Source organism: Polypterus senegalus, chromosome 3 (assembly GCF_016835505.1).
Source record: "Polypterus senegalus isolate Bchr_013 chromosome 3, ASM1683550v1, whole genome shotgun sequence".
Classification (NCBI taxonomy): domain Eukaryota; kingdom Metazoa; phylum Chordata; class Cladistia; order Polypteriformes; family Polypteridae; genus Polypterus; species Polypterus senegalus.
Window position 1 is genome coordinate 290,855,644 of NC_053156.1, and position 144,179 is coordinate 290,999,822.

General features: G+C 43.2%; 1 protein-coding gene across 3 annotated transcripts; it reads left to right on the top strand.

The window, feature by feature from the left end:
* Positions 1-31,793: 31,793 nt before the first annotated feature.
* LOC120526305 (CMRF35-like molecule 3) lies at positions 31,794-92,357 on the top strand. 3 transcript variants are annotated; one of them, XM_039749432.1, is made up of 7 exons: positions 31,794-32,068; positions 44,613-44,948; positions 46,075-46,155; positions 48,790-48,888; positions 78,739-78,831; positions 86,041-86,087; positions 91,669-92,357. In XM_039749432.1, the coding sequence occupies exons 1-7, from the start codon at positions 32,029-32,031 to the stop codon at positions 91,807-91,809; spliced, it is 837 nt and encodes a 278-aa protein (XP_039605366.1). In that variant the 5' UTR covers positions 31,794-32,028; the 3' UTR covers positions 91,810-92,357. The 3 variants fall into 3 exon arrangements, with proteins under 3 accessions (XP_039605366.1, XP_039605367.1, XP_039605368.1); XM_039749433.1 differs by having other exon boundaries at positions 31,795-32,068; positions 78,742-78,831; XM_039749434.1 differs by lacking the exon at positions 78,739-78,831 and having other exon boundaries at positions 31,796-32,068.
* Positions 92,358-144,179: the final 51,822 nt, after the last annotated feature.

A 144,179-nucleotide genomic window follows, 5' to 3' on the forward strand; every position in this document is an offset into this window, starting at 1 on the left:
ATGTCAACTATGATCCTCAACAACTTCTACAGCTGCATTGTTGAGAGCATCTTGACCAGCTGCATCACCGTGTGGTACGGCAACACTACTGCTATGGACCGCAAACACCTGCAGAGAGTGGTAAAGACTGCTGAGAAGATCACCAGGACCCCACTGTCCTCTCTGCAGAGCATCTATAACTACAGAGTCTGCAGTCGACTCACCCCCAACACCAACTGTTCACCCTTCCACCTTCAGGCAGGAGGTACAGACGTATGAAATGCAGGACTTCCCTAAGGCCATTAGACTCCTGAATAACTGACTGGAGTTTATAACCGTGGTCCACCTCATTCTGTCGACCTCACACAACTGTATTTGACTTGTCCATCACACACCTACCTGCACGATTACACTTTATATTTCTATTCTGCTTTTATACTTTATGCTGCCTCTGTTACTTATTATCTATCTGCTACTTATTATTTATGTTTATCTTTATACGTCGGTTTTGGCATTTGGTGTGGACAGCAAAGAAAGAATCTCATTGTACAGGGAAACGTGTTTCCTTATTGTGCACATGACAATAAACTTTGAACTTGAACTGTATGATCAAACGTCAGGAGCTACGTTCAGATATTCAGTTGTTTACATGCCGCCTCCAGCAGGGGGCACGAGCTGCCCGGGATTTTGTGCTCTTTACTGATGCAGAACAGACTCGAGCCTTATACCCATCTCCTTTGTAGCCATGATGGAAATAATGAGACGAGAAAAATATGGCACAAAAAGAGATATGTGTATTTAACTTGCTTTAAAAGTATAGTTTCCACCCGAAAATACGATGTATAATTATTTAAACAGGCATATCCAGGCCAATGGAATGTACAGTCGTCATTCAGTTCTTCACTGGGGAAGGCTGACAGCTATAATACTCTGGCCGGGTTGGTGGGGCAGCATTGGTCGGTTTCTGGCTTCATGATGGATCCTCGTCATTATAAATACTCACATACTGTATTTACAGATCTGCGGTGGGCTGGCACCCTGCCCAGGGTTTGTTTCCTGCCTTGCACCCTATGTTGGCTGGAATTGGTTCCAGCAGACTCCCGTGACCCTGTAGTTAGGACATAGCGGGTTGGATAATGGATGGATGGGTGGATGTATTTACAGATTCATAGAATTTTTTTATGAACCTTGCCAAGTATGGGTAACCGCCATCTGAGCTGTCTATGTTGTTTCCGGACTGTGCCCAAATAACACCTGCCCCTGTTCTAACCACTCATGGCCTCTGCCTGGAAATATGTATCCCTGGGATTGTTCACAGAGAGAACTTTGAAATAAAAGAGAGGGTCTCCCGGCTATTACAACCAACTAGGAGAACTCCATCTTTCTGTCAACTTCAACCCGTCAGCTTATTAATTGCATTGAAATAATTTTTCACTCTGTAATGGGTTGGCCACAGCCATTACCCGGTTGGGACGCCAGCTTGATGGAAGGATCTGAAGAGAGAGCATTTACAAGGCACTACCTTCCATCATACGCTAGAGGGCTAGCGGCTGTAGCATCACGGATTCCCACAGGGCATGCTGGGATTTGGAGTTTGGCACAGTCCCCATTGGGTTCTGTGGGGGCCGCCAGGGGGAGCTGTAGAACCCTCCTTTGGGTTTCCATCACACCTGGTAGTAGTTCCAGTTAATCCTGATGATCCTCCTGGAGCACTCCCAGGTCTATCATCAAAGGAGCCAGAGTTGGGAGGAAGAGGAACAAAGCTTGACCACGGAGGAGCAGACGTGGAAAGGAAAAGAAAAGAAAAGGGACTGTGTATTTGGCAGTGATGGGCGGAGTGAAGCCTCACGAAGCATCAAAACATTTGAAGAAATTATATCAGAAATCGTATCGAAGCTTTGAAGCATTTGACACTCACCTCTCTAGTGACCCCTGATGGCCATTTCCATTAACGTTACACAAACTCATGATCAACTTCAAAGACGTCTCTTAAAACTCTTATTGCTTCTACTTTTTCGTTGCTACTGACTGACAACGAAGAGAAGGATTAGTCAGCAGCTTCTAATGTCTGATGTCTAAAATATCTATATATACAGTGCATCCAGAAAGTATTCACAGCGCATCACTTTTTCCACATTTTGTTATGTCACAGCCTTATTCCAAAATGGATTAAATTCATTTTTTTCCTCAGAATTCTACACACAACACCCCATAATGACAACGTGAAAAAAGTTTAGAGATTTTGATTTTTGCAAATTTATTAAAAATAAAAAAATTGAGAAAGCACATGTACATAAGTATTCACAGCCTTTTCCATGAAGCTCCAAATTGAGCTCAGGTGCATCCTGTTTCCCCTGATCATCCTTGAGATGTTTCTGCAGCTTCATTGGAGTCCACCTGTGGTCAATTCAGTTGACTGGACATGATTTGGAAAGGCACACACCTGTCTATAGAAGGTCCTACAGTTGACAGTTCATGTCAGAGCACAAACCAAGCATGAAGTCAAAGAAATAGTCTGTAGACATCCGAGACAGGATTGTCTTAAGGCACAAATCTGGGGAAGGTTACAGAAACATTTCTGCTGCTTTGAAGGTCCCAATGAGCACAGTGGCCTCCATCATCCGTAAGTGGAAGAAGTTCGAAACCACCAGGACTCTTCCTAGAGCTGGCCGGCCATCTAAACTGAGCGATCGGGGGAGAAGGGCCTTAGTCAGAGAGGTGACCAAGAACCCGATGATCACTCTGTTAGAGCTCCAGAGGTCCTCTGTGGAGAGAGGAGAACCTTCCAGAAGGACAAGCATCTCTGCAGCAATCCACCAATCAGGCCTGTATGGTAGAGTGGCCAGATGGAAGCCACTCCTTAGTAAAAGGCACATGGCAGCCCGCCTGGAGTTTGCCAAAAGGCACCTGAAGGACTCTCAGACCATGAGAAACAAAATTCTCTGGTCTGATGAGACAAAGATTGAACTCTTTGGTGTGAATACCAGGCATCACGTTTGGAGGAAACCAGGCACCGCTCATCACCAGGCCAATACCATCCCTACAGTGAAGCATGGTGGTGGTAGCATCATGCTGTGGGGGGCAGGAACTGGGAGACTAGTCAGGATAAAGGGAAAGATGACTGCAGCAATGTACAGAGACATCCTGGATGAAAACCTGCTCCAGAGCGCTCTTGACCTCAGACTGGGGCGACGGTTCATCTTTCAGCAGGACAACGACCCTAAGCACACAGCCAAGATATCAAAGGAGTGGCTTCAGGACAACTCTGTGAATGTCCTTGAGTGGCCCAACCAGAGCCCAGACTTGAATCTGATTGAACATCTCTGGAGAGATCTTAAAATGGCTGTGCACCGCTACTTCTCATCCAACCTGATGGAGCTTGAGAGGTGCTGCAAAGAGGAATGGGCGAAACTGGCCAAGGATAGGTGTGCCAAGCTTGTGGCATCATATTCAAAAAGACTTGAGGCTGGAATTGCTGTCAAAGGTGCATCGACAAAGTATTGAGCAAAGGCTGTGAATACTTATGGACATGGGATTTCTCAGTTTTTTTATTTTTAATAAATTTGCAAAAACCTCAAGTAAACTTTTTTCACGTTGTCATTATGGGGTGTTGTGTGTAAAATTCTGAGGAAAAAAATGAAATTTTGAAATCATTTTGGAATAAGGCTGAAACATAACAAAATGTGGAAAAAGTGATGCGCTGTGAATATTTTCCGGATGCACTGTATATATGTGGGTACAGAAAGTATTCAGACCTCCTTCAATTTTTCACTCTTTGTTATATTGCAGCCATTGCTAAAATCATTTAAATTAATTTTTTTCCTCATTAATGTACACACAGCACCCCATATTTACAGACTAAAAAAAGAATTTTTGAAATTGTTGCAGATTTATTAAAAAAGAAAAACTGAAATATCACCTGGTCCTAAGTATTCAGACCCTTTGCTCAGTATTTAGTAGAAGCCCCCTTTTGAGCTAATACAGCCATGAGTCTTCTTGGGAAAGATGCAACAAGTTTTTCACACCTGGATTTGGGGATCCTCTGCCATTCCTCCTTGCAGATCCTCTCCAGTTCTGTCAGGTTGGATGGTAAACGTTGGTGGACATCTATTTTTAGGTCTCTCCAGAGATGATCAATTGGGTTTAAGTCAGGGCTCTGGCTGGGCCATTCAAGAACAGTCACAGAGTTGTTGTGACGTCACTCCTTCGTTATTTTAGCTGTGTACTTAGGGTCATTGTCTTGTTGGAAGGTAAACCTTCGGCCCAGTCTGAGGTCCTTAGCACTCTGGAGAAGGTTTTTGTCCAGGATATCCTTGTACTTGGCCACATTCATCTTTCCCTCGATTGCAACCAGTCGTCCTGTCCCTGCAGCTGAAAAACACCCCCACAGCTTGATGCTGCCACCGCCATGCTTCACTGTGGGGACTGTATTGCACAAGTGATGAGCAGTGCCTGGTTGTCTCCACACATACCGCTTAGAATTAAGGCCAAATAGTTCTATCTTGATCTCATCAGACCAGAGAATCTTATTTCTCACCATCTCAGAGTCCGTCAGGTGTCTTTTAGCAAACTCCAAGATAGAACTTTTTGGCAATGTCTTAGTCACAGCACAGTACAATAATAAAACATTTCATTAAACAAATATGATAGTTGTCCAGTCTGTATCATTCTTAAGTAATCTTCCAGTTACAGAGGCGCAATGCCAGTCACTAATACATTTACCGTGTAGCCCCCCCAACACTCAAAGTAAAAACACATTCCACCTGATTAATTTAATATTTAAAAATCTAAACAGCTAAACCTGCCATCAATAACAGTTGAAATCGTCACTCAAATGATTTGTTTTGTTATAACAATTGTTTGATATATTTTTACTAGGGATGTGTGCAACCTGGCGGCCTATGGCACTCCAACCCCACTTCGACAGCTGGCCTTGTTGGCTATCGGTCCACAGTGGTATTTGCTGGTAAATGGAAAAAAAAGAAAAACAGACTCTGTTGGGTAACAATTTACACTGGGTGGGCTTTGGACCCAAACCCACGCATGCCTTATTATGGGGTGGCAACGCTACCGCTGAACCACTACTGTTTTTAGCAGAGTAGATGTACAGTCATATGAAACAGTTTGGGAACCCATCTTAATTCTTTGGATTTTTGTTTCTCATTGGCTGAGCTTTCCTTTTAATATCTGACATGTCTTATCGACACAGTAGGACTTCAGCAGTGACATTAAGTTTATTGGATTAACAGAAAATATGAAATATGCATCATAACAGAATTAGACAGGTGCATAAATATGGGCACCCCAACAGAGATATGACATCAATACTTAGCTGATCCTCCTTTTGCTCCTTTGAACCTCTCGACGCTGTCCTCCTGTAGCCTCTGACGAGTGTCTGGATTCTGGATGGAGGTATTTCTGACTATTCTTCATACAAAGTCTCTCCAGTTCAGTTCAATCTGATGGCTGCTGAGCCTGGACAGCCTGCTTCAAATCATCCCATAGATCTTCGATGATATTCAAGTCAGGGGACTGTGATGGCCATTCCAGAACATTGTACTTCTCCCTCTTCATGAAGGCCTTTGTAGATTTCCAACTGTGTTTTGGGTCAGTGTCTTGTTGGAATATTCAACCCCTGCGTAACTTCAACTTTGTGACTGATGCTTGAACATTATCCTGAAGAATTTGTTGCTATTGGGTTGAATTCACCCGACCCTCAACTTTAACAAGGGCCCCAGTCCTGAACTAGCCACACAGCCCCACAGCATGAGGGGACCTCCACCAAATTTGACAGTAGGTAGCAGGTGTTTTTCTTCCGCCATGCAAAGCGCTTTATGTTATGACCAAATAAATCAATTTTTGTCTCATCAGTCCAAAGCACTTTGTTCCAAAATGAATCTGACTTGTCTAAATGAGCATTCGCATACAACAAGCAACTCTGTTTGTGGCAACGTGAGTGCAGAAAGGGCTTCTTTCTCATCACCCTGCCATACAGATGTTCTTTGTGCAAATTGCTCTGAATTGTAGAACGATGTACAGATACACCATCTGCAGCGAGATGTTCTTACAGGTCTGTGGAGGTGATCTGTGGGTTGTCTGTCGCCATTCTCACAATCCTGTCATATGCTGCTCCTGTATTTTTCTTGGCCTGCCAGACCTGAGTTGGTTTAACAGCAACTGTGCCTGTGGCCTTCCATTTCCTGATTCCATTCCTTACACTTGAAACTGACAGTTTAAACCTCTGAGATGGCTTTTTGTAGCCTTCCCCTAAACCAGGAGACTCAACAATCTTTGTTTTCAGATCTTTGGAGAGTTGCTTTGAGGATCCCATGCTGTCTGTCACTCTTCAGCGGAGAGTCAAAGGGAAGGAAGCACAACTTGTAATTGACCACCTTAAATACCTTTTCCCACTCAGGATTGGACACTCCTGTCTATGAAGTTCAAGGCTTGACGAGCTCATCCAACCAAGTAATCAGCACTGAGCAGTGACAGGCATTCAAATCAGCACAATGACAAGGGGACCCACATTTGTGCACAGCCAGTTTTTCACATTTGATTTAATTTCATATAACTAAATACTGCGTCACTAAAAATCTTTGTTCGGAAAACACCGCAGTACTCAGATGTTCTTAGGAAATGAAAGACATACCACTGTTATCTTTTGTGTTGAAAGGAGAGTCAATTATTATGCAGGCTGAGAGGGGTTCCCAAACTTTTTCATATGACTGTAGACACTGTATGTTTTTTATGCATGTAATAAAGACGAAAACAATTATATATAGATGTATACTATATGGGCGGCACGGTGGCGCAGCGGTAGCGCTGCTGCCTCGCAGTTAGGAGACCCGGGTTCGCTTCCCGGGTCCTCCCTGCGTGGAGTTTGCAAGTTCTCCCCGTGTCTGCGTGGGTTTCCTCCCACAATCCAAAGACATGCAGGTTAGGTGGATTGGCGATTCTAAATTGGCCCTAGTGTGTGCTTGGTGTGTGGGTGTGTTTGTGTGTGTCCTGTGGTGGGTTGGCACCCTGCCCAGGATTGGTTCCTGCCTTGTGCCCTGTGTTGGCTGGGATTGGCTCCAGCAGACCCCCGTGACCCTGTATTCGGATTCAGCGGGTTAGAAAATGGATGGATGGATGGATGTATACTATATGGGCGGCACAGTGGGTAGTGCTGCTGCGTCGCATTAAGGAGACCCGGGTTCGCTTCCCGGGTCCTCCTTGCGTGGAGTTTGCATGTTCTCCCCGTGTCTGTGAGGGTTTCCTCCGGACGCTCCAGTTTCCTTCCAAAGACATGCAGGTTAGGTGAACTGGCGATCCTAAATTGTCCCTAGTGTGTGCTGTGTGTGTGTATGCCCTACGGTGGGCTGGTGTCCTGGCCGGGGTTTGTTTTCCTGTGTTGGCTGGGATTGGCTCCAGCAGACCCCCGTGACCCTGTAGTTAGGCTGTAGCGGGTTGGATTATGGATGGATGGATGTATACTATATGACGTATGTTGCATGAAAACGTTGCACGAGGTGAAGAGTGGATATTTATGAGATTATTATAGTGAGAGAGGTGTCGTCACCTGTATTACTAAAGCTCTTCTTTTCAGCATTATGTATTCTACAAGTTGCCATTTGTATGAATTACGGTTTTATTTTTGCCACTAAGTAATATTGGGCACAATCATGTAAAATGTTTTGATCATCGACAAACATTCATTTCGCCTGGCAATTCTTTAGAGTTTTTGAACTCTGTTGATAGATAGATAGATATGAAAGGTACTCTATGATAGATAGATAGATAGATGTGAAAGGCACTATAAAATAGATAGATAGACAGATAGACAGATAGATAGATAGATAGATAGATAGATAGATACTTTATTAATCCCAAGGGGAAATTCACATAATCCAGCAGCAGTATATTGATACAAAGAAACAATATTAAATTAAATAGTAATAAAAATAAAAAAAATTAAAATAAAATTAATGTTAGCATTTACTCCCCCGGGTGGAATTGATGAGTCGCATAGTGTGGGGTCTCCTCAGTCTGTCAGTGGAGCAGGATGGTGACAGCAGTCTGTCACTGAAGCTACTCCTCTGTCTGGAGATGACACTGTTAAGTGGATGCAGTGGATTCTTCATGATTGACAGGAGTTTGCTTAGTGCCCGTCGCTCTGCCACAGATGTTAAACTGTCCAATTTTAATCCTACAATGGAGCCTGCCTTCTTAACAAGTTTGTCCAGGCGTGAGGCGTCTTTCATCTTTATGCTGCCTCCCCAGCACACCACCGCGTAGAAGAGGGCACTCGCCACAACCGTCTGGTAGATATGCCATATGTACTTCAAAAAGGAGCTCAATGAATAAAGATTCGAAGCACTGAGCGGACGTGCGCACTGGGACTGCATCGTGACACGTGGTTTGAAGAACTGAGCAGACATGCACACTGGTTACTGAACCGTTAAGGTGGTTGAAGCGGTCAACAGTTAAAGGAGGCTTTGTAAAGCCTCAACACACTCGAAGGCATTGGTCTCTATAGTGTTAAAGTCCATCAGACACTTAGCTCACTAGTTATATTTTCTAATTCTTATTGACACTACACAATTCAGTTGATATAGTTAAGTGATGGCCTGAAACGACAAGTCAGGTAGCTGCTGAGAATTCATTATTGTTATTGTGGATTGCTGTGATTTTCTTTGTCTGATGCATAGCGTCAAAGATATATTGTCATATATCAACTTTATATACTGCGGGTATAGAAAAGAATACCCCCTTTTGAAATAATCCATTTTTTTCATTTTGCTTTACAGCTGTCAGGGATGCCAGGGGCCATGACCCGGCCGGGACGCCAGGAGGGACCGGAAGAGGGTCAGAGTCCTGCCTGGATCACGTGGGGTTTGCCTTCCGGGTTGCTTTGGGGGCCACGGGTCAAGGGCATGGAAGCCTTCCTGTAGGGGCCCGTGGTCACGCCAGGAGGCGCCCCGATGTCTTGGAGACTTGTTGCCCCAGCACTTCCGCCACACCAGGAAGTGCTGGGGGGAAGATCTTTGGTGTTACCCGGAGGGCTGTCAGAAGGACAGCCGGCACTTCCGCCACGCTGGGGCGTGGCCAACGGAGGAATGCCGGGAACACCTATAAAAGGGGCCGTCCTTCATACATTCGAGGCTAGAGTCGGGTGGAAGGAGGACGAGGCAAGAGGAGCTGTGGAGGCGGCCCAAAGACAAGGCATTGTGGCCAGGATTGTGACTGTTTGGGGTTTGTGCACGTGATTAAGGTGTGTGTGACCAATGGACTGGGGTCTTTGTGACCATTATTATTATTGTAAATACTGTAAATAAACGTGTGGTGGTTTGACAACAACATGTCCGCCTGTCTGCGTCCAGGCCAAGTTCACACAGCCTTAAATAAAAACACACAAACCAATATTTTTTCCAGCTTTACTTACTCAATGCAATCTAAAACATCCAAGTGGAAGATATCACAGCTACAGTTCTGAAGAATTAAAAAAATAAATAAAAAACAAGAAATCCTGAGATGATTAAAGGATCCCCCTCCTAAAGTCAATGCTCACCCTTTTCCATTGCGGTTACTGGGTTCCTTCTACCTGTGATCAGTTGTAATGAGTGTGATTAGTGAAGCTGTTCCTGGTCCATTCATTCCTTTGCTTGGTGGTGCAACTGACACCAAACAACTGACTTTGGGTGGCAAGCCGTTTTCAAAAGATCTCAGGGATGGACTTGTGGACAGACATAAGGCAGGAGATGCTGACAAAAAAATCTCAAAGGCTTTATCAATCCCAAGGAGCTCAGTAAAGTCATAATAATGAAGTGTCGAGTGTTTGGTGCTACTAGGACCATCCCTGGACCCGGCCAGCCCTCCAAACTGGATGGAAGAGCAAGGAGGAAACTAGTAAGAGAGGCTACCAAGAGGCCAATGGCCAGTTTGAAGGAGTTACAGGATTTTATAGCAAACAAGTGGTCATTGTGGGCAGATGACAACAATCTTACTTGTTCAGGAGGGTTGCATCAAAAAGCCACTTCTGAAGAAAAGCTACATGTAGGCTCATTTGAGCTTTGCCAGAATGCACCTTGAAGATTCTGATGTCAAGTGGGAAAAGGTCTTAGGGTCAGATGAGACCAAAATCAAACTCTTTGGCCTCAATACCAAATGGTACACCAATGCAGCTCACCATCCTCAACACACCACACCTACAGTAAAGCATGGAGAGGGGCAACATCCTTTTGTGGACTTTGGGGTTCTCTGCCACAGGGCTGGGGGTCTTGTTAGGGTAGAAGGAAAAATGGATGGGGCAAAATACCACCAAATTCTTGAGGAAAACCTGCTACACTCTACCAGAAAGTTGAAGATGGGCAGAATGTTCACCTTTCAGCACGACAACGACCAGAAGCACACAGCAAAACTGACCACACAGGGGCTGAAGGAGAAAAAGGTGAATGTCCTCCTGTGGCCAGTCAGAGTCCAGACCTAAATCACACTGAACATCTGTGGAAAGATCTGAAGATAGCAGACCACCAACGCTCACCCTCCAATGTGATCGAACTTGAACAGCTAAACTGTTGGGGGGAAATACTGAGTGGGCTCAATCTAGATGTGCAAAGCTGATAGAGAACTGACAGTAACTCACCGGCCACTTCGCATACGAAGTATAGAGAAAGTATAATGATGAAAAAAATTCGACCTCAAGATTTTGATGAATCTTCACGTTTTAGACCTCGCCAAGTCCGAAAATACCGTTTATTGGAACTATGTCTGTGTGTAAACACGGTAACATAGATGGATGAAATTTGTCATGTGGTCGTTACACCGAAATTGTAGATCTCTATTAACTTTTGGGCCAAATCCATCAACTGGAAGTGGTACTCCATCTGAACACAATCGATTTTTTTTTATTCATGCCGCTGCAGAGTCCGACTTAATCAACTTTACTTTAATGATAATTGATCAATGTTATTTAAGTTGATTTGTTGTTGAAGGTTCTTTAATTTACATAATATAATCATTGTCCTGTGGTTTACTCCTCAAATGTCCATCCCCATATCTGAGTACACGAGAAAGTCGCGGGGAGACCACTCCCGATTTTTGAAAATAAAACGGTACTGATTGAGAGACTGACTAGGTCGTCATACAAGATCAGCATATTGTTGCTAACCAATCACTTTTGCTTTAAAAATGTCATTTAACAACGAAGAGATACAAACCTTGTAAAATTCCTGAGTTGGCAATGTCTCTACTGAACCACAGGTAGGTAAGCAAAGAGGGTCTGCCAAGTGATGAAAAGCTAAACATACTAATGTGTTTTTGTATTTATGCTATATTTATTTTATCTTTTTAAGTTAATTATTTAAGTTATGTTATTAATAGCAGATATTGTGAAAAGAAACCAATAGCAGAATTATGTTTTAAATATCTGTCCCCATTTTTTCAATGTATCTCTCTCTCTCCCAATAGATATTTGAAATATCATATTCTCTTTGTTCTTAGCATCAGCCATATCATACATATGGCATACCAGGGATTTTTCCTGCCTTGCCTTCAAACCTGCTTGGGTAGGCTCCAGGTTCCTGTGCTCCTGCGCTGATAAACAGTTTTAGATAATGTCTATATTGTTCTTAATCTCAGATGCTGTCTCTGTCATTTTGTGCCTGTCCATAATCTTATTACCTGCTCCTGCTCTGCTCATTATGGGTTTACTGTTCTTATGGTGGGCTATCCAAGTCTCACTGGCCCTAACCTTCACACTACATGCTTGTTTTTCTTTGTTTCCCTCAATACAGCTAGTTGGGGTCTGCACTCTGATTCAAGTCCTGTTCTTCCTAAGGCCCCGTGATTTTCATGATCACACCTGTCACAACACAGTAGATTCTGTTTTCTGATTTTTGATCTTTTCAGGTCTGCAGGTGGCAAAATTCTGTCGATAAATTGTGCCTGAGATGGAATCAGAAATCAATATGTCCGATAGAAAATAACAAAGCCCGGTATTTGAGATTTTTGAACGCAATAGTAAAGACATTCATTATAAGCACATTGTCGTTGGAGCGGGATATGCTGTGTGCTGTAGATATTTAGAATAAAAAACCCTCACACCTTAAAATTTACCTAAATTTCATTACAAATTGGCCCATTCTGGGCAATAAAAGGAAAAGAAAAAAGTGCCAACAGTCAGTGCAGATTTGTTTGGCACAAATGACATAGAAAATATTTCAAAAATTCTAAAATTCTGTGGGCAGCACGGTGGCGCAGTGGGTAGCGCTGCTGCCTCACAGTAAGGAGACCTGGGTTCACTTCACGAGTCCTCCCTGCATGGAGTTCCCATGTTTGTGTGGGTTTCCTCCAACAGTCCAAAGACATGCAGGTTAGGTGTATTGGTGATCCTGAATTGTCCTGTGTGTGTGTGTGTGTGTGTGTGTGTGTGCCCTGCGGTGGGCTGGCACACTGACCAGGGTTTGTTTCCTGCTTCGCCCTGTGTTGGCTGGGATTGGCTCCCCTGTGACCCTGTAGTTAGGATATAGCGGGTTGGATAATGAATTGATGTGTAAAATTGTTCATATTCAGTATCTGGTTTTGATTATGCTTGCTTTTATCAGACAAAAACAAAACCAAATGGTAAACTGTGCTGTGTAGTGTAGTAAGCCACTAACATTAAAGTCATATTATATCCAAACTCATTAAGTGCACAGTTCTGTCTCATTGTGACACAAAAACTAAACTCCATAGTAGCTCTTTAACCATACTATAATTACTAAAACTGAAACTAATATATATGTATAAATAAAATAGAAATGTCTTTGTAAAATAAAAACTAAACTAAAACAAAAAATGCATGATGAAGATAAACTAAAACTAAGCTGAATTTCCAAGGTGAGAAAAAATATAGAAATAAAAACTAATATAAAAAGGCAAAACTATAATAACCTTGTCTTGTACAACTCTTATGTACTTCTCTGCCACTGCCAACTTCCTCATGCAATACCACAACTCAGCATTTCCCAACCTTTAAGTATTTACGACCAAAGTTTTCATAGCAGTTTTAATCGCAGCCCCCTAACGTTTTTTTGAAAGGAGCCCACTGATACTAATTTGTTCTTTTTTAATTAATGATTTATCATAGATGCATATTTTATTATACCTACTTAACTTTTATCGACATTTATCTAACTCTTTTTTTATTTTTCTAGTATCAGAATGTAGTTTAAGTTAATTTGTTTTGGTTTCAATAGATGTATTTTTCACATTTTCGATTCTTGTTTTCTTTTTTTCCACATCTTCATGCCCCCTTTTTGTTACTTTGCGCCTCCCTAGGGGGACCCGCCCCACAGGTTAAGAACCACTGCCACATCTCCTCCCTTGTCACCCTGTCATATGCTTTCTCCAGGTCCTCAAAGAGGCAATGCGACTCCTTCTGGCCTTCTCTAAACTTCTCCATTAACATCCTCAGAGCAAACATCGCATCCGTGGTGCTCTTTCCTGGCAGGAAGCCATCCTGCTGCTCACTAGTCATCACCTCCCTTCTTAACTGAGCTTCCACTACTCTTTCCCATAACTTCATGCTGTGACTCATCAATTTTATCAGTGAAACAGGACAAACTTTAAAAATTCTAAAAAAAAAAATACATATATAATTCTGGCCAAACCAAAGGTAGGCGCGCTAAAACGTCAAACGTCACCACTGCATGTGATCGTGTTCAGCTCTGACTGGAGAGCGTCCTCCACGTGGGGAGAAAAGCACGTGGCTGTGATATCCCTGCCAATCATCAGGCCCCGCCTGCTTCCCCCTCCCCTCCGCCCTCAGTACTATGATACTTATAGCACGATGAGAGAAGTCGCAAAATCATCCGGAACATTCAAGCAAATTATAGAAAAAAAACTGATCCAAATCCGTTAAGTAGTTCTCTCGGGAAAAGCAGACAGACATAGGCTACAAGACAGACAGACGTTGGATTTTATAACTACTTTATATTATTAAGAAAGGAGAAAAGAAAGTGAAATAAGTCCCCCATTTAGATATTTATATTAGTAAGGATATGGAAAGAACTGATTTAGTGTATAACGGGAATGTGAATGGCGCATGATGTGCCCGAAGATCAGGAGCTTGCCGCGATTATTCTTGTATAGTGGACAGCACGGTGGCGCAGTGGTAGCGCTGCTGCCTCGCAGTTAGGAGACCTGGGTTCGCTTCCCGGGTCCTCCCTGCGTGGAGTTTGCATGTTCTCCCCGTGTCTGCGTGGGTCTAAATTGCCGTGGGTGTGTTTGTGTGTGTCCTGTGGTGGGTTGGCACCCTGCCCAGGATTGGCTACAGCAGACCCCCGTGATTCAGCGGGTTGGAAAATGGATGGATGGATATTCTTGTATATCTGCGATTGTAAAGATCACAGCTGGGTATCTGAGATTAAACCACTTTCCATTTCTAAACATGCCCTCTGTTCACCCGCTGCACTCGGTGCGGCAGCGCACTGTAATAAAGTTTGTATCAGCTAGGGCAGCTGCGCCTTTCCCAAGTTATTCAAACACAATTTAGCTGCAGGTTGATAACGTCAGTTCTTTACAATAACAATCTGCAGATCCTATTGTTTATTCAAATCAGTTTTATACGCGCTTACATAACTACTTTCCCTTTTCATTTATTTCCAGTCACTAGTTAACTTACGAAGCACCAGGAGATGGCGCTGCTGTTGTGTGAGCTGTTTGCACGTGTGTGCGCTTTGACTGTGGAGTAAGGTAGAGGTCAGGAAATAACTCGCAATAATTTAAGTGAAATTTACATTTAACCCGTGTCAATTACGCGTGTTCTTTCTTACGCTTTCAAGAGGTCCCTATGTGGACAAAACAGAAATCTTTAATATCTAGTAGGCTACCTATAGCAGGATACAACAGATTAAGAAAACCTGAACTGAGTATCTATGTGACTGTATATATTAAGAGTCCTTTAAAAGTCAGGAACCCACTCTGGTTTTCACAGCTCTGTTATTGTCTGTTGGCTATATAATACTGTATGCTTCCTTTTCTGGATCTTTCTAGAACATTCTTTTGGTAGCCAAAACTGGTCCCATTATGGCATCAGTCTGAAGAATCATTTTAGTACTTTAATTTTTAAAAGTGCGGGGTAATGTAAGTATTACCAGAGGACCTCTGAAAATGTAAGTATTACCAGAGGACCTCTGAAATTTTATTCCGCCCATCCACTCATGTCAGTAACTTTTCACGGACGTTTGCTCACATTTCACCTTCTATGAAAGTAACCCCTTGTACGTTAAACGTAATAGCGGTATGTATAAGTCAACAAGTCAGTAAATTTGTCATTTGAGCGATTTAAATGGGATGAAAATTGAAGGGGGCGACACGGTGGCGCAGTGCGTAGCGCTGCTGCCTCGTAGTTGCGAGACCCTGGTTCGCTTCCCGGGTCCTCCCTGCGTGGAGCTTGCATTTTCTCCCTGTGTCTGTGTGTGTTTCCTCCCACAGTCCAAACACACGATTGTAAATTGTACGTGATGAATAATTGGAGTTGCAGAAAGGTGTCCTATCCTAAGCACTTTGAGCTACGGTTTGTATGAAAATGTGCTATATAAATAAATGTTGTTGTTGTTGTTGTATCCCCTCGAAGGCGCGCTGACAATTTATATGGAAAATCGGGTGGTGCGGGGGCCGCTCCCTTTGGAGGTGCGAACGGACGTATTAGTCATAAAAATCAGAGATGTTTATTTGTACTTAACTTACGGTAGGCATACCGACAACGGGGAAATGTCGGTGCAGAGTACCAATGTGCCACTACCCCATTTCAAGCACTGACATTACGTCACTTTCTGGTGTTAAAACTAATTCCGTCCGAAGAGAGTTTACAAATTAGAGAGGTCCTCTTATTACTCAACGCTACCTCCTACTGGAAAACTAATCCCGTTAGATGGTCTGAATTACAAAGGCAAGTTTAAAACAACTGGACCACAATCGCGAACGTTAGCTAAATCCAATGTGTGCACCGGCAAACCGTTAGAGCTGTGCTGAAGTAATATCCACATACAGTATGCACCGGCAAACAGACAAGAATTGCGCTATAGCCGATAAGTGCGCCAGCATTTCAATACTCAATACAGCCGCACTAAAAACATGCGAGTTTCCTTCCTAAGCGGCGCCTCATAACTTCTTGTGTAACTCCGTTCAGCAGGATATTGCCGTATTCCACAGCTGCGTGCGTGTACAGGTGTTGTAGCCAATTCAGTCCCCGCCCCATTCTTTCTGGCAAAATGTCAATCAAACCTAAAAAATCAATGACGTTTCACGATCAGAGGTTGCACAGCAATCAATACTAGACCACAACAACAACAACATTTATTTTTATAGCACATTTTCATACAAACAGTAGCTCAAAGTGCTTTACATATTAAAGAATAGAAAAATGAAAGACATAATTATAAAAAATAAATCAACATTAACATCGAATAAGAGTAAGGTTCAATGGCCAGGGGGGACAGAAAAAACAAAAAAAACTCCAGACGGCTGGAGAAAAAATAAAATCTGTAGGGATTCCAAAAACCACGCCCTTATCACTGCAATGTCCTAATTCTATGCTCTTTAAAAAATCATTCTTGAGGCAGATTGAAGGGTTGAGTGCCAGATTAAACGAAAAATTAAAAAAAAAACGCACTAAGTAATTGCAACACAAACACTGACTTAATCAGTTTTAATGTGTAAAGATGCCGACGAAAGAAGAGAAGCAGCGGGCCGCTAGGGTGGAGAAAAGAAGAGTTGCTCAGGAAGCAGCAAGCGCATCAACCTCTGAGCAAACGAATGGTGAACGTACAGAGAAAGAGGATGAGAACTAGAAATGATCAAGTCAAGTGTATTCACAAGTTTATTCACGATATCGTACAGTCCACCGTTACTGGTGTATTGATGATACTGGTGATAAAAGTAAGAAGAAAAGGCAACACAGCCTTAACTAAAGAAGAGGGCATGAGGTCAAGAATTGAGTCAGTTGGCCCGACGGTAATGACAAGCTTACAAGACAGCAGGATCGTCCAAAAATGGGAAATCAGATAAACAGCTTCCAATTACGGCAGGAGATGGACACAGTTTTGATGGACAAGTGAAACTCAGAATAAATCATCCATCCATTATCCAACCTGCTATATCCTAACTGCAGGGTCACAGGGGTCTGCTGGAGCCAATCCCAGCCAACTCAGGGCACAAGGCAGGAAACAAACCCCGGGCAGGCGCCAGCCCACCGCAGAGAATAAATCAGATCAATCTTATTATTAAAAAAAGGACAGACATTTCTGACTAAGGACAGAAGAGGCAATCAAAGGAAAGATTATTTGCAGATTTAAGTAGCTTATTAACTGTAGAAAAAAGCATTTGGGTATTATGCTGACCACCTAGAATGCAATTAGCATAAAACACAATCTTAGCTCCCTGTATTGCCTACTTATAGCGGGCATCATGTTCCTTATAGGCAGTTGCATGGGCAATCAACCTTGTTGCTTTGCACCCTTCCCCACCCATAACCTATTGTCTATGGGGGAGAGGCACAAGTTTTAGATGTGTCAAACATTTCGATCTCCAGTTTTCAATGAATCTCGATGTTCTAGGGTCTTCTGATGCCGAAAACATCGATATTTCAATTATGGGTGTGTAACTGTGTGTCACAGTTTCTTGAGGATGGTCTAGAGCTAAAACGAATGGACGGATAAATACCAAACTCGAAACTTAAGCCTGTCATGAGATGACGACGTGCCTATTAGGTTTTGAGCCAAATCGTTCAAGAGAAAGAGGCACTCTAGAGCAGGGGTCTCCAACTCCAGTCCTGGAGAGCTACTGTGGCTGCAGGTTTTCCTTCTAACTCTTTTCTTAATTTGTGACCAGTTTTTGCTGCTAATGAACTATTTTCCTTTATTTTGATGGATTTTTCTTGAGACTCTGACCACTGAGCGGATTCTGTTTTCCTTAAATGGCACCTAAATATAAATTTGATGTGAAGAGCCAACAGATGACCAACTAAGTTGGGGTCTCCAACCAACTTCACTTAATTCAGTTTCTTAATTTGAAGCCAATTTTTGTTGCTAATTAATTCTGTGGCGCTCATTCTGCCATGGTAGACGTTTCCAAAACTGTTGATTTTCTTTTTTTAAGAGCGCTGGCTGTCAAAATGTTTTGTGGTTACCTGAGCAGATCAACATCACTGAGGCCGTCACCTTTCTTCATTTTCAGTTATTGTGTGAAGGACGCAGGTTGTCGTTTATGTGTTGGTTCATTTGGTGTCTTAATATTGTTTGATTGCTAATTAAGGAAAAAAGAAATAATTAAGGGGCCTGAGTCTTAAGTTGCGCATCAATTAAAATTAAGGCAAAGAGTTAATTAGCAGCAAAATCTGGTCACTAATTAAGACCAGTGTTAGAATGAAAACCTGCAGCCACTGCAGCCCTCCTGGACCGGAGTTGGAGACCCCTGTTGTAGAGGAACCCTCAAATACCATAATTCTGCAATTAATTATGAATTCTTCTCATCAATTGCTGTCATCATCACCTATTTTATGATCAGAAAGATCAGCATCAGAGAGGTAAATAATTACTGGAATGTTAAATGATAGTTTGGGTAACTTGGTTCCTACAACGCAAAGCCTACTGACGCTCATGTCCAAATTTTTTTATTCTACTAAGGCGTTCAAGCCTTCGCCCACAAGTCATGATAAAATTTATTGCGGTTGTTTTAGATCAAAGTCTAAATTAATAACAATGACAGGGAGAATTGAATATACTGTACACAAATCCTTTATTTTAATTTTATGAAAAATCGATTATATAAATAAAACAACTCAATAAATACAACACTTGTATAGAAAATAGAAAAAGCTATAACAGTGGAAGAGTGGAAAAAATAAGTAAAAAAGTAAATAAAATGCTAAATAAATGTAAGATTCACAAAGTAAAACTATGTACAGATTAGGATATTCAAGTGAAAACGAATTACAAACTGTAGGTCATAATATTTTAAAATATCAACAAAGTGCACATAATGTTAATTTTAAAAAGGGCTCATAAAGGTAATTTGGAAACTTTCAAAATGGCTGTTTGTAGGCCTAAACCTTAAAGCAGGGGGTTTCCAACTCAGGGCCTGGTGGGCCGCAGTGGCTGCAGGTTTTCATTCTCACCCTTTTCCTAATCAGTGGCCAGTTTTCACTGCTAATTAACTCATTTTCCTTCATTTTAATAGCCCTGTTTTAAGGATTGATTCATTTCTTCATTAAATGGCAGCCAAACAAAAATGAGATGTAAAAACGAGCCGACAGATGAGCAGCTAATTTGAAACGTCAAACTTCAGCTAATTTCACTCCCACCAGTTTCTTAATAAGAAGCCAATTCTTGCTGTTAATTAAAGCAGTTATTGAATATCAGGACTAGTTGCTGCTCTTATTCTGCCACGGCAGACTGTTGATTTTCTGTTTTTTCTAAGACCACCCACATTTTGGGGACCTGTGCGGACCAACATGACCAAGACCTTCTCCTTTCCTTATTTTTCAGGTTAGTTGGTCATGTGGCACCTTGTTTTGTGTCTCATTATTATTTGGCTGCTCATTAAGATAAAAGAAATAACTAAGAAGTCTGAGTCACATCAATTAAAACAGCAAAAATGTCTCACTAATTAAGAAGACGGTTAGAATGAAAGCCTGCAGCCACTGTGGCCCATGAGGACCGGAGTTGGACACCCCTGCCTTAAACTGTACATACTCCAGGAGTCAGGAAACACAACATACGAACGTGACCTCAACAGGCAGAGAGCAAATTGAATTTACAGTATGTTTGGCACCGAGTTTACTGTCTTCTAGTCGTTTCTGGTTGCTTCTGTGCCTTTGGAGGACAGTCGCATTTAAGCTGTCACTTCCGGCTGGATGTCCGACATTGGGCTGTTGGTTTCTTCTCATAGTTGGATGTCGGTTTTTACTCCCGTGCTTCTGATGCCGCAGTTCAGTTCTAACCCCATCTACACTCCTACAAATGGCACTTCTGGTTCTTTACTGGGTGTTGTGGTTCCTTGTTGAACATTTGCTTGACAAAGCACCATTGCATTCTGGGAAGGTTTCTTTCCATATGATGTTGGTTCTGTGCGCTTTGAAAACTTCCTAATATTTAGAATATATAAAATTATTTTTATTATTTTTAAGTAAAATGATTTTATTTTCTTTAGTTATAAATGCACTAAAAAGCAAAAAATAAATTCTTCTTTAACCACAATTTTCGTGGCTATATGTGACAAATAAAATCATGGGGCGCACATAAATTAATTGATTTGAACAATTTTTTAGCTTAGTTTAGCATGGTGTGGAATTACAATGTTGTTTTGTTTTTTTTTTTTTAAATATATTTTATAACGAAAGTAGCTATTCTAGTAATTGATACCGGTTTGTTCAGCAGACATCTACAGACTGTTAAGGAGTAACATTTGAGGTTTTTGAGGGAGAGATCAGAGCTACTTGTGTTTGAGGGCAGCTGATCATATCACGGCCATGGGTGCTTTTTCTCCCCACGTGGAGGACGCTCTCCCGTCAGAGCTGAACATGATCAGATACAGTGCCAATGTTTGAAGTTGGAGTGTACCTACCTTCTGCTTGGCCAGAAATACATTTTTTTAATATTGATTTTTAAAGTTTGTCCTGTTACATAAATATGTGGGCGGAGCCATGAAGGACAGCTAGTTTTCAATATACAGTGCCTTCCATGAGGTTTGGGACAAAGACACATTTTTCCTTGAATTACCCCCCTCCGCTCCACAGTTTAAAACAGGGGTCCTCAATCACAGTCCAGGAGGATCACATTGGTTGCTGGTTTTCCTTCCAGCCAGTTTCCTAATTAGAAGACAGTCCTTGCAGATAATGAAACTTGATATTTAACTCTTTGGCTTATTAATGCTTTCATTCTCGAAGAGAAATTTTAATTGCACTGTAGAGTTTCCTTCTCTGAGAACATTCTACATGTGTTTTATGGACCAGAACAGATTTAAACTTAATAGTCCTTCCAGTTCCCCTCTCGTTTAATTCTAAATGTTTTTTAACACAGATACTTCATGGTGCTTATGCACAGGTTTAAAAGGAGCCATCTTAGCTGGAGAGCTGAGAGCTGGGCACATGGGAGGCAGCTAAAAGGCCTGAATGAGAGCAATTCCATGCCAGACCAGGGGGTGGCAGAGTGCTCCGACTCTCTCTCACTTCTCTGCAGACCAATTACAGGAAATTCCGCCTGGCCCTTATGACGTCACTTCCTGTTCCGGGCCCAATGATGTCACTTCCTGTACTGGCCTGTAAAGCCGCCATCTTTGCTCTATCCAATCAGTTCTGTTTTGGATTCTGATCTCTACACCATTTATGATGATTTTGCAGCCAGGATATACAAGAATATATGAGTGGCAAACCTTTTTTGGACTCTTTGTCAGTTCTTGTGATACTGCATTTCATTATTAATTAACGTCTGGTAAAGAAAACAGGCAACAAATAAAACTTAAATGTAGCTGCTAAAAACTAACTTTAGCAGTAAATTAATTAAGAAATTGGTTGAAGTGAAAAGCTGCAGCCACTGCAGACCCCCAGGGACTGTAACTGAGGACCTCTGATCCACAATGTAATTAAAATTTCAAAGTTTATTGTCATGTGCACAGTAAGGAAACACGTTTCCCTGTACAATGAGATTCTTTCCTTGCTGTCCACACCAAATGCCAAAACCAACGTATAAAGATAAACAAAGTATAAAAACAGAACAGAAGTATAAAGTGTAATGTGCAGGCAGGTGTGTGATGGACAAGTCAAACACAATTATGGGAGGTCGATAGAATGAGGTGGACCACGGTTATAAACTCCAGTCAGTTATTCAGGAGTCTAATGGCCTTGGGGAAGAAGGAGTCATTTAGCCTGGAAGTCCTGCATTTCATACGTCTATTTCTCCTGCCTGAGGGTAGAAGTGTGAACAGTTGGTGTTGGGGGTGAGTCGAGGCCGTTCTCCTGCGGACACTGCAGTTGGAGATGCTTCCTGGTGATCTTCTCGGCAGTCTTTACCACTCTCTGCAGGTGTTTGTGGTCCATAGCAGTAGTGTTCTGCATCAGTAAAGAACACAATCCCGGGCAGCTCGTGCCCCCTGCATGTAAACACACTGAATATCTGAATGTAACTCCTGACGTTTGATCATAAAGTTCAAGTTCAAATTTTATTGTCATGTGCACAATAAGGAAACACGTTTCCCTGTGCAATGAAATTCTTTCTTTGCTGTCCACACCAAATGACAAAACCAACGTATAAAGATAAACATGAACAATAAGTAGCAGATAGATAATAATAATAATAATAGAGGCAGCATAAAGTATAAAAACAGAATAGAAATATAAAGTGTAATCGTGCAGGTAGGTGTGTGATGGACAAGTCAAATACAGTTGTGTGAGGTAGACAGAATGAGGTGGTCCGTGGTTATAAACTCCAGTCAGTTATTTAGGAGTCTAATGGCCTTAGGGAAGTCCTGCATTTCATACGTCTATTTCTCCTGCCTGAAGGTGGAAGGGTGAACAGTTGGTGTTGGGGGTGAGTCGACGCCGTTCTCCTGCAGACTCTGCAGTTGTAGATGCTCTGAAGAGAGGACAGTGGGGTCCTGGTGATCTTCTCAGCAGTCTTTACCACTCTCTGCAGATGTTTGCGGTCCATAGCAGTAGTGTTACTGTACCACACGGTGATGCAGCTAGTCAAGATGCTCTCAACAATGCAGCTGTAGAAGTTGTCGAGGATCATAGTCGACATGCCAAAGTTCCTCAGCCTCCTCAGAAAGTACAGCCGCTGTTGAGCCCTCTTGACCAACTGTGTGGTGTTAAGTGTCCAAGTGAGGTCCTCACTGATGTAGACGCCCAGGTATTTAATGCCGCTCACCCTCTCCACTTCATTCCCTCAGATGAACAGTGGCTGGTGAGGTCTCCTCTCCTTCCTCATGTCCACTATCATCATCTTCGTCTTGTCTATGTTCAGGGTGAGGTTGTTGTCCTTACACCATGATGCCAGACTGTCCACCTCCCTCCTGTAGGCCGTTTCATCCCCACCAGTGATGCGCCGTTTCATCCCCACCAGTGATGCGCCCTATCACTGCGGTTTCGCCTGCGAACTTTAGGATGATGCTATCTTTGTAGGAGGCGACACAGCCCTGGGTGAACAGGGTGTAGAGGATGGGGCTGAGGACACATGACTCCTAGTTATTGTCTGTTTTAGTAGTATTCCAAATACCATAACTGCTTTAGCATTGTAACTCTCACTGCACCTTCTTCTTCTTCTTTCAGCTCCTCTTGTTAGGAGTTGCCACCCCAGATCATCTTTTTCCATATTACTCTCACTGCACGACTCAGAGTATTTATATCACTGTATCTGAGTGTGAATCACAGCAGCAGCTGATCGGAAAGAGAATTATCGGTATACAGCTTCAAGGACACGCTGTCTCAGGCACGGCAAAACGTTACGCCCAACCTACCTGGAAAGGGGTCTCTCTTTGAACTGCCTTTCACAAGGTTTCTTCCATTTTTTTCCCTACAAGGTTTTTATTGGGAGTTTTCTTTGTCTTCTCAGAGAGTCAAGGCTGGGGGGCTATCAAGAGGCAGGGCCTGTTAAAGCCCATTGCAGCACTTCCTGTGTGATTTTGGGCTATACAAAAATAAACTGTATTGTATTGTTTCAAAGCCTTTCCTGTACAGACCTCGCGGTTCAAAACAGTTTAATCCCAAGAACTTTAAATGCACTCAATCAATTGCTCCTTGTAGAACTGTCTATACTTAAAAAGTACAATCACCCCACTGTAAACTTGCACTACAGTTATAATATCGCACAACCTGAGCCACTTTATAAAGCGCGTATTTACATATGATGACGATATCATTTTAAGGTGCAGGGCGTCACTGATGTAGATGCCCAGGTATTTAATGCCGCTCACCCTCTCCACTTCATTCCCTCAGATGAACAGTGGCTGGTGAGGTCTCCTCTCCTTCCTCATGTCCACTATCATCTCCTTCATCTTGTCTGTGTTGAGGGTAAGGTTGTTGTCCTCACACCATGATGCCAGACTGTCCACCTCCCTCCTGTAGGCCGTTTCATCCCCACCAGTGATGCGTCCTATCACTGCGGTTTCGCCTGCAAACTTTAGGATGATGCTATCTTTGTAGGAGGCAACACAGCCCTGGGTGAACAGGGTGCAGAGGATGGGGCTGAGGACACATGACTCTTAGTTATTGTCTGTTTTACCTGCATTGTTATCACTCTTTAATATTGTTTTTTATCAGTATGTTGCTGCTGGAGTATGTGGATATGGAGTATTGGGATTAATAAAGTATCTATCTATCTATTTATCCCTGTGGGGTGCCTGTGTTTGTGATAATGGTGGCTGAAATCCTATTGCCAATCCTGACAGACTGGGGCCTGCCAGTCAGAGTCTACGAGCCAGTCACAGAGGGTGAGGTGAAGGCCAAGTGCGGACAGTTTATTGGCGAGTTTATGGGGGATAACCGTGTTAAAGGCAGAGCTGTAATCAACAAAGTGCATCCTGATGTAGAAGTCTTTGTTGAGAGGGAATAATGTAGTGCAGCCGTGATGGCATCTAAGGTGGACCTGTTGGGTCGGTAGGCATACTGCAGGGGGTCCAGGGTGTCCGGTATGCAGCTCTGAATATCAGCAAGGACGGAGTTCTAATTAGGTGTGAGAGACGACTGGCAGCTCAGCTCGGCTGGGACTCCCAACAGATGGAAAGATGGGGGAAGGCAGCTATTTCTGGACACTGCCTCCCCCAAAACGCTAGATGGCAGGTCCTCTGGAATGGAGTGGTGCCCAGGATTCTCGCAGTTTGGTTTCTCAGCCCTTTTTGATTGCCGTGGGTGCCGCCAGGGGGAGCTGTGAAAGGACCTGGGGCCTCATGTATAAACGGTGCGTACGCACAGAAATGTTGTGTAAGAACTTTTCCACGTTCAAATTGCGATGTATAAAACCTACACTTGGCGTAAATCCACGCACTTTTCCACGGTACCTCATGTCTTGTCGTACGCAAGTTCTCCGCTCGGTTTTGCAGACTGGGCACCCAGCGTCAAAGCAATGGTACTGTTCATGTGTGGTTACTCATTATTTTCCTGACGCGGCTTTATAAATACACTGAAACTAACCGCATATTGTTTATTAGTGTAATGCATCTGATTGTAATTAACTTGTAACAATATAATGGTCCAGGGAACAGCCATAGTATTCCAAATACCGTAACTGCTTTAGCGTTGTTACTCTCACTGCACCTTCTTCTTCTTCTTCTTTCAGCTTCTCCCGTTAGGAGTTGCCACAGCGGATCATCTTTTTCCATATTACTCTCACTGCACCACTCAGAGTATTTATATCACTGTATCTGAGTGTGAATCACAGCAGCAGCTGATCGGAAAGAGAATTATCGGTATACAGCTTTAAGCACACGCGGTCTCAGCCACTGCAAAACGTTACGCCCAACCTACCTGGAAAGGGGTCTCTCTTTGAACTGCCTTTCCCGAGGTTTCTTCCATTTTCCCTACAAGGTTTTTTTGGGAGTTTTTCCTTGTCTTCTCAGAGAGTCAAGGCTGGGGGGCTGTCAAGAGGCAGGGCCTGTTAAAGCCCACTGCGGCACTTCCTGTGTGATTTTGGGCTATACAAAAATAAATTGTGTTGTATTGTATTGTTTTAAAGCCTTTCTTGTACGGACCACGCGATTCAGAAGCAGTTTCATCCCAAGAACTTTAAATGCACTCAATCAATTGCTCCTTGTAGAACTATTTGTACTTATAAGTACAATCACCTCACTGTAAACTTGCACTACAGTTATAATATCGCACAACCTGAGCCACTTTATAAAGCGCGTATTTACATATGATGACGATATCATTTTTAAGATGAAATGCAGCAAAATATGTTTATTAAATTATACAGATAAAGCTATAACTTCATTTAAATAATCTATATTCTTAACTGGGAGTGTCGTTAAGGATAGAATAATTAAACATGTACTACGAAGATATTTCAATGTTCCTTAAACGTTTTGAAGAATCGGCGCTAAGCTTACAGATGGCTTAACTTCTATTACAGAACTGATTGTGTGGCGATCGGTTATTTGGGGAAAGAAAAGCACTGACTGCAGTGACGGCCACGCCAATATATATTGAATATAAAACAGAAAGAGAAAACAACGACACAGCTAAAAATGCAGTGGCAAATTTCATCAAAAGTTAAACGCTTGTGTCATGAGCACGAGGCGGCTATGCAGTGTTTGCAACAGACGAGGCCATCCACCGTGAATAAGATACCTTACCGACAGGCGGGCGAAGGAGCCACCGATTCTTCCTCTGCCCAGTGCCACCACAAGCCTAGAGCCGCCCCTGAGTACTGCTGCAATAAATTATTTCATCGAAGTGAAACTCATGTTTAATAACGTGCTTTAACTCCTATCATCATGAAAATGACATCACGTATACATCTCAGTATTTTAGTTATTCAGAGAGCTGTAATATCACGAATGTAATGGACTCTGTGTCCAGTAAGAGGAAGAGAGCCGGTTTAAGAAGCAAGTAGTGATTCACACACATAGAGCACATACGAGTAGAAGATCAAATACAAAACAAAGCGTTTAACGTGCTACTTTAATTACGATGTAATTTTGAGAAACTGGTTAAACGATTTTAAGATGAAGTTTATAATGTTCTACTAAATGACAAAATAAACTACGTGATTAAAGTGGAAATGTCGAGATTGAAGTTGACATTTCGTGCTTTTTCCCCCCAGTGTGCCTTTTTTTTTTCTCTGTACCCTAATAAACTTTCATATGACACTAAGACAGTGGGCTACGACTCCCCTTTTCACGGCGACTTTGATATGTGACTTCTTTTTTATTTCCGGCACTGTGCGATTTTGTGAACGTGAGCTTTCAAAGTTTCTCCAACACGCTATGTCACTCGATCAACTTCCTTTCGTTGATTATACCACGGTTTATTTGAACAAATTGTATGTTTTTCATTTGCCTCCACTTGGTATTCGCTGAAATTCTTATATTTTCCCCCGTGCTTTTCCCATTGTCTTTTTACAGAAGGCTGAGCTTAAGGGCGATTTATATTCATTTGCATATTCAAAGAGGCGTAATTCTGGGAGGAGCTGGGGCGTTACATAAAGTGAGTGCACGAGCGTTACTTTTCACGCTGATCGGGATTTATGTAGCGGAAGAATGTGGAAGTTGCAGTACGCACAGATTCCTGTATCTGGATTTTTCTGTGCGTAAGCACATTTCGGCTTTTGTGCTCATGCCATGTTATAGTGCGAGTTTTAAGCATGGCGTTATACATCAGGCCCCTGGGAGTCATGCTTGTACCTCGTAGTACTAATTGATTAGGACGATGGAAGCCTCGAAGTACTTCCGGGCTGATTAAAATCTGAATTCACCGTCTAACTCGGAAGTGCTGGGAAATCATGTGGGGAGGAAGAGCAGAAGCACTTCCGGATCAAGAACTATATAAAAGGACGGCTGAAGACCCAGCAAGCAAGCCAGAGTTGGGTGGAAGTGGACAAAGCTTTCCGGGAGTTGTGGAGGAGAAAGAGAATTGTATTGTGTGGATCATTTAATTGTATATTGGTGGCTGTGGTGCTTGAGGGCATTGTTAATAAGAGGAAAAGCAACTAAACGCTTTGTGACAAAGGCGCTATATAGCGCCCGACCTGGCACAGACTGACGCAGAGGCACGTGTAAAAATCACACAGGCTTTTATTTTCTCTTCAGCCGTGGGGCACGTCTTCCCCGTGTCTCACAGGCCCAACACAGTCCCAAAGCACTTAAACACAATAGCCACAGCAACTCTCCACCTTGCACCACCACTCCTCCCAGGCAACCTCATCCTCTTCCTCCCGATTCTGGCCTTTAAGTGGTGGAGGCTGGCCCGTTTTATAGCCCACCCGAAGTGTTCCAGGTGCTTCCAATTGCACCTCCGGGTGGGGCTGATGACTCGTCCAGCCGGGTTCTTGAGTCTCAACAGCACCCCCTAGCGGCCACCCCAACTCCCAACCAGGCTCTGGAGGACTCCATGTCCCCTGGAGCCACGCGGGAGACTGGGGAATCAACATCGGCCAGGGAGCTGCCACCAAGCATCCCGGGGGGAGGTACTGAGCTGTCCATGGTGGCTCCCCCGGAACATATGCAGCAGGGCCGTCCCAACCGGGCATGGGCCCCGGCCATCCTTTACAGCTTTTTATTGCTTTTACATTGTTTTCTGAGCGTCTGCCTGTTGGGGTTAAAGGGGCAACAGCAACCCCTAGCGTCATACATAGGGAACTGGCTGGAATGAAAACCTGTAGCCACCGCAGCCCTCCAGGACCGTAATTGAGAACCCCTGGTTTAAAATTACAAATCAAACAATTCAGACTTTTGTTCAAGGGGATATGCATACGTGTCCTTTAAGTGGGGAGACCACCTGAACAACAGAGGAAGGTCTGAACCCCTTCATCCAGACCAGGGTCTCAGGAGCCTATCCCAGCTATAGCATTGGGTATATGGTAAGAACAAACCCTGGACAGGGCTGTGGTATAGCGGGTCCGTGGCTTCCAATAAAAACAAAGCTGGGTTTTAAATCCGTATAGCCATGCTGTTCTCCGTGGGCGCGATTGCATGACCGGGGGACTTAATTGGGGTAGTTGGAACGAGTCGCACTTGCACATGCGGGTGCAATCGTTCTCAATTGCTTCATTGGCTTCCTGCAGGGTGTGATTAAGGCCCACGGAGATGGGAGTGTATATATATATATATATGGGTCGGCACAAAAAAAGAAGGGGGAATCAAAGAAGTTAAAATACATGAAAGGCAGGCTTGGGAATGACGATCTGGCCACCTGGAGGGAGGAAGCAGTGTGAGCTAGGGCCCTGTGTGGGTGCGGTCTGTGACGATGTGGGTTCTGGCTCCACACTCCCTTTGATGTTTGGAAACACTTGAACCCAACACCGTCGACAACGTAACCGAGTGAGCTAGTCAGTGAAGGCAAATAAACACTTGAGCAAGGGGTGGTGCAAAAAGTGAATAGTGCTTTTATTTAAAACAGTCAACAAAACAGGTGTTCAAATAAATAGTGCAGTTCTCAAAGTTCTTTAAATAAATAAATAATCCATTAAAAGAACATGGAGGGAAAACCAATAAATAGAAAAAAACACAATCCTTAAAAACCAGAGGTTAAAATCTTCTTTAGGAAGCAGTCTTAAAAACAACAAACAAGCTCAGTGCTTCTTTTCTGTTAGCGTCTCACCTGCTTATCCCGTTTGGGCTTAGCAGCAGGCAAGACGCTCTCTGCAGCTGCCCTCCTCTACATACTCGATACTGGAGACCTCCCGATCCCTGGCTTCGGTTTGGCTCTCATCCCAGTCCCCGAGACTTGATTACCCCAATGGCCAGGACGCACACATTTGGGACTCCACCACCAAGTCTCCCGACTTCTGCTGCCTTTCCGCGGCCTTCTGCGGCTCATCGCTTTCACCAGGTCACTCCCGCTACATGGTCGCTCAGCGGGAGCAACATCCTCTCAAACACCCGGGTGACGGCCTTACACCCAGCTTCCTCACAGCTGCCCTCGAGCGCTCAATCACGTGCTCACCACACGCACGCACCGCCTGCTTCCTTGCTCCCTGTAACCTCCGTCTTTTTCCTCATCTCTTTTTTCTCCACTCTCCATTTTTCCACCACTCACAACCGACTCGCGCTTCTTTTAAAATGACGAGGGCCACAGCAGCTGCAGCATTAGCCATGGGACAATCACGAATGTGGGCAGTTCCTCACCTGTGCACTCGGTGAGAAACGCCCACACCCTACGGATCGCCCTACGGCTCGCTATGGCCCAACGACTCCTCGCTCAGCTGCGAGCGCGGTGATCATTTATTTAAAATGAATGGCCTTTGCTCAACGAGCTGTGGACCCATAACACCACACGGTCATTCTCGATTGCCTGATTGGCTTCCTGCGGTGTGTGATTAAGGCGCTGCGCCCATGGAAGTGCGTGGGCGTGTATATATACGGATCGACACCAGAATGGGGGAAGAAAAGGAATGGAAGAATATAGACGGTGTGAGATATGGCCGGTCATTCAGCCAATACCGGCCAATACCCCCAGGCCGCTAGATGGAGCCCTCCTTGCAGCATGGAGGTGCCCCAAAGGCCAGCAGGGAATTATGGACAACGAAGTTTTTATGCACAGCCCTGCTGGCTACCATGGGGACCACCAGGAGTCGCAGCAGGGAGGCCACAAGGACATCTATTTTCCCTACAACCCAGAAGTGCGTCCCAGTCACATGGGTAGAAGGAATGATGTGCTTTCGGGATGAAAAAGAAGAGTTTTTGATCTGACCCAGAGGTGCTAAGAAGTCACATGGACTGAGGGCTCAGAAGCACTTCCGGGTCACGGACTATAAAGGATTCTGGGAAATCCCAGACAAACGAGTTGAGCTGGGTGGTAGGGTGGCAACGCGTCTGGGAGAGAAGAGGATTATTGGAGAATTGATATGTTTATTATTTATGAGAATTGTGGAGAGGAGCGTGCTTTGTGCACTTATTTATAATAATAAATATTATTGTTGGACTTTTACCTTGTGTCTGACGTACAGTCTGAGGGTTCAAGGGGACGACAAAGCCCTAATCTGTCACAACGGATAGAGGAAGAAAGAAAAAGGAGGTTAATGAACAGTAAAGAGCATTCTTAGCAGGAGGATCTGGCCACCTGTGAAGAGGAAGCCGAACGAGCTGGGGCCCTGCGAAGGAGCGATAGTTGGTGGCGTTTGGGTGGGCTAGTCCGCCCCACTGAAAGTTCAAGTGAGTAGGGTGAGCAGGGCAGGTGTCCTCCCGAGGGATCAGAGGAGCGACTGCAGGAGCGCAAAAGATGAAGGGAAGAGAGCCGACCTCGGACGGTCTGACAGCGAGGCCAAGACGGAGGTTGGCTGAAGGAGTTCACGGCTGTGGGTGTGCCGAGATGGAGATGATAGAGACTGCATTTTAAAGGATTTATTCATTAGATTTTTATCCCCCTGGACACTCATTTTGATGGATTATTTATTGAACCTGAGGCACTGCACTGTTTGGGCACTGTTTGTTGTTTTAATAAAAGCACTTTGGCACTTTTTGGATATATCCCCTAACTTCAAGTGAGATCTGTCCTCATTTGTCAGCTCATCTTGGTTATAACTACCGACGGTGTTGAGGTTCAGGGATCCCATAAGGACATTGGGACCATGGAGAGAACCTGCATCGTCACAAGGGTGCCAGTCCATCACAGGACAAAGACAGACACACACACACACACCAAACACACACTCACACCAGTGCCAACTTAGCATCACCAGTTCTTCAGACAGTGGGGGTAACCTAGGCAAACTTGAGGAAAAAATGCAACCTGCACCCAGGGAGAACTTGGGTTGTGCACCCTGGTCTCCTTAACGCAAGGCGGAAGCAGCACCACTGTGCCACCCACAGAGGAAGGTGCCACCACCAAACCTTCATGAAAAAGAGTGGATTAGAGTTTTACAGAAGATATCCATTTTCAACCTTCTCTTTTTAAAAAAAATAATATTTTTACTTGTACCACAAAATTATAGTTTTGGCAAAAAATCATAATTGAGCAACATTGAAAATGTAAGTAGAGCGAGAGATTTTACACACACCTTCTCACTCTGCCCAAACTCCCATGTTGGAGGTGCTATCAAACATCTGCTGAAGGAGAAGCTCCCAGGGAACAGGAAGGAAACTGGCCTGATGATGGAGCGGCGGGTCGGCCGTCTCCCCCTTACAGCTCTTCAAGTTGACAGACCGGTCCGAATCGGACAAAGGGAGGAAGTGAAGGGTCTGCCTCTGCTCCGTCTGCGTAACCTGCCACCGACGGGGTCCTGGAAGGGTGACGAGACAAAGACGTGGCCGGTCAGACTGTCGAGCTGCACTGGTTAGCAGACTGGTACTTGGATTTCCAGACAGTTGGGGGTCGGGGGTACACAGGAGCAACATCAAGGGTCTAATCTGACTGACGGCTGTTGGGGAGACCTGGACATGAAGTGGGCACGGCTGCTGCTCGTCTCTGTCGTCTCAGGTAGGACAGCTACAGTACTTATGTTGTTCATTGCCAAATCCTAACCTGGAGCCATTTAGACTAGAAAATTGTGCTTATTTGTGAGCGGGAAGCAGGAAGCAACTGGAAAGCTTCAAGTTCAGGATGAGAATTGCAGTTCAGTTCAGTTTTATGGTGTACTGTACAGCGAGGAGTATTTGTTACTTATCCTGCTCCAGCAGAAACATTTCATGATTTAATTAAAGGATCTATCCTTCTGTTTTCTGAACCACAGTACCATACTGGGTTGTCGGAGGTCCAAAGTCAGCAGCTCTGGGCACAAAGGAGTTGTCAGTCCTGGATAGGGACACTGGACTCACCCGCATGGGGACAATTCACTGAGAATATTGGTGAAAACCAGACGCCGTGATGATATAAAGTCCAGTAATAAGAGGACAATACAAATATTCTGTTTGGTTTCTGGCCAGGGTCAGTTCTCCTCTTGCCCACACTGCTATGAATTTAGCCACTTGCTCCGTGCCACCTTGAATTGGACAAGCATGTTAGAATAACAGATGTGTTTACGAGTGGGTCAGTCAGTCGAGCTCCTTACGCTTTGTCTACTCAGTTTGTGTTTTCTTTCCGACGTTTCCTTCCCTCTTTCCTTCCTCTTCACTGTATGGAGACTCTGTATGGGGGAAGGTGGAATGGTGGGACTCAGAAGAGCCTAACAGTCACTAAGTTGGTTGTCCTCCTATGCTCTTTGCCCCAGAAAGCATTTTCTTCTAAACACTCCATCCAGTTCTATAAAGAGCATTTTTGCGAGCTCATTATGGATGGAGAGGAGTGGCACAATGGCAGCCGACATCCCAATAAAGGATGGAGCACAATGGACCAATGCAGTGACCTGGGCTCAAGTGTCGTCTTCCATTTTGATTGGAGTTTGCATGTTCTCTCTGTGTCCATATTGAATTTCTTCCAGTTGTCCAGTTTTTCTTAAAGTATGATTCTGGTATTTTTCAAGTGGACGTTATTACTTCACAGACATAATATATATATGTATTTGCCACACAAAATTGTGTTCTAAAGTCAATTGCTTTCTATAAATTTAAAAAAATATATATCTTTCCTAAACTGGCACAGAGGAAAATCTTAAAAACTTAAAATAAAATGCATTCATTTTTCAGTTCATGTTCATCCATCCATCCATCAACCTGCTGAATCCGAGCACAGGGTCATGGGGGTCTGCTGGAGCCAATCCCAGCCAACACAGGGTGCAAGGCAGGAACCAAATTTCCAATCAAGGTGCCAACCCACCGCAGGGCACACACATCAAGCCCAATTTAGGATCGCCAAAGCACCCAACCTGCAGGTCTTTGGACTGTGAAAGGAAACCCACGCAGACACGGGGAGAACATGCAAACTCCACGCAGGGAGAACCCGGGAAGTGAACCCAGGTGTCCTAACTGTGAAGCTGCAGCGCTACCACTGTACCACCGTGCCACCCCACTTCGTATTTACAAACTGTGAAAATAATCAAATCCCAATTAGCATAAACCAAATAAATAAATAAAGAGTGATTAATTAATTAATTCCTTTTGTAATTTCTACTGTGCTTGAGCATGTCTGGTCATTGTCATTTTCATGAACTGAGACATGCAAAGCTGATCACTTATATGACAAATGTTAGGGAGTAACAGAAATGGAAGGCAAACATTATCACAGCAAGTGACCATATAGGATATCAAGTGAATGTTTCCGATCTGATGGTAAATTACATGGTGGCCAGATTTCCAAAGTCCTAAACCTGGACACTTACGTAATATTTATGCCCACCATGAAGCCATCCTTCACTGAAAAAAAGGGACATGGCAGGTTGTTACATTTACAAGAATGTATTTACTTTATGTTATATGTATTGTTTATGTTTAATTTATGGAATCTTGTGGGATGTGCAATATTAAAATTGATTGAATCTTGTTTGATATGCAATATACTAATTTCAGTCATTTAGGTAGAACTCAAAATAGTTATATTTAGTCCTCACCGGAAATTAATACGCGCCAAGCGGCTTTACCCTCAGCAGAGGTTGGATAACTTGGCGGCAAAGTCACGTGACTTTCAAAGAACCAACAGGTTGTTCGTTTGAGTTATTGGCGCTGGTTAAGAGCAAAAAGTTTGTGGAAATAAAAGTAAAAAAAATAAAAACACACACACAACGAGAAATATTCAGATATTCATTTAAAATACTTAATCATACAGACTAACGTTACTCCGTTTTGCGTTTTTTGCATTTTCTTTTAATTTTTTATTAAAGCACCAGAATTAAAAGCTTTTTAAAAACAACTAAATATTTCAATCAAGGTCAAAACTGAAATCCGTTTTTTTTTTTGTACATCACTCTATACTTTCATTTGTATTGAATGAGTATGAATTGTGCGGCACAACAACAACATTTATTTCTAGAGCACATTTTCATACAAACAGTAGCTCAAAGTGCTTTACATAATAAATAATAGAAAAATAAAAGACACAATAAGAAAACAAAATAAGTCAACATTAATTAACATCGAATAAGAGTAAGGTTCAATGGCCAGGGGGGACAGAAAAAACAAAAAAAGTCCGGACACCCGGCTTTGCTTCCCGTGTTCTCCCTCTGTGGAGTTCTTTTATTTACATGAGCCATGTTTATTTAACATAAGTAATTTAACAGACAATTAAAAAGTTTCATTCATTCATTTTATTTTAAAATATGTTGTTTCAGAATTTTAATAATCTAGTGCATTAAGCATAATGAAATTATTTTTGATAAAAACAATTTTATTATTATGTGCAACCGATGTACATATTTTTTATTTTAATCTGGCATGCCATTTTGTTCAGTGATTTGTTTAATCACAGCTTTATCTCATTGTCGTCACAATGGGATCAGGAGACAAAAAAACTTTTACAAATTAATACATAGGAGTCCACTCAGTGCTTGAAGTGGAAAGAAATAAATGGCAGTGCTGTTAGTTATTACGTCGTCCTCAAGTTTTTGATGAAGCTTTCCACATCGGACTTTTCTGTGCGTTATTACTGGTATATTAAATGGTGGGGTGGACTTATGGGGTCTTGTGCCCCCTGGAGTTTCGTGAATCTAAATATATTGTAGGAATGCTTGTGTCGGCTGAGCAATGTTTTATGAGATGGGCCGGGACATTTTGATATTCTTTAATTATTTATCGGGACACATAGCCTGAAATCAGAACTGTCGCTCTCAGTGGGACGTCTAGATACCCTTTAATAGTGTCAATGAAATAGTGAATCATGGTAAAGTGCAGGTAATTGAGCTATGGGGTTGGTTTGTATCAGATTAATACTGAGTAAATGTGTATTTGCTCTGTGCACAGCATTCAACTCGCCACAGGATACCTCATTCATATCTATATAACGTTTTGGTTTCCATGCCTGCATTTTATACTTTTGCGGTTAGGAAAATCATTTCACTTACCTGTAAAGACTTAAAGCATCCTGTGTGGACTGAGGTGCTGATGTGCCGCTCCTCTTCTATTTGCGCTCAAACAGCTGAGAAAACTTCAAAAAGCAGACACAACTTGATGACGTAGAGGTTTCCCCGCGCGCGCCCCTCTCGAATCGCCGATGGACGTTTGTCATCCCGGGTGCGCGCAAGCAGCCACAAACAGCGACTTTCTACCTGCGCACGCAGCTTTCACCGATTGAAGGAGAATAAGGTATACATTATAAAAAATATTCAAGTTCTTGTGACCGCTGTCAAGATAAAGATTAGATTTTACAATTCAGGTGCCTGTGCCAAAGGAAATAAAAGAAGTCGGAGTTAAAAAGTAGATAAAAAAAACGAAATTTTTGAGACCAGTGCAATACAAGCCCTGCTGGATGTTGGACTCTTCGGCCGCTAAAGTTTTTCATTGTAACCCTTTTCTTAATTAGTGACCTGGTTTTGCTGCTAATTAACTTCTTTTGAATTCATTTTAATTGACTTGCTCTTGGAGACTCAGACCCCTTAATTGTTTCTTTTTCCTTAATTAGCAGCCAAACAATAATGAGATACAAAATGAGCCAAAACAGGACCATCAAACTGTGTTCATCATACAATACTTGATAACAAGGAAAGATGAAGGTCTCATGTTGATCTGCTCAGGTCCACAAAACATTTTCCCAGTGCTCTTAGAAAAGAGAAAATTAACATTTTCAGAAATGTCTGCTATTGCACCACGAGAGCAGCAACAAGCCACAGAATTAAAGGACGGGTTTAATTAACAATAAGAATTGGCACCTCATTAGCAACTGGTTAGAGTGAAATTGTTTGGAGTTTGAGGCCCTGATTTAGTTGGTCTTCTGTTCCCTCACTTGCTTCATGTTTCATTTCTGTTTGGGTGCCATTTAAGGAAAGAAATGAAGCAATTCAGAGGAACGATGAAGAAATCAAGGGAACAAATCTTAAAAAAACAAGTCAACTAAAATTAATTCAAAAGAAGTCAATTAGCACCAAAAACAGGTCACTAGTTAAGAAAAGGGTTAGAATGAAAAACTGCAGCCATGGTGGTCCTCCAGGACCAGACTTGGCGACCTTTTCTTTAGAGGCCTGCTTAGAGGAGCCAGTCTTCTAGAGGCGCTTTTCCACTGCATTGTACGGCACGACACGGTTCAGTTCAGCTCACTTTTGGGGGGTTTTCCACTGGGAACAGTACCTGGTACCTGGTCCTTTTTTTAGTACCACCTCAGCCGAGGTTCCAAGCGTGCCGAACCGTTACCAAAACGTGACGTATAAACTCTGCTGGTCACTGGTTGGCCGGAGAAAATCATCATTACTGCGTCACTGAACTTGCGACACGAGACACAACAGACCCGCTAGATTTTTAGCACAGCCAGCGAAGGTTCGGACACACCATTTTGTTTTAACCAAAAATGGCTGTTTCGTGGTCTATTGAGGAAGTACAGATGTTCCTCTCGTTGGTAGCCGAGGAGCGGATCCAGCGAGAGCTGGATGGGGCGACGCAGAATGAAAAAGTTTTTCAGGAGGTCGCTAAGCTCTTGGGCGCACACGGCTCCTTTGTTATGTTTGTTTGTGGCGCGTTTACGATGATGTCACGGCAGTAGAGCCGGCGCAACTATAACGACACGTGAATAATCCCGCCCACTCTAAAGCGGTACTAAACTGCAGTCGAAATGCAAACTGAGCCGAACTGAGCCGAACCAAGGTGAGCTGTACTGAACCGTGCTGTGCCGTACTATGCAGTGGAAAAGCGCCATAGGAGGGCTACATCGGCTAGAGATGCCAGCTGATCCAACTCCTCCAGCTCAGGGTCGCTGAAATGGAGGTTTAGGTGACTGGCCTGCATTGTTGCAGAGAATTGGTGGACCTGGCCGAAGTGTCCTTTAGGGCCAGTTAATACTTCACGCTCAGAACGTATACGTGCACACATCATGACTGTCATGCACTCCAGGTGTTCTTTTGACATGTCCTCTGAGAAGGTCCTCAGAAATTAACGCGACGCGTGCACGAGTTGCAGTACCAGCAAAAAGTCCAGTGTGATAAAAGTCGGTTTGTGACGTCAGAGTCTCTGTTTACTATCTACATGTGACAGAAAGTCGCTACGCAGATCCTATGAGATTGATGTGCGTTGTAACAAAGGACCACTATATCTTTAGTATGTTCAGGACTTATTGTGTTCACTCCGGAGTGTCGATCAGGACACTGGTAAATGATGCAGAGAATTCCACACAGCAGCTTAGATTGAAATTGAACTCATTTATTTGGAGATATACACCTGTACTCGAATAGGTATAGGTGGATTTGTATGTGTGGTCTACAATAAAAAAGAATACATAAAACTTATTGATAAAGTACCCAAAGTCCACTAGATGGCAGTATTGCTGAAATTAAGCACTAGCTTACCGGCAGTATAGAATCCAAATCAATAACGTAATCAGTACATGTAAACGACTTTACGTCTTAACATATAAAAAACATAAAATACAAGTAAAATGCAAACGAACCCACCTCTGGTCATCAACGCACACTTATCTTAACTCGGTACACTGCTGATTCTTACTTATATCAAACAAATGCGGAATTGACTATTGCGGCACTCGTGCACCTTATACGCTTTTTTAACATCCCATAATAGACACTCTCGTGCCTGCTGGGAGGTGCACCTTTTAATGTGATCCGTGTCTCTTTATAATTAATATCTCTCTAACATGCGTGCTTTGATGTTTGGTGAATAGTTCAACGTGGAGAAGCAAAATGCAGACACACAGATGCATTCGTGGTGCTTTTATATTCCCCCATGTAATGACACGATACATTTTAAAGATCTCACATACTATCTTCTGTGCTGTCTTTTTTTTTTTTGCACCTTCACAACAGCATCAGAATGTACCGCGGCATATTTGAGCCACAGAGAAAAGAATTAAGAGCATGGAGAAAAGGTGTATTTTGTGATTAAAGTGGAAATTTCGGCATTAATCTCAAAATGTCCACTTTATCCTCGTAGTTTACTTTATCATTAAAGCAGACCGTCATAAACATCGTCTTAAAACCGACGCAATTGTTAATGGCTACGAGCTTCTGGGGCTTCCTCCTGAGCTGACAGCAGCCATCACCACACAGAACACATTACATTTATGATATTCCAGCTCTCCGCACATTTAGAATTCTTAGATTTATACTTGATATCAATTCCATGATAAAATGCATTAAATGTATGTTACATTTTACAGATAAGTCATTGATAATAATAATGAATACTGTTAATAATTACACACATGGGGGTGACACGGTAGCAGAGCGGTAGGAGTCACGTCCCTTGTGCTCCCTGCCTGGGTTTCCACACTGTGCTCCGGTTTCCTTCCAAAGACATGAAGTTTTGGGGATTTGGTGACGCTAAAATGACACCATTGTATGTGTGTGCTTGTCTTCACCTTGTGATAAGCTGAGGACCTGTTCAGGGATTTTGTTTCTTTCTCGTACCCGATGCTTGCTGGAATGGTCACATCCCTGGATCGATGGATGTAATCATTAAACATCCTTTTCAGAGATATCGTGGCACGGTGTCCTCGGAATTTAATGGGCGTTTCAGGCAATTCACAATACAGTGAAGCCGAATGTTTCCTCACCGTGATGATATCTCGCACTGCCACCTTGTGGAATCTTCCAGATTTACGTACGGTGCGAACAGTAAAAGGCTTGCATAGCAGTAGCATCTATTGGAGCATGTGTCGCATCGCGTGAAGTATAAACCTGGCCTTAGAGAGATAGTGTGCACCCCTAACGGCTGGTTTATACTTCACGCTCAGAACACTTATGCACGTGCTTCATGGATGCCACACGTTCCCTTTGTTGTTCCTCTGAGCACTTCATCAGAAATTAATACGACGTGTGCGTGAGTTGCAGTACCAGCAAAAATATGGATGGCATGTGTGTTCAGATTTTGGTACATGACGTCAGCATCATTGTTTACTATCAACAAGTCACACTGCATCTCCAACTGGATCAATCTGCAGGCTCTGATGTTTGATGAATGGTGTCATGCGGTGAAGCAAATCATCAAACTTAAATGCTGACATGCGAATGTGCTTGTCTTCATCCATTTCTCGCATAGGCAATACAAGCATTGCATATTCCCCATCGTAATGACTCGATACATTTAAAGGTCTCACATACCATATTCTGTATCGCTGTTGCCATCTTTTTATATTTTTGATTTTGCACCTTCACAACAGTATTGGAATACAAAGAATTTTTATTTTTAACATCTTTGTCCCTCAACTCACAACACAGCAAAACTGGACTTTTTTCTCACAGTGATGATGTCTCACAATGCCACCTGGTGGAATCCTCCATATTTACTTAAAATATGCATGCAAGTATAGTCAGTACACTGTTTTCATAGCAGCAGTGTCTTCAAGGGCACAGATCGTGTAGCGTTAAGTATACCCTCAGCCTAAGGTGGCATGGGAGGAGACTCTAGACCAGACAGGTTGAGATAGGTGGTCACAAGGTGCAAGGTAAAGGGTACACTCCATCTGGGGGCATCAACCTCAGAACTGGAAGTGTCAAACCGTTTTCAGGTCCTTGCAGAACTGGACGGTGTCTCTGAAGATTCTAAGGTGGTAGGCAGGCATGAGGAGCCCCAATGGGCCACCTCAAAACCAGTTCCGAGAAAGAGAGAGGTAGTGGTAGTTGGAGACTCAGTCATTAGGAGGATTGAAGCACAGGTTTGCTCCAGAGATAGAGAGTCTCGCATAATGTATTGCCTTTCGCTGCCCAGGTGTGAGACCTCCCTGGAAAGGTTGATAGGCTCTTGGCTCATTGTCCATGTTGGAACAAGTGACGTACATAAGATCAGTCTGTCAGTCCTGCAATCCAAAGTTAAAGAGCTAGGTGCCAAGGCTAAGGAGTAGAACTGACAAGGTAGTCTTCTCTGAAGTTCTGCCTGTGCCACAGGGCCAGTCTAGGTAAGTTTGAGGAGATCAGAAGGCTTAACACGTGGCTCAGATCTTGGTGTAGGGTAGAAGAATACAGATTTATAGGGCACAGGGACTCTTTCTGGAACAGATGGGACCTGTTCCTCCAGGACGAGTTAGATCTGAACTGGAGGGGCACCAATGTGTATCTTTACACAAAGAACGACAGACACTTGGAGTAAGTGACCCTTGTAGTGTGGTAAACAGGAAGACTTTAGGGACTTTCAAAACTTGACTTGATGTTTTTTTGGAAGAAATAAGTGGATAGGACTGGCGAGCTTTGTTGGACTGAATGACCTGTTCTCGTCTATAGTGTTCTAATGTTCTAATGAGAGTCTTCAAACGCTTCTTGAGGGAATCTTTAATTTGAATGGAGGTTGGCAGCTTGTTCCATCAGCAGGAGCTACAGATGAAAAGGCGTATGAGTAGGAAGTCGATGATTGTTTTTAAGTACGGTGTGATGGGGCAGGGAGTTTAGGACAGGCCAGATTTAGAACTGCACAGGAATGAACAAACAATACTGTACAATGATATAGAGGTTAGGAGAAAGAAAGAAAAAGAAAGCAAAGGAGAGGTGTAGCTGACTGGAAAATGTCTTTCTCTGCATTGTACAGTCAAGTTAGAGGCACGTGGGGCGAAACCTCTCCAGAAACTTTCCAGCAACAAAAAGGAAAAAAAGAACAGGGCGTCATATAAGTGGCTTCTCCCCTATGCCTATTAAATAATGAATTCATTGCAAATTATTGTAAACAAAACTATAAATACAAAATAAATAAAATAAAAATCATAAAAAGCTTGGGGAGAGCTGAAAACGCCGCCTACCCCATCCACCGTGCCAAGAAACATGGAGCATGCAGGTTGTGCGGTGTAACGCTAATTAATGCCCGTACTACAACACAATATACAATCGGTATACCACTATTTACAAGAATTAATTATTTTTGGGGAACTTCATAACTCAAACAAAACCAAATTAAAAGTAACATATTACACTTTGCTACAGAAGCATCAGGATTGTGAGAAAGATGTTGTGGCAGGAAGGAGGTAGGCAGTTGGGGAAAGAACCCCGAGTGGAGAAGTGGTGCTTCTGGGGTAGGGTTGCCCCGTGCTGAGCAATCAAGAAGCAGGAGTGACCTAATGGTCTAAGTGGGATACTGCTGAAAGCCAAAAGATGGCGACAGGAAAGAGGAGCAGAGCTCGTGGGGTTCCCCCGCTGAAGGTCAGAGGATGGTGGTGGGAACACAAGCCAGGATTAAAAAGGTTGACTCTGCCTGTCAGAGGATGTCTCCTCATGCTGAGGAGCCCGAAAATGGTGAGCTGACGAGGTGCTGTTTTTTTAAAGGACACTAGGGAGCTCTGCCCCTGCTCGCTTCGCTCGCCAACCCCCAGGCGGGTACTACACGCTAGCCACTTCGCGGCTCTGCTCTATTTTCTAGGGAATCGTTACATATGCATAATAGACCTGACTATTTTACATTACAGCGAGTAATTAACCATAGTAAAAAAAATAGTAAAATGTAATTGAAAGGAAATTATGTTTCATGTTGCATTAGAGGTATTTGTTGCGTTATACGTTTTCATTCTGTTTGGCTTTGAAATTAACACACAAATACTTTTTAAACTTACACTTTTACTGTAAAACTTCAGTTAAAACAATATTTGGAATGAACTTTCATTAATATCGCATTGAATTTTGATTCCGTGTTTGAACTTCCGTACATCGTGACAGCTGTGGTGGACTGCCGGCTTCATACTCCGGTCCTCACCCCCAGGCCACCAGGAGGAGCTCTCCCGACAGCAGGATCGTGCCCCGACTTCCAGCAGGGCTGTGTATAAACACTACAAGGTCCATGATGCCCTGCTGGATACTTTTGGGGCCGCTGGGAGTCGCTGTAAGGGGGCTCGTGGGCTCATATGTGCCCTATAACCCGGGAGTACGTCACGGTCACGTGACAGGAAGAAACGACGTGCTCTGTGTAAAGGACTGTTTACCCTGGCCCGGAAGGAATAAGGAACTGTGGACTGGTTGGGCAGGAACACCTCCGGGTCAGGGGCTATAAAAGGACTCTGGGAAAGTCCAGACACTGAGCTGAGCTGGGAGGTAGGAGGGCGAAGTGTCGGAGCGAGGAGGAAAGAGTATTTTTATTGTGTTGTGGTATAATTTGTGAGTAGTGTGGAGGGTGCTTTGTGCACATTATTCTTAAATAATAAAAAGTCTTGGACTTGTATCCGGTGTTTGGAGTGGTACCTGAGGGTTCAAGGGAGCACTAGCGCCCTCTACTGCCACACAACGCAATGTATAACCGTGCATGAGTGAATATCGTTTCTTTCTCTCTAATAAATAAACCCACTTTTTCAAATGTCTGTCCCTATGATTTGTTAATTGTCATAGCAAAAGCTATTCTAACAGGAAACTGTTAACATTTTAATACGAATGGCATATCAAGATCTCCTTTGGTCTCTAATGTTATCCCCTGAAGATGTACTACATTAACTTTCTTGTCGCCTGTTAAAATTTGACATGTCAGAATTGTTCGACCAATTTTGAACACAACTAATCTTATCCTATTGCATAGCCCATCATTCAGTCATAAATTACGCAATAACACTACGATACGTCCTTCTTTACAGTAATTCGGCCGATGGAAGATCTGATGGTGTTAACGGTTGTAGATATTCCACGGGATATTGTAAGTTGATGTTTTCATCTTTCACACCATCACCACCAACTGTTTCAGCATAGTCTACTGACTATGCCAATTTGCCAATTTGCTGTGTAACCGATCGACAATTGTCACGTTAATTAATTTGACTCCATCATTTCTCTGTGTGTGGTCCCCGGCCGGGACGCCCAGGAGGACCAAAGGAGGGCTTGTGCCTCCTCCAGACCGCGAGGGGGCGTCCGTCCTGGTTATGTTGGGGGCCACGGGTAGAGGGCTTGGAAGCCCAGGTGCCTGAGGAACCCTGGAGCCCAGCACTTCCGCCACACCAGGAAGTGCTGAGGGGAAGACTTTACGTGACGCCCGGAGAGCTGCCGGGAGGACAGCCGGCACTTCCGCCACGCTGGGGCGTGGCCAAGGAAGGAATGCCGGGAACACCTGGTGCTCATCTGGGAGTACTATATAAGGGGCCGCCTCCCTTCAGTCAGGGCGGAAGTCGGGTGGAAGAGGACGGAGCTGGAGTGAGGAAAAAAGGCACAGGACTGTGTGGCCTGGACTTTGGGGGATCGGTGCTGGAGGCACTGGGGTGTGACTGCACGGTAAACTTGTACATATTAGTGTAAATAAACGGTGTGTTGGGTGAAACAAAGATGTCCGTCTGTCTGTGTCCGGGCCAGCGTTCACAGGTGCTAGGATTGCTCATGTACAGATTTCTTCTGTTGATAACCCTTCATGATGAAATACTTCAATGAGATTTAGACATAAGAAGTCTTCTTTGATTGGAAACTTAAAGTGAGGAAAACACAAAAATGTATAAGAGCTGAGAGCGCAGGAACTGTTTCTGACAAAAGCATTCACATGAATGACAATTGAGGGGACTGCGGGCGTGGGCCGTTAACTGGAAATGGTGGAGAGGAGGGTGGGACTTGAAAAAATCTCTTGGCAATAGTCTTGTCTCGTCTCAGGAATGTCTTTTATAATAGAGAGACACAGAGACTTGTGGAAGCTGTTTGTGAATTTCCCCTTGGGATTAATAAAGTATCTATCTATCTATCTATCTATCTATCTATCTATCTATCTATCTATCTATCTATCTATCTATCTATCTATCTATCTATCTATCTATCTATCTATCTATCTATCTAAAGAGACAGATCCTGGCTGTGTTTTGGATTTTTAGCCTGTTTTTTGGATTATTTGTTTATTGATTTAACTTACAGCAAATACTGGCTTTATGGATTATTATTATGAATTTATTTACTAAGGAGTGACTGCACTGTATTTATTGCATGAACACTATGAATTAAAGCACTGAGAACCTTAACACACCAACCTTTGCTCTTTATGTGTCCTCACTGCCTAAGTCCGTCCTCGGTCATCCTCTTCAGAACATGAAAGTCAGCTTACTTATCTCTACACTTTTTTTTTCCCAGTTTTTTTCAGTGCCCGGTCCATTGAGACCGTCCAGATAAATGGAACAGAAGGAGGCAAAATACAACTTGAATGCAAATATCCCGCAAAATACCAGAATCAAGAAAAATACTTCTGCCGCCACCCTTGCAGAAGCAGCAGCGACGTCTTAGTCCGCACTATGAAACATGAAAGTGTGGAAACCAGAGGCAGATTTACCCTCTATGACTACACTTCTTATAATTACATCATCGTGTGGATGAACAATGTTCGGCTGATGGACTCCGGCAAGTACTACTGTGGAATTTCATTGTTTTTCCAGGATGTTTACATTGGAATGAACATTAAAGTACTTCCAGGTGAGTGGCGTGTCACAATGGCTTCCTAACCTCGAAAATGTCCTGGGATTGTGGGGCTTGTATGGTAGGAATAGTGACTTTGTGTAGGTTTAAGAGGAAATCTATACGTGAATCGTCATTTACCAAAGATCATTTGCTCAGACCAGATCTTGGGGGGCCTCGGAGGCATTTTGGCTATCACTTCTATCCATTCCCTAATTGAGAGTTGTGAAATATAACAAGACCTTTTTATATGCGTCAAGTTGAGAAGCATCTGGGGTCCTGACTGAAATGGAAACCACATACCTTAAACTTCAATAATCCAGCCTTTTGTGTTTGGTGGTCCCTCATATTCTGTCCTTCAGGTCAGGTCATTGTGACTGTCGGTGGGCTCCACACTCTTATGTGTCAACCAGCATTTGTTCTCTGGCCTATGTATGTATTTATCAGTTCTATTAGTCAGTCAGTCGTTTCCTAACCCGCTATATCCTAACACAGGGCCACGAGGGTCTGCCGGAGCAAATCCCAGCCAACGCAGGAACAAATCCTGGGCAGGGTGCCAGCCTACCACAGGGCACACACACACACACCCCAAGCACACACCAGGGATAATTTAGGATCGCCAATGCACCTAACCTGCATGTCTTTGGACTGTGGGAGGAACCCCACGCAGACACGGGGAGAACATGGAAACTCCACAACGGCAGGACCTGGGAAGCGAACCTGGGTCTCCTAACTGCGAGGCAGCAGTGCTACCACTGCGCCACCATGCCGCCCCCCATTTCTATTTATTATTTTTCTTGTATTTTTAAATATTATTATGGAAATGTTATTAATATGGTTTTATTTAAATTATTATTTAGCCACTATTGTTTGTGCACTTAAGCTACTGTTCTTGCATTTAGTCAGTGGAACACATAAAGTCGAGGCCATCATGGTGTCAATGATGCTGGGACCACCGTCCACCTTTACAGTGAAGGAGGTGGTCCCTGCTAGAGGCGCACAGATTGTCGTCTAGTGCAAACGTATTTCTGTACTGTATGTATATATAAAACAGAAATACAGTATATATTAGCTTGCTGTCATCATGTAATCTAATGGCTAATGCGGTGCTCATTTTTTCATAATCTTCTTCGTTCGTTCACAGGTTCTTCAGCAGCTGGAGTGACACGGCGCATGACTGCCACTCCACCTTCAGCAGGGACTACAACAACATCTCCTCCAACAGGTAACATGTCCATCAGCACCTCCAGGCTCACATTGTTGGGATGACAGTGGTCTTCATTGCTAAAGCAGTTTTTTCACAATTGGAAAGACAACTTAACCAGAACAAGGCCAAGGTTAGACACTCTGACTGCGAGGTTTTGTGGCTGTAGATTACGTTTCTTTTAGCAGTTGTTTTCATTTTGAGCCCCAATACTGTTTAGTTATGGTCGGTGCTGTCTTGCATTTTGGGTACTAGGGTTGCTCCAGCATTACTAGGGGCGTGCCAATGGAGGGCATGACCGCTGACCAATTATCTCCTGGCATTTAAAGTTTCCACACTGTTTTTGCCCTGTGCTTTGACCCTAAAACAAATGTTTCTTGGCATTCTGGCTTTGATCTTTACCCGTATTTTGGATTATGACTTTTGCCCCGTGTTTTTGTTTTTGGCCGTTAGTCTTCTGCTGTAGCTTTGCCTTGACTATATTCCTGTTCTCAGTCACTTTTAGTTTTTCTAGCAAAATCCAAACTTTTATAGCCCGCTTAGTCCTGAACAGGATCACGGGGGTTGCTGCAGCCTATCCCAGTTAGCATAAGGTGCAAGGCAGGAACAATCCATGGACAGTGCGCCAGTCCAACACAGGGTGAACACACACACACACACCCTATCCACACACTATGAACAACTTAATATCACCAATCCATATGTCTTTATACTGTAGGAGGAAACCAGGAACCCATGCAGACACACGGAGAACATGCAAACTTCACACAGGGAGGACCCAGGCAGGATGTGAACTGTGGTGTTCTTAATGCATGGCAACAGTGGTACCATTGTGCCACTGGCCTCACACTATCCATCCATTCATCCATTATCCAACCCGCTATATCCCAACTACAGGGTCACGGGGGTCTGCTGGAGCCAATCCCAGCCAACACAGGGTGCAAGGCAGGAAACAATCCCCGGGCAGGGTGCCAGCCCACCACAGGGCACACACACTAGGGACAATTTAAGATTGCCAATGCACCTAACCTGCATGCATTTGGACTGTGGAAGGAAACCCACGCAGACACGGGGAGAACATGCAGACTCCACACAGGGAGAACCTGGGAAGCGAACCCGGGTCTCATGACTGCGAGGCAGCAGCACTACCCACTGCGCCACCGTGCCAGAAATAAAATAAATGAACATAATAAAATAAAACAGAAGTCAGATTACATAATCCATCCATCCATTATCCAACCCGCTATATCCCAACTACAGGGTCACGGGGGTCTGCTGGAGCCAATCCCAGACAACACAGGGTGCAAGGCAGGAAACAATCCCCGGGCAGGGTGCCAGCCCACCACAGGGCACCTAACCTGCATGTCTTTGGACTGTGGGAGGAAACCCACTCAGACACGGGGAGGACATGCAAACTCCATGCAGGGTGGACCACCTCACAATATAGAACTAAATAAAAACACACAAGATAGTGCTGACCATAACTAAACAAAATGATGGCACCACCAGTGCAGAGCTTATTTAGGATTGGCAGCAGGCAGGTTTGAGTGTGAGGTGAAGACTTTTGGTGGGTGGCCTGGTGGGCGTCAAGAAGGGCAGCAAAGAAACCAAGAAAAACATCAGGGACAGACTGATATTCTGCAAAAGGGACAGGCATTGGACTGCTGAGGACTGCTGGGGGAAAAAGTCATTTTCTCTGATGAATCCCCTTTCTGATTGTTTGGGGCAACCGGAAAAAAGAAAAGGTGAGTGGCACTACCATCAGTCCTGTGTCATGTCAACAGTAAAGCAACCTGAGACCATTCAAGTCATGTGGGGTTGCTTCTCAGCCAAGGCAGTGGGCTCACTCACAAGTTTGCCTAAAAACACAGCCAGGAATGAAGAATGGGACCAAAAACATCCTCCGAGAGCAACTTCTCCCAACCATCCAAGAACAGTTTGGTGACCAACAATCCAGCATGATGGAGCACCGGGCCATAAGGCAAAAGTCAGAACTAAGTGTCTCCGGGAACAAAACATTGAAATTTGGGGTCCATGGCCAGGAAACTCCCCATTGAGAACTTGTGGTCAATCCTCAAGAGGCGGGTGGGAAAACAAAAGCCCACCAATCCTGATTATGCAAGAATGGGCAGCTGCCATCAGTCAGGATTTGGTCAAGAATTTGATTGCCAGCATGCCAGGGTGAATTGCAGAAGGGCCAGCACTACAAATATGGACTCTGTGCATAAACTTCATGTCATTGTCACTAAAAGCCTTTGAAACTTCTGAACTGCTTGTAATTCTCCTTCAGTACACCAGAGAAACATCTGACAGGAAGATCTAAAAACACTGAAGCAGCAAACTTGGTGAAAACCAACATTTGGGTCATTCTCAGAACTTTTGGTCACGGCTGTACAATTAAGTTAGTTGTCACCTGGCACTCCATGACACCATCCATCCATCACACGTCAAACCTGTTCAGTCCAGTTCTGAGGACTACCATCGTGCACCATTCAACTGCTGCCCACAGAGTATCCTCTGGTATTCTGGGTGATTGCTATCCTCAGTAAAACTGCTAGTCAGTCTCATGCTAAGCGTGTCTCCATGCAGCATTACTCAATAACAATTTAGTACAAACAAGAATTGTAATTAATTTTACTTTTTCTTTCCTTTGAGGTTTTTACAGTACACACACCCCGGTGTCTACAGTGGGTCCTCAGAGTGAAAGCACAACTGTGGGAAGTTCATTTGAAAATCCAGTTCTTGGCTGTTCAGGTAAATTTCATGCTGCAGATTCCTTTCTCAATATTTTCTTATCTATTTATCTATCCTGGAATTCAATGACCATGAAATTCGATGGAGTGCTTTGACTAAATAGACCATGTTTCATACCAAAGATTAATTGTGAAACTCGAAGCTGTAGGCATCATGTAACCTACAAAACTCCACTCAAAGTTGGTTAACCAGCAGGAGACAAAAGAGTACAAAAAAGATCAGAACAGTGTGAGGTCCTCAGTGGAGTCCCTTTAGGGGTCTGTCCAGAGTTACTTTTGGAGTTAAGTTCTGGTGGGATGTCACTTCGGGTGAAGGACCTGCAGAAGAGGAGACAAGGTTGGGTGGACACAGAAGTCCTCTACTCTCTTCTTGAAGCTTGTTATTTGCCATTCAACTGTTTCACCTACTGAAACCTTGTTGTGACTTCTAGTTTGCCTGAAGTCAAGTTCTTGTCTTCTAGGTCCAATACCTGAGACTGCAAGTAGCCGCAGCAGGGCTGATACATATGGAGGAATATTTCGGACAAAATGAAATAAATAAATAAATGCGTAAATAAATAAAAGTACTGTGAAATGTGAGCATAAATAAATAAATGTGTCATGAAATGACAGCCTTAATAAATAAATATGTCATGAAATGAGAGCATAAATAAATAAATGTGTCATGAAATATGTTTTTCGTTGCTTATTTATTTATTTCATTTTGTCCGTAACATTCCTGCAAACCGTCATGAAATACGGCTTGAAATAAAACTGTCACTTTCACTCATCAAAGTTGAGAGGGTGGGCTCTAACACGCCCTCTAGTTACTGATTGGTGAATCGATAGCACAAGAATTAATTAGAAAAATGCTTACTACTGCCGATGAAATGGATTCTGCCGAAGATATTACGTATATTTTAGAGAGAATTGAAGATTTATCGGAAGAAATTACAATGTTGGCGGCCCTTTTAGAACTGAGTATTTGACCCTTGTTTTACGAGTAGAAAGTCAGTTGCATATTCGCAGCTACTTTTTCAAACAACTGTACAGCTCTGATCAGTGGTAAAGTTGTTCAGTTCAAAATATTAGGTGGAGCTGCTTTGGGCATTCCATGTCAAAGTACCTAAACTAATACAGCCGTTGCAGCTTACCGTATATCAAACTGGCTCATTCGTCTTGTGATCGTCTTCTCTGATACATCATACAGATCTGCAATCTGTCGTACTTTTAAACCGCATAACAGAAGGTGTTCTATTGACTCAGCTGGAATGTCAAAGGATGGACATCCAGAGCAGCGAACTGCATCACCTGAACTGCAGTGTAGTAGAGTCCGTTCCACCTGTTCTTCGATAATTTCAAAAACAGTTTCATCTATATCGGAGTCTAAAAGGGCCGCCAACATTGTAATTTCTTCCGATAAATCTTCAGTTTTCTCTCTGAAATACGTAATATCTTCGGCAGAATCCATTTCATCGGCAGTAGTAAGCATTTTTCTAATTCATTCTTGTGCTATCGATTCACCAATCAGTAACTAGAGGGCGTGTTAGAGCCCACCCTCTCAACTTTGATGAGTGAAAGTGACAGTTTTATTTCAAGCCGTATTTCATGACGGTTTGCAGGAATGTTACGGACAAAATGAAATAAATAAATAAGCAACGAAAAACATATTTCATGACACATTTATTTATTTATGCTCTCATTTCATGACATATTTATTTATTAAGGCTGTCATTTCATGACACATTTATTTATTTATGCTCACATTTCACAGTACTTTTATTTATTTACGCATTTATTTATTTATTTATTTCATTTTGTCCGAAATATTCCTCCATAGATACAAGGACATCACTAAACTAGGCAATTGTTGGTAGTACAGGGTGAGGCAGAAAGGACGGACATCTTTGAAATGGCTAGAACTCACCACTAGGTGGAGTGACAGATGTGCGCTAGGTGGCGTTAGGTTCGCAAAGTCTTAGCATTTTTTTCTTTTCTTTTTAGTTGAAGCCATGGAGCCGTTGATGATAGAACACCGCGTTTTTGCGTACGACTGTTTTGTTATGAACAACCAGTCTATTACCGCAGTTCAGCGTGAGTTTCATTGCCATTTCAATATCCACAGAAATAAAGCTGTTCCCGCTCGTAACACTATCCTACGGTGGGTTAAAGCACTTCGTACCTGAGGTACACTAATGAACAAAAGACCGCCGGGGCTACAAAAACAGCACGTACCCCCTGAAAATGTGGAAAGCGTACGACTAGCCCTGCTGCGCAGTGCGCAGGCCAAGTCGATCTGCTCGGAAGCATTCTTCTGAACTTGGCCTCAGTAATCGTTCGGTAAGGCGTATTTTGCATTTAGACCTGCATTTCCATCCCTACAAATTGTCACATGCTATTTCAATATGAACTCAAATCTTTCAATAAATTTCTTTGTAACAAAAAATTAACAATTTTGTGATTTTGTTAAAAAAACGTCCGTCCTTTCTGCCTCACCCTGTAGATCATTGTCAGGCAACTGGTGCACGTGCACCGTGGAATTTTCTAGGGGCGCAGCGAAAACTTTTGTAAAATATTTTAAATTGCTAGTGTTTTTGAACTTTTGGTTGATTAAAAAGATAATGTTTCAAAAAATATTTTATGTTGGAAAAACAGATAACGGAACACTTACGGAAATGAAGTCTAAGAAACGCGAAAGACTTCAAATGATGGACAAGGAAATGCGCGTCTGTCTTTCGAAAATTGATCCTCGCATCAATCTCATATCTCAACGTTCACATTAATTAAATTTAAGATTTATCCTTTGATTCCCTTATTAATAAAATGTCTTTCAAACTTGTAAAAATACCTGTTTTTATTGGCGATTGTCATTGATTGTGTCGTCACGACTTTATTTATGGGCAGTCCCTCAGGTGCGGCGCGAAAGAAAATTTTTGGACTGTGCGCGCGCAACTCGAAAAAGGCCTTTCCCTGCTGTAGATAGATAGATAGATAGATAGATAGATAGATAATTTATTGATCCCCAAGGGGACATTCACAAATGTGATGGTGGTTTATACCAAAGGGCAGGTACTGGGAATTCCTTGTTTACGGGGAACAATTGCAAAACCCAGTCCCCATCATGAATGGGGCTCATTGGCTTACAAAAACCTTTCTGAGCAGGGGTAGACACACATTGGTCCATTCAGTGTACCACAAATGCAGCCTGGACATCTAAGGGCATCACAGACCTGTTAGGCGTCAGTCATGCCTGAGAGTCGTCTCAGAAGTGTTTTCTGCTACTCATGGCTTGCAAATTAAACCCCCCTGATGTCTGTCTCTGTCCCCATCTCATGGCCCTCCGCAAGGACCTTATTCATGAATCTGTGCCATTAAACCAAGGGTGTCACCACATGTGTTACACTTTTAAAATAGCGAACAAGTAAGTCTGCAGGAATGGCTTACAAGGGAAATAAAACAATGAAAACTCTGGCTTGTAATGACAACCCCAAATTGTAATCTTTTTAAATTTGAGATTTTATTTATAAAAATGCCAAAAATAGCAAAAAAGATGAGCCTGAAAACAAGGCCATCTTAACAGCATTATAGGCCCCCGGGCAAAGCAGTGTACTGGGATCTCTACCTACACAACCACTCAGCAAGTCACAACATACATAAGATTAGCATGGGGTCCCCGGGCAACTGCTCAGCGTGCCCATGCATTAAGATGGCCCTGACTAAAAAGGCATCCTAAGGCAAACGAGTCACACAATCATCACACAATCCAATAACGGAAGCAAAAATCTAGAACTGGGATATATTAAAAGAATACAAAACATACAGAAATCCAAACAAACAGCTGACAAAGATCAACTGGCTGGGCCTCTCGCTCAAGCCTGCATATGAAGGCAGAGGGAGGAGCCAGAAGCAGTGACATCAGGGTGACTCCGCCTCATGGGGCTCCACCCACAATGTGAATGGAATGAAATCACATTTAAAGATACGGAACAGAAAGGACATTAAACTATACAAAAAAATAATAATAATTATTATATTATAATTATTATAATTAGCCCAAAATCACACAAGGAGTGCCGCAATGGGCTTTAACAGGCCCTGCCTCTTGACAGCCCCCCAGCCTTGACTCTCTAAGAAGACAAGAAAAAACTCCCAAAAATAACTCTTGTAGGGGGAAAATATGGAAGAAACCTCTGGGAAAGGCAGTTCAAAGAGAGACTGCTTACCAGGTAGGTTGGGCGTGCAGTGGGTGTCAAAAAGAAGGGGGTCAATGCAATACAATACACAGTCATAACAGTCATACCCGTAGCCTGCAGCAGCCAGATTACTGATTTACCCACAAACCCCTGCATCTGACCTCTACTGGATATGATGGCAGCCGCCCAGCCTGCCTCTTTGAACTCTGCTGCCAACTTGGAGTACCTGAGGTGCTTGTACTCATGTGCGACTGATAGCCCCCCATCCCGGGGGATGGTAAGTTTGATGATGAGGACCTTCCTGGCAGCTGTAGACCACATTACAGTGTCTGGTCTTAATGGTGTTTGAGTATCATCCCAAAGCCCATAAATCCCAAAATGCACTTCCAAAAATGCCCACTAGAGGACAGTATTACAGTCAAACCGTGGCTAGTAATAAAAGTCAGCACCAAAGCTTATACAGTATATTAACATCTGTGTGTGGAAGTGTGTGTGTGTGTCTGACTGTCCAGCCTGGAAGTGCGAGGCTACAGCATGAAGCTCAAAGAAATCGACTCGGTCAGCAAAGTGAAACTCGCTTAGCCACTAATACCCAAGCGAGGTGAGCACATCTGCAAAACGAAACCTCCGAGGAGAGAGAAACTCACTTAGTCGCTGATAGTGAAGGGGGGAGAACGTGTCGGCAAAATGAAACCTCCGAGGAGAGAGAAACTCGCTTAGTCGCTGATAGTCAAAGGGGGCGAGCGTGTCGCCAAAATGAAACCTCCGAGAAGAGAGAAACTCGCTTAGTCGCTGATAGTCAAAGGGGGCGAGCGTGTCGGCAAAACGAAACCTCCGAGTAGAGAGAACTTTGCTTAGTCACTAATAATGAAGGGGGAGAACGTGTCGGCAAAACAAAACCCCTGAGGATAAAGGACCTTGCCGAGACGCTAATGCACAACCAATGCGATTGATTGATTGAAGTGCCACAATCCATGGTTTCTAGGAGCCCGGGCTTTTTACAGCACTGGCTTATACAGCTAATTTTTATAAAAAAAATAAAAGATTATTTTCAAAATGTAATTCAATAACAAATAAGCTCAGTGGAGCTGCAAGAAGTAAAGGAACTGCCCAAAAACATGAAGGCATTCCAGTGCAAACACATCCTGATACAAATATCCAGAAACGTAGTCAAAACAGAGCTGCGAGGTTCAAACAATCGGAAATCCAATAATCCAACGAAGCAAAAAGTAATCTCACCAACTCCCTAATACATTTGAAATGAACTGCCAGGAACTGTGGGATACCCTCTGGATTCATAGGGTGGAGGGCAGTTTCTAGCGGCGATGGCTGACCACCCAAAAAACCCATGGAACATAACACAGGCAGCTAATATCCATCCATCCATCCATCCATTTTCCAAACCGCTGAATCTGAACACAGGGTCACGGGGGTCTGCTGGTGCCAATCCCAGCCAACACAGGGCACAAGGCAGGAACCAATCCTGGGCAGGGTGCCAACCCACCGCAGAGGCAGCTAATAGATAAGATCAAAAACAAAGAATAATGCACATAATCTACAAAAGCAGCATTGACATAAACCGATTCTGTAAAAACCCCCCTGTTGACAAATGCAGTTCTAAAATGAACAAAATAGACATGAAACGGGACTTTGAACCCCCGGCCTGGGGAGGAACCCTGGCTGAAAAATGAAGGATGTAAGGCATTCTACAACAGGCTTTGTGAGGTGTTTGATTTTAACGGCTCAGACGCCGTTTCCCTGTTTCCTCCTCTGTAGAGGGCCGGACACGTCCTCCAAGAAATGCAGTCAAACAGATTTTTAGAGTGGCAAGCGGCCCGTTATTTAGTATTAAATTTGCCAGAGGGACCGGAGACAAGGGGATTGTTGGTGACACACACTATATGGATAAAAGTATTGGGACCCACCTCTTAATGAGTGAATTCCAGTGTTTCAATCTGCCCCATTGCCAAAGGTTTATAAAATCAAAGACCTTGCCATGCAGTCTCCTTTCACAAACATTTGAGAAACCAAATGGGTCGTTCAGAAGAGCTCAGTAACTTCAAGCGTGGCACTGTGATAGGATGCCACCTGTTCAATAAGACGGTTCATGAAATTTCATCCCTGCTGGATATTCCACAGTCAACTGACCATGAGAATGGTCTTATTGGAAAGTGGAAGCATTTAGGAACAACAGCAACTCATCCACAAGGTGGAAGACCAGGCAAAGTCACAGAGCGAGAGTCAACTACTGCTAAGGTGCATGTTGGGTAAAAGTCGCCAACGCTCTGCTGATTCCATGGCTGAAGAGTTTCGAACTTCCACAGGCATTAATGTAAGTCCAAAAAATGTGTGGTGGGAGCTTTGTGAGTGGGCTTCCATAGTCAAGCAGCTGCATCACCAAGTTCAATGCTAAGTGTCAGATGGGGTGGTGGAAACATTTTCTATGGAGTGATGAATGACACTTCTCTGTTTGGCAGTCAGATGGGCAAGTCTGGGTTTGGAGGATACCAAGAGAACGTTACCTGCCTGACTGCATTGTGCCAGCTGTGAAGTTTGGTGGAGGAAGTATAATGGTGTGGGGCTGTTTTTCAGGGGTTTTGCCAGGCCCCTTATTTCCAGTGAAGGGCAATCTTAATGCTTTGGCATACCAAGACATTTTGTACAACGCTATGCTTCCAACTTTGTGGAAACAGTTTAGGGAAGGACTTTTCTATTCCAGCATAACTGTGCCCCAGTGCACAAAACAAGGTCCATAAAGACCCATTGCGATAAGTTTGGAGTAGAAGAACTTGGCCAGCCAACTCAACACCATCAAACACATTTGAGATGATTGTGAGCCAGGCCTTCTCACCCAACATCAGTGCCTAAACTCAGAATGAAGGAGCACAAATTCCCACAGAAACACTCCAACATCTTGTGGAAAGCCTTCCAAGAAGAGTGGAAGCTGATATAGCTTCAAAGAGGGGCAGCAACTCCATGTTAAAGAATATGGATTTGAATGCCATGTCATTAAAGATCATGTTGGTGTAATGGTCAGGCATCCCAATACTTTTGTCCATAAAGTGAATTTGCAAGTGACACAGTTGCTCCTGTTTCAGCTCAAAATGCTTGGTGAGGAACGTGGCTCTCCTCCATGAAGTGAGCTGCGGATAACACGTTTGTGTAGGTTAGGTGGTCAACAGAAGAAGAATGAGGGTGGGTTAAGAAATAAAAAAGCTCCTAAAGGCCCAAGTCTCGGCCTGTGTCCAAGTGTCTGCAACATGGAAAGGAATTTGGTTTAATGACCTGTGGGAGAGATAAGAGTGTTAGGGTGGAATGGGAGGACCAACAAGATGCAGGTTTTAGCATTGGGATTCATCTTTGAGTGGATGTTACGAAGTCTAATCCTGGATTGTTTGAGGATCCAGTCCACCACATGAGAAGGGTGTCATCCACCTCATTCTGAGTGCTTCATTACAGAAGTCAGCCTCATCACTTCAGAGACGGCAGAGTCGGAGGAACTGCGAAAGAGCTCCAGAGTTTTTAGTTGTGCCAGGGATGGAAGGAGCTGCAGAGAAAGTACCTGTGTGATTATAACAGACAGATGTTTGTAGTCCTGGAAAGGTGATAGTGAGACCGATTTCTAAAAATGGAAGAGGTGTGGTGGAACAATCAACAGTAAACCTGAGAGATCACTGGAAATTAGTCAAATTGTTAACTAAAAAGATTACAACATGCAAGCTTTCGAGGCAACTCAGGTCCCTTCTTCAGGCAAGAGACAAGATGTAATTACATCTCGCCTGAAGAAGGTGCCCGAGTTGCCTCAAAAGCCAATAAAAGGTGTCATTTTGCTTGGCTTTTCTCTACATTCATAATGGCTAACACGGTACAACACCCTAGTACTAAAATCGTTAATGAATTCCTGTAGCTGGCTTCTGGAGTAAGAGTCAATGTCAACAGAATCGACAATATATCTTTTGTACTGATGGGGTTTATAAATATTTTATTTACATAGTGCGGGGGTTCTTAACTTGAGGTCTGTGGACCCCTTGAGGATCCATGGATGGGTTTCAGGGGTTCCATGAGGGTCAGATAAAAATTAACATCTAGATGTAGTAGTAGTAGTAGTAGTAGATCTGTTTTAATTGTCTTATATATAAATGTCTACACATGGAAGTGTGTGTGTCTGTCTGTCTGGCCCGGAAGTGAGAGGTGGAGTCCAGGTAAGAGCTCCACCTCCGAGGATACACAAGCGAGACGAGCACGTCGGCAACACGAAACCCCCGAAGAAAGACAAAGTCGTTTAGCCGCGAATGCAGAAGTGAGTCGAGCACATCGGGAAAATGAAATCTCTGAGGAGTGAGAGTCACTCGCTTATCCACTTAAAGAGAAGCAAGGCGAGCACATCGGCAAAATGAAACCTCCTAGGAGAGAGACACCCAGAGTAGTTCCTTTCAATTACCAGTGATGCCCAACATTCTATAGGCTTTGCCAAGCAAACCCCCTTTGGCAACCCACTTCCACCAGTGTGTACTGGTCCTCCACCCTTTTCTACAGCAGGCCTCCAGCAGTTCCTGGTATTTTTTTCCACTTATTCTTCTGTGCTTCTGTACGGAAGCTCTGAACTGCAAAGTGAAAAAAATTATGGGATAACCCTTATCTCGTACGTATACGTGAAAATATCTCATACTTACGAGATACTTTCACGTACGTACGGAATATTTTCATGTACGTACAAGATACTTTCATGTACGTACGAAATATTTTCATGTACGTACAAGATACTTTCACGTACGTATGAAATATTTTCATGAATGTACGAGATAGTTTTATGAGGCTACCTAATTATGCCTTTACCAAGTTTGACGTCACTTACAGCTCTTGTAGCACGGTGATATAAAAAGCAGACGGCTGGGCTTTTATTTGTTAAAGGAGTGTGGGATGGTTGGAGATGGGTTTTAACTGCAGGATGCAATACCTATGACGTACATCAGGTAATTCCCAGAACGTCAGTCACGAAACGCTCATCGCATATCCCGTTACACTATGGTTAAGATTAGGCTTGTGGGAGGGTAAGGGTTTGGGTACGTGCTTTATGTTTCCAGGTATTCGTCTGCACAGTTGTACGGAGCACCTGAGGAGATATGGTGTTTTATTTCTTTCCTGGGAAACAATTTGGTGCGTACAACTTACTATCTTGTGCCCACCACTTACAGTAGGCTACGCCTGTGCATCAGGTACTTTTAGGTCGCACCGGTCAGTACTGCGTGTGCGCCGCTTACATTCAGGTGAGCACCAAATGCCATCGCGTGCTACTTTACATTCTGGAAACAGAACATATCACTAAACAGTCTGATGTTTTCCTCACACAGTTACAGTCCACAAAAATGGATATTGGCAAGTTTATAAAAGCAGGCTATGCATTCCAGCCCAGATCGTTAAATCCGCAAAGCAGCACCGCTAACCACTGCACTCATTTATAGTAAAAGGAAATGACATTAGTTAGCCATCTACTTACTATCCCACAGCTTCTTATTCACGAGTTACGAAAGGAATTAATATTTCACATATTGAGTACATGTGAAGTTTACGTACTTCAATGTGGGTTCACTAATTTAATTGTCTGGTAAACCTGGCACACTCGATCACTTATGTGCACCAGTGAACTGTGGGATTTAACGTGCGTCTAAATCAATCAATCAATCAGCATTTATTTATATGGCACATATTCATACAAAAAAATGTAGCTCAAAGTGCTTTACAAAATGAATAGAAAAATAGAAGACACAATAAAAAATAAACATAAGTCAACATTAATTAACATCGAATAAGAGTAAGGTCCGATGGCCAGGGTGGACAGAAAAAACAAAAAAACTCCAAAGGCTGGAGAAAAAATAAAATCTGTAGGGGTTCCAGACCAAGAGACCGCCCAGTCCCCTCTGGGCAATCTACCTAACATAAGTCAAACAGTCCTCTTTGTATTTAGGGTTCTCATGGAAGGACCTGATGATGATGGTCACGTAGACTTCTGGCTTTCAGTCCATCAATGTTGGAGCATCAAGATGCTTTGAGTAGGTGGAGGTGGTGCAGGCCGCCCTCACAAAGAAACCGGAAAAAGAAAAAGAAGAGAGAGTTGGGGTTAAAAAAGGATCCAAATCGGGCCACTTTAACTCCCACCGTTTTCAGACAAGAAATACATTAAAAAGCCAAACTTGAATATCCTAGTCAAATCCACTGGCAAACCTGGCACACTGGGTCATCTGTTGCACTGTGCAAAACGAACTGCGATCTTTAAAGGCTCAGCAGTGTTGCGGCGGATTTTTATTGTCACGTTTTTGACAGGATGGATCCCTATAAATACAAAAGAATATGTGCAAATCCGCCGAAATCACAGCTGCTGCTGCTCCTCCAATAGCATAGCAGTGCTTACTCCTACCTCGCCTTTAGGTCCACTGATGACCCCTGTTGGCCGACAACTCTTTAAATACAGGGTGACACAGAAAAACGGGAACTTTTGAAAAACCCAATAAAAATAGAAGAAATCCAACAAAAAAAACAATATTGACTGCAATTGAACCACTACAACTTGCCTTTTAAGAGACAGTAATCCAAATTATCAATGTCTGAAAATTACGTACTTTAGATGGCGTCCTCCTGTACGTATGCATTCTCCCAATCTGCTGTTGAGGTTCCCCATTGATCGCTGCAACATCTCAGCTGGGATACCACGAGTTTCGTCTTGAATTCTTTGTTTCAGTTCATTCAGTGTCCTTGGCCGAGTCGTGTAGACCCGACTCTTAAGGTAGCCCCACAAGAAAAAATCACAAACGGACAAATCCGGTGATCTTGAGGGCCAGGGAATGTCACCGAATCTTGAGATGACACGGTTACCGAACAATTCTCGCACAGCTGCCATTGATTGCCTTGCAATTGATTACTAAATTACTAAATGGCGAGACTGTTTACAGCTCAAAGTCCCTGTTCCGCAGTGCTGCCAACTGTACATGGCTGCCACTATGCATTTCAAAAGTTCCAGTTTTTCTGTGTCACCCTGCATAACCGGTGTTCTGACGATTTGTCCTACTTTGTCGAAGTATCCTACCGTATATGTTACACCCATCCGTTTATTGTAAGTCGTAACATTAAACTTATAACGTTATACCACGTCATCATTTAACAAGTTGTATTTAGAAGTTGTCTATCAAATTTATGGAAATTTTAACATTTCTCAATTTATTCTATATACATCATTTAATGCCCGAAAGAGACACAGCCTGATGCAAAGATTTCACAAGACTGGATACAATTGCCTGTACAAGATTAAAAGTCACACATGCAAAATATACAACTTATAAAATGTTGACAGTAAATACCTATGCAGTAAACTGTAATAAATGCGAAAAAAAGTTGCGTAATTTTGGTCTGCGCATGCGTAGTATCAGTAAGCAGATCATTTCGATGGGTAGGATGTTTCGTTAGAACACCGGCAACATTGTCCGGCCAATCTGCCACCCCGTGTACCCCACACACCTATCCAGGTGGACGCTAGTGCATTCACGTCACGCCCCGAGCAACTTTGTATTTAAGCTCGAACCCCTGCGTAAACCCACGGTCAGCCAATGGCTATACTGAGCTTAAGCACACCAGCAAGTAAATGTATTTCTTTACAATTTGGGATCCCCATCTCTGACTCAACCACAGCTTACATAGGCAAATGCCGGCTTTTTCTTTCAGACGCGCCGCACCCTAAACCGCCTGCGCTGGGCAGGCTGCGAGATCACCGGCGTGTAAAAATGAACAGGTGCGGCCATTATAGCGGCTCCACGTCTGTCCAGACACACCGCGCCTCACAGCGCTCACCCGATAGACGGCCCCGCCTTCCCGTGGCAATGCCCTCTCCTCACAAACGGTAAGCGCACGTCCTTACAACCTTAGAAATAGCGCTGCTTCAAGGTTAAGACTTCTTCAACTTAAATTTGGTTATGCACGACAGCTACACTCATCCTCTCCTCCCAAGGCATCGTAGTTAGCTGAATTTGCAAAGTGACTGTGTCCATTTTAATATGAGTGTAATTGGAAAATAAATGAAATACAGCACCCTCCTGTGCCCTGAAATCGAGGGACTGTGTAGAAAAAGTGTTGTCATTTCTACCTGCTGTGACAGAAATGCATGCAAATCCCCTTAAATGAAAGTCCGCACCGTGCACTTTAATCAGGTCTGAATCGTCTGATTAGAAATTTTAAAGAGAGGAGCAGAGGGGGAAATCAAGGATTAATAGAAGGCAGTGTAGAATATGTAGTACAGGTAAAAGGGAGTTCATTGTAGCCCAAATCTTCTGAGGCAAAACAAAAGAGGTTGGTTTCTTCAGATTAGAGGGGTCTTTACGGTTATTAAGAGACAGCTCCCCTGAAACCGACCACCACACACAACCCCCCTCTTCAAACCCCATGGAAAATGTGAAGTCATCAGCACAATTCATTCCTTCTCCTGTTTGGACCCTCACTGGGGTCTTAACTGATGGTGATGTCACTGGGGTCAGCCAAGGGGGGCTATAAATAGTCTGAAATTGACTGTAAACATACAAAGAGGTCCTTCATTGGGAAAAAATCTGTCAAAGACATGAATGGGAGAGACGTGCCAGGAGACATTTGTACTGCAAATTTGGGTTATGCAGTGTCTGTTCTGACTGGGCCTTCTGTGAAGCCATTTGAAAGAAGTGACCGCAGTGACCAATCGTACTGAAGGGGGCAGTACTGCACTCTGGCGCCCATCGGCATGAGAAGAGTTTGATTTAGGAGTCGTCGACATTCATCAGGCTCAGATGAATCTGCAGTCTCAGCAAATCAATGGCACCACATTTACAGTTGCATTTATTTGCCTAACAGATGTTTTTATCCAAAAACGATTTACAAAGGAGGTCCACATAATTGAATAAACATCAGTCTGGGGGACAGTTTGGGATTAAGCAAGGGTACAAAATTGACCCTCACAAGTGAGGAGTTCAGAACAAAATATAAGCGTGTTACACTTTGTAGATTACAATCAGTAGGACCACCAAGACAGAATACATGTGTGTGAATGAGAGGGAGATCAGTGGGATGGTGAGGATGAGGGGAGTAGAGCTGGTGAAGGTGGATGAGTTTAAATACTTGGGATCAACAGTACAGAGTAATGGGGACTGTGGAAGAGAAGTGAAGAAGAGAGTGCAGGCAGGGTGGAGTGGGTGGAGAAGAGTGTCAGGAGTGATTTGTGACAGGCGGGTATCAGCAAGAGTGAAAGGGAAGGACTACAGGACGGTAGTGAGACCAGCTATGTTATATGGGCTGGAGACGGTGGCACAGGAGACAGAACTGGAGGTGGCAGAGTTAAAGATGCCAAGATTTGCATTGGCTGTGACGAGGATGGACAGGATTATAAATGAGGACATTAGAGGGTCAGCTCAAGTTGGACGGTTGGGAGACAAAGTCAGAGAGGCGAGATTGTGTTGGTTTGGACATGTGCAGAGGAGAGATGATGAGTATATTGGGAGAAGGATGCTAAGAATAGAGCTGATAGGGAAGAGGAGTAGAGGAAGGTCTAAGACACGGGTGTCGAACTCCAGTCCTGGTGGGCCGCAGTGGCTGCAGGCTTTCATTCTCACCATCTTCTTCATTAGGGACCAGTTTGTGTTCCTAATTAACTTCTTTTGCTTTAGTTTTCATTAACTTGACTCGGGCCCCTTAGTTGTCTCTTTTTCCTTAATGAGCAGTCAAACAATAATGAGACACAAAACGAGCCGCACACATGACCAGCTCACCTGAGCCCATCACACAATATCTGAAAATAAAGAGAGGTGAAGGTCTCAGTAAGGTTGATCAGCTCAGGTCACCAAAACATCTTGACTCTGTTCTTAGGAAAAACAAAAAAATCAACCGTTTTGGAAATGTGTGCTGTGGCCGAATGAGAGCAGCAACAAGCCATGGAATTAAATAACGAGTTTAATTAACAGCAAGAATCAGCTTTTTATTAAGAGATTGGTTGGAGTTTGAAATTCCAGTTTAGCTGGTCATCTGTTGGCTCATTTCACATTTCATTTCTGTTTGGCTGTCATTTAATGAAGAAATGAATCGATTCAAAGGACTGAATCCTTAAAAACTGGGCTATTCAAATGAAGGGAAAAGGAGTTAATTAGCAATGAAAACTGGTCACTGATTAGGAAAAGGGTGAGAATGAAGACCTGCAGCCACTGCGGCCCTCCAGGCCTGGGGCCTCATGTATAAACGGTGCGTACGCACAGAAATGTTGCGTAAGAACTTTTCCACGTTCAAATCGCGATGTATAAAACCTACACTTGGCGTAAATCCACACACTTTTCCACGGTACCTCATACCTTGTCGTACGCAAGTTCTCCGCTCGGTTTTGCAAACTGGCGGCACCCAGCGTCAAAGCAGTGCTACTGTTCATGTGTGGTTACTCTTTATTTTCCTGACACGGCTTTATAAATACACAGAAACTAACCGCATATTGTTTATTAGTGTAATGCATCTGATTGTAATTAACTCGTAACAATATAATGGTCCAGGGAACAGCCATAGTATTCCAAATACCATAACTGCTTTAGCGTTGTTACTCTCACTGCACCTTCTTCTTCTTCTTTCAGCTCCTCCCGTTAGGAGTTGCCACAGCGGATCATCTTTTTCCATATTACTCTCACTGCACCACTCGGAGTATTTATATCACTGTATCTGAGTGTGAATCACAGCAGCAGCTGATCGGGAAAGAGAATTATCGGTATACAGCTTTAAGCACACGCTGTCTCAGCCACTGCAAAACGTTTTAAAGCCTTTCCTGTACGGACCACGCGATTCAGAAGCAGTTTCATCCCAAGAACTTTAAATGCACTCAATCAATAGCTCCTTGTAGAACTGTTTGTACTTATAAGTACAATCACCTCACTGTAAACTTGCACTACAGTTATAATATCTCACAACCTGAGCCACTTTATAAAGCGTATTTGCATATGATGACGATATCATTTGTAAGATGAAATGCAGCAAAATATGTTTGTTAAATTATACAGATAAAACTTTAACTTCATTTAAATAATCTATATTCTTAACTGGGACTGTCATGAAGGATAGAATAATTAAACATGTACTACGAAGATATTTCAATGTTCCTTTAACGTTTTGAAGAATCGGCGCTAAGCTTACAGATGGCTTAACTTCTATTACAGAGCTGATTGTGTGGCGATCGGTTACTTGGAGAAAGAAAAGCAAGGACTGCAGTGACGGCTACGCCAATATATATTGAATATAAAACAGAAAGAGAAAATAACAACACAGCTAAAAACGCAGTGACAAATTTCGGCAAAAGTTAAATGCTTGTGTCATGAGCACGAGGCGGCTATGCAGTGTCTGCAACATACGTGGCCATTCACCGTGCATAAGATACCTTACTGACATTGGACAAGGAGCCGCCGATTCTTCTTCTGCCCAGTGCCACCACAAGCCTAGAGCCGCCCATGAGTACTGCTGCAATAAATAATTTCATCGAAGTGAAACACATGTTTAATAACGTGCTTTAACTCCCATCATCATAAAAATGATATCACGTATACATCTCAGTATTTTAGTTATTCAGAGAGCTGTAATATCACGAATGTAATGGACTCTGTGTCCAGTTGGAGGAAGAGAGCCGGTTTAAGAAGCAAGTAGTGATTCACACACATAGGCACATAGAAGATCAAATACAAAACAAAGCATTTAACGTGCTACTTTAATTACGATGTGATTTGAGAAACTGGTTAATTAAACGATTTTAAGATGAAGTTTATGATGTTCTACTTTAATGACAAAATAAACTACGTGATTAAAGTGGAAATGTCGAGATTGAAGTTGACATTTCGTGCTTTTTCCCCACTGTGTGCCTTTTTTCTCTGTACCCTAATAAACTTTCATATGACACTCAGACAGTGGGCTACAACTCTTCTTTTCACGGCAACTTTGATATGTGACTTCTTTTTATTTCCAGCACTGTGCGATTTTGTGAATGTGAGCTTTCAAGTTTCTCCAACACGCTATGTCACTCGATCAACTTCATTTTGTTGATTATACCACGGTTTATTTGAACAAATAGTATGTTTTTCCTTTGCCTCCACTTGGTATTCGCTGAAATTCTTATATTTTCCCCGTGCTTTTCCCATTGTCTTTTCACAGAAGGCTGCGCTTAAGGGCAATTTATATTGATTTGCATATTCAAAGAGGCGTAATTCTGGGAGGAGTTGGGGCGTTACATAAAGCGCGTGCACGAGCGTTAGTTTTCACGCTGATCGGGATTTATGTAGCGGAAGAACGTGGAAGTTGCAGTACGCACAGATTCCTGCATCTGGATTTTTCTGTGCGTAAGCACATTTCGGCCTTTGTGCTTACGCCATGTTATAGTGCGAGTTCTACGCACGGCGTTATACATGAGGCCCCTGGAGTTTGACACCCCTGTTCTAAGAGAAGGTTTATGGATGTGGTGAGAGAGGACATGCAGGTGATGGGTGTTACAGAGCAAGGTGATGAGGACAGGAAAAGAAGGAAAAAGATGACCCGCTGTGGTGTACCCTAACGGGAGCAGCCAAAAGAAGAAGAAGAAGACACCTTCTTAGTTACAAAAGTTAGACAGAAATTTACCAATCAAGAGGATCTTCAGACGCTTCTTAGACACATTGAGAAAGTCACAATGAATGGAGGAGGTCGGCTTGTTCCACCAGCCAGGTGTTCCACATGGAAAGAGTTGGGTCTGAGATTTGATACCACACTGAGGTGGAATTGCCAGACGATGTTCAATGGCTGATTTGAGTGGTCGAGACGGAGCGTAGGACCTCAGGAGTGTCTCCATATATGAGATTGCAGACCCACTGAACAACCCTGTAGGCAGGCACCAAAGATTTGGGCATCAAGGGTAAATTTCAAACAAATATTTTGGAAGTTTTTCATCATACAGAAAACCATAGACACATGGAATAAGTGACCAAGTAGTGTGGTGGACAGTCGGACTTTAGGTACTTTCAAAACTCAACTTGATATTTTAGAAGAAATTAAATGGATAGGACCAGCAAGCTTTATTTGGCTGAATGGCTTGTTCTCCTCCAGCTCGTTCTAATGTTCTAAAAAGGATCTGAACTTTTAATTGTCCCCTCATAGGAAGCCAGTGTAGTGATCTGTAGAAAGGAGTGACAGGTCCCCACCCCCTCTGGTTGAACACCAGACGTGCTGCTGCATTTTGAATCATCTGAACTGGCTTGGTGACGCATCCTGGTACTCCTGCCAGCAGAGAGCTGCAGTAGTCCAGACATGAGAAGACCAAAGCCTGGACCAGGAGTTGTGCTACATACACTTGTCAGATACGGTTTGATCTTGAAAATATTGTACTGCGTGAATCTGCAAGACCAAGTGAGACTGTAGCAACATGGTCTCTGAAGGACAGCTGGCCACTAGTCACCACCCTAAGGTTCCATAATGACCTGGCCGGTGTGATGAGATGGGGTGCTAAATTGATGGACAAGCTAGGTGTGGCAACTTGGATGCGTACAAGCACCCCAAATCTCAGACACGACTACACCAGGATAGCCCCGTGTTCTACCAAAAGTTATTTTTACCAGCAAACAGCACCTTGGCAGTACACAGTTTGATCCTTTCCAATCCATTTTTTAATTTCTTTTCTCTTCCACCTTTTCATAGCCTCGTATTGTCCTCTCTGTTGTATCCAGACACAAAAACTCACACACAGGTTTTGCCCAAACGTTTTCTGTCTTTAATTTCAACCTCCGCTTTCTCACAAACCACCAGTTCACCACACCCACTTTATTCCCATCCTGCCCTTTGTCTTTTATGAAATCAACTACGTACAAACCTCCTAAAGAAACACCGGGTTCAATTCTGGACATAACACTGTCCTGACTCCAACTCCCCAGGTCAAGTGCAGAGCTGTTCTTTAAAGCCTGACCTGAGAGTGCTTCTGGTGCACAATCTATTGCCCCCGGGGATTGGGAAAACACTTCTGGGTCAGACAGGAGAACAACGGTCCTTGTGTCATCGATATCCAACAGTTCCCCCTGGCTGCCCCCGCAGAACCCAACAGAGCAGCCCCATGGGATCAAGAACCGCCAATGTGGTCATACTGGAGTTCGCCAGACGGGATGCTGATACCCAGGGTATGGGTTGGGGAGGGTGGGGGGCGAACTTTGCCCATAGCTGGCAGTCACCCACTGTCCTCTACTTTTCCATAATGCTTCCCATTGGTGGTGGCTGAAGTGGCTCTCCACTCACTATATGTAAAGCACTTTGAGTAGTGAGAAAACCGTGATATAAATGTAAAGAATTTTGATTATTTACAACTCCAAATCAGAAAAAGTTGGGACAGTATGGAAAATGCAAATTTAATTTGAGTTTTACTTCATTGCAGACAGAATGAACCGAAGATATTTCATGTTTTTTCTGCTCAACTTCATTCCATTTGTTAATATCTATCCAAGGTGGCACGGTGGCGCAGTGGTAGCACTACTGCCTCGCAGTTAGGAGACCCGGGTTCGCTTCCTGGGTCCTCCCTGCGTGGAGTTTGCATGTTCTCCCCGTGTCTGCATGGGTTTCCTCCCACAGTCCAAAGACATGCCTTAGGTGGATTGGTGATCCTACATTGTGCCTGGTTTGTGTGTGCCCTGCGGTGGGCTGGCACCCTGCCCGGGGTTTGTTTCCTGCCTTGCACCCTGTCCTCCAGCAGACCCCTGTGACCTGTATAGCGGGTTGGATGATGGATGGATATCTACAACTGCAACTCATTCCAATTAGGGCCAGTAGTGAGGTCAAATAATGAGTGTAATCCTGATGTGGTACCCACGAAAGGCTTTGAGGAGCAAAGATGGGCAGATGGTCTCCAGTTTGGCAACAAATGTGTGAGAAAACGATTGAAATGTTTGAAAACAATGTTGGATTGTAAGGGGTCTGAATATTTCTCCCTCTACAGTTCATAATATTATTGAACGATTGAAAGGAATCCGGAGGAACTCCAGTACATAATTGGAAAAGGGCGCAAACTGAACACCTGCGATCTCTGATCCTTCAGACGGCTGGCACTGCATCAAGAAGCGTCACTCATTCATGGCTGATACAGGGTAGGATTCAAAAGTAATGAGCCTCATTTTGTTCTGACGCGAACGTACCTCGCCGCGCGCCCCACTTGCCAGCGACGGCGACGGTGGGTGTTGGCTTCACAACGCAACGGAGCTCCTACCGCTCCGAAAGCTCGGCCTTGACGGGAACCCCTGTGCGGTAGTGCGTTACACGGCGGAATGGAAAGTTCGTTAGAGCAACGGTACGCGATCAAGTTCTTCGGAGTGAAGGGGATCATCCACTACGAGTTTGTCCCGCAAGGACAGACCGTGAATGCTGCTTACTACTTGGAAGTCCTGAAAAGGCTGAAAAGAAACGTCGCGCGCAAGCGAAGGGACATTAAGGACAGCTGGAAGCTTCACCACGATAACGCGCCCAGCCACACCGCCTTCATCGTGAGCGCCTACCTGGCCCGGGTGAACGTTCCGGTGGTCCCCCAGCCTCCCTACAGTCCGGACGTGTCGCCTTCTGACTTCTTCTTGTTTCCGCACTTAAAATCAGCGCTGAAAGGAAAACGCTTCGACTCGATCGTGGACATCCAAGCAAATGTCAAGGCAGCCCTTGCAACCATCCCGGAACACGCCTTGGAGTCATGGAAAAGCCGCCTACAAAAGTGTATTGATGCAGGAGGTGCCTATTTTGAAGACTATTAATTAGTTGTGCCGATTTGCTCAATAAATTTGTCTTTTTTTTTAACAAAGGCTCATTACTTTTGAATCCTACCCTGTATGACCTCATGGACAAGGCCTGATTACTTTGGCAAAACTTTGTCAACACATTCACAAATGCCACTTCCACCTTTACTGTGCAAAAAGGAAGTCTTATGTTAGTCATGTCCAGAAGTGACATCGACTTCTCTGGGCATCTACAGCATCTGGGATGGACCATCACACAGTGGAAACAAACGTGTATTGTGGTCAGACGGGTCAGGATTCCAGATCGTTTTCAGAAGAAATGGATGCCATGTGCTTCAGACCAAAGATGACAAAGATCACCCAGCAATAAGTCTGAAAGCCTGCAGGGTCTGTCATGGTATGGGGGTTGTGTCAGTGCCCTTGGCACTTCTGTGATGGCAGCATTCATCCAGAAAAGTACATTGAGATTTTAGAGCAACGTGTGCTGCCTTCAAGATGACATCTTTTATAGGGACGTCCATGCATCTTTCAACGAGACAATGGAAAATCACATTGTGCACACGTTACAAAGGCGTGACTGTGGAAAAAGAGGGTCCGGATACTGGACTGGCCTGTCTAAGTCCTCATCTGTCCCCAACAGAGAACGTGTGGAGAATTTTGAAATGAAAACTGTGACAACGACGACCCCATACTGTTACACACCTGTAACACGTGTTTGCAGGAAGAATGGGACAAAATAACAAGTGAAGCGCTTCACAACTTGGTATCCTCAGTGTCAAAACATCCTTGGAGTGTTGTGAGAAGGAATGACGATATTGCAAAGTGCTGAGTGCATCCTTTTGGAATCAGTTGCAGGCCTGAAATGCAGGAATGGATGTATTGTGAAGCCCGTGGCTCGTACAGCCACCCTAACCCTGACACAGGCAGGCAGGCAGGCAGGGCACAGCATATGGTTTATTTGCATAGTTCAGTGCACAAATCACCTCAGCACAGTCCAGTCCCTTCTTGCCACCAGTCCATCTGCCTCCACTCCTCCTCAGGCTTTGTCCTCCTCCTCTTGACTCTGGCCCTTGAGTGGTGGTGACTGGCTCCCTTTATAGGACACCCGGAATGACTCCAGGTGCCCAACGAGCTTCTTGAAGTGTGGCCAAATAAGGCCCTGGAAATGTCCATGCGCCCCCTGGTGGTGGACAAGGGCCCCAACATGGTTGAGCTCCAATGCTCATGGCCCGTGGCTCCGCTTTAAACTAAGGGGTCTGCCCTCTGTCGGCCCAGGGGGGAGAAAACTGTCCTGGAAATACTCTCTCCCCTGGTCCTTCCATGGTCAGGGTGTCTCAGCCGGGCAAGGACTTTGGCTGTCTGCCAGAGTATATTAACAAATGAAATGAAGTTGACCAGACAAAACATGAAATATCTTCAGTTCATTCTGTCTGCAATGAAATAAAAGTCAAAGAACATTTTAGAATCTCTGTATTTGCTTATTTTATTTGCATTTTCCATACTGTCCCAACTTTATCGGATTTGAGGTTGTATTGTTAAAGCTCGCTTGGGAGGAGAGGAGGAAGGAAAAGAGAGAAAACAGAGAAAAGAGAATACTTGTGTTTGTATTATATTGAAAGAAGCCTTTACAAAGGTATTTCTGTTAAAAAGTGCGTGCATCAAACTGGTGTGTATGTGGCACTGAATCCCATTCCCCGGTAAGAAGGACGAAGCAGACCAGAACTAATGTAGAATGACTCGATTAACTGCTGAACGTTTCAAAGGAAGGATTCGTTGCAATGGTTTTGTAAAGCTGAATATTTATTTGCCAATAAAAGTGTGCGTGGTTTCTGAAACAGAACAAATACGATAACATTAGGTAACTATCGCAAATGAAAGCCCATAGTATGCTAAAAAACAAGTAATACCCAAAAAGGTCAGTAGATGGCGGCAGAAATTAACAGAGCGCTATGACTTCTCGCCGTTGGTAAAGGCACTGAATAGAAATTAGGAAATGCGTTAGCGCAGTACAGACACGAACGAGTTACTACTTAAACAGCGATTTCCATGTCTGTATTATAGAAGCTCTTATATATTAATAAAGAAAAAGCATTTCTGAACGTACCTTTATACAGTTTTAAACATTAAACTGAACACACTTTGACATAAGGGTTTCGTAGCTGCGTTTTTCCAAAATTACCAAAGTTCTGCAGCTCTAGCATAAAATGGGATTCAACAGAAGTCTAACGCGCTGAAACGATTCCACCGATAAAATATCTTCGTTTTTAAAAGTTTTAGTTAAAAGTCAAAGTGAAACAGTTCACACAATGAATATGAAGTTGAAATAGAAAACGTAAAAAGTAAAAGTTCTTGTTAAGAAAATTTCTGTTCAAAGCTTAAATCTTGTTACATTTCAAGTCGTTACAAATGACTTCAAAACGTTTCTGAACCATTTCCTAACAGTCAGAAAACTGTATGCCTAACCATATTCTATGCTGAAAATTGGTCTTTGAAGTCCCCGCTTACAGGACTTACCTGTTCTAAACAACAACTGACTCGATTAACACTCTGTATCTCAGTTATAGCACGAAAGTTCTATCTCTTATTAACTTACAGGGGGAAAAGATCATACCATTGTCTTTGGCTATGAAAGAAATTTAGATTCTATTCAAGTTAAGCAAAAACTGTTTAACTCAAAGCTTTAACTTTCTATGATTGGCTCTTACAGGTTGTTTGAACACGTTAGCAAAATATTGTTAAGAGCTTTATCATTACTTGCTGAAAAATTGCTATATTTCTAGTAAAGTTAACAACAAACCGAATTACTTACATCAAAAAGGTGCGCACAAAGTCAACAAACAGTCAAACAAATGCGGCAACGTGCAGAGTTTGGGAAGCACAGCGTTTCTGCGTATCGGGCACAGAACTAACAGGTGCGCGTGCAAAACCTGACAGCGGGCTCAGACTTTTGTACAATTTGGTTATAGTAAACCATTTATTTGCTTCTGGGACTTGTGAATGTAAGGTTGTGTTTGGGGTTTGGGGCTGGGTGGTGTCTCCTTCTGTTGTCAAAGGAGATGGAGGGACTCTGAGTCAATTATGATGGTGCAGTGTGATATTTCGTGACACAGGGAAGTGTTTGCCAATTATGCTGGCCATAAATGAGTTCTGACCTACTAAGCAGCAGCACTAATCACTGTACTACCATGTCTGAAACAAGAAAAGAGACAGATAGAACTATAAGCAAAAACTATATATATATATATATAGAAGCAGATCATAGAATGGCTGAATAGTTTACTGTCAAATAATGCAACTGGCAACTGAAAGAGGGCACCGTGGCGGATGTCTGCCGACTTTCAGACCAATCACAAGCGTTACCTGGTAGGTAACCACCCCATACAATCAGATTGTGATTCAGACGACGAATGCCATGAATGTAATTACCCCGATGTACATGCTGTCAAATAAACGAACCGCACGCCGTGGCGAAACGCTGCCATCCGAGGTTCGATTCCCGAGAGTGGGTGCAGTGAGTGTGTGCGCCTGATGAGCCCAGAATTAGGGCGAAACACGTGCCGCGTACTATTTGCATTATTTGACAGTAAACTATTCAACCATTCTATGATCTGCTTCTCGCAACTGACTTGCACCCATACAATCAGATTGTGATTCAGACTACGAATGTCATATATATATATATCATCCTCTTTAATAAAACCCCCATGTGTTTTCAGGTGTCCGTGTGTCTTCTGGTGAAGTGCGCGTGCGCGGGCCGCGCCGCACATTGTACCGTGCCCCGCCCATGCGCTCGGCACGTGGACGCGCACACAGTGAATGGCCTTGCCACGGCCGCGCATGATAAGATATAAAGGACACCATTGCTGGGGAGAGTGCTGATTGAGTAGTCGCGGCAGCGCACATAAAATCCGTTGTTGGGGAGACGCCACACAAAATGATCAGTTGCACGCAGTTGCAGGTTTTTTGGGAGTTTTCCTCGTCTTCTTAGAGAGTCAAGGCTGGGGGGCTGTCAAGAGGCAGGGTCTGTTAAAGCCCATTGCGGCACTTCTTGTGTGATTTTTAGGCTACACAAAAATAAATTGTATTGTATTGTAACTGGCATCACTGCCCACCAAAGTCCTGTTTCATGTTCATCTCTGGGCACCTGTGGAGTAATAATTTAATTTGAAAAAAAAAATAATTTCAGTGGAATCCCACCTGAGAATGTTAGATGACAAGCCGCCCCTAACTGGGCAGACTGTTCTCACAAAACAGGCTGTCCTGGCAAATGGGGTGGACGGTGGGATGGAACGGACATGAAGTCTTTAAATCTGACTGATAGGAGATTGAAAGGGAAGCTCTGAAAACATGCAAGAGGCTTTGATGAGGCAATCAGGGGCACTACCCTGTGGTCTGTGTGTGGATCCCAATGCCCCAGTACAATGACACAGACACTGTGCTGTTAAAACTGAAGCCTTCACTTGGATGAGATGTAAAACCGAGGTCCTCCTGAGTCTGTGTAGTCATTAAAGACCGCCGAGCATCTTTCAAAAAAAGTGTAGGGTGTCCCTCAACGTCCTGGCTGAACTGCCCACCACGGCTGGTCATTCTGGCACCCTAATCATCCCCTGTCTCTAGTTGGCTATCTCTCTCACCGCTTTACCACCTAATAGCTGAGGTGTTGTGAGCATACTGGAGCAAGAATGGCTGCCGTCTCATCATCCAGGTGGGTGTTGCACATTAGAGGTGGTTGAAGTGGCTCCCCACTGTCTATGCAAAGTGTTTTGAGTAGTTAGAAAAAGCTATATAAATATAATTATTATAATTATTATATTTGAAAGACAGTGCATGTATAATGCCTATTTTCTCGTGGTAGAGTTCTATATTACTCTGCTTTCCCCTTTTGTATTCTTTAACTCTTGGAGGGCTGAATATTTTTTCCAAAAAACTCCGTTTTCTGAAAAGCACACAAAGCAATGGTTTCAAACATAAATCAACATAAAACATCTGTGGTTGCTGTTGGCACATGTTCGGCATCTCTGGTGGCAGTGACTGTCTGGGGGCACCTCGATGGTCAGCAGGAATGCAGGGTGGCCCAGCTGCCTGGCTGTCTTCGCACAGTAGGGTGGGTGGCGGTGGCAGTCGCATTGTGACACAATATGGTTTGTACCTCTTATCATCATAAGTGGTGGTCCTCCCAGGCGAACGCTACACAAAAGTGTTCAGCACCACGGTCAGCTGGGGATTGATCAGATAAGGCTGGTACCTCATTTTTGTTTTCGATATCCATCTCCAGATCACTTGCATCAAACTCGGAGTCCAATAAGTCAGAGTCCCATTCAATGAAATTATGTTAAACGTCCATCTTGTAAAACGTATCTTGCTTTGGTCTATCGCCAGATGTCGATGCCATTTTAGAGGTTGTATGCTTTTTACTACTCATGCATGCATAGGGAATCACGGTTGAATCAACAATGCTATGTAACTTTCCTTCTAGCAAAGAGAGTTGAACTAAAACATAAAGGGCGAGTTTTGTTGCACTTTACAGCTGATTACCGTCCTCAACCCCTGAATTTTGACAAAAGTCGACATCAGCCCTGAAAGAGTTAATATGTAGCTTTTGTCAGAATGCCTCAAATCCCATAGACTTACTACTGTTTATAAGGTATTGTACTTTATAACTTCTCCCCACCTTCCCTTCCCTTCCACCAAACAAACCAGAAGACGATACCAGAGACACATTAAAGCATATTTATGTCAATTTACCTCAATATAAAAGCGAGGTCAGCGTGCTCAAAATTGTCTGAGGCCCTCGCTTTTGCGCTTGTACTGCACATCCGTCTCTCTCTTTGCAAGAACCAATGGTAGTCACCCATCATGCTCAGAGTGAATTTTTCCCGATGTCGGTTTTCCATCACCTTTATATCTTGATGAAATATTTCCCAGTGCTCATCTCTGATATCGCGTAGATTTGGCGGAAAAAAGTCGAGATGGGAATGTCAAAAATGCATCTTCAGTGACATTCTGGCTCCCGTAAGCTAGTATTCTTTCAGCAGGTTCTCCACAAGCTCAGTATAATCCTCTGCTCTGTGACTGTCAAGAAAATTCTGGACAACCTGCACGAATGAGGGTGCTGTCTCAGTGGGCTTCAGTTTCCTTTTGAACTCATCGTCAAGCATCAATTCACATATTTCAGGGCCAACAAAAACACCTTCCTTCATTTTGGCTTCACTTTTCTCGAGACCAAACTTATTTCTTAAATGCTGAAATACATCGCCTTTGCTGTCCAGTCACGCTAGTTGTCCAAGACCTGGAACATCATAACTAAAAAATGGGACGTGCTGGACGAAAACGGTTTTCAGACTTGGAGTCAGCAAGTGAAATTTGTTAAAGTACATATGAAAGAATCCCAGTAGCAAAATGCTTGTTGACCAGTGTTATCAATAATATTCATAAACTAGCTGACTGGAGGCGTAGCATACGCCACATAATTATTCATTGATGGGTGAACACTTCCTGAAAGACACAGTTCGGCAATCCCCTATTCAGCATCGCGATAGGGCGGCAGCCATCACTTCAGGTTTGGTGTCGGTCTAACAAAGGAAAAATAGAAGGGGCATAGAAACAACAGGGAGAACAGAAACTTGCGGGGACAAAACAAAGACGGCAGCAATGAGAGAGACCTGTTAGCAAAGCAAAGCAGCCGGAAACCGAAAAGAACAACGAAAAGTCAACGTGGCTCAGAGATGCATGTGGACTGTAGCAGAGACCAAAGCGACTGAGGCGGCGTTTGGTGAGGTGTTGGGGTGGGCACATGAGCAGGCAGTGCGTATGCCTCGAGAGCGAGGGTGGGCGTGGGAAGAGGGTTAGAGTTGGCGGGCGGGGCTCCATTGTGTGTACCCCATGGTCGGGCGACTTGGTCGATTATATATATCAGTGGGTACGGAAAGTATTCAGACCCCCTTTAATTTTTCACCCTTTGTTATATTGCAGTCATTTGCTAAAATCATTTAAATTAATTTTTTCCCTCATTAATGTACACACAGCACCCCATATTGACAGACTAAAAAAGGAATTTTTGAAATTGTTGCAGATTTATTAAAAAAGATAAATTGAAATATCACATGGTCCTAAGTATTCAGACCCTTTGCTCAGTATTTAGTAGAAGCCCCCTTTTGAGCTCATACAGCCAGGAGTCTTCTTGGGAAAGATGCAACAAGTTTTTCACACCTGGATTTGGGGATCCTCTGCCATTCCTCCTTGCAGATCCTCTCCAGTTCTGTCAGGTTGGATGGTAAACGTTAGTGGACAGCCATTTTTAGGTCTCTCCAGAGATGCGCAATTGGGTTTAAGTCAGGGCTCTGGCTGGGCCATTCAAGAACAGTCACAGAGTTGTTGTGAAGCCACTCCTTCGTTATTTTAGCTGTGTGCTTAGGGTCATTGTCTTGTTGGAAGGTAAACCTTCGGCCCAGGCTGAGGTCCTTAGCACTCTGGAGAAGGTTTTTGTCCAGGATATCCCTGTACTTGGCCGCATTCATCTCTCCCTCGATTGCAACCAGTCGTCCTGTCCCTGCAGCTGAAAAACACCCCCACAGCTTGATGCTGCCACCGCCATGCTTCACTGTGGGGACTGCATTGGACAAGTGATGAGCAGTGCCTGGTTGTCTCCACACATACCACTTAGAATTAAGGCCAAAAAGTTATATCTTGGAGTTTGCTAAAAGACACCTGAAGGACTCTGAGATGGTGAGAAATAAGATTCTCTGGTCTGATGAGACCAACAAGACAATGACCCTAAGCACACAGCTAAAATAACAACAACTCTGGGACTGTTCTTGAATGGCCCAGCCAGAGCCCTGACTTAAACCCAATTGAGCATCTCTGGAGAGACCTAAAAATGGCTGTCCACCAACGTTTACCATCCAACCTGACAGAACTGGAGAGGATCTGCAAGGAGGAATGGCAGAGGATCCCCAAATCCAGGTGTGAAAAACTTGTTGCATCTTTCCCAAGAAGACTCCTGGCTGTATTAGCTCAAAAGGGGGCTTCTACTAAATACTGAGCAAAGGGTCTTAATACTTGTGATATTTCAGTTTTTCTTTTTTAATAAATCTGCAACAATTTCAAAAATTCTTTTTTTTTGTCTGTCAATATGGGGTGCTGTGTGTACATTAATGAGGAAGAAAATTAATTTAAATGATTTTAGCAAATGGCTGCAATATAACAAAGAGTGAAAAATTGAAGGAGGTCTGAATACTTTCCATACCACTGTATATATATATATATATATATATATATATATATATATATATATATATATATATATATATATATATATATATATAACAATATGCAAAGTACAAGTGAATAGTGGCAGCCATACAGCCTGATAAATGCCGACGTGTAGTTTCAGGCGGCACACAGACTTGTTGTTCTCTTTAAATGTCTTTAGTGAAGTCATCATTTCTAGCTTTCTTCAGGACAGGCCTCATGCCTGTCTCAATATGGCTGCCAAGCTGTGCTCTTCAGAGTGTTGTCCTTTTCATGGTAATGGTGTGAGAGATGCTCCTTCATGGTGATGGTGTAAAGCAACCAAATTTATACATTCTCTGTTCAAATTCTAAAGCCAATAGGGTGTCGTGGTACAGAATGGCTTCTAATTCAAACCAATCCCTAACAGTGAACTTTAGACCAGTAGACTTCTTCTAATTGCTTTATTTTCAAATCTGCCCCCAAAAACACATTTCTTGACTAAAGCTTGCCAGCTAGGTGGCCTTCCTGTCCTGCTGGGAATCACTTGGCAAACTGGTTTTTAGCACATTCCCCATCTCTGCCATAAAATTCCTCAGCCAGTCCTAGAGACTTGGGGATGGTTCTTTAACTCTTTGAGGGCTGAATATTTTTTCCAAAAAACTCAGTTTTTTGAAAAGCATGCAAAGCAATGGTTTCACACATAAGTCAACATAAAATGTCTGTTGCTATGTGCTGTGGCTGTTGTTGCCACCTGTTCGGCATCTCTGGCAGCAGTGGCTGTGCAGGGGCACCTCGATAGCCAGCAGGAATGCACAGTGGGCTAGCAGCCTGGTTGTCTTCACACAGCAGGTGGGTGGCGGTCGCAGAGTGACGCAATCTGGTTTGTACCTCTTGTCATCATAAGTCTTGGTCCTCCCAGGTGAACGCTGCTGTAGGCACATCAGCTACACGAAAGTGTTCAGCGCCACGATAAGCTGGGGACCGATCAGATGATGCTGGTACCTCACTTTCGTTTTCGATATCCATCTCCAGATCACTTGCATCAAACTCAGAGTTCGACAAGTCAGAGTCCTATTTAACGGAATTACATAAAACATCCATGGAATATTTTGCTTTGCACATTCGCTTTGGTCTCTCGTCAGATGTCGATGCCATTTTAGGGGTTGTTTGTTCTTCGCTACTCGTGCACGCATAGGGAATCAAAGTAAAATCAACAAAGCTATGTAACAGTCCTTCTAGCAAAGAGAGTTGAACTAAAACGTAACGACGAGTTTTGTCACAGTTTACCCCTGAATTTTGACAAAAGTCGACATCAGCCCTGAAAGAGTTAAACATGAAAGCTTCTCACCAATGAAACGCCAACATTACATTTGTTTTGTCTATGTTACAATTAAAGACACACAACATATTTATCAACTTATATACAAAATTTCACACCACAACAGAGCCGTTAATAAGAGCACAAACTTTTACGCAGAGCTATGCAGGTTGAAAAAGCAGAAACAGTTAAATCCTAGTTTGTATTGTGCCTTTCACAAGGAACATCACAAGATTGCAGACCATCTGTTCCCCATCCATTCCAGTGTGTCACTTTGCAGTATGGTTGAGCCAAGCCCTTTTTCTGCTGTTACCCCACCACTGTAAACTGACTGCTTCTTCTTCTTCTTCTTCTTCTTCTTCTTGCTCTCCTGGCAGCAGAATTATTGGTTGGCTTCCTCCTGGCTCTGATTGTCCTCGCCATCCTGCTAATCACCATCATTTGCAGAAAAAGAAGAAAAAAGCTGCTCGGTAAGTCATGAAGGCTTTCGGTTGGGCACATTTTTGGGGACAGATTAGTGAGCGGGCCTTTCAGTTAATGGTGTGTAAAGCAAAACTTCCTGGGTACAGCAGTAGAGCAGTCTGCTCCGTCTGTTTGGGGACCAGTGTCATTTTAGGGAGGATGAGCAGTTAATGAGTATTACTCTGAGCACATTCAGTAAAATGGCATACATAATGGAAGATGAGTGCACAGACGGGCAGAGAGACACCTGTCTGTGGCATCTGTGGCACTTTCTCGATCAGTTTGTCATAAGAAACGCACTAACCCAGCTCTCTTTGCTGAGACTGGCATGTGACGATGCAGGTTCCGCTCCAAGCTCTCTGAACCCGACACCGTCGGTAATGTCAGCGATGAGCTAGACCACGGGTGTCGAACTCCAGGCCTGGAGGGCCGCAGCGGCTACAGGTTTTCATTCTAACCCTTTTCCTAATCAGTGACCTGTTTTCACTGCTAATTCACATTTTAATAGACCTGTTAGAAGGATTCAGTCCTCTGAATTGATTAGTTTCCTCATTAAGATGCAGCCAAACAGGAATGAGACGTGAAAGGAGCCAACAGATGACCGGCTAAACTGGGGCTTCAAACTCCAACCAGTTTCTTAATGAGAATTAATTAAACTCGTTATTTAATTCCACGGCTTGTTGTTGCTCTCATTCTGCCACAGCTGACGTTTCCAAAACTGTTGATTTTCTGTTTTTCATAAGAACATCGTCAAAGTGTTTTGGTGAGTTGAGAGATCAACCTTACTGAGACCTTCACCTTTCTTTATTTTCAGATATTGTGTGATGTGGCGGCTTGTTTTGTGTCTCATTATTGTTTGGCTGCTAATTAAGGAAAAAGAAACAACTAAAGGGCCTGAGTCGAGTTAATTAGAAGAAGTAATTAGCAGGAAAAACTGGTGACTAATTAAGAAGATGGTTAGAATGAAAACCTGCAGCCACTGCGGCCCTCCAGGACTGGAGTTTGACACCCCTGAGCTAGACAGTGAGGCACAACAAAGCAAGGGGATGGTGCAAAAAGTGCAAAGTTCTTTAATTAAAACCAGCAAACAAAACCAGTTATACCCAAACAAAAAGTACAGTGCTCCACAGTTGCAAAAAAAAAAAAAATAATAATTCGATAAAACAAGTAATAATTCTTTGCATTTATATAGCGCTTTTCTCGCTACTAAAAGCGCTCAGTAATTGTAGGTTAAGGGTCTTGCTCAAGGGCCCAACAGAGCAGAGTCCCTTTTGGCATTTATGGGATTCGAACCAGCAACCTTCCGATTGCCAGTGCAGATCCCTAGCCTCAGAGCCGCCACTCCGCCGCAAGTGAAAGGTGGAGGTTAAAATCCATTAGAAAAAAAAAATCCTTTTAAAAAACAGCAAGGTTAAAACATTGGCTGGAAGCTGTCCTTTTAAACACAAAGCCCGGTGCCTTTCTTCTACTGGTGACTCCCCTGCTTCTCCTGTCCAGACTATTCACCAGGGGTGCCACCCTACCTGCAGCTGATCTGCTTTCTGCCTTCTCCTGCTGGTCTGTTCGTCTCACCGATCCCTGGCTCCAGTAGGCTTCACCAAACCGTGACTTGGGCTCCCCAGTGACCAGGGCGCTCATGCTGGGGCTTTCCCATCCCAAGTCTCGACTCCCACTGCCTTCTTGGCCTTATGCAGCGAGCCATCCTCCTTCTGGTCACTCTTGCTCCTCACTAAATGCTCAGCGGGAGCGACCACAATCGACTGCTCCCGGGGTGCCCGCCAAACACCCAGGCTTTACTGCTCAGCTGCCCACAATCAACGTGAGCCTGCGCTTGCTCGCTTTTGCTCTCCTACACCGGCTTTCCTCTACCTGCTTCCAGCTTCCTTCTCCTGCAACTTCCATTTGCCTTTTCCTTTTCTTCTTCCTCCTAGCCGCCTTGCGCTTCTATTTTTTTATGAGGACGTGGCAATTAGCAGCTCCCGGCACCAATTACGGATGCGGATGACTCCTCACCTGTGCACTTAAGTGTGGACCATCCGCATCATACATCACCCGGGAACCGCTCGGCCACACATACCACGCCCCCTCGCTAAGCCACGAGTGCGCCAATTATTTATTTTAAAAAATGGCCTTTTTGACGTGAGCTGTGGACCCGCTACACCACATGGCACCATTTTAAACCTGTTGATTTTTCAGCAAATATAAGATTATATGCTTTTGATTAGGCCCAAGATCAAGGTTCTAGCCCCTGTGGTCTGCAAGGAATCATGCAACAGACAGAAAGACCTTAGCATTTTATATGAATTGTGGCTTATATATATATATATATATATATATATATATATATATATATATATATATGAGGTGTGGCAGAAAAGTAATGAGACTGATTTTTTATTTACCAAAGTTTTTATTTTTTTCAAACATCAATGTTATCCCCTTCAACGTAGTTCCCTTGGGCAGCTACACACCAATGGAGACGTTGTTTCCACTGTTGGTAGCAGCGCTGGAAGTCTTCAACCGGTATGGTCTTCAGCATGTCCGTTACACTCTTTTGGATGTTTTCTAAAGTCCCGAAATGACGTCCTTTGAGGACATTTTTCAGTTTAGGAAAAAGTCACACGGACTGAGGTCAGGTGAATAAGGGTGCTGGGGAACCACAGGAATGCCTTTTGAGGCCAAAAATTCTGCTATGGAGAGGGCAGTTTTTCGGCACCATTTTGGCACAGATCTTTCGCATGTGCAAATGTTCAGTCAAAATTTGATGAACGGTAAATCTGTTCAAATTGAATTGTTCACTCAGCATTCTTAATATTAAACGCTGGTCTGATCTCACAAGAGTGTTCACACGCTCGATGTTTTCATTGGTTTTCGAAGTTGAAGGCCTCCCTGAAAAACTTGAGCTCGGGATAAAGAATGTTCCCCATAGGCCTGTTTTAACTTTTCAAACGTCACACTTGCCATTTAATGGCACAACGTTGCTCCAAATTCCGCTGTTCCATTTTGCGTGACGCACAACCAAAAACACAATTTCGTTAATAGCAGTCACAAAAATCACGTAGTTAACGGAAGGAGTTGAAACTCGCACTGAGCTATGGGAGGGTACTGATACACGTGCTCTATCAAGGACAACAGCGCATCGTTGCCAGATCGCTTGCAGTGTTGCCAGTCTCATTACTTTTCTGCTACACCTCGTATATATATATATATATATATATATATATATATATATCCATCCATTGTCTAACCCGCTGAATCCGAATACAGGGTCACGGGGGTCTGCTGGAGCCAATCCCAGCCAACACAGGGCACAAGGCAGGAACCAATCCTGGGCAGGGTGCCAACCCACCAGGACATATATATATATATACAGTATATATATATATATATATATATACTGTATATATATATATACTGTATATATGCCCCTTTGACATTGGATCCGGGGGCGCAACCATGGGATGCATTCTACATCCCCCGGAACACTTGGTGGCAACCCCCCTGGGTTACATTGACAGTAGGATAGACAGTAGGATTTTGGGTTCCTTCAGAATTTCATTCTAAAGATATTAGAGGAAGATAGTTAGTTTAAATGGCCTGTTCTTGTCAAAATTGTTCAGTTGTCCTAATCTGTCAAGCCACAGTGCATCCTAGAGGCTTCTAGAATCCTGACAACCTGAGACATTATGTATTTTTTTAGTTGATAAGCATATGCATATAGAATAACAGAGTAAGTGTTGTACTGAGTGGCACACAAAAATGGAGAAATGGTGTCTGACACCGGCCTGTTCTCATCCAAACTGTTCTAATGACCTAACGCTTTCACTGTGGCTGAACGCTGAAGCTGTTTTCAAATTTCAATAGAAGTTGTCTACAGAGTACTGTTTGGTTTAATCCACCAGGTGGAAGCAAAGACTGTGAAATAAACGGAGGCTTGAACACTTTAGGCATTCGTTCTCCTTATAGCACAGCATCAAATCATGGCTGTCGCTCACATTTGTCAAGCAGGCTAACTGAACATCATATTCCAGCCACCTATAAAAATAAGGAAATCAATCCAGACTGCCTTGTTTGTAGCAACAGGCAGAAAAACAGCACTACTTGTATAATGCCCTGCAAACAGAGGTACTTACCAGCTTTTTTGAATGGTTCTTTTTGGTCTGAAATCATCACGTATGGAGCGTCCATAATTTTTCAGACATTTGTTAGTTTTACTGTATGTATGCACAATTTGAGTTGTAAAGAAAGGAATTGTGACCTCTTTCACAAAATGTAAGCTTTTCTAAAAACAAGGCAGCCTCAATGAAATTAAGACACCTGGTAAGCCTCAAAGCCCCAGATGTTCTCCTCTGTGAACCGCTGTTGCTATCATAAATACTCAAGAGAATTCAGCTGGTATCTCATCAGTACCTCTGGTGTTCTCCTTTAAAGTTAGGCTACATTCACACTACTACATTTTCATTTTGATATGGTGTTTTTAAATGTAAACAATCTCAGTCCACACTGGCATTTTCAATCATTTACGAAAGTATCTCCATGCACACTAAAATGGCAGAAAATGCCTACAATGGGCATGCGCACATTGGCGGAAAAAGCCTTGAAAGGATATAACAACCACTGGATTTATCGCAAAACTGTAGTAACCAGTAAATGGCAGTTGTGACTCAGTTAACAACATCCTGACTAACGATTTCACACTTTATCGACAGAGCTTCCATATTGTTAGAATACATTATATCGAATAGCATTGAAATCCCAGTGTATTACAGCATTAATACTGTTATTAATGTATTATTGTATTCCAATAATTATCATTAAATTATGTGATGTGTGTATTATTCTAATATCAGGTTAGGTTACTTGAGGTTAGGTTAGCTTATGGCAGGTTACATCTGGTCAGGTGTATACTTGGCACATCATCGGCGAAAATGAGACGTCCCTGGAATGTCCCTGTGTGCTGATGGCAGGCTATTACATTTTCATCGTGCACTGCGCATAGAATACAGTGATGCAGATGCCTTGTATCCAAAGTCAGTGTGGAGAAAATGACATCAGACACAGAGGCATTCTCCCCCGTCCCTTTAATATCTCTCAACACGCATAACAGCAAAATCGACTAATGACGCACTGATCAGAACCGTATGCTGTCTTTAAGCGAGATACCACTGTGTTTTCATTTTGCACACATATGCTGCATTCAAGTTGTCCATCCGTTATCCAACCCGCTATATCCTAACTACAGGGTCGCGTGGGTCTGCTGGAGCCAATCCCAGCCAACACAGGGCACAAGGCAGGAAACAAACCCCCAGGCAGGGCACCAGCCCACCGCAGCATTCAAGTTGTACAAATCCCAATTTAGATGCATACGGGTAAATGATACAGCAAGTGTCATGGAAACCAACTCCCTCTATACCCTCTGTGTTGGAATATGGTTTTCTTCCATAAATGGTGACCTATCAAGGAATGAGATATTGTATTGAGCAGGATCCAATCAGGGAAGGGTTATAAAATAAGCAGAAACAAATCAGAGAGTGACCAGAGACTGCGTTCTGAAAAGTCAAAAATTTTCACTGCACTCTAGATGATTTCATTGAGCGGTGGAGGACCCCTTGGTAATTTTGGCACAAGGATAATTGACCATTTCATTAAGCAGGTGGGGAGTGATTAGACAATTGGGCTCATTAATGTGCACCCACAATGCCTGGATAGTAGATCCACCACTGATTGAAGTTTATTAAATGTCACTCCTCTCCTCAAAACTTTGCCACCCTACATGACCACCTACTTTGTCTATATGGTACAGCTGGCCCTAACTGATACTACTGCCTTCATTGTGTTTTACGGAGCTCAGTGATTGGCCGTTTGTTCTTTATGTCTCAGCTCCATTCCTAATTTTTTAAATGTGGGACTGTAATGGAGCTGAAAAGAAAGTGACAAAGATGACAAGAATGCCCCCTCTGGAATTTTCAGGGCAATATAACTAGTAAGGAGCACCACTGAACTCCGTACCCCAGACACAGTAAAGCCAACACAGTATCAAGGTTCAAATAAGGAATCTTTATTGATTACCAATATTTTTCACGATGCACACAGACACATACACACAATTACAGGTAGACTCTTTTTCTCACTTCGTTATTAAGCAGGACTCGGAAATATTTCCGGTACCATGTTGAGTCCTATTGGAAGCCCTTCCAGGTCATGTAGAAACCAGACAGGTTATCCCTCAACAGCACCCTCTAATGGCACCCTGGGACCACAACAGGGCTGCGCTTCCAGCCTGCGGGCGTCCAAACCGGAACAGTGCCACCTGTCGTATGGAGGATGGAACTGCTGCTGGCCTCCAGCTTCGGCTGATCCATCCCTTACATCCTGTTTCCATGCCAGGCAAATAAGTCTTTCTCTTGTCTAGTCGTTCCACTTTTTGTAACTTTCTGATAGTTTTGTTTTCTTTGGCTGGAAATACTAAAGATTCCATGTCTCATCTACCCTCCCCATGTCAGATCTCCTAGAGATAAGGATGTGGATTAGGCTGGAGTGCCACTGGTGGATCACATTTATGGAAGTGTGGATTAGACTGGAGTGCCACTGGTGGATCACATTTATGAAAGTGTGGATTAGACTGGCGTGCCACTGGTGGATCACATTTATGAAAGTGTGGATTGGACTGGCGTGCCACTGGTGGATCACATTTATGAAAGTGTGGATTAGACTGGCGTGCCACTGGTGGATCACATTTATGAAAGCGTGGATTAGACTGGCGTGCCACTGGTGGATCACATTTATGAAAGCGTGGATTAGACTGGAGTGCCACTGGTGGATCACATTTATGAAAGCATGGATTAGACTGGCATGCCACTGGTGGATCACATTTATGAAAGCGTGGATTAGACTGGAGTGCCACTGGTGGATCACATTTATGAAAGCGTGGATTAGACTGGCGTGCCACTGGTGGATCACATTTATGAAAGTGTGGATTAGACTGGCGTGCCACTGGTGGATCACATTTATGAAAGTGTGGATTAGACTGGAGTGCCACTGGTGGATCACATTTATGAAAGTGTGGATTAGACTGGCGTGCCACTGGTGGATCACATTTATGAAAGTCAATTTGTTCAGCCTGAGGCATCCAGAGGTCTTTCATCAGAAGCCATGCCAGATGCTGTATGCATCAAAAAACACATGGGATGTAACTGAGACTGTCTTTGTTTTCACAGGCTTTTTGTCTGCTGGGAGAAACAGAAACTCAGAGTGTGCCAGTCAGGTAGGTTCTGCTCCAAGATACCAGCAGTCGTCCTCTGTGTGGCCTCTTTAAAAGTTATTCATAGATGAGTGGTTGAAAACATGATGGATGGTGAGCCGAGGAGAACAGGATATGTACAGTGCCTCAGTTAGCCATTTCATTGTCGTACAACAATGAATCTCGGTGGATTTAGTTTAGCTTTTTTTTTGGATGCTAATCAATAGAATGTCAAAGTGAAAACAGATCTCTGCCAAGTGCTCTACTGTACATTAATTGCAAATATAAAACAGAAACTAATTGATAACATAAGTGTGCAGCCCCTTCAGGTTAGTAGCCATGACAGCCTTGACTCTGGGTGCACAGGACTCTCTGCCATTTTCCCCCTTTGTGGACAGCAGAGAGCACCAGAGAGCACCCAACCCCAGACACAACCCCACCGACGCAAGTCCCTTTAAAATAAAGATGGTTTATTTTCACGCTACTTTCCACAAAGGTTCCAAAAGTGCAACAAACACAAATCTTTCTTTTCTGATCCTCTCCACCTCCCAGGCGAACTTTGTCCACTTCCACCCAACTCTGACTCGCCTGGATGAGATTAAGTTGCTTTCTTAGGAATACTTCTGGTGCCAGGAATTGGTCCGATGGAAGCACTTCTGGGTCAAACGGAAGTCCCATAAAGCAGGGATGAGGAATCCCTTTAGCAAGCCCTGGTGGCCCCCATTGAACCTAACAAGGCTGTTCTTGAGGACTCCAATCACCAGTTTGTGCCTCTACAGAGATACAACCACTCAAGGAAGCTGCCTCCTATTGGGTTGGGCTGTCTCCCCGTGTCCTTCCATTATGCTGTCCTCCCAGCTGTACCCACTCTTTTTTGTGGTGGCATAGGACTGGTCTCCTGTTCACTTCAGGAACCATACTCTATCCTAGCTGGGAAGCCCACTCATGTGTGTCGTCCATCACACCTTCATCTTCTTTACTAAACTTCTCAAGATCTGCAAGGTGTCATGGAGATCATGAGTGAAGAGCTTTTGTCAAGTCTAGCCACAAACTCTTCATTCGATTGAGATCTGTGCCTGTTTTTATCTAAGGTCTCATTAGCAGGGAAACAGACCTAACTGGCTCAAACATCTGAGTGGTGCAAACTTGGTTCTACTCTTAATATGGTACAGCCAACCGGCTGTAGAAGTCCCAGAACTAGTTCAATGGATGTCACCTGTCTGGGGTTTCAGCTGATTGTAGTGTTAATGCACCTGTAGATATCTAGAAGGACTAATTTGTTGTCACATTAGATCAGGTATGATACACGGTCATGTGAAAAAGTAAGTAGACCCCATGGACAGTGTTGACTTTTTCAACATACAGTATATGAACAGGCAAACCTCAGATCTTCATACAATCAGTGCCACCTGTTAAAGGTGATAATACTTGAACAAGTGACACATCACACTAACACAGTGTGTTCATTCTCATAATCTAAATGAATAAAAATGCACATTTGACACATGGAAAAAGTAAGTCCACCCCGACATTGATCGCCACTTCCGTTCCATCAGATGAGAATCAGGTGTTCCAGATGAGGTGCTAATGATTTGAACCTTCTTAGGGAGTCAGCAGGCGGACCCTGTCTTATTTAAGAGGGTCTGGAGTTCTCTTTGCTATTTACACGTGTGGTGTCATCATGCCCAGGTCAAAGGAATGCTCTGAGGCCCTCAGACAGAAGGCTGTGGATGCCAAGGAGTCTGGCAAGGGGTTTTAAAAAAATCATCAAATTATTTGAAATCAGTCATTCCACTGTAAAGAAAATCATCCACAAGTGGTGTAGATTTCAAATGACTGCTGATTTGTCCAGGTCTTCACCCCAAGAGTTGACCATGATACTAAAATAAGTCTGCAAGGACCTCAAAATTTCATGGGGGGAATCTGTAGGTCACTCTTACAACAGCTGGTGTCAAAGCTCAGAAAGAGATTGCAAAAATGTGACCTGCATGTGAGGCGTACCAGGAAAAAGAACATCACAGCAAGATGACATTTTGCCATTGAGCATCCTGGCAAAGTCCATGCCTGCTGATACCATGTGCTCTGGAAAGATGAATCAAAGATAGAGCTGTTTGGCCAGAGTAACAGTAGACGTATTTGGTGCAAACCGAAGACGGCATTTCAGGAGAAGAACCTCATAACATCTGTGAAGTAGGGTGGTGGATATGTTCTGCTGTTGGGCTGGGCAGCGTGAAGTCACTGAGTCAGCTATGAATTCTGCATCATATCAAAGTGTGATTGAGGAGACTGTGAGGCCATTTTAGTGAATGCTGATGTTGATCTGGAAATCAACTTCTCATTCTGATCTGAAGTACACTAGCAAATCCACCAAGGAATGACTCAAAAAGAAGAAATGGAGGGTTATGGATTGTGATATAAATCCCATTGAAATATGATGGCGTGGGGGGTTTGGAATGAGTTGAACATGTAAGGAAGCCCACGAACATCTTGCAACTGAAGAAATTTTGGTGGGGAATTTCACCGAGTCGATGTCAATGACCAGTAGGAAATTATGAAAAATGCCTACATGAAGTCATGTCTGCTAAATGGGGCAATGCCAGCTTCTGAGGCTAAGTGTGGACTAATTTTGTCCCCAGGAGACCACTTCATCATTGATATTTTTGTTGAGTAAATGGTTGAAAAGGCAAAATTTTCCTTCTGCTTTTACTCAAGTATGTCATCTTTATCTGTAGAGACTGTTTGCGTGAAGTTTGAACATTTGTTGAAAAAACTCAACAAATTCCATGGGGTGCACTTACTTATTCACACGACTCTACTTCTTTTACTCCAAAGGGGAATTTCAGATGTTGAATACTCATTGATTATTTTTACATTTTATATTTTGGAATTCATTTAGACCACTTTGTGGAGACCTCTCTTCATTTGGATGTTACAGAGTCATTTTCTTCTCATCGATGTCAAAAAAGCCAAATCAAGAAAGTCAATGTTGTACAGTCGCGGCCAAAAGTTTTGAGAATGACACAAGGGTTGGTTTTTACCAAGTCTGCTGCTTCAGTGTTTTGAGATCTTTTTTGTCAAATGTTTCTCTAGTGTGCTGAAGTAGAATTACAAGCAGTTCAGAAGTTTCAAAGGCTTTTATGCACAGAGTCCATGTTGGCCCTTCCATCTTTTTCAAGACCTCTGCAATTCGCCCTGACAAGCTGTCAATCAACTTCTGGGCCAAATCCTGACTGATGGCAGCTGCCCATTCTTGCAGAATCAATCCCCTTTCCGATTGTTTGGGGCGTCCGGAGAAGAAAAGGTGAGCAGCGCTACCATCAGTCCTGTGTCAAGCCGACAGTAAAGCATCCTGATACCATTCATGTCAGCCAAGGCAGTGCAGGGCTCACTCACAACACAGCCAGGAATAAAGAATTGGACCTAAACATCCTTCGAGAGCAACTTCAACCAACCATCCAAGAACAGTTTGGTGAGCAACAATAAACAATCCAGCATGATGGAGCACCGGGACAGAAGGCAAAAGTGAGAACTAAGTGGCTCGGGGAACAAAATATTGACATTTTGGGGTCCATGGCTAGGAAACTCCCCATTGAGAACTTGTGGTTAATCCTCAAGAGGCGGGTGGACAAACAAAACCCCACCAATTGTGACAAACTCCAAGCATCGGTTATTCAAGAATGGGCAGCTGCCATCAGTCAGGATTTGGACCAGAAGTTGATTGCCAGCCTGCCAGGGTGAATAGTAGAGGTCTTGAAAAAGAAAGAAGGGCCTACACTGCAAATATGGACTATGAATAAACTTCATGTCATTGTCACTAAAAGCCTTTGAAACTTCTGAACTATAATTCTACTTCAATACACCATAGAAACATCTGACACAAAGATCTAAAAACACTGAAGCAGCAAACTTAGTGAACACCAACACGGGTCATTCTCAACACTTTTGGCCACAACTGTACAAAAATACAACAAGAAACCTTCCAAGGGAGTGAACAGTTCTGATCGGCACTGTATATTGATGGGAAAAAGAAAAACAGAACGCTTCATTGCTGGAATAACAATATAAAAATGGGAAAACAAAATGGGGCAACAGGAGGGACAACACAAAAACAAGAATAACGGTAAACCTAAACAAGAGCTTTCTGGTGGTCCTTGAACATCTTGTGTGGCCACTTAGAGCCTCTGAATCTGCACTTGTGGATGTTCTCCCATTTCGGCTAAAAGATGGTAGCCATTGGCAGTAGAAGGTCACGTCTCTGGATGTTCAGACGAAGGGTATCCCCCAATATTATAAATACTTTGCACGTAGCTGATCTCTGTAAATAGTTGAGTCAGTACGACTCTTTGGACTTTTTTTTCCCTTAGTGTGCAGAGTTTCTTTGCAGCCTTTGTCGATTTTCATAAAGCGTTCAACTCAGTTGCTGGATATCATGGCCGGCCTGTACACTGGTACTGTGAGTGCTGTGCAGAGTGGAGGCAGGACCTCTGTGTTTGAGCGGTGTGTTCTGCTCCTACTCTATTCAATGCTTGTATGGTCAGGGTGATTGGCAAGGGCATGGGGTCCAGCGGCTGTGGGGTCATCTGTTGGTGAAGAAAGATTCACGGATCTTGACTTTGCTGACGATGCTGTGATCTTCGCGGAGTCAATGGCGGCTCTGATCAGGGCGCTCGAGAGACTGAGTGAGGGGTCTGAGTGTCTGGGCTTGCGAGGGTCCTGATAAAAACCAACAGCCAGGCCTTTAATGACCTCTTGGGCACGGCCGTCAGCAGTGTGTCTGTCTGCGGAGAGAGTATCGACCTCATCGAGAGGTTTACTTACCTCGGCAGTGACATTCACGTCTCCGGTGACTCTTCCTATGAAGTCAGTAGACGGATTGGGAGCGCATGGGGGGTCATGAAGTCACTGAAAAGGGGTGTGTGGTGCTTCTGATATCTGCAAAAGGACGAAGGTCCAAGTCTTTAGAGTCCTGGTGCTTCCTGTCTTTCTATATGGTTGCGAGACATGGACGCTATCCAGAGACCTGAGATGAAGACTGGACTCCTTCATGTGTGTCTCTTTAGAGAATCCTTCGGGTATCGCTGGTTTGACTTTGTTTTGGTCCTGGGGTCTCAAACGAGGCGCATTACCTGCATTGTGAGGGAGCGTCAGTTACGGCACTATGGCCATGTGGCATGATTGCCCGAGGGTGATCCGGTTGGCAGGACCCCTCATTGTTGAGGACCCGACTGGCTGGGCCAGGCCAAGGGGACATCCACGTAAAACCTGCCTGCGGTAGATAGAGGGTAATTTCCAGAGGGTGGGACTGGACCACCTGTCTGCCTGGGTGTTTGCCAATCAGGACCCCAAGCTGTTTTGTTGTGTGGTGGGTGTGGCAGCGTGCCGTACCAGTGCATGATCCCCCATCCTGACCTGTGGGATGTCTCAGACCAGGCCGGGTGGGGGTCCTGTCAATATTCCAATAAAATAAATCAGTCACTGCTAATACAGTTGGAATTTTTGAGCCCCCAGGGCCACCGTAAAAGAAAGCAAAACAATCAAACAAATGCATTCGATTGGCTGACAAAGTAAAAGCAAATTGGAATGCTAACATTTATTTTCTTTGCAGGATTCTTTTACATTTTATGAAAATGTACCCGGTGACTGGAAGCATGCCTATGAAATTGTGGAGCTCCCTCTTCATCCTCCTCCTCCTCCTCCTCCTTCGTTTGGAAATGTTCCTCTGTATTCAGTCATCACCCAGAAATGATGAAGGCCGCTGAGCTTGGCTTGTATTTATAACGTGAGGTGTGGGACCCTGTGTGGCTCGGCTTTCTCCTGGTCACCTGTACTACCGGCCATGTTTCATTAGGTCATCTGCCCAGATGTGAAGCTGGATATCTGGATCAATGCTCTTGTGGAAGTCAAGCGGGGGTCCTCCGAGTTGGTCCCAGGGGGCCATAGTAGGTGCTGAAGCAACGTTTCTGCATTTTCTTTTGGTTCACTCGCTTGTTAAAGGAACTCTCCACCCAACAAGATATTTTTATATGTTACGTACCCCTTGTAGTTTGTAGTGATGACTGTAAAAATATCATAATCTCATGTTTTTTATGCAGAACGGAGACAATGTAATGGACATCTATGGAGACCAACACTGGACGATAGAAAATGAGAACAAAAATGTCCATCAAAAAATCTCACATTACTTGTGTTGAAAAATCCACACGTCAGGTCATCCAGTCGTACGCTCACAACATCCCGAATGCATGTACTGTATTTGTCATAAAATATTGTTTAATAAACCACCTCTGGAAAACGCTCCCATGTGTAACATTTAAATCGATACCACGTTTTCATACATAGGACGTAGTTCAAAGTGCTTTACAAGATGTCAAATAAATAAATACAAAAAAAGAAAAAAAAAATGTAAAAATATTTCACCTTACTCAAAGGATAAGTGTCTGTGTATCTGCGTTTCCGTTCAGTTGCTATGTCTCTGTCATTCCAACAGATGGTGCATCACACATATTAACACTGCTTTAATGAATCCCATACCAAATGGCATCTAAAAGAAACATATGCATTACATTTGTCATTCCAACAGATGGCACATTACAAAAAGTAACACTACTTTTGTGAATCCCATACCAGATGCCATATAACAGAGACATGTGCATTGCATTTGTTATTCCAACAGATGGTGCATCACAAGCAATTGTAGTAGTATAATGTAATGCATTTGACATTTTAAAAGATGGTGCATCACAAATATTAACATTGCTTTGAGAAATCCCATACAAAATGACATATACAGTAAGAGAGACTATGCAAAGCATTTTGTCATTCTAACAGATGGCACATTACAAAGATTAGCACTGCTTTTGTGAATCCCATACCAGATATTATATAACAGAGACATATGCACTGAATATGCCATTCCAACAGATGGCGCATAACAAGCAATTATAGTAGTATAATGTAATGCATTTGACATTATAAATATTAACATTGCTTTACAATACCCATACAAAATAGCAAATAAGAGAGACTATGCAATGCATTTTGTCATTCCAACAGATGGTGCATCAGAAACAATTGCATTAAGAAAATACATTACATTTGTCATTCCAACAGATGGCACATTACAAAAAGTAACACTGCTTTTGTGAATCCCATACCAGATGCCATATAACAGATACATATGCATCACAAGCAATTGTAGTAGTATAATGTAATGCATTTGACATTTTAAAAGATGGTGCATCACAAATATTAACATTGCTTTGAGAAATCCCATACAAAATGACATATACAGTAAGAGAGACTATGCAATGCATTTTGTCATTCTAACAGATGATGCATCAGAAACAATTGCATTAAGAAAATACATTGCATTTGTTATTCCAACAGATGGCACATCACAAATGTTTCTAGTAATAAAGTGCACTACATTAGTCATTCCGACAGATGGTGCATCACAAATAATAAGAGAGCTTTTGAGAGTTCCATACCATATAACAGATACATATGCATTACATTTGTCATTCCAACAGATAGCACATCACAAGCAATTGTAGTAGTATAATGCAATGCATTTGACATTTTAAAGGATGGTGCATCACAAATATTAACATTGCTTTGACAAATCCCATACGAACTGACATATACAGTAAGAGAGACTATGCAAAGCATTTTGTCATTCTAACAGATGGCACATTACAAACATTTTTAGTAATGCACTTTATTACAACAAATCCTTGTGGTGTGCCATCTGTTAGAATGATAAATGCAATGTATTTTATTATCAGTCAACCAATCAATCAATCAAATGTATTTAAAAAGCACATTTAATAACAACAGAAGTTGTACCAAAGTGCTGTACAAAGAAACATGTAAGGCTGCTGTAAAACAACCAATTTTATAAAACAGATAAAACTATTTAATTTCAATTCTCCCCCCTACCAATGACTTTACCCACCATAGAAGGTGGAGGAGAAAAGGCGGGTTTTTAACCGAGTCTTATAAACCTCAATCAAAGGAGAAGGTCTGATATGAAGCAGCAGAATGAAGAGATGACCTCAAAACTCTCAATCCTTTGAGGGGATGAAGGAGATCGCAGATTTACTTAGGGGCAGCACCATGCAAGACCTTGAAGATAGATAGATAGATAGATAGATAGATAGATAGATAGATAGATAGATAGATAGATAGATAGATAGATAGATAGATAGATAGATAGATAGATAGATAGATAGATAGATAGATATGAAAGGCACTATATGATAGATAGATAGATAGATAGATAGATAGATAGATAGATAGATAGATAGATAGATATGAAAGGCACTATATAATAGATAGATAGATATGAAAGGCACTATATAATAGATAGATAGATAGATAGATAGATAGATAGATAGATAGATAGATAGATAGATAGATAGATAGATAGATAGATATGAAAGGCACTATATAATAGATAGATAGATAGATAGATAGATAGATAGATAGATAGATAGATAGATAGATAGATAGATAGATAGATACTTTATTTAACCCAAGGGGAAATTCAGATACTCCAGCAGCAGTATACTATTAAAAAACAATATTAAAGAGTGATAACAATGCAGGTATAACAGACAGACAATAACTTTGTATAATGTTAACGTTTACCCCCCGGGTGGAATTGAAGAGTCGCATAGTGTGGGGTCTCCTCAGTCTGTCAGTGGAGCAGGACGGTGACAGCAGTCTGTGGCTGAAGCTGCTCCTCTGTCTGGAGATGATCCTGTTCAGTGGATGCAGTGGGTTCTCCATGATTGACAGGAGTCTGCTCAGTGCCCGTCGCTCTGCCACGGATGTCAGACTGTCCAGCTCCATGCCTACAATAGAGCCTGCCTTCCTCACCAGTTTGTCCAGGCGTGAGGCTTCCCTCTTCTTTATGCTGCCTCCCTAGCAAACCACCGTGTAGAAGAGGGCGCTCTTCTACAAACATTAAAACTTTGAATCAAGTCCGAAATCTCACCGGCAGCCAATGGAGGGAGGCCAATATGGGAGAGATAAGCTCTCTTTTACTGGTGCTGGCCAGAACTCTAACTGCTGCATTCTGTACCAACTGGCAATCCCACATACAGTATAGGGAACTGCAGCAATCAAGCTGAGATGTAATAAAAGCATGAATCACTTCTGTCAAATCCTTCTGTGAAAGGAAGGATTGTTAACTTTAAAATCTGCCTCAGTTGGTAGTAGCTGGACATTACTACTGCTGAGATTTGTTTGTCAAAACTTAAAGATGAATCGAAAATGATACCCAGGTTCCTAGCAGCATTATTAATTTTTGCCATCAATGAGCCTAAATGGGTGCCGATTTCATTAGCAGAAAAGGTAGGGCCAAAGTAAATGACCTAAGTTTTATTTTCATTTAGTTGGGAGGACATTTTGCACCATCCAGAGTTTAATATCGTCAATACACCCCATCTTCTTCTTTACAGATGAAATGTTGTTAGGGCTAACTTTAAAATAAAGCTGGGTAACATCAACATATCAGTGGTAATCAACACCATGTTTTTGGAATAAGGACCCCAGAGGGAGCAACTATAAGGCAAACTAATAAAGGGGCCAGAATAGAGGATTGTGGTACACCTTGAGTCAGCGGAGCTGGCTGACAGAAGTTATCACCCATGTTAACCGATACAGATCTATCATTTAATTAGGACGCAAACCATTTCAGTGCACATCCTTGAATGCTGACTTTACACTCCATGGTCCACTGTACTAGAAGCTACACTAAGGTCCAGAAACAATAATTAACTTATTTCTACATGTATTACAAAATACTTTCCAACAGATGGTACACTGCAAATGTTAACACCGAGGACTATATTTATTACTTGAGTTTCAACCCGTCTTAGATGGTTTGACATATGAAACTACTTACAGTTAGGTCCATAAATATTTGGACAGAGGCGACTTTTTTCTCATTTTGGTTCTGTACGTTACCACAATGAATTTGAAATGAAACAACTCAGATGCAGTTGAAGTGCAGACTTTCAGCTTTAACTCAGTGTGTGAACAAAACAACTGCATAAAAATGTGAGGCAACTAAAGCATATTTTGAACATAATCCCTTCATTTCAGGGGCTCAAAAGTAATTGGACAATCGACTCAAAGGCTATTTCATGGCAGGTGTGTTCAAGTCCGTCGTTATGTCTTATCAGTTAACAGATAAAAGGCCTGGAGTTGATTTGAGGTGTGGTGCTTGCATGTGAAGATTTTGCTGTGAACAGACAACATGCGGTCAAAGGAGCTCTCCATCCAGGTGAAAGAAGCTGTCCTTAAGCTACGAAAACAGAAAAAACCCATCTGAGAAATTGCTACAATATTACGAGTGGCAAAATCTACAGTTTGGTACATCGTGAGAAAGAAAGCAAGCACTGGTGAACTCAGCAACGCAAAATGACCTGGACGTCCACGGAGACAACAGTGGTGGATGATCACAGAATCATTTCCATGGTGAAGAGAAACCCCTTCACAACAGCCCACCAAGTGAACAACACTCTCCAGGGCTTGGTCGGCGTATCAATATCCAAGTCTACCATAAAGAGAAGACGGCATGAAAGTCAATCCAGAGGGTGCACTGCGAGGTGAGAGCCACTCATAAGCCTCAAGAATAGAAAGGCTAGATTGGACTTTGCTAAAGAACATCTAAAAAAGCCAACACAGTTCTGGAAAAACATTCTTTGGACAGATGAGACCAAGATCAACCTCCACCAGAATGATAAGGGCAAGAAAAAAGTATGGAGAAGGCTGTTTCCTTTGGAGACATTAGCTCTCCAGAAATGTGTTCTTTTGAAATTGCAGCACATTAAGTAACTAAACAATCTACACTAATAAAAGGCAAAGCCCTCTCTGACTGACTGACTGACTCACTCACTCACTCACTCACTGACTCATCACTAATTCTCCAACTTCCCATGTCGGTAGAAGGCTCAGATTTCTCAGGCTCATTCCTTACAGCTTACTTACAAAAGTTAAGCAGGTTTCATTTCAAAATTCTACGCGTAATGGTCATAACAGTCAACAACGTCCGCCATGTTGAACTTTCTTATTTATGGCCCCATCTTCACAAAATTTGTTAGGCAGCTTCCCTGCACTAACCAAAACCGATGTACGTCCTTATTTTGGTGGTATGACGCCACTGTCGGCCGCCATATTGAACTTTCCAATGTCACTAATTCTCCAACTTCCCGTGTAGGTAGAATATATTTGGAGGTCGGCGACAGAGAAAATAGACCCCCTTACTACTGCTATCTGTTTGTTACTTCCAAATATCTATGATTCCAGTAGGTACCTGATTAAGAAGTAAAATAATTCAAAAAAACACTTTTTTGATAAAAAACACATTACATACCAAACTTGTCATTAAAAGAGTCACACGTAAGAATACATGAAAATACATGGAGCACAAACATGTCTGTGCATTGTCTTGTCGAACGTATCAAAGCAAGTGCGGACATGAAAAACCGTTGCATGTGACTTGGGGGTCGACGGTTTTAAACGTTTTTGGTTAAGGGGTCTGCGGCCGAAAAAAGTTTGGGAACTCTTGGTTTAGACGGAATCACCAATGCCAGACCTGGACATTGACACCTGGAGCCAGGACTGTGCGCCACAAAGTAAGTTTGAGAGAGTTGAGGGTGGCAGTTGTTTGCTTATAGCAACATCTGAAAAACACGCTCTTCAGGGATTCCAAAAATAGGTATGAACTAGTTTGTAATAGCAAACTTTATACATATATAGTATTTATTTAATGTTTACTTCTATATTTCTTCCTATTATAATTTGGGTTCTACAAGTCTACATTTAAACCTTCAAATACTCATGTATTTTACAATGATGGTGTTACTTAGTTTAAATCTGAAAAAGGCAGCTCCGTGGCATATATTGTGCAAGTCATTTAAACAAATAAAATAAATATTTAATTTTAGTGTAATCACAAATTTCAGTGAAATTGAAGTATAATTATCTTTGCCCACGTTCTCTATTTACTGTATCTTGTGTATGCAAATGAACCTATATAACTATCCAATCAATACACGACCATCGATTTTTTTTTTCCCAGTGAGAGTCGGACTACGGAGTACTACTTTACTGTTTCAAGAGTGAGTCTCGTGAGAATGACTTTTGCCAAATTTTGACACAATTTTTAATGTACGCCCACCTAGGAAATGATTACAATTTGAGTTAAAACAACCTTCAACGACGCTTTCAAAAGCGGCAGTCCTGTTGAAGGTTTGAGGTTTTGACCGTTCTCGGTACTCAAATGTGGCAATTGGTGCCGTGGCCCGCCTGCCGTCGATGTGCTCCATTGTTGTGTGTTTGTTTGTGGCGCGTTTACGATGATGTCACGGCAGTAGAGGCGGCGCAACTATAACGACACGTGAATAATCCCGCCCACTCTAAAGCGGTACTAAACTGCAGTCGAAACGCAAACCGAGCCGAACTGACCCGAACCAAGGTGAGCTGTACTGAACCGTGCTGTGCCGTACTATGCAGTGGAAAAGCGCCATCTGATGGATGAGCTCAGGAATCGTGAGGTAGAGGGGTCCTTTCATTGGATTGGCTGGCCCAGCTCTGACTCAGCTGTGGAATGGCCAATAGGGGGAAGCAGCTTGACTCTAAACAAATCCAAATCCTATTATGGGATATCATCTACTGTTAAATTCTGCTTCGTACTTGTAGCATTTTTTTTATTTTTATATTGTACTAGCTGATTACCCAGTGGCTTTGTTCACTGAGTGCAAGGGAAAAAAATAAAATGTAATATATAAATTATTAAACAGTAAAACATTAACATGTAAGAAGTAAAGACACATCTAGCAGTACTGGAGTGCTTTCAGGTAAAGTACATTTTAAAGGCGCTATAACACAACAGGTAAGTAGCACTAACAGCAGCTCAAATGTATTTGGATCATCTCTCTGTTGCAGATCCCTTGTGAAAGGCGCTACACAACCGCTGTGGTATAGAAACGACATTTTCTATGTGATCCTCCAAATTTCTGCCTGATAACGTTGCACTACGCGCCTGTGATTTAAGAGAAAAATTATTCTGAGAAATGTGGACGCTGCCCTTCCGTGCTTAACGGGCAGAAGGTCCAAACAATTCCCAAGTCCAAAACTTAACATGAAGAGGTCGGTACATCTTCTTAGATGCAAACCCTCAATCATCTTAAAAGAATTCATCACAAAAGGCAACCTTGAATGTTACGGGGTTTTAGTGACCTGAACTCACCTTAAGGGACAGTAAGTAGTCATGAAGCACAACTTACAAAGAGAGTTTTGCTTTGATGGCGCCGATCACACTCATTCGCAAAGATTTCCACTGTCCAAGGAGCCGACGGGCCACTTGAAGCGTCACAAACAGTGCAAGAAGAGAGGACGCCACCCGAAACTGCGAAGCTCTCGACCCGGCGGAGCAGCCTGACATTCCACGCCTCCGAGCGTCCACTTTGTTGTCACGTCCCCTCGCCGCTAAAGGTGGTCTCATCTTTACATTGTTTACAGCTCGGCACAGTTCAAATATAGAAAGACACAAAGCTGTTTTTCTCATCTCTTCTACTATCAAGTACTGCCAATTAAAAAAAAAGTTATAGTGTGGCAGTTTCCGCGATGCGGGGCGCACTTCTATGGGATAGATCAGCGTGTTTGTATTTACTTCTTTTCACTGTCAGTAAAATAACTGTCACACAAATAATAACAATTTGTTAAGACAATATAAAAATGGAGTCCACAAATGAAGTGATTCGTTCCTGTATTATAATATGTTCTTGGGTCATACGTAATTTCCGTTTTAAATGCGAAAAGAATTATATATATAAATATAGATTGAGGATGTGTTCTGTGTATTGTATTGTATTTTATTGACCCCCTTCTTTTTGACACCCACTGTAAGCCCAACCTACCTGGAAAGGGGTCTCTTTTTGAAAAGACTTTTTTTCTACTACTTTTTTTTGGGAGTTTTTCCTTGTCTTCTTAGAGAGTCAAGGTTGGGAAGCCGTCAAGAGGCAGGACCTGTTAAAGCCCATTGCAGCACTTCTTGTGTGATTTGGGGCTATACAAAAATAAATTGTATTGTCTGGAGTGGGCTGGCGCCCTGCCCAGGGTTTGTTTCCTGTCTTGCGCCCTCTGTTGGCTGGGATTGGCTCCAGCAGACCCCCGTGACCCTGTAGTTAGGATATAGAGGTTGGATAATGGATGGATGGATGGATGGATTGTATTTTATTATGCCATGTCCTTGTCAGTTTCAGGATTATTACTATTAATATCATTATTGTTGTTGTTGGATTGTGTAGGTCATCGAACGTTAAATTTCGCTAGTATATGAAAATAATAGGGCGGCACGGTGGCGCAGTGGTAGCGCTGCTGCCTCGCAGTTAGGAGACCTGGGTTCCTCCCTGCGTGGAGTTTGCATGTTCTCCCCGTGTCTGCGTGGGTTTCCTCCCACAATCCAAAGACATGCAGGTTAGGTGGATTGGTGATTCTAAATTGGCCCTAGTGTGTGCTTGGTGTGTGGGTGTGTTTGTGTGTGTCCTGCGGTGGGTTGGCACCCTGCCCTGGATTGGTTCCTGCCTTGTGCCCTGTGTTGGCTGGGATTGGCTCCAGCAGACCCCCGTGACCCTGTATTCGGATTCAGCGGGTTGGAAAATGGATGGATGGATGAAAATAATATGAAACAATACATTCGTGGAGTGTTTGTAAGTCTTTTTGTTTTGTCTTGTTTAAAAAAAAATGCCACCCACAAATTTTTCCGCCCTAGACGAGCACCTATAGTGCTATATGGTAAATGGTAGATACGGCCCAGAGAACGGACCATCCCTTAAGATAACATAACATTACAAATCCTACCACAACGCTGTGTGACGCACCACACGATATCATACCAAAAAAGTACATATAATAATTTAGCACAACTCTCCACTCTGTACCTACCGAGTGATAACTCGGTACATTAAGACTTTGCGCTACATAACAAAAAAAAAAAAAAGACATTTGTGTGGACTAGCAGCGGCATTCATTAGTTGATAAGGTAGGGCTCTGTTAATCTGTAATCCACGAACAGAGAAAATCACTAGCGAATCCCCAGTCTAATAATAAAGAGATCAAAAATATCAATCAGCGTGAGTTTAATCAAGCAGCGCCCTCTGCTGGCGTTATTTCTAAAATACGCCTCAATTTCCGGACTCATTTTGCCTCATTTCGTGTTGGCATATGAATTACAATTTCTAATAGCTGGTAGTGGGTTGAATGATTCAATTTATTGGTATGGGGTGGTCTTATAACATTAGTATCATAGTATTTAACTGGTTTAAGTCTTTTTCTTTTCCCTTACCTTGAATAAAGAGTAGCAAGGCGGCGCAATGGTAGTCCTGCGTGGATTTTGTATATTCTTCTGTGTGTAACTGGGTTTACTCCGGTTGTTCCGGTTTCCTCCCCATGAACTGACAGCTTCCGTAGAGTTTGTTTCTATCTATCTATCTATCTATCTATCTATCTATCTATCTATCTATCTATCTATCTATCATATAGATCATATAGTCCTTTTCATATCTATCTATCTATCTATCTATCTATCTATCTATCTATCTATCTATCTATTATATACAGTAGTGTCTTTCATATCTATCTATCTATCTATCTATCTATCTATCTATCTATCTATCTATCTATCTATCTATCTAAAAATATAACGTTCAATGTTAATTCCCAGCATTGACTCACGGCTTGGCACCGAGTGTTTGCTCGCACTCTCACAATCTAAAAACAATTTCTTGCATCTCAATAGCACATTTGTGGTGCTGCTTACTGTGAAGATCACAATAAATGTATAATATCATTTTTTATCACGGTACCTGTAAAGTTCCTTGTTATGTAACGTATATCAAAGTCACTATAAGTCACGAGAACAGCGGTTTAGTCGTCATCTCTGACTCGCTGTGCGACCATAAAGGAGCCATTGAACTTGCCAGAAGTCGTATAAATATGGGAATAATCGTAAAATACCGGGGAAGGTGATATAAGATTTCTTATGGTTCTTATGATTTCTGGAAGTGTTCAGCTTATAGACTTTCGGAAACAATTGTAGGCGCTATATACATTGTGCTTGAGTGATCGTTCGTTTTTAATGTGTTTAGTGAGGTTAAGCACCGGTTTTGGCGTTGTTGGGTAAATCAACCTAACATCTAAATTCTCGATCGTTGTATCCCTTTGGGACAGCAAGAGGCCAACACACATTTTGCGCATTTTTTTGAAGCTATAGTCACTGGCGTTGTCCAAAAGGAGAAATCCGCATGTAACACGCCATTTGCCCACTCATTTTCAGAAATTGTCTTTTTTTAGTACAGAGTAGCAGGGGGAATGTGAGTGAAAACTCGAAGATAAGAAACAGAGAGCCTGGCAGGGCACGCGCACACCGAGAGGAATAGGATCAGAGAACGGAGAACGCACACAAAGTAAACGAAGAGGCACCCAGCTAAGCAACAAAAACTCCGCCGCCGGTGTGCGCAGACGCCCCGGTCCACCTTGGCACTCCGTCACTGAGGTCTCACTCCACACAAGCGCAGCTCAGACCGAGTCCTGAAAGTCAATCCGAAAGCCCGACGCGGTTTAACGGCTTCCTTTGAAGCCATCCGTGTATTGAGTCAAACGATCATAAGAATCTAACAGTCGGTATCGATTTGACTCTCCAGATGAATGGACTCGTTTTCTTAGCCGCCGCCTATAGCACAGGTGTTGGGCTACTAAACAAGGGTTAGTACTGTTAGTGCACTAAGAAATAAAAAGATCTTATCGAAATGTACGCATGACAAGAAATAAACTATAAACGTAATGCAGTATAGCTTAATTATGACGCTCATTCCCACTGAGTCGGATAGGAGATCTTAACCTTTTGTATTCGCATATTGACTGTAAGATGTTTAATTGTCTGCGGTGGGCTGGCGCCCTGCCCGGGGTTTGTTTCCTGCCTTGCGCCCTGTGTTGGCAGGGACTGGCTCCGGCAGATCTCCGTGACCCTGTAGTTAGGATGTAGCGGGGTGGATAATGGATGGATGTTTAATTGTTCCTCTTTAAAATTATTCAACGGATTTCAAATAGGTATAGATATGAAATGCGCTATATAAAAGGTGGGAAAGGCGTTAAATAATAAAATGTATTATTATTATTATTATTATTATTATTATTAGATAGATAGATAGATAGATAGATAGATAGATAGACAGATAGATCGATATGAAAGGAACTATATAATAGATAGACAGATAGATGTGAAAGACACTATATGATGGATAGATATGAAAGGCACTATATAATAGATAGATAGATAGATAGATAGATAGATAGATAGATAGATAGATAGATAGATAGATAGATAGATAGATAGTGTGATGTATGGCCAGCCGTTCATCCCAGCCAATACCCCCACGCCGCCAAGTGCAGCCCTCCCTGCAGTATGAAGGTGCCTCGAAGACCAGCAGGGCATCATGGACATTGGTGTCTTTATGTACAGCCCTGCTGGATACCATGGGGGCCACTAGGAGATGCTGCAGGGAGGAACAATGAGTATTTGCCATACGCCCCAGATAGTACGTCTGCGTCACATGGACAAGGGGAATGACGTGCTTCCGGGATGAAGAAAAGGACTTTTGTTTTGACCCGAAAGTGATAGGAGATCACATGGACTGGGGATTGGAAAACTTCCGGGTCAGGTATTATAAAAGGATTGTGGGAGCTCCCAGATGGCGAGCTGAGCTGGGTGGAAGGGTGGCAACGCATCTGGGAGTGGAGGAGAGTTTATTGTTATTGTGATTGATCATTTAATGAGTATTGTGGAGAGGAGGGTGCTTTGTGCACTGTGCTGTATTAATAAAGTCTACTTTTGGACTTTTATCTGGTGTCTGACGTCTTGGACAAGGGTTCAAGGGAGCGATAGCAGACCCAATCTGTCACAATAGATAGATAGATAGATAGATAGATAGATAGATGTCAAAGGCACTATATTATACATAGATGTGAAAGACACTATATAATAGATAGATAGATAGATAAATAGATAGATGTGAAAGGCACTATATGATAGATGGATAGATAGATAGATAGATAGATAGATAGATATGAAAGGCACTTTATAATAGACTAGCAAAATACCCGCGCTTTGCAGCAGCAAAGTACTGCCTTTAAATTTTTATTAAGAAGAAAATGAAACCTTTTTAAACTGAACTTAAACTTTAAACACTAGATACAGAATTTTCAGGCACTGTATAACACAGATAGGTAGATGAAAGACACTATATAACATATGGATTCATAAAAACAGATAGAAATGAAAGGCTTTATATAATAGATGAACAAATAGATACAAAAAGCATTATGTAATGGAAGAATAGATTGATATGGAAGGCAGTATATAATGTATAGATACGGAAGGCCTTTAAACTGTAGATATGAATGGCACAATATAATAGGTGGATGGCTAGATATGAAAGGCACTCTGTGACAAATCGACAGGTACAGTGGTGTGAAAAACTATTTGCCCCCTTCCTGATTTCTTATTCTTTTGCATGTTTGTCACACAAAATGTTTCTGATCATCAAACACATTTAACCATTAGTCAAATATAACACAAGTAAACACAAAATGCAGTTTTTAAATGATGGTTTTTATTATTTAGGGAGAACAAAAAATCCAAACCTACATGGCCCTGTGTGAAAAGTAATTGCCCCTTGTTCAAAAATAACCTAACTGTGGTGTATCACACCTGAGTTCAATTTCCGTAGCCACCCCCAGGCCTGATTACTGCCACACGTGTTTCAATCAAGAAATCACTTCAATAGGAGCTGCCTGACACAGAGAAGTAGACCAAAAGCACCTCAAAAGCTAGACATCATGCCAAGATCCAAAGAAATTCAGGAACAAATGAGAACAGAAGTCATTGAGATCTATCAGTCTGGTAAAGGTTATAAAGCCATTTCTAAAGCTTTGGGACTCCAGCGAACCACAGTGACAGCCATTATCCACAAATGGCAAAACATGGAACAGTGGTGAACCTTCCCAGGAGTGGCGGCCGACCAAAATTACCCCAAGGCGCAGAGGCGACTCATCCGAGAGGTCACAAAGACCCCAGGACAACGTTTAAAGAACTGCAGGCCTCACTTGCCTCAATTAAGGTCAGTGTTCACGACTCCACCATAAGAAAGAGACTGGGCAAAAACAGCCTGTATGGCAGATTTCCAAGACGCAAACCACTGTTAAGCAAAAAGAACATTAGGGCTCGTCTCAGTTTTGCTAAGAAACATTTCAATGATTGCCAAGACTTTTGGGAAAATACCTTGTGGACTGATGAGACAAAACTTTTTGGAAGGCAAATGTCCCGTTACATCTGGCGTAAAAGGAACACAGCATTTCAGAAAAAGAACATCATACCAACAGTAAAATATGGTGGTGGTAGTGTGATGGTCTGGGGTTGTTTTGCTGCTTCAGGACCTGGAAGGCTTGCTGTGATAGATGGAACCATGAATTCTACTGTCTACCAAAAAATCCTGAAGGAGAATGTCCGGCCATCTGTTCGTCAACTCAAGCTGAAGCGATCTTGGGTGCTGCAACAGGACAATGACCCAAAACACACCAGCAAATCCACCTCTGAATGGCTGAAGAAAAACAAAATGAAGACTTTGGAGTGGCCTAGTCAAAGTCCTGACCTGAATCCAATTGAGATGCTATGGCATGACCTTAAAAAGGCGCTTCATGCTAGAAAACCCTCAAATAAAGCTGAATTACAACAATTCTGCAAAGATGAGTGGGCCAAAATTCCTCCAGAGCTGTAAAGACTCATTGCAAGTTATCAAAGCGCTTGATTGCAGTTATTGCTGCTAAGGGTGGCCCAACCAGTTATTAGGTTCAGAGGGCAATTACTTTTTCACACATGGCCATGTAGGTTTGGATTTTTTCTCCCCAAATAATAAAAACCATCATTTAAAAACTGCATTTTGTGTTTACTTGTGTTACATTTGACTAAGGGTTAAATGTGTTTGATGATCAGAAACATTTTGTGTGACAAACATGCAAAAGAATAAGAAATCAGGAAGGGGGCAAATAGTTTTTCACACCACTGTATATAGAGCCTTTCATATCTGTCTGCTAATCTAACATAATAGTTGAATATAAAAAGGCAGTATATCTTAGATATAGCAGGCATTAAATAAAAGATAGAGAGATATGAAAGGCACTGTTTTTTATTAATTTATTAATTTATTAATGAAGGGTAAGCTAAGGGAGTTAACGGTTAGGACACTGAAGGAATGGCTACTGCCAATGGGGTTTTGCTGTCATATACGGATAATAAATTAAAAATCCGTCACTTCAAGCAGTAATAGCCATTAGCAACACTCAGAATGCCTTGTCTGTATTTTTAAATCAGTTTAATGGTATCTTGATAAAAATAAAGAAGTATCCATTGCTTTCAAATCTCTGTCCAGACTTCTGGCTGGCAGTGTCCATTTTTTATATTTGGTCAGATAGTGAGCTCACTTAGCACCCCACAGCCACATGGTCAGGCTCTAGACATACCGCTTGTCCTCCTGATTGTGTGCAGTGCTCTTCTGAATGAACGTCATCTCCATGCTATGAATTTAGAGCCAGCCTGTTTGTATGATAGGATGTGAGTACAGGTCAGGCTATGTAGCCAGTTCAGTGCGTCACACACGAGAGACTGGGTGAAAACGTCTGGGCTCATCTAGTGGTAATTCCACCCCAAGTCACAGGTTGGCACTGTTACCTACTGCCACTCCTGTTCCTTTTGTCTTTAGACATGAAGATCAATGGCGTGAGGAGCTTTGACGTCACTTTGGGCTCTGGCGACTTGGACCCTCCCCTTCCGCCAAGGAAGCCTTAAATAGACCACCACAGCAGCCCATCAGTCAACAGACTGGCATTAATGAAGACTCTACAGCGATCACCCTTTTTTTTCTTCATCCTTTGTCACCTTTTGCTTTTTTTCATCCGATTACACATGGGCAGATCTACCATCAAGGCACAGGCACTGAGGGGCCCATGACAGCAAGGGGCCTTTTCATCAAATTTAATTCCCACTTGATGAAATGACTGAGTCTTAAAGCTAGAGTGGATGTCCGTGTGCAGCTTCACTCAAAATATGATTAACTCTCTGTTAAGGAGTTACATAAGTCAGCCAGGGGTCTGTGGGGTCTTAAGGCAGGCTTGTAATTACACAAGGTTTGCCTCTGAGGTGGCCTAACTCTTCATTTTCTTTGTGTCTTGTTATTATAGAATGTTTCACCGATAAGGTTGTGAAAATGTCACCCTATGATTATTTATAGGGCCTTTTATCTTAGGGCCCTTGACAGCTGCAGTGTATTCATTTGTGCCACATGAGGACTGGCAGGTGAAGCGACACATGGGGTGGCATCTCCTGGGATGCCATAAAACACGTTAACCACGCGAGTTGTGTCACATTTTCTGGTGGAGAATACGGACAAACTGCTCACCTCATTTAGGATTTTTTTTATCTCTGGGTTATTTTCTGTTTCACTTCTTCTGTGGTTTGGGGTCCCTTTGTTTTGTGTGATGTTTCAGGAATTTCCCTTGAAAAGATGATCATCAGAGCTGGGGAATTTTTCAGACTGTGAGCTCACGGTGTTTCGATTTCTTATCATTATTAGGACACCTTTGACTCAGATATTGCTGAAATGAAGTTCTCTCCTTTTTACTGCAATGGCCACCTTTAAGGGTGGCTCAAGTGCTGCTCTCAGCTTGGCCTCTTCTTTGTGTTGTACGCCCTGTGTTTCTGTGTCGACTCTCAGATGTTCACTTGACTTCAGAAGTTTCCATACACTTTGGGTGAATTCTTTCAAACTCACTTTATAAGACCTCCTCTGATTTCATACCAACAAGCTCTAAATTTGTCAAATCATTTAAGATGTCCTACTCTGTGCAGGGCAAGTCATTTTTTCCACCAAGGTTCACAGAGTGTTTCACTTTTTCTTGACCGCATTACAATTCCAGTCAGCCACACCTTTCCATACACTTTGTTAACTGGGCCTTTAAACAGATTGGAAAATTCCAGAAAATGATGTCAAGCCCTTAAGAATTTAGACCATTAGCTTCTGATAGGCAATTCACCTAATGGGAGTCAACATGGGGATGGATGTGTAGGCCAACCATCAAACTCACTGCCTCTCTGCATGACATAATGGGGAAATCAGAAGAAATTGGCCAAGACCTCAGAAAAAATGTGAACCTCCACAAATCAGGTTTATCTTTGGGAACAATTTCCACAAGCCTGAAGGTTCCACGTTCATCTGTCCAAACAATAAAACACAAGTATAAACACCATGGGGCCTTGTCATCATACTCCTCATGGAGGAGATGCATTGTGTCTCCTGGAGAAGAACGGACCTTGGCACAAGAAGTGCAACTCAATTCCAGAACAATATTAGAGATGCTGGAGGACACAGGGAGACAAGTACGGATATCCAGAGAAAAATGAGTCAGACATCGAAATAACCTGAAAGGGTGCTCAGCAAGGAAGAAGCCGCTGCTCCAAAGCCGCCATCAAACAGCCAGACTGCCGTCTGCAATGGCACACTGGGACAAAGATCTGACCTTCTGGAGAAATGACCTCTGGTCTGATGAATCAAAGATTGAACTGTTTGGCCATAATGACCACCGTTATGTTTGGAGGAAAAAAGGTGAGGCTTGCAAGCCAAAGAACTCCATCACAACAGTCAAGCATGGGGGTGGGAGTGTCATGTTGTGGGGGCTGCAGAAAGGACTGGTGCACTTGGCATTACGTGGAAGGAAGATGATGGAGAGATACTGCAGCAACATCTCAAGAGTTCAGCAAGGAAGTTGAAGCTCAGTTGCTAACGGAGAAGGACCCCTGATAGACCTCCAAAATTGTGGCAAAATGGCTTAAAGACAACAAGGTCAAGGTATTGGAGTGGCCATCACAGAGCAATGACCTCAATCAAAGTGAAACAGCGAGTGTGAGCAAGGAGGCCTATGAACCTGTCCCAGTTACACCAGTGGAGCAATGGGCCAAAGTTCCAGTAACTTATTGTAAGAAGCTTGTGGAAGGCGACTCACAACGTTTGGCTCAAGTGAGACAATTTAAAGGCAATGCAACCAAATATGAACAAAGTGTATGTAAACTTGTGAGCCACTGGAATTGTGACATCTCTATAAATATAAAATCCAACATTTGTCTGTCTGTATGTCTGTCCACTTTTCACGAGGGAACTACTAGAATTTGCTTGAACATTCTGGTTGATTTTGAGAATTCCCTCATTGCGCAAAGTATCACAGTTCGCTTGCGGTACCGATGTATTCGCACGTATCCAAGAGACACGCAGCAGGCCGAGTGGCGGACCCCTCTTCACTCACGTGCCAGCATCGGAGTGTACCTTACATCCGCTTAGCTAGCGAACGAGAGAACTATTTAACGGATTTCGATTGTTTTTTGTTTTTTTTCAAGAATTTGCTTGAATATTCCGGTTGATTCTGCGACTTCTCTCATCGTGCTAAGTATCATAGTTTGCTTTCAGGAGCGATTTATTCGTGCTAATCCGAGACAGAGGCTGCGAGTTGAGGGGAGGGGGAAGCGTGATGTCAGGAGTGGGCGGGGCCCTCATCACTCACACGCCACCTCTGTTCGAGTCGCTCTACCTCTGGTCACATTTTGGAGCAGACCTTGCCTCCGTTTAGCTAGCGACACCTGCTTGTTTATTGATTTGTAAAGTTTGTCCTGTTTCACTACTACGCGGGGGGGGCCACCGGGATGGTGTGGTGTTATGGGTCCACAGCTCGCTAAGCAAAGGCCATTCATTTTAAATAAGTAATCGATGCGCTCGCGGCTTAGCGAGGGGACGTTGGGCCATAGTGGGCCGCGGGATGATCCGTAGGGTGTGGGCGTTTCTCACCTAGTGCACAGGTGAGGAACTGCCCACATTCATGATTGTCCCGTGGCTAATGCTGCAGCTGCTGTGGCCCTCGTCATTTAAAAAGAAGCGCAAGTCGGTTGTGGAAAAGGAAAAAAATGGAGAGAGAAAGGAAAGGAGAGGACGGAGGTTACCGGGAGCAGGAGAGGAAGCAGGTCGGTGAAAGAGAGAGAGAGTGAGCCGCGAAGAGCGAGCGGACGGGCGAGCGAATGAGCGCTCATGGACAGCTGCGTGGAAGCTGGGTGTTAGGCCGACACCCAGGTGTTTGTGTTGATGTCGCTCCCGCTGAGCGATCAGGTAGCGGGAGTGACCAAGGGAAGGCGACTGGCCGCAGAGAGGCCATGGAAAGGCAGCGGAAGTCGGGAGACTTGGTGCTGGAATCCCCAACGTGGGCGACCTGGCTGTTGTGGGAAACCAAGTTCTCCGGGACTGGGATGAGTGCCATACCGGAGCCAGGGATCGGGAGGTCTCCAGTCTCGTGTGTGTGTAGAAGAGGGCAGCTGCAAAGAGCGTCTTGCCCGCTGCTAAGCCCTAACGGGATAGGCAGGTGAGACGCTAACAGAGACGCTAAGAAACGTTACACCGGATTTGTTCTTTTAAAGATTGCTTCCTGTAAGAAACATTTAACCTCGTTTTAAAGGATTGTTTTTTCTATTGATTTTTAACCTCCACGTGTTCTTTTAATGGATTATTTATTTATTGAATGAACTGCACTATTTATTGGAACACTGTTTTTGTTTTGATTGTTTCTTTTAATAAAAGCACTGTTGCACTTTCAACCATCCCCTTGCTCAGATGCTCAGTAATTTGCCTCCATTGACTAGCTCACTCGGTAACATTATCGACGGTGTGGGGTTCAAGTGCTTCCAACAGCCATGGGAGTGTGGAGCCTGAACCCACATCGTCACAGATGGCTAGTTGCCAATAAAAAGTGAAACACTCGAAGGTCTGTGAACATTGTGGGAGAAAATGACTTTTGCCCTGCACAGAGTAGACGTCGTAAACGATACGGCAAATTTACAGTCTGTTAGTATAAAATTGGTGGAGGGCTTATAAAGTGAGTAGGAAATAATTCACAAGAAGTGGATGGAAACTTCTCACCTTAACTATAATCATGGTGATATCTGGTATCACCAATTACAATTAGTTGTGTTAGTGAATTAAAGGAGTGGATGGATGAGAACTACTTGTCTTTAAATGTTGATAAAACAGAGATGTTAATTATTGGTGGGAATGAAGCTGATCACAACAATATACTGACATCATTTAACTCAGTTGGAATCACCATTCATTTTACTGAATCAGCCCACAATCTAGGAGTTATCTTTGACTCTAGAGTGTCATTTAAAGCGCACATCTCAAAGTTGTCCAAATCATGTTTCTTCCATCTTAAAAATGTTAGGAAATTAAGTCGCTTTCTAAATAAACAGGATTCTGAAAAATTAATTCATGCATTTATTTCTAGGAGGATTGACTACTGCAATGTGGTGTTCACTGGATGTTCAAACTGTTCTTTATTCAGCCTCCAGTTAATCCAAAATGCTGCTGCAAGAATTATTACAAGAACAAGAAAATACGAACACATAACTCCAGTTCTTAAATCCTTACACTGGCTCCCAGTTAAGTTTAGGGCAGATTTCAAAATCCTCCTTTCAACATATAAAGCCTTAAATGGCCGAGGTCCGGCTTACTTGTCTGAACTTATCATGACTTACAAACCTGAACACATATTAAGATCTCAAGATGGCGGTCTGCTGATGATTCCAAGAATTAATAAAATAACAATGGGAGGTCGTGAGCTTTTAGTTACGGGGCCCCAAAACTGTGGAGTGCTCTGCCTGCTACTATAAGAGATGCCCCTTCGGTCTCACCTTTCAAATCTCACGACTTCAGTTCAGCACACCCTGACTAGAGCTGCTGATTAACTGTGCAGACTGCATCTCTGTTGTTAACCATTAGCACTAAAACATAAGTAACATGATCTATGTTATAATTTGACACTAACCTTCACCTATTCTGTTTCTCTTCTCGGTACTCAAATGTGGCACTTGGTGCCACGGCCCACCTGCCAAGTTGTTCTGCCTGCCTAAGGTAAAGTCATCCCTCATGGAGGATCGCAGGAATCGTGGGAAAGAGGGGTCCTTTCATCGGATTAGCGCTATTTCAGATGTGGAATGGCCAAATGGAGGAGGTAACCTGATGGATGACGTCTCCATGACTCTAAACAAATCAAAATCATATTCTGTGACATCATCTACTGTTAAATTCTACTCCATACTTCTAAAATCTATGCTTTTATGCTGTATTGAGAATACGTTCTGTTCTGTGTATTGTATTGTATTGTATTGTCCCCCTTCTTTTGGCACACACTGCACGCCCAACTTACCTGGACAGGGGTCTCTCTTTGAACTGCCTTTCCCAAGGTTTCTTCCATTTTTTCCCTACAAGGGTTTTTTCTTGTCTTCTTAGAGAGTCAAGGCTGGGGGGCTGTCAAGAGGCAGGGCCTGTTAAAGCCCATTGCGGCACTTCTTGTGTGATTTTGGACTATACAAAAAAATAAATTGAATTGAATTGAATCTGGTAGAAACCTGGAATAGAAGGGATGCTTCAGCTGCTCCCCATTAGACTTCCCCTCTTCGCAAGAGTTTCTCCTGTCTGAGCTGCTTGGTCCATTTCTGTAATGCTGCTGCCATATCTCCTGTAAAGGAGAGCAAACCGATGCCATGTCTGCTGTGTGCCCGCTGGCCGTTTCCTTGCTTGTTTCTTTCATAGCTTGCGCTGTTCTCCCAATGGATGAACTAACTGACCCTGTTTTGGTCAGATGCTTCCTGCTATCTTTTAAGCATCTGTTTCCTGCCCAAACCCCGACTTCCCCCCCCCGACTTTCTTTTCCCCCTCTGCATTTCAGAGTTTCCAGAATTTTGTATGCCGATGTGTGAAGAGCAGACCCCCTCCTCCAACTCATTGGCTCCTAAAAGGGGGCTGTCTTAAGCGCCTCCTTTAAATGAACATATTCTTGTAAGTTAAGGTGACCCCTTGAGATGCCAACCTCATATGATTCTGAAATGTCATTTGTGACCAGTAGGGGGTGTTGCAGCACCCCAAACCTCAGACACCACCACACAAACACAAGTCCCAGGTTCAAATAAATACTTTATTAACAGTAATACTTTAATAAGGCTTCTTGCCACACACTTAATTCCTCTTTGTTCCTCTTTTTCCTCTCCTCCACGGCACCAGGCGTGCTTTGTCCTCTTTCCACCTGACTCCAACTCGCCTGGATGAAGTCAAGCAGCTCCTTTTGTCTTGGACCCGGGAGTACTTCCAGTGCCAGAGTAGAGTCTGATGGATGTCAATCATAAGTCCCAAAACCATGGAGCACAGCTGCTAGTATCATCCCCTGGTGGCACCCAGGGACCCCCAAAAGGGCTTCTCTATGGCACTGCAACTCCCAGCCTGCCCTGTGGGTGTCCGCTGGTTGTACCAGATTCCAGGGATGCTGTTTGTGGGAGCATAAAGCTTGAAAGATTCCGCTTCCCCACATCCTTATTCAAAGCTGTTCCTCAATCTAATCCGGTATGCCATCTTACCCAATCTTCAAAATCCTTGTATTGACAGGAAACCTCCTGCCTCTTTTCATGCCTTTTTGCCACCAGGGTCTCCCGGCCAGGCATGGGAAGGGCATTCCTGCCAGTCCCTTCCTGCCATCCATTACACATTAATAAACATTCCTGAGAATAAAAATGCAGAGGTGTGTGACACGGACGAGCAGGACCTATGATCAGGAGAGATGACTTTGTAAATACTTCATGAATGCTTATTGCTACCTTGGTGTGAAACCAGTGGCCGTATTTATCAAGGGTCTCAGAGTAGGAGAGCGGCCCACACTGGCTCAAAAATCACAGAGTGGTGCAAATGTGGAGGAAGGGAGAAGTAATATTAGTTTTCATAATTTGGGAAATAACTCCTAACTTCTTGAGGTTTTAGGAGAGCTCAGGAGCTGTCCTAACTCACTAGGAGCTGACAGAAGATGGTGATCAGGCAGAGATTGGCACACACATCCTGGAAGAGGCTGAAAATGCTGGATAACAATGACCTTGTAAAAAAGATATAAATCTTACAGAGATGGAATAATATTCTTAAAAAATCCTGTACATTATGTGATCACTCCATCAACACGGCTGATGACCAAGACAACTTTGCAATCACAGCCAAGCATTTCTCGAATTTTGCAACAGACTTTGACCACCCTTACAAAGTGTTAGGTCCACTCCACTCCACATCGAGAGGAGTCAGATGAGATGGCTCCGGCATCTGATCAAGATGCCTCCTAGACGCCTCCCTAGTGAGGTGTTCTGGGCATGTCTAACCGGGAGGAGGCCCCGGGGAAGACCCAGGACACGCTGGAGGGACTATGTCTCTTGGATGGCCTGGGAATGTCTCGATTCCCCCGGAAGTGCTAGTAGAAGTGGCCAGGGAGAAGGAAGTCTGGGCATCTCTGCTCAAGCTGCTGCCTTCCGTGACCCAATCTCGGATAAGCGGAAGAGGATGGATGGATGGATTGATGGAACGGTATTGAGCTTTATTCTCATTTGGTATGTTTGTGTCTTGGTGTTTCCATCTCGGTGCTCATTATGGTATTATTTTTGATGTTGTAGCAAAGTGGTAACAATTATATGCAGCTTAAAGCAATAGCCTGCATTATTATGTCTTCCTTCTTCTTCTACTACTACCATTTTGAATGATGTTATTATTATCTTCATGGTAAAGCCTTAACAGAATCCAAGGCAAAGCAAAAGACGATCAAGAAACCACTAAATCCAAACACAACACAGTACTTACATCCCTTCCACTACAAACGAATGATCTCCAGCCCCTGAGTCTTCCCAACAGACTAATAAAGCCAATGGGAGGGCCCAGGAGGGGTAACGGCAGTGTGGCTCTGCCTCCAGGAGCTCCACCCACAAAGCCCAATGATCATAAACATATGCACTCACTGGCTACTTTATTCGGTACACCTGTTTATCTAATCAGCCAATCACATGACAGCAATTCAATGCATTTCGGCATGTAGACGACCTCTTGAAGTTCAAACCCGGCCAGTGATTGAAGTGACAATAACTTTGTATAATGTTAATGTTTACCCCCCTGGTGGAATTGAAGAGTCGCATAGTGATTTTGAATGTGGCATCATTGTTAATGCCAGATGGGCTGCTCTGAGTGTTTCAGAAACTGCTGATCTACTAGGATTGTCACGCACAACCATCTCTAGGGTTTACAGGGGATGGTCCGCAAAAGGGAAAATATCAGTGAGCGGCAGTTGTCTGGGTGAAAATGACCAGATGTCAGAGGAGACTGGTTTGAGCTGATACAGGGTGAGCCAAAAAGAACTACCACATTTGTTGAATTAGAATTAGAATTAGAACAATCTAGACGAGAACAGGCCATTCAGCCCAACAAAGCTCGCCAGTCCTATCCACTTGCTTTCCTCCAAGAAAACATCAAGTCGAGTTTTGAAAGTCCCTAACGTCTTACTGTCTACCACACTACTTGGTCGCTTATTCCAAGTGTCTATCGTTCTTTGTGTAAAGAAAAACTTCCTAATGTTTGTGTGAAATTTCCCCTTAACAAGTTTCCAACTGTGTCCCTGTGTTCTTGATGAGCTCATTTTAAAATACAAGTCTCGATCCACTGTACTAATTCACGTCATCATTTTAAACACTTCATTCATGTCACCTCTTAATCTTCTTTTGCTTAAACTGTAAAGGCTCAGCTCTTTTAATCTTTCCTCATAATTCAACCCCTGTAGACCTGGAATCAGCCCAGTCGCTCTTCTCTGGACCTTCTCTTGTGCTGCTATGTCCTTTTTGTAGCCTGGAGACCCAAACTGCACCCAGTACTCAAGATGAGGCCTCACCAGTGCATTATAAAGGTTGAGCAGAACCTCCTTGGACTTGTACTCCACAGATCGTGCTATATAACCTGACATTCTGTTAGCCTTCTTAATGGCTTCTGAACACTGTTTGGAAGTTGATAGCTTGGAGTCCACTATGACTCCTAAATCCTTCTCATAAGGTGTACTCTCGATTTTCCGACCACCCATTGTGTATTCAAACCTAATATTTTTACTTCTATGTGTAATACTTTACATTTACTGACATTAAATTTCATCTGCCACAAATCTGCCCAAGCCTGTCTGCTATCCAAGTCCTTCTGTAATGATATAACGGATTCCAAATTATCTGCTAATCCACCTATCTTGGTATCTTCTGCAAACTTAACCAGCTTGTTACTTATATTCCTATCTAAATCATTTATATATATTAAAAATAGCAGCGGCCCCTGCACTGACCCCTGCTGGTCACCACTCTTAACATCGGCCAGTTCTGATGAGGTTCCTCGCACCATCACCCTCTGCTTCCTGTGTCTGAGCCAATTCTGCACCCATCTAAAAACATCACCCTGAACTCCCACTTCTTTTAACTTGATGCCCAACCTCTCATGTGGCACCTTATCAAATGCTTTCTGAAAGTCAAGATAAATAATATCATCTGCTCCACTTTGATCGTATCCTTTTGTTGCCTCCTCATAGAATTCCAGCATGTTAGTAAAACACAACCTCCCTCTTCTGACCCCATGCTGACTGTTCAGTTAAACTCCTGTCCTTGTCATTTGTTGCTCAATCTTATCCTTAATAATTCCTTCCATTAATTTTCCTGTGATACTTGTTAAGCTTACTGGCCTATAGTTGCTTGGATCTGCCCTGTCACCCTTTTTATATAATGGGATGATATTTGACATTTCAAGCGTTTATTCTACAAAACCGCTACAACAGTGGTTCTCAACCTGTGGGGCGGGCCCACCTAGGGGGGTGCGAAGTAACAAAAAGGGAGGCACGAAGATGTGAAAAAAAGAAAACAAGAATCAAAAATATAAAAAAAACATCTGTTGAAACCAAAACAAATTAACTTAAACTAAATTCTGATACTAGAACAATAAATATAGAGTTAGAGAAATGTCAATAAAAGTTAAGTAGGTATAATAAAATATGCATCTACATTTCAAAAAAATGTTAGGGGGGTGCGATTAAAACTGTGTGACAGATAGGGGGTGCTATCGCTCCCTTGAACTCCTGTCCACGACTCCAGACACCAGGTAAAAGTCCACAAGTTGACTTTATTTAAATGCCACAGTTCACAAAGCACCCTCTCCTCCACTATACTCATTCACAAACCAATAACTACAATAATAAACAATCCTCCACTTCCAGATGCATTGCCACCCTTCCACCCAGCTCAGCTCGCCGTCTGGGAGCTCCCACAGTCCTTTTATATTCCCTGACCCGGAAGTGTTCCCAATCCCAGTCCATGTGATCCTGTATCACTTCCGGGTCAGGTAAAAGTTCTTTTCTTCACCCCTGAAGCCCGAGAAGGATCTGGCTGCAGCCACTGTAAGCTGTTGAGCTCCACAGTAAGCGGAAACACGTGACCTCCACCGTGGGCGAATGAATATAGGGCCTACCCAATCACCAGCCCTACTAACCTTAAAAACACTGGGGAAGGCAGCAACAGTGAAATAGCATGCCTAAGCTTAAGATAGTAGGGGAGGGGCATATTCCTTCTTTAGCATATAAAATAACTGTTCGCGGAAATGTCCATCCCGGACAACAAGTAACACGAGGCAGGACAGGATCCAACTTAAAAAGCTATTTCTTCCGCAAACTAAAAAATCCTTCTAAAACCACACATGGATGAACACTTTTCCAGAAAAGAGTACAATGAAAACGTTTTTTTTTAATTAAATGAGGCCAACCCAAACAACCGGACGTACAAGGCAGGATAAAATTAAAAAGACTAAACGGGACTAACTAATATAGGACCTATCCAATCAACAATCCTAACCTTAAAAATCACTGGGCAAAGCAGCAAAAGGGAAACAGCACGCCTAAGCTTAAGATAGTAGGGGAGGGGCGTTTTCCGTCTACTGTGGCGGTCACGTGTTTCCGCTTACTGTGGAGCTAAAACCCTAACAGTGGCTGCAGCCAGATGCTCTTGAGAAGCCCATCGCTCTTCCTTTGATGAACTTCCGGGTCATAGGACATGAAGAAGTCTTCGGTTCTCCCTGCAGCTCCCTCTTGCGGCCACTGTGGCATCCAGCAGGGTCTTGTATAAAAACTACATGTCCCATGACTCCCTGCTGGTCTTCGGGGCACCTCCATACTGCAGGGAGGGCTCCATCTGGCGGCCTGGGGGTATTAAGCCGGCCACATCTCACAACTGTTATGAAAACTCGGGTCGCAAATACTTAAAGGTTGAGAAATGCTGCACTACAAGATAAAATAAATTTGATTATGACACAAGAAAGGGGATACAAAATAGATCTTTTTCACTGTGTTTTAAAAATGATGTCTTCAAGATGGTGGCGATCATTAGTGATACACTCTTCGAGGCAATTTATGAACTCTCGCCTGACTCGGTAGGCCATTTCAAGTGGAATAGCGATGATTTCGTGGTGGATAGCATCAAAATTGGTTTGGAGGTCGGGGTGTGTATACCATCGACTTGAGGTAAGCCCCACAAGAAGAAATCACACGGAGCGAGATCAGGTGAACATGAAAGGCCACCCGACATCGCCGTTCAGGGAAACATCTCCCACAAAACTTGCATGGATCCCCGGGCTGTGTGAGCTGTTGCTTCATCCTGTTCAAACCAGGCATCCACCACATCCATTTCTTCCAGTTGGGGCCATAAAATTTCTCTAGCATTTCAGTGTAACGTTCTGAAGTGATGGTAACCATTGATCCCCCCTCTCCAAAAAAGTAAAGGCCTACAAATGCCAAATTTTGTAACGCCGCACCAAACTGTAACATGCTCACTGTGCAGTGGCCTCTGATGAAGTTCACGAGGTTGGTTTCAACCCAATAGTGAAAGTTTTGCTTATTTACACAACCATTCAAATGGAAATGTGGCTTGTCGCTGCTCATGACTATGGCATCTCGATGAACGGTTTGCAGAATGTTCTCGCACACAACTCTTTACGGTCTCTCTCAGTGAGTTCCTGCACTGCCATCATTTTGTGTGGATGGAAATTAAGGTCCTCCTCAAAGACGTGTTGGAAATGCCTAAGGCAGAAGTAGGTTTGCTCACTGAACGTCTAGGAGAATTGCAGAATTGATGCCCTTATAGCTTGGATGTTTTCAGGCGTTCGTACAGTCCGAGGACGGCCAGGAGATTTTCTACTGCACAAGCTTTTGTGTGCTGGAATCACAATTACTTGCTCCTTATATCGTTTGTCATTTGTATCTGCTGTGTCATTCATTGTCCCTTGTACTGTTTTGTTCAAACATGTTACTGCAGCTCCCCTCATGGAACTGTGAACAAATGTTTTTTAATTATGTTGTAAGCTATAATGACAATAAACAGAAACGAATCACTCTGTCAGGAGAGCACTGTTGGTCCAACATTTAATATCCATTCTGTGAGCCGTCTGAATGAGTTTGGACAGCCTGAATGAGGCAGCAGCCAATCGCAGAATACACTCCTGCTTCTCCTTATTAAGTCAGCGTATTGCCCCCCAGTCATGCTGATGTGTTCGTCTCTACAACTTTAGGAGGATGTGCAAATTGCAAATCTGCAAGCTCAGAGGTTTGTGCTTCGTGTCAGGGTCAACACTTGGATTCCCTATTCAGGTTGAACAGCTTTACATTCTGATTGCCCCATAGATGTCCTTTTTTTATTTCAATGGTTCTGCTGAGGATTGTTTCTGTCCATGATCTAACTGGCCAATTTAACATTGCTTGATCAGATCAGTCCAGTAGGCCATTAGCACCTCGTACTCCGATTGAAGGGCCCACTATCACTCTGGTGGCTTAACCGGCACGCTGGCCCTTATTTGGTTTGTCCCATGCTGTCACTGATGTGTGACTCTAATGTTTCATTTGGCTGCTGGGACGTCATGATGGGCGAGCCTCCCAGATCCGACTTGCAGGTGCATCCGTACAAAAGTGAGGTGATCGGCAGATGAGCTCAGCCTTGGGGATGAAGCCGTCTCCATGAGCCCCAAAGCACAAAGCCTGTTGTGATTGCCCACAATTGAGAATTGTTTGCCAAGGAGAACAAAGCAGCCTTGTGGTCACAAAGGGGCTGAGCACGTGTTGAACTGAGCCGTGCACGGGGAGCCACCAGAGGTGACGTATTTTAAACGGAAAGAGGCACATGCTGCCCAAATGAAGACAAGACATAAGAATAAAGGAGTTAAAGTGGAGCGGGACGATGAATGTCCACGATTCAGGGTCAGAGTCGGGGAAAGAGCAATGAAGGAATGGAAACTGAGGATATGCGGACTGAAAAATAAGCAGGCGCTACTGTCTTGATAACTGAGGCCAAGTGGACAGCCCTGTCCAGACAGTTGTGACAATATGAGGAAAGTAAAAAAGAAGGTTAGCAATTAGAACCAGTGTGCTGCTCCATTTTAACAGAAGAAGGTTAAAAAAGGAATACTCCATCCAAAAATTATGTTTTTTATGTGTTACTTACCTCACATAGTTTCTGCAACTCTTTGGGTGTAAATTACAGTAGCAAGCAAGAATCAAACAGATAAGATAGACAGAGCGGGATGGGGGGGTTGACACCCCCTTAACTAAGAATTATTGGTGGAATCAAGTAGTGGTAGGACACAGTGCTTATGGGCAACTTCAGAACACAGCAATGAGAGAGAAAAGAGTGGGAAGTTAAACTCACGCTACAATTGAACACATTACACCATGGTTTGAATAGAGATAAGAGTTTTATGGCCAGATATGACGATTGCTGGCATCTCTTGGACTGACACAGACCACCTGACTACAGACCCACATTGTATGGAAAAACTCATCAGACTTTGTTGGACGGTCATCTTATCTAAAGATCTTGACTATACATTGTTCTCCTCTCTTGCTAAATGAATCTTAACTTGAAGAGGTCTGTTATTTTTTTTACATTTAAGATGTCTCACTTAAAGGTTTTCCAGTGTTGTATCTGTCCTGGTGCCTATATAAACACAGTGAACTCCAGTTTCTGCATTACAGCTCACCTGAAGAAGGGCCCTGAATTGCCTCGAAAGCTTGCATATTGTAATCTTTCTCGTTAGCCAATAAAAGGGGTCATTTTGCTTGACTTCTCATTACATTCATAATGGCTAACACGGAATAACAGCCTTGTACTACTGGCAGGACTAGAGCAATTGAATGGTAGGAGTCAGATGAAGATGAATGACGACTTGTGTGATAAGAACTGTAATAAATGTAAAAGAGTTGTTTTTAGTTGTTTGCTCATTGTTCCATCTGAGATGAGTCTGTATGCGCGCCATACAACCATCCATTATCCAACCCGCTATATCTTAACTACAGGGTCACGGGGGTCTGCTGGAGCCAATCCCAGCCAACACAGGGTGCAAGGCAGGAAACAAACCCTGGGCAGGGCGCCAGCCCACCACAGGGCGCACACACACACACACCAAGCAATCACTAAGGATAATTTAGAATCGAAACTGTGGGAGGAAACCCACGCAGACACGGGGAGAACATGCAAACACCACGCAGGGAGGACCCGGGAAGCGAACCCGGATCTCCTAACTGCGAGGCAGTAGCGCTACCCACTGTGTCACTGTGATGCCCGCACGCCATACAATAAAGGTCAATTCTTCTATATCTGTTCTGAAGTCTCCGAGTGCCTTCTTGGGGGCTGAGGGCACTCCTGCTGTGTCAGCCTGCTTCAACAGACTCTGTACTCCTCACTTCCACTCACCGAATACATTTCTTCAGTGACCCAATCGTGCACTTTCTTCCTTCATAGTATTCAGAGGGTCTGATCTTTCCTCACAAATTATGCGGCACAACTCCTCGTTCAAGCACTGAGACTCTCTTCGCTGGACTTTTACAACTCTCTCCTGGTGGGGCTTCCTTCAACTGCTATCAGACCTCTCCAGCTCCCCCAAAATGCAGCTGCTCGACTGGCTTGCTCTCTTCCTCGTTTCTCTTCTATTTCTCCTCTGCCTTGGTGTCGTCTCTGGCTTCCTGTTGCTATAAGGGTCCAGCTCAAAACTCTTGTCTTAACTTACTGTTCTCTGAATGGTTCTGCTACTCGAGATCTCCAGTCTTTGGTCTTTCCATATGTCCTTTCAAGAAGTCTTGCTTATCTGGTGACCATCCCTCCTATTAAGTGCCAGGACTGGACATTGCTTCAGTGTTCTTGCTCAAAAGCCATGGAATGACCTTGCTTTGGCTATTCGAACTGCACCCATCTTACTCCCATTGAGGCGTCTTCTGAAGGTGCAGCTTTTCGTTGGATATTTTGGATCTGCTTGCCGTCTTTTCGACAGGAATGTTACTGTTGTACTGACAGAGAGTCGAGTTCAGGGTGCTGATGTGTGTCTCTTATGGCGCTTTTCCACTGCATAGTACAGCACGACACGGTTCAGTTCAGCTCACTTTTGGGGGGTTTTCCACTGGGAACAGTACCTGGTACCTGGTCCTTTTTTTAGTACCACCTCAGCCGAGGTTCCAAGCGCACCGAACCGTTACCAAAACGTGACGTGTAAACTCTGCTGGTCACTGATTGGCCGGAGAAAATCGTCATTACTGCATCACTGAACTTGCGACACGAGACACAACAGACCCGCTAGATTTTTAGCACAGCCAGCGAAGGTTCGGACGCACCATTTTGTTTTAACCAAAAATGGCTGTTTCGTGGTCTATTGAGGAAGTACAGACGTTCCTCTCGTTGGTAGCCGTCGATATGCTCCATTGTTGTGTGTTTGTTTGTGGCGCGTTTACGATGATGTCACGGCAGTAGAGGCGGCGCAACTATAACGACATGTGATTAATCCCGCCCACTCTAAAGCGGTACTAAACTGCAGTCGAAACGCAAACCGAGCCCAACTGAGCCGAACCAAGGTGAGCTGTACTGAACCGTGCTGTGCCGTACTATGCAGTGGAAAAGCACCATTAGTCTTACTAAAAGTATAATTTTATACAACCCCAAATCAGAAAAAGCTGGGATAGCATGGAAAATATAAATAATTAAAAAAACAGGCAGTGATTCTTAAATTTACTTTGACTTTTACTTCTTTGCTGACAGTATGAACCCAGCATTTTTCATGTTTCGTCTGGTCAGCTTCATTTCATTTGTTAATACAGTAGAACCTCGGTTCACGAACGTCTCTGCGTATGTACAAATCGGGTTACGACCAAAAAGTTTGCCAAACTTTTGCATCTGTTCACGACCACACACTTGGGTGACGAACAAGCCAGTTTCCCTTCCGGTTCGTACACGCTGATGATTTCTGCATGTGTTCAGTCTCTCCCTGTGCAGTACATTGTTCTCAGTCAGACGTGCATCGCGCAGAGGGACTTTACCTCAAAACTGTAATCTCCTCTCCACCCAGCTTCCTCCTCACTTCCTTCAACCAGAACTCGACTCATGCAAGGTTAGTTTTCTTGGTTGTTTATGGCTAGTTTTTGTATAAATTATGCATTTTTCAAATGTTTGTTTTTTTTCCCTGTGCTTAAAACTCATTAAAAAAAGTGTTTACAGCGAGCGGTTCGTAAGGCTATAGTGTGAACTCCTGCAATGTTAGTTTTCTCAGAGTTATTCAATGTTTTTATATTAAGTTTACTATTACACTGTCCATTCTATGGTATAATTAACCATTTTTGTGCTTAAAAATCTTTAAAAATATATATATTTACATACAGCTCGTACGGTCCGGATCGGATTAATTGTATTTACATAAAATCCTATGGGGGAAATTACTTCAAGTCATGACCATATCGGGTTGCGACCAGAGTTTTGGAACGAATTACGGTCGTGACCCAAGGTACCACTGTATATCCTTACCCCTACCCGCAACCTCCACCCCTTATCCTAAAATCAGTGGGGTAAGTCCTTAAGGTTAGGATTTCCCTTTTAGGGCTTTTCATTTTAACTCGGCCCTGATGTTAAGATCTCCTTTCGGGGGCCAGTTGGAATGAAATATATAACATCATCTTACCCTTAGCCCTACTCCTTATCTTAAATTCAGAATGGTGGAGCCCTAAGGTTAAAAGTTCACCGTTGGGTTTTTAATTTGACTGGGGCCTGATGTTAAGATCTCTTTTCAGGGCCAGTTAAACTAATATAATAATTATATAGATTGTTTTACCTTTTTTTTTACCACACCCCATCACAGGGTTACATGTCTAATCTTAAATAGTAACCCTAAGGTGGACTTGAGATGCCCTATCTTTCCCTGAACCCTCAACACTAAAAATTATGAAGCTTCTTTCCTAAATTTAATATAGTAAACCCTCTAGTCTTTTATCCCTAATTTGATTATTTATTGATTATTTTATAACTTGTAACTAATTTATTGGGGTTTGTATCCGTTTATTAACAGTTCAAATGTAGCTCATTTTATGGTTTTAATAAAAATAATTTTAAAATCATTTTTACAGCATTTTTTTTTAATTTTCAATAAGGGGTGCTATTTACACCCCAAATTTATTTTAATGATTTATGGCTAGAAAAATATATATTTTTGGAAATGACTGTTTAAAACGTGTTTAATGAGCATGATTTTAGATGTTTTTATGGGTTTCACCACAAATTAAATGTCTAGATTTTTCAAGGTGTAAAAATAATTATTAGGATAATTTTAAATTAATTTTTATAGTTGAACTTGTGGGTGGCACACACACACCCACACACGCACACACTCACACACACAAATTGATGTTACTGATGAGCACGGCAAACAAGTGTGTCACAGTGTAAAGAGAAGCTCAGCTTCAATTGTTTGTTCAGTTGGGTTGATTACCACCTCAGACCTCACTGAGTTTAGAGGTTTGACTGTTGAAGACTAAATAGGAAAGCAGCAGTGGATCAAGTTAAAGGGCACTAAATAGAATAATTAACAATAAAAGATATACAAGCGATTGACCCAATGTGATAACATTAAGCATCAGTTCTCCACCTTTAATTCAAGCCCATCTCCTGAGAATCCATCAAATCTCTGAAACAAAAGATAACATGGGGTGCCTTGCTGTGAAGGCTGTGCTCAGAGTGTCAGTCAGATGGAGAAAACAATGAATTATTTAGAATAAGAGGGGATCTCTTACACCTGGCGCTGGGATGGCCGACAAAACAATGAGCTCTTCTGAGGACGGGCAAATTGAAAATGCTAAACGCGCACACACACACAGGCACGCATACTCTCACACACTCTGGGGTCTGAGCTGTAGCCGGTGCGTTATAGGCAATAATCAGAATCAGAAAACTTTATTAATCCCGAAGGAAATTACTTATGTTACAACTTAACAAAAGACAAGGGACATGTTACACTAAGAGCAAGTATAAAGTAATCATGTAAATATAAAGTATGATAAATGTAAGTATCAAACTAGAGTGAAAAGTGTTGCATCTTAAGTTAATATTGCACATTCTGAGAACAAATAAGGTTATTCTCATGTGAAGAGAAGACAATTTATTGCACAAGAACAGATAGTATGTTGCACATTTCAAGTACTTGAAAAAATGTACCTGGTGTGAACTGGGACCCGGACACAGGCAGACGGACAACATAGTTCCACCACACACCGTTTATTAACAATATTTACAAGTTTTTTGTGCACTCACACCCCAGTGCCTCCAGCACCGATTCCCCAAAGTCCAGGCCTCTTAGTCACTGTGCCTCTCTCTCTTGGCCGCCTCCCGTCCTCTCTCAAGCTCTGTCCTCTTCCACCCGACATCCACTATCGACTGAAGGGAGGCGGCCCCTTATATGGGAACCCGGATGGGCTCCAGCTGCTTCCTGGCACTCCCTCTTGGACACACCCCTGTGTGGCGGAAGTGCAGGCTGTGCACCCAGAAGCCGTCCGGGTGTCTCCTGTCTTCTTCTCCCCAGCACTTCCTGGTGTGGCAGAAGTGCTGGGCTCCAGGGTTCCTCAGGCACCGGGGCGCCGCCTGGCGGTGGTCACGGGTCCCTACAGGGCTGGGCTTCCAAGCCCTTTACCCGAGGCCCCCTACATAACCAGGACGGACGCCCCCTCACGGTCTGGAGGAGACACAAGCCCGGCCAGGGACCACACAGGATATCCAATAAAGAAAAAAGGGTAATAACTTAAAAGTGTGGGTGAGTGACCGGAAAAGGAGTTCTAGAGTCTGATGGCTGTGAGGAGGAAGGATTTTCTGTGACGTTCAGTGGAGCACTTGATGCTAGTCAGTCTACTGCTGAAAACGCTCCACTGTCCAACCACAACACTATGAAGTTGGCGATTAGCATTTTCAATAATAGACCAAAGCCTAGACAACATTCTCTGATCTGCCACAGTTTCCAAGCTGTCCAGTTTCTCTCCTACCACAGAGGCAGCCTTCTGAATTAGTTTGTTTAGTCTCCTGATGTCTGTCACTTTCATGCTGCTCCCCCAGCATGCCACAGCGAAGAAAAAGGCACTGGCAACCACACTGTCATAGAACATCTGCAACATAGTGCTGCTGACACTAAAAGATCTGAGCTTGCGTAGGAAATACAGCCTACTTTGATCCTTCTTGTATATGGCCAGCAAGTTCCTGGACCAGCCTAGCTTATTGTTCATATGCACCCCTAGATACTTGTACTCCTCAACTACTGTATCTCCACCTCCATACTCTTAATAGACAGGGGAGTGGCTGGAGATGGCGATCTTCTTAAATCAACTACTAGTTCTTTAGTTTTACTGGAGTTGATCTGCAGTTGATTCAGCTCACACCAGTCAATAAAATTGTCCACTACCGTCCTGTATTCCGTCTCTTCTCCATGTCTGATACTACCAACTATTGCAGAGTCATCAGAGAATTTCTGCAGATGGCAGCCCTCTATGTTGTAACTAAAATCTGTAGTGTATAGGGTGAAGAGGAATGGTGACAGAACTGTCCCTTGTGGAGCACCAGTGCCACACAGCACGGTATCAGACACAGAGCCCTGTAGCCGCACAAACTGTGGCCTTCCCGTCAGCTGTCTCATATAGTGCCTTTCACATCTATCAGTCTTAATTTTAAGTAAAGAACACTTCTAGGAGAAATAAAAAGAAGGTGGCCATTTTAAACATAAACCTTAACATCATGGAGGTCACACTAACCACTGATGCTCAATTCATGTTTAAAACAATCTTCATACCAGACTGAAAGTGGATTTTGCGGGTTGCAAAATGATGAACCTATTGTGGCGGTCGGCCGGAACCCTTACCCGGCCGGGGCGCCCTGAGTGTGGAAAGACCAGGGGAGTTTTCAGGACAGTTTCAGGACAGGCAGACAGAGGGCAGCACCCTCGGTTTCCAGCAGGGCCACGGGTCATGAGCATGGCAGCTCAACCCTGTTGGGGCCTGTGGACACTGCTAGGGGGCGCCTGGACATTTATTACTGCAAACCCGGAAGTGTGGCTAGAAGAAGCTAGCTGGACATCTGAGGTCCTTCTGGGTGCCCTATAAATAAAAATAATAATAATACATTTTATTTATATAGCACCTTTCCCATGCTCAAGACACTTCACAAGATATATGTAACATTGGATACAAATGTTTTCCTGAATAGAACAATGAAACAGGTAACAAAGCATTAAATAGAATAAAGGAAAATTAGCCAGAGTAAAATACTAAATTCAATACTAAAAGAAAAAACTAACAAATAACCTAATTTGTGATATAACAGACATAGAAATTATCCTGAGCGCCTGGGCAGAAAGTTAAACTGAAAGAAAGGGCAGAATGTTAAGTTAAGTTAATTAAGTTAAAAGCCTTCCTAAATAGATGAGTTTTAAGTTGTTTTTAAAAAGAATGAATGGAGACAGCTGATCTAATTAATTTCGGGAGTCTGGGTTCGGGATTGGTTCCTGCCTTGCACCCTGTGTTGGCTGGGATTGGCTCCAGCTGACCCCCGTGACCCTGTGTTTGGATTCAACGGGTTGGAAAATGGATGGATGGGTTCTATGGAGCTGAAGGCCCTGCTGTCACCCATAGAGTGTAATTTCGTGTGAGGCACAACAAGATTACCAGAATCAGAGGACCTTAGTAGGCGAACAGGAGCCTAGTGATTTAGAAGGTCACTGATGTAGTTCGGTGTGAGGCCATTTAAAGCTTTGTAGGTTTTTAATAGAATTTTATATTCAATCCTGTAAGGCACGGGGAGCCAGTGAAGGTGAAGCAGGATGGCTGTGATGTGCTCGCTGTTGCTGGTTCGTGTCAGGACTCTTGCAGCAGAGTTTTGAATCAACTGGACCTGTGATATAAGATCTGAAGGGGCACCTGCCAGTAGGGAATTACAATAATCAATGCAGGATGTGATAAAAGGAGGGACAAGTTTCTTGGCATTAGAAAAGGAAAGGAATGAGCGAACACAGGATATGTTACAGAGGTGAAAGTAAGAAAGTTTCTTAATGTGTTTTATGTGTGCGGAATAAGAAAGGGAGGAATCAAAAATGACACCAAGATTCCTTGCGTCAGACGAAGATCTGATGAGATCACCGACAAGAGGGACTGTTCTGCTCTATCCAGGTTTTGATTTCACTGAGGCAAGTTGTGAGCTGAGAAAACTCTGATGAAGTTGCATTTTTGACATTGAAATAGAGTTGAGTGTCATCTGCATAAAATGATAACCCAGTCCATAGCTACAAATAATATGGCCTAGGGGAAGCATATAAATAAAGAAGAGAAGAGGGCCGAGGACAGAGCCCTGAGGAGCTCCTTGTGTGACTGGCGCTGAGCTGGATCTGCTATTGCCAAGACTAACAAACTCTTGCCTATCAGTCAGATAGGATTCGAACCACTGGAGGGCAGTGCCAAAGATACCCAGCATGTTCTCCATTCTGGACAGTAGAATGTGTATAAAGGGAGCCAGTCCCCACCATTCAAGAACCAGAGTTGGGAGGAAGAGGACAAAGCCTGAGGAGGAGTGGAGGTGGATGGACTGGAGGCAGATAAGGTACTGTTTTGGTGTGTTGTACTGTGTCTTGGTGCTGGTGTATGAGCACTTTATTCTGTAAATAAACAAGTGTAGCGTGTCTCCTGCCTCTCTCTGTCCCGGGTGGCTTTCTCACAATGTTGACCTCTTTTGTAAGTTGCTTTGGAAAAAATCATCTGCTAAGCATGTAGCGGTCACAAGGATGCGAAGATTCGCACTGTCCAAAGATGGTGATTTGTTTATTTTATTGTGGGGACTTCAGGTGCACACCCAGCCTTAACCCGGCAGTAACACACACACACTCACTCACATGCAGAGACACTGATAAGTGCCGCAATGAATCAATAAATAGTCAGGGAAGTAGTAATCAGATAATGAAAAGAAATAAACAATATTCCACAAAAACTCATTTGCCAATGCCTTCCACAGTTCCCCAATGACAGAAATTATTTATATTCACGAAATGACCCGAAACAACACACACAACTTAATAAACAATGAATACTAACAAGCAAAGTCCAACAAAGTCCAGTAAAGCAGACGCAGATAATGATGGAGAGTGAAATGAAATGCCCAGTGAGCAGCCATCTGAAGGAAATGTAAAGTTTTTACCAGGTGCAATGCTGGTAACAACGCTGTTGTAAAATTGTGCTTTAATTGTATGCTAAATATAACTCATAATATTTCATTTGTGTTTTATTTTGGTCTGTTTTCATTTTAGAATTATTCACATAATGACTCTTAATTTGTGAGCTCAGAGCTCCTGTGGGAAATGTTCTGTAAACTGAAATAGCAGGCAGGTACAAATGACCTCATTAGCTCATTAATATTCATAAGGTAGTTTTCCAAGACTGTCAGATTCTGAAAGTCGATAAAATTCTGAGGTGTATGCAAAATAGACATAGACAGGAATTCTGGGAAAATTAAAATAAATTGTTAAAGACTGCCATTATTTATTAGAATGTATATATTTAAGTTTAGATAAAGTAACCAGAGTGTACATGCTTGTAAGTATATGTGAAATGGAGGCTTGGGACTTTAAGATAAACATGTTTCGTGTCTAACCAAAAGTAACTTAATTAAGAATCAACCAGACCATGGGAACGTATCAGTTGTCCTACGCTTTGATTAATGCAATATCTGACATAAGGCAGTGTTTAATTGTGAAAAGGTGTAATCAGCAAGGCACTATAAATTCAAAGGATTTTAAAAATATACTGCCAAGACTAAGAGGATCAGGAGAAGACAACTCGATCAGACTATGTCAGGACTTCGACCCTGGAGAGCCACAGTGGCTACAGGTTTTTGTTCCAACCCAGTTGCTTAATTAGAAATCAATCCTCCACCAAGGAGGAGGAGGAGGAGGCAGAGAGATGAAGAAGCAGAGAGAGAAAGAGCCTATAGGGTTGCAGATTTCTTTATTATCATGTGCTGCTTTGTGACTGTGTCTGTGGTGGGACACTCCTTAGGGCGGCATTATTCACACATAAATCCTCGTGTTTATTTTATACGTGTGTGTGTCCCTTTGCATTGGTGTTTGGGGTGCCGGAGTGCCCCCCTGTTGGTCACAACTTAAACACAGTAACAAACCAGAAGCATTCAAGAATCATTACAAGGCACTGATGCTGTTCTTTGCTCTCTGGCAGGAAGGTAAGAAGGCTGCTGATGCCACCATCATAAGACAAACCTATTAGATAGATAGACAGACAGACGGACACACACTCCAGACTGAACATACACCAGAATATCTAATAAGGAATGAAAATTCAAATGAAAGAAAATTTCCCACTTGGCAGTCACGCCACAGTGAGGCATTATTGCCTCATAATGTTCACAATGATTAATCATTCATAGATTTGAACTACAGAAATGCCATACAGAAGACAATAATGTCCATCTGTCCATTTTTAGAACCTACTTTTTCCATTGCAACATCAATGAGCCAATGCACCTGAACCATCCCAGCACCACTGGGTAAAACTGTGGGGACATGCCAGTCCATCACAGGATATACACACATGTCCACACTTACTTATGCCAGTCTGCTGTGGGCTGAACATACTGTATATGCTTTTCTTACCCCAAAGGGATGGGAGAACTGGCAAGGTCCACAGAGACCTCCCTTCCTAATTACTGACTAACAATCCCATCTTCCTGACCCCATAGTACTTTGACTATTCAAATCTAGTCAATGGCCCAGGTGGCTCTTGCGCCTGTGTTTCTGCTCCGGCTCTTCCTAATTTTCCTTTTTGCTCTTTGTAGTTAACAATAACAAAGGAAAACTCCAATTACGTCTGAAATATCTTTCTTTGAACTGCTCTGTGACGCTCTGATGCTTCCTGGTTAGCTCTCGGCCCATTCTGATAACTGCTGGAAGGTTCCAGTCGCCTCTGACAGCAAGCACCATTTCAGCTCAGCACTTCCCAGTATTGTTCAGACATTGGCAGTGATGCACAGCAATACGCAAGTGGACTCGGGTCATGGCGATGTGGCAGTGTGGGCGCACACCTCGTCCCCACCCCCCATTCTCTTCTTCCTGTCAACCTCCGTCAGATCACCATTACCCGGAAGTGTCTCATGGAAGTGTGCCAAACAATAATGGTGCCCCTATTGTCATTTTTCCATGTGGATGACACATTAATGAAGCAGCATTAAAGCAACAGGTGCCTCTGATCTTCTGTGACCAGGCGCTTGTGAGCTAAGGACTGAGAGTCAGATTTGGAGCCATTCTTGAACTGAGTTGGAAATGCAAGGTCAACTCTAATTCACTTCCTAGGATGTGAACTAGAATTGGAATTGCACCCAGCATTGGAATTGAATTGGAGTGAATGGAAACTGAATTGAATTCCAATAAATTCTGGAAAATTTCACTTCTTGATTTGTTAAATATTATGCATCAGATATTATCAATCACATAAAATACAAGCATATCAAATCCATTCAGGTATTATCCATGTCTTACTCGTCATCCAACATATTTTTATTTCTAAGTGAAGAAAATGTGTATACATTATTTGCATCCTTCACTATGCACAATAACTGCTTATGAATTTGATTCAAGCCACACTACCCAGAATTCCCCAAGTCATTTGGATGACCTCAGGATTGCATTTCTGCTTTTTGCAGACGATGTAGTCCTGTTGGTTTAATCAGGTTCTGACCTCGGCTGTTTACTGGGGATGTTTTCGACCAAGTGTAAAGCAGTCAAGATGATGAGGATCTGTTTCTCAGCCAGAAAAAGGTGGAGTGTCCACTCTAGGTTGGGGATAATGTGTTACCTCAAGCAGTGGTGTTTAAGTATCTAGTTGCACTTCCACTTAAGTTCCTCTGGTGTCTTCAAGTATGTGATTCACCGATAAGCTGATAGAATTGTACTGGATCTACTTTATCAATACCTTAGAGAATTGTGAAGACCATGATTAGGTCCACACACTCTCTCCTTTGTTTGAGACTAAACAGGTTTAATTCTCTGAGTCTGTCACAATGCGACATGTCGTTAAGTCATTAAGTCCTGGGATGCACTCGGTTGTTCTCCACTGCACAGCTTCAAGTGCTGTTATGTCTTTTTTTGGTACCTTGGTGACCAGAACTGAACACAGTACTCCAAATGTAGCCTCATTAGTGCATTGGGCATAATGTTCCTTGGCCAGCACGGTGGCACTGTGGGCAGTGCTGCTGCCAGGCAATTAGGAGACCCGGGTTCACTTCCTGGGTCCTCCCTGCATGGAGTTTGCATGTTCTCCCCTTGTCTGCGTGGGTTTCCTCCCACAGTCCAAAGACATGCAGGTTAGGTGCATTGGCGATTCTAAATTGTCCCGTGTGTGTGTGTGCACGCCCTGCGATGGGCTGGTGCCCTGCCTGGGGTTTGTTTCCTGGCTCGTAGCGAGCCGTGTACTCATCACAAATTTTAAGAAAATTACAATGAATAATGGGCCGAGTGGGTCAACCTCGTTACCTCACTCGTTGAAGGATGCACAGGCCGGTTTTGAAACCCAGTCTGCTCCTGTCTGCAGTGCTGCATGGTCCTCTCAGCCATTTAATGCCTTTAGACAAGATGCTCAAAATTATGATAGAGTGGCACATCAGGAGGTCTGGAGGAACATGAGAGAGAAACGAGGACCAGAGAAAGAAGTGTTTGAGCAATGTCCAGGATATGCATGAGGGAATGAGGACTTGGGTTAAAAGCAGTGTTGGGGTAACAGATAAGATCTCAGTTTGAGGAGGTCTGCACCAGGGATCATCTTGAAGTTCTTACCGTACCTCTTTGATCTCATTATGGATGTGTTGAGTCGTCAGATAAAAGACCAATCCCCCTGGTGCTGACTTTGTGCTGATGACATTGTGTTGTGTAGCATCAGAAAAGGGGAACTGGAGAGGAAGTTGGAAGAACTGAGATGGGCTTTGGAAGACAGACAAATAGGAAGAAGACAGAATGGTTGGGGGCATGAGCTGCCACAGCCACCACACGATGAACCACCTGGATACACATGAGGTTTAATGATGATTAGGATTCAGAGGGTTAGAACTATTGAAGAGAGTGGATACTGTGATGTGTGAGTCCCTGTCTTGCACCCCCAAAACACGAGGCTGAGTGTCAATACTTTAGCAAAACCAACTTTATTCCGCTTGAAACAGGAGCTGCACGGTTATTTATTGTAGCAGGATCTACCGATCTCCTATACACAGACTCAGCAATCAGGCAGGGTTGTGGCCAGATTAGTGGCCAAGTTGTAGCAAGGCTACACAACTTGTCAGTCGGGTTGGCCTTCTGGACTGTCCGTCACTTTATAATGTGGCTGGGAGGGTGTCTATAAATAGCCCTTCAGGCACTTTTGAGGAGGACCTAGTGCTGGGAGGATCCAGTCCGGTAAATATTCCAGCTGCCTGTTGCCGGCGTCATGTTTCCATAACAACCGAGAGGGGAAAAGATGTTTCGGCGGGAAACTTTTTCTTTTTAAGGGGAATGGCGGATCAAGGAAGGGGGAGAAAAAAGGAAAGAAACGGCTGAAGGCAAGGAGACTATTTACGCTTTAAAGAATCATCATGATTTGACTTCACCCAGGGACGTCTGCTATTTGTGGGTGGCCACCCTGAAGAAATAATCAGTGTAACGAATTCCCGAGAAGAGTCCAGGGTCTGGTGTTCTCCGGGTGCTCCCGTTTGGTGAGTCGGACTCGTGAGTGCGTTTCTTTGTGATAGCCAGCGGAGAAGCCATTTTCACCAAAAGACTGTTGTGTTCCCTCATGCCTTATGGTAGGATCTGAACTGCAGGTTTCTTCTACGTATATATATGGACTACGTCAAAACTTTCTTTCTGCATTTCTCTGAGAACAGTTTTTTATTTTTCTTTATTGTCTGTGTCAAACCGGGGGATAGGATTTGGCCGCAGGGGAGGGCGTCTGGGGAAGTGGGATCACAAATGAGCACTCAGGCACCGGACAAGGAAATGTAATCAACAGTTTTCAATCTATTTACCAGTCCCATTTTTTTTTCTGATTTAGATTTTTTTGCTAGTTATTTAAGGGCATGCATAGGGGACAAGAGGAGCTGAGGACCGAATATGGTAATGCTATTTTATCCTTCAAATATCGTCTACTTCCCTCTCGGGTGGTGAAGTGTAGGAATCGCGTTCCCGTATCAGGCGATTGCTACAAAGTAATCCTCTGCCCTGCATTTATAATGTTCCTTGCATCAGCCATCGACGGCAAGCAATTATAGGATCTGCTTTTGCTGCGAGCTGCTTCCATGTTGGGAGCCCGCAGTTGCCCCAGCAATTGATAAACTGTCTTCCACAGACATGGCGATCTCGCTTCGGGACACTCTTCAGTGTGTTGTCCCATTGGGGGGAGTCACAAACGAGTTTAGAAACCATATAATGCATTTAAATATCCACGATCAGGGGTAGCCCAAGATGGAGAATTAGAGGTTGGGAGCATGCACTGATATGATAGCATGCTGCTACACCCACCACATGCCGAAACACCGGGATTGGGACCCAAGTGCAGCGCATGATACCTCAGCACCACACTGGAACAATTGGAAGAAGGTATCAAGAGCGTTCTGTGATTGATGAATTAAAATGAAGGTTAAAAGTCAGGTTTTCTGTGCGGAGCTGAGACGTGGATAGTACTGGAAGCTCAGAAGAAGAAGTTGGATGTGGTAGAAATGAGAATGTTGAGATGGATGTGTGGAGGTACAAAAAAAGAACAGAATAAGAAATGAGACCATCAGAGGTACTACAAAAAGTGGGAGAGATAACTCAGAGAGTGATGGAAATGGAAGTATGGAGGAGAGAAAGCGAGGGAGGTCAAAATGGAGGTGGAAGATCTGAAGGAAAAGAGTCTGACTGAGATGGAGGTGCAGGACCAAGTTATTCGGAGAAGGCTGATGAAGCACATCAACCACACATGGAGGTGGAAAAACATGAAGAAGAAGAAGAAGAAAAAGAAGAAGAAAACAACAGGCTGAAAAATACTTTAGCCAAAAGGAATCCCATTAGGATTCAATTAGTCCATCGAGATAGGAGTGTCACATATGACGAATAATCAGGCGCCAGCACTTCTTCTTCTCTTCCTACATTTATATGTAAACCGAGGACTTCAGCAGAACATTCTGAGTTGACTTCCTCTTCCGTTCTGTGGTTTTCATGTGACTCAGACTCCCACGCGCTGCCAGTACAGCAGAGCTGATGCACAAACCTCAACCTGAATGAGAGAGAGAGACAGAAAAAAAAAGAATAATGCCAGGCCTACCAGCCACACACCAGGGGTTTGCCTTTTTGCTGAGATCTGCGTATTTCATGGCATCAGCTCCTCGCATTCCTGGTTTTATGAGTTTAGTTCATGGAATCCTTCAAACTTCTGGAGTCTCATCAGACTACACCATACTATCTTCGAAGCTCACTAATGTCAAATATTGTGCGGCTATATTATGTTGACGCTCAGAGCTGCAAAATCTCAGTATCGTCAAGTTTCATTTTAACATTCTGATCTTGCGAGATCAGGTGGTCATTCAGTAGGTACTGGCACTACTTCACAGATCCAGCGTCCTGGGTTTGAATCTTACTACCAGAGGAAAAAGAGGAGGAGGTTTAGAGAAAAAAGACAACACTGATGGTTACACATCCTCTCTGTGACACACCAGCATTGAGGACTTCAGCAGAAGTGCGTTGAGAAAATCTACTGGGGCTCCTTCATACCTACAGCATTAGGCCTCTATACAGTAGTGCCTCACTGGGACTGTTCTCTTATCACGAGCCAAGTCCGTTTTCTTCTGTTTTGTAATTCTTTTATGTGTTTGAGGGGTGTTGTTGGTGTTTGTTATAATAAATACAGTACCCTCCATAAGGTTGTGGACAAAGTTTAAAATTTCAAATCAAACATTGTGATTAAAGTGCATTAAAGTGACTTTCATTTAAGGGGATTTGAGTGCATTTTGGTCACACAACACTTTTTCTACACAATCCCTCTATTTCAGGGCACCATAATGTTTGGGACACAGCAATGGCACATCTATTAAAGTCATCATATTTAGGACTTTGTCACATATCCATTGTATGCAATGACTGCTTGGAGTCTGTGATTCATAGACATCACCAGATGCTGAGGATCTTCTCTGGTTATGCTCTGCCAAACCTCTAATGCAGCCATCTTCAGCTCCTGTTTGTTTTGGGGACTTATCCCTTTTAAGTTTTCTCTTCAGCATATGGAAGGACTGCTCAATTGGATATCAATTGAGTGACTGGCTTGGCCACTGAAGAAGTTTTCATTTTTTAGCTTTGACAAACTCCTGTGTTGCCTCAGCAGTGTGTTTGGATCATCATCTTGTTGTAGGATGAAGAGCCGTCTACTGAGTTTGATGGCATTTACCGGAACTTGAACAGATCAGATGTTTCTGTACACCTCAGAATATATTGTGCCATCGCTGTCAGCAGTTCCATCATCAATGAAAAGAAGTGTGCCAGGATCTGTGGCAGCCATACATGCCCAAGCCATAATAACCCCAGCACCGCCATGTTTAACAGATGAGGTAGGATTTGTCATCTGGTTACGATCTCTTTCATGTGTTTGACTTTTGATTTCAGCTTGTCCCTTTGGTTTCTGGTTTCTCAGCTTCATTCGGCTGTCACTGTAGCATAAGGCTGCAGTATAACAAAGTGTGAAAAAAGCGAAAGGGTCTAAACACTTTCAGAAGGCACTTTAAAATGGAGCCTAAAAATATCTGTCCAATAATTAATTATAATTGAACTATGGCCGGTGGTGTAAAAGAAAAACTCAGTCAGCCACATCACTGGAGAAAGTGAAACCTCTGGGAGGTTTGTGGTCAGTTACAGAGCAAAAAAACGAAACACAAAGTCAGGCCAAGCATGTCAGAGACAGGTTGCTTGTAACTCCTGTAACTCCACACAGGGTTAACTCCTTGAGCCCCTTTTAGTCATCCTTGTTATTTTGATGTCCATCTCGGCTCACTTTCCTACACTGGTGCCTGACTGATTCCCTTTTGGAGGTACACTATACAGTCATGAAAAAGTTTAGGAACTCCTCTCAGCCTGCATAATAATTGACTCTCCTTTCAACACAAAAGATAACAGTGGTAGGTCTTTCATTTCCTAGGAACATCTGAGTACTGAGGTGTTTTCCGAACAAAGATTTTTAGTGATGCAGTATTTAGTTGTATGAAATGAAATCAAATGTGAAAGACTGGCTATGCACAAATGTGGGTCCCTTTGTCATTGTGCTGATTTGAATGCCTGTCACTGCTCAGTACTGATTACCTGCAACACCAAATTGGTTGGATGAGCTTGTTAAGCCTTGAACTTCACAGACAGGAGTGTCCAGTCATGAGTGGTAAAAGGTATTTAAGGTGGTCAATTACAAGTTGTGCTTCCTTCCCTTTGACTCTCCTCTGAAGAGTGACAGACAGCATGGGATCCTCAAAGCAACTCTCCAAAGATCTGAAAACAAAGATTGTTGAGTCTCCTGGTTTAGGGGAAGGCTACAAAAAGCCATCTCAGAGGTTTAAACTGTCAGTTTCAACTGGAAGGAATGGGATCAGGAGATGGAAGGCCACAGGCACAGTTGCTGTTAAACCAGCAGGTCTGGCAGGCCAAGAAAAATACAGGAGCGGCATATGACAGGATTGTGAGAATGGTTACAGACAACCCACAGATCACCTCCAAAGACCTGCAAGAACATCTCGCTGCAGATGGTGTATCTGTACATCGTTCTACAATTCAGCGCAATTTGCACAAAGAACATCTGTATGGCAGGGTGATGAGAAAGAAGCCCTTTCTGCACTCACGTTGCCACAAACAGAGTCCCTTTTTGTATCAAATGCTCATTTAGAGAAGCCAGATTCATCCTGGAACAAAGTGTTTGGACTGATGAGACATAAATGGAGTTATTTGGTCATCACAAAAAGCGCTTTGCATGGCGGAAGAAGAACACCACATTCCAAGAGAAACACCTGCTACCTACTGTCAAATTTGGTGGAGGTTCCATCATGCTGTGGGGCTGTGTGGCTAGTTCAGGACTAGGGCACTTGTTAAAGTCGAGGGTCGGATGAATTCAACCCAATATCAACAAATTCTTCCGGATAATGTTCAAGCATCAGTCACAAAGTTGAAATTATGCAGGGGTTGGATATTCCAACAAGACAATGACCCAAAACACAGTTCAATATCTACAAAGGGAGAAGTACAATGTTCTGGAATGGCCGTCACAGTCCCCTGACTTGAAGATCATTGAAAATCTATGGGATGATTTGAAGCAGGCTGTCCAGGCTCGGCAGCCATCAAATTGAACTGAACTGGAGAGATTTTGTATGAAGAATAGTCAGAAATACCTCCATCCAGAATCCAGACACTCGTCAGAGGCTACAGGAGGACAGCGTCTAGAGGCTCAAAGGAGCAAACGGAGGCTCAGCTAAGTATTGATGTCATATCTCTGTTGGGGAGCCCAAATTTATGCACCTGTCTAATTCTGTTATGATGCATATTACATATTTTGTGTTAATCCAATAAACTTAATGTCACTGCTGAAATCCTACTGTTTCCATAAAGCATGTCAGATATTAAAAGGAAGTTGCTACTTTGAAAGCTCAGCCAATGAAAAACAAAAATCCAAAGAATTAAGAGGGGTTCCCAAATATGACTGTATGGACAAAATTATTGGGACCCACCTCTTAATGATTGAATTCAGGTGTTTCAATGAGACCCACTGCCACAGGTGTACAAAATCAAGCACCCCGTCATGCAGTCTACATTTGCAAACATTTGTGAAACCAAATGGGTCGTTGTGAAGAGCTCAGCGACTTCAAGGGTGACACTGTGATGGGATGCCACCTTTGCAATAAGATGATTCATGAAATTTCATCCCTGCTGGATATTCCACAGTCAGCTGTAAGTGATCTTATTGGAAAGTGGAAGCGTTTAGGAAAACCAGCAACTCAGCCACGAAGTGGAAGACAACATAAAGTCACAGAGCGGGGTCAACGACTGCTAAGGTGCATGATGGGCAAAAGTCACCAATGCTCTGCTGATTCCATGGCTGAAGAGTTCCAAACTTCCACTGGCATTAATGTTAACTTCAGAAACTGTGCAGTGGGAGCTTCATAGAGTGGGTTTCCATGGCTGAGCAGCTGCATGCAAGCCTCACATCACCAAGTCCAATGTCATGCATCGGATGGTGTGACGATTGACACTTTTCTGTTTGGCAGTCAGATAGGTGAATCTGGGTTTGTCAGCGTGACCTGCCTGACTGCATTGTGCCAAGTGTGAAGTTTGGTAGAGGAGGAATAATGGTAGGGGGCTGTTTTTCAGGGTTTGTGCCAGGCCCCTTATTTCTAGAGAAGGGCAATCTTAATGCTTCAGTATACCAAGATATTTTGGACAATACTATGCTTCCAACTTCGTGGAAACAGTTTGGGGAAGGCCTTTTTCTATTCCCAGTGCCCAAAGAAAGCAAGGTCTATAAAGATATGTTGGGATGCATTTGGTGTGGAAGAATGTGACTGGCCTACACAGAGCCCTGACCTCATCCCCATCAAACACCTCTGGGATTAGATAGATAGATAGCTAGATACTTTATTAATCCCAATGGGAAATTCACATAATCCAGCAGCAGTATACTGATACAAAAGAAACAATATTAAATTAAATAGTAATAAAAATGAAAAAATGACTGGAATGGAGATTGTGAGCCAGGCCTTCGCGTCCAACATCAATGTTCTACAGAATGAAGGGGCACAAATTCCCACAGAAACACTCCAAAATCTTGTGGAAAGCCTTCCAAAAAGAATGGAAGCTGTTATAGCTGCAAAGGGAGGAGCAACACCATATCAAAGTCTAAGGATTGAATGCAATGTCATTAAAGTTCATGTTGGTGTAATGGTCAGGCATCCCAATACTTTTGGACATATAGGTGTATAAAGCAGGGCTTACTGACTGAATAAATGAAGTTGCCCTGTGCCATGCCGATTGACTGATCCTTACTGTTAAATGGCTAACACCCTGGCATTGGTTCCTTCAGATGAAAAAAGGTGCCCAAATGAACATTCATTTTAGGCTTGTAACCACAAACTGACCTCTGCCCTGGATGTGATGGACAACATAACACACTGGATCTGTAAGTGGGAGGAAGACCTTGATCCAATCTCCCATAGGTTTCTCCTTCCTTCCGAATAAGCTGCATTCATCTCTTGTGCCTCTTTGAAGAGCTAAAAATGACAATACACACTCCTTGGAGTGCAAAGCTACTCAATTTACAGAGTAAAAACTTTCTTTGGCCTGGAAACTTCTCTCCATAGAGCCTTGGAGCTGGGTGTCCTGAACCAGCACTAAGACCCACTCTGTCAAGCTAAACTCTGTTCCAGTGACTAAGCCTAGTCCAAGAATACTGGGATTAAATTTGACATCTTTATTGTCACATACACTGCGAGACCACAGTGAAATTCTGCGTATGCCAGGGTTGGAGCTACCATGAAAAAATGCGTGGCATTACACCAAGTTTAGGTTTTATACATCACGGTTTGAACGTGGAAATGTTCGTACGCAACATTTTTGTGCGTATGCACCGTTTATACATGAGGACCCTGGTCTGGTGAGACAAAAAATGTAACTATTTGGGCAGAACCCCTAGCACTATTTCTGGTGAAGACTAGGCACTGCTCATCAACAACCTTATACCATTCCTACAGTGAAGCATGTTGGCAGAATCATCATGCTATGGAGTGCTTTTCAGTGGCAGATACAGGGAGATTGGACAGAAGTGAGGGAAGGATGAAGCCTAATATAGAAAGGTCTTTGAAAAAAATAAAACTGACTGGCATCTTAGAGGAGTAGTAGAAAGAAAGAAAGAAAGAAAGAAAGAAAGAAAGAAATAAAGAAAGAAAGAAAAGTGGACAAAAGCAATGTATAGTATAATTCCACATAAACCAGCAGGAGGGTACAGCACACAGGACAAGGTAGTCTGAATCAGGTTACTAGGAGTTCAGCAGCATTATGGCCTGATGGATGTAGATGCCCCTGAAGCAGGTGGACTGAAAGGAAAGGCTCGGGTAGCAGAAGGCAGAAGTGAAAACAGGAGATTAGCTAGTCCTTGAGAAAAACCTCTTCAGGAGTTCACACCACTTTTGACTGGGTTGATGACCCAAAGCATACATCTAATGCAATGCTGGAGTGGCTCCAGATCAGCTCTCGGTGTGTCCTTCAGTAAAAGGCATATGACAGATTGAAGAAAGCAAAGATCATCTGGTCTGATGAGACAACAAAGTGAACTCTTTGGGCAGAAGTCCAAGCACAATTTCTGGTGAAGACCAGACACTGCTCATCAGCAACCTTATACCATCCCTACGGTGAAGCATGGTGGCAGAATCATCATGCTATGGAGTGCTTTTCAGTGGCAGATACAGGGAGACTGGTCAGAAGTGAGGGAAGGATGAAGCTTAATATAAAGAGGTTTTTCAGAAAAAAAAAACCTTCTGGTACCTTAGAGTAGCAAAAAGAAAGAAAAGAAAAGGAAAGAAAGAAAGAAACAAACAAACAAACAGTACAATTCCACATAAACCAGCAGAATGGCACAGCACACAAGACAAAGTAGTCTGAATCAGGTTACTAGAAGTTTGGCAGTGTTATGGTCTGACGGATGTTGATGTCACTGAAGCACGTGGACTGAAAAGAAAGGCCCTGGAAGTACTTCTCAGAAGGCAGAAGTGAAAACAGGAGATTAGCTGGTCCAAAACTAAAGATGGCCATCTCAAGCCTTACATGTGCTCATAGGTTTTCTCTGCTTCACTGCACAGTCTATCCAAACCTGGCACCCCTCTCCCATTGCCTTGTCCTCACAGTCACCAGCTCTGTGGCGCTGATCGTGTTGCCACTCTGACAGGCAGAGTAAATACTGCTGCTTTCTAGAGCGTGCAACCAGCAGAGCAGAGGCGTAATTACACTGCATCAGTGGACGGGCCGAAAATCTTATTGTCAATCAGTCCATTTGATCTTCCCCGAGCGGGCCGACATCCTCCCTGTAGCATGCTGGGGTCTAGTTGCTTATTCAGGCTGATCTGTAGGAATCCCAAAGGGGAAGGTTTGAGCTGCAAGCGACACCCTGCCTGCCATTTGTCTGAGAGCTCTCTGCCCAAGTCAGTGTGTCAGTTGGCCCAGTCAGGGACCTCAGAGGTGACCCTGCGTGAGGCTGGAGGCACCAATTTGGAGTGCACTGCCCCACTGAGAGAAGCAGCAGTAATGAGCAGGATGAGTGGCGGCGCAGGTGCCATGGTGCAGCTTGAGGAGCAAACAGATGAAGTACTAAATCATTAATAGAGTGTCTTTATATCGCCTTTAATACTAACTAGTCTTATTAATAAGTGACCGCTTTCAAAGTGAAAGAATTTAATATCAACGTTTTGCCATTTGCACGTTCATAATAAAAAAAACAGAAATGTAATGCACAGGTCTGTCTTATTATTATTATTACTACATTTTTTATACTAGATTGAGAAAGTATCCAGATTCCTTCATGTTCTGCACACTTTACTGTGTTGTTGAATTCATTTCAGATGGATACATTGCCCATTTTTTGCTCCATCAATTTATACTCAATAACCCATAATGACAAAGTGATGTGTCTTCAGAAAGGCTTTTATTGAAAATCAAAAGCTGAAATCTCTCATTCCTAGAAATATTGAGACCCTTTGCTGTGGCACTCCAGATTGTGCTCAAGTCCATTCTGTTGGCAGGGCTGGATTAACCAAAATAAGCAAAATAAGTACATGCTTAGGGCATCAAGGGAAGGGGGGCACCACAGAAATTTTCCATTGCTGGGTTTACCATGGATCTGAACCAGGTTCCACAAACAGGGGCTCCCACATTAAATGAAAAAAATATATGCAATAATAAAAATAATAATAATAAAATAGTAATAATAGAGGTTAATGATATACAATACATTAATCTTGCGAATACAACAAAATTTGAATCTGGTAACTGCCACACAGTCCACCGAGGCTTGTCTTGGTCATGTCGGCTATCCTGTTCAGTTGTCCAGCTCATATATATAGGGGGAACCAAAATCAAAGTGCTTGGGGCTTCTAAAGGTCTTAAATCTGGCCCTGACTGTTTGCTTCAATTCTTCTTAAGATGTTTCAAGAACCTGATTGTATTCCACCAGTGGAAAACTGAATTGTCTGGACATCAATTAGAAAGACAAACATGTACCTGTGTATGGAAGGTCCCACAATTCCCTCTGCATGTCAAAACAAAAACCAAGCCATGAAGTCCAAGAAACTCACTATAGACTTCCGTGATCAGATTATGGTGGTGCAGAAATCGGGGCAAAGGTTTAAATCTATGTCTAAAGCTTTGTGTGTTTCAATGAGCAAAATGGCCTCAATAATTGTGAAATGGAAGAAGTTTGGAACCCCCAAACCTGAGAGTTGGCCATTCAGCTAAACTGTGTAACCTGATGTCATGCATGAGCGCATAGGGAGTAGCTTAAAGACCCGACGAGCAGCGCAAAATCTCATGTCAGGGGACAACGGCAGTGTACTAACCTTTTTCTCTTTGTTCCTTCAGATAAGACGAAAACACAACGCCGTGAGTTCATTCGAACATGGTAAACAACAATGCAAGCCACTTCCGGGTTCCTTCCTTCCTTCTGGTCCCCATCTGATGACATCACCACTACCCATCTACCACA

Bases quoted from the DNA above. Each gene is read 5' to 3' on its own strand.
- LOC120526305 (XM_039749432.1), top strand. From the start codon at position 32,029: ATGAAGTGGGCACGGCTGCTGCTCGTCTCTGTCGTCTCAG. The intron at 46,156-48,789 runs GTAACATGTCCA...CTTTCCTTTGAG, and splicing joins AACAACATCTCCTCCAACAG to GTTTTTACAGTACACACACC. The intron at 86,088-91,668 runs GTAGGTTCTGCT...TTTTCTTTGCAG, and splicing joins ACTCAGAGTGTGCCAGTCAG to GATTCTTTTACATTTTATGA.